Source organism: Scyliorhinus torazame, chromosome 12 (genome assembly GCF_047496885.1).
Source record: "Scyliorhinus torazame isolate Kashiwa2021f chromosome 12, sScyTor2.1, whole genome shotgun sequence".
NCBI lineage: Eukaryota > Metazoa > Chordata > Chondrichthyes > Carcharhiniformes > Scyliorhinidae > Scyliorhinus > Scyliorhinus torazame.
The window spans coordinates 13528527-13672705 of record NC_092718.1 but is presented as its reverse complement, the minus strand read 5'-3'; the positions used below and the strand labels follow the sequence as shown (position 1 = coordinate 13672705).

At 47.8% G+C, this 144179-nt stretch overlaps 1 protein-coding gene across 7 annotated transcripts; it reads left to right on the top strand.

Annotated features, from left to right (window-relative positions):
- Nucleotides 1–61390: 61390 nt before the first annotated feature.
- kif23 (kinesin family member 23) lies at nt 61391–119252 on the top strand. Of its 7 annotated transcripts, XM_072470424.1 has the most exons (25): nt 61391–61480; nt 82836–82899; nt 83303–83431; nt 83519–83624; nt 84072–84208; nt 90003–90118; nt 91345–91515; nt 95361–95402; nt 99428–99540; nt 99976–100097; nt 101300–101402; nt 102443–102522; nt 102747–102866; nt 103786–103945; nt 105480–105638; nt 105765–105931; nt 106478–106651; nt 107325–107510; nt 109267–109578; nt 112163–112210; nt 115127–115360; nt 115643–115731; nt 116932–117013; nt 117165–117235; nt 118404–119252. In XM_072470424.1, the coding sequence occupies exons 1-25, from the start codon at nt 61467–61469 to the stop codon at nt 118417–118419; spliced, it is 3015 nt and encodes a 1004-aa protein (XP_072326525.1). In that variant the 5' UTR covers nt 61391–61466; the 3' UTR covers nt 118420–119252. The 7 variants fall into 7 exon arrangements, with proteins under 7 accessions (XP_072326525.1, XP_072326526.1, XP_072326527.1 ...); XM_072470425.1 differs by lacking the exon at nt 95361–95402; XM_072470426.1 differs by lacking the exon at nt 112163–112210.
- The last annotated feature ends 24927 nt before the right edge of the window (nt 119253–144179 follow it).

Genomic DNA, 144179 nt, shown 5'->3' with positions numbered 1-144179 from the left:
CGTGCGGCCACCTGCAGATAACAGGGCCGTGTTCAGCAATAGGAAGGGGACCTATTCGATGAACATACAGGTGGTCTGCGACCACCGCATGATGATCCTGCACGTCTGCGCCCGTTACCCAGGCAGTGTACACGACTCATACGTGTTGTCGCGGTCATCCATCCCCGGCATGTACGAGGGACGCCATCCCCGGCTGAGGGGCTGGTTGCTGGGCGACAGGGGCTACCCATTGCGATTGTGGCTGATGACGCCTATACGGAGGCCACGCAATGAGGCGGAGAACCGCTACAATGATGCCCATGTAGCAACAAGGGGAGTGATAGAGAGGTGCTTTGGCGTGCTGAAGATGCGTTTCAGGTGCCTGGACCTCTCTGGGGGCGCCCTCCAGTATCGGTCAGATAGGGTCGGCCGCATCATTGTGGTGTGCTGCGTCCTGCACAACATAGCCCAGCAGAGGGGCGATGTGCCGCAGGCAGAGGAGGGCGGAGTGGAGGAGCAGCAGGAAGAGGCGCAGTCCTCCCCAGATGAGGGGGATGGGGGTAATGGTCAGGGCAGACGGGGTAGACACAGGCGGGTGGCTGTCCACCGTTACCGGCTGGCCCAGCGGGCACGGGACAGACTGATAGCCGCCCGCTTCACTGACTAGATGGGCGTGGGAATCAGGTAGTATGGCCACAGACCGCACACAATGGCAACAGCCGACCACCCACACCCCCCACCCATCCACCCACCCAGCACCCTCACCCCCCTCCCCAACCCCACCCACCCCACCCGCATGCACATCACCCCCGCCCCCCCCATTGCCGATCCACCTACGGCACAACGGGCTGGGCTCACACAGTTGCGGGTGGACGCGTGTCTATTGCATGCCATGGAGGATGGTGACAACCCGCCCTGCGGTGAGCTCCTGGCTCCACATCGTTGGACTATGTCTGACCCATGGCCACAGCACCACCATCCACCCGGACCATCCCTGCATGCGGCTGTGACACTGCAGCGCACGGTCCCGTCCACTGCCCGGGGGATGTTAATGGCGGCCCAGGGGGAAGGGGGCAGACTCACCTGGGGCTGAGGTAAGACCACCCCTCACACACACACTTGCGCTCAACGTACATGACACCCCCGCACGCTTTGGACAGAGCACAAAGGCAGCTTCTGTAGGTGTAACATTGACTTTAATAACCAAAGGAGTTCATGCACGTGCCCTAGCCCCTAAAACTCATCTGTGCCCTGCACCCGTGCCAACTTACTCAGTGTCTAATTGTTTGGCCTTACGGGCCCTTTGACTACGTCTACGAGGTTCCCCAGACGGTACAGCAGAACTGGAGATGGACTCCTGTGATTCCTGCCCTCTGACACTGGATCCCTTTGGCGGCCGTTTCCTGGGGCGTCCTGGCCTAGATGGGCCAGGCTGCGGCCCCGGACGACTGGGATGGCGAGCTGCCAGCCTGTCCTGCCCGTTGCCCACCCGATGCACCTGGGACGGAAGGGGGGGAGTCCGAGGTGTCGCGGTGTACCGGGACCTCCCCTACAGGGGAGCCGGGACGACCACACCACCTCCTCCTCCCTCGGGGTGCCCGATGGCCCCCAGGCCTCTACATGGGTGGGGGATGCGAACGGACTGGCCATCCGATGCCCCCCCGACATCTGGCGTTGCCAGTCCTGGAGGCCCGTGCTGGTATTGACAGGGTTCTGCAGGTTTACAGCCATGGAGCCCAGGGGGTTGGCAAACCCTGTCTGTGACAGAGCGACGCCGGCTCGCACATGGCCACTGGCGCCGATGCCCTCAGCGATGGCCTGCAGAGACTGGGCCATGGCCTGCTGAGACTGGGCCATGGCCTGCTGAGACTGGGCCATGGCCTGCTGAGACTGGGCCATGGCCTGCAGAGACTGGGCTATGGCGTTGAGCGCCTCTGCCATCTGGCGCTGGCACTGGCTCATGGCCTCCTGTGAGAGGGCAGCCATGTCCTGGGCCACAGACGCCGCCTGCACGGAAAGCCCCAGGCCTCGCAAACCGTTCCCCATGTCTGACACCGTCGCACCCATTGCCTCCACCGCGGACGACACCCGTGCGGTGTCGGCCTGGGTGGCACGCATGACCGGCATCACTCCCAGCTCCTGGACGCGGGTGGACTCCTCCACCTGCGACTGCAGCCGCCGCAAGCCGGCCGTCACCCTCTTCGCTCGTCTCCGGGTCGGTGGTTGCATCGGATCTATGTGTGGGTGTGGTAACTCCAGGAACCCAGGATCCATCTGGGCGGCAGATGTTCGCTTGGGCTGGGCTGCCCTCCGACCGCCCGGCCCCTCTGCTGCTCCTACCTCCACCTGCTGTACCGGGACGGCTGTGTTGTGCGCACCAGTGAGTGTAACAGACGCCTCATCACTAAAGTGCCCAACCGAGGTGAGTGTTTCTGCGATGGTGGAGGGTGTTGGTGACAGCAGTGGTGTTGTGTCGTGCTCTTCGTCCCACTCTGAGTCCATGGCACTTTGGGGTGGGGGTTCGTCTCCACCCATCCACTCTGAGTCACTGTCCGTAATTTTGTCTTCCTGGGTAGTGCTGTCCCGGGTAGGGGTGTCCTGGGCAGTGCTGTCCCGGGTAGTGGTGTCCCGGGTAGTGGTGTCCTGGGTAGTGGTGTCCTGGGTAGTGGTGTCCTGGGTAGTGGTGTCCTGGCTCGGATGTGACGGGGGCCTGTGGCTGCCCCTCTCGTCGCTGGGTGGTCGCTCCCGCATGTGACGGGGGTGTCGTCTCCCTGTTGCTCCAGGTCTCTCCGTGTCCCGTGGTGTGCGAGGGGCATCCTGCGGGCGTCGCATGCTGGAGGGTGCGGGTCTCTCCGTCTCCCGTGGCCTCCGAGGGGCATCCTGCGGGCGTCGCATGCTGGAGGGTGCGGGTCTCTCCGTCTCCCGTGGTGTGCGAGGGGCATCCTGCGGGCGTCGCATGCTGGAGGGTGCGGGTCTCTCCGTCTCCCGTGGCCTCCGAGGGGCATCCTGCGGGCGTCGCATGCTGGAGGGTCCATGTCTCTCCGTGTCCCGTGGTGTGCGAGGGGCATCCTGCGGGCGTCGCATGCTGGAGGGTCCGTGTCTCTCCGTGTCCCGTGGTGTGCGAGGGGCATCCTGCGGGCGGTCTGCATCTGCGGGGATGGGTGCCTGGACGTTTGCTCCTGCGATACACAATGAAGCATGCATGGTTAGACATCAGGCAGTGATCAGGTGATATGGGAGAGGGGGCTATAAGGGAGGGGGGATATGGGGACGGGCTGTCGGTGGCTCACTTGCTAGTACGCCCCCGACCTCTGCATCAGCAACCTCCCGGTCCTCAGGTCCGCCAGCCAGTTCCAGAGCCCTTTCCTGGTGTTCGGTCAGTGGCCTCTCATCAGCGGGGCCTCCTCCAGTCCTTACATGCTCCCTATTGTTGTGTGCGCGCTTCTCCTGTGGGGGGGGGGGTGGCAGGGGTAAAAAACAACAGTGTTAGGCAGGTATATGAATGCACGCCATCGGTTGCATGTGCATTGCAGAGGTTAAGGTTAGGGCTGGATTCACTTGGGGATATGGGGGAGGGGGTATATGGGGGAGGGGGGATATGGGGGATATGGGGGAAGGGGGGATATGGGGGATACGGGGGAGGGGGGATATGGGGATATGGGGAGGGGGGATATGGGGGAGGGGGGATATGGGGGAGGGGGGATATGGGGGAGGGGGGATATGGGGAAGGGGGGATATGGGGAAGGGGGGATATGGGGGCAGGGGGGATATGGGGGAAGGGGGGATATGGGGGAGGGTGGATATGGGGGAGGGGGGATATGGGGGAGGGGGATATGGGGGAGGGGGGATATAGGGGAGGGGGATATGGGGAGGGGGGATATGGGGGAGGGGGTATATGGGGAGGGGGGCTATGGGGGAGGGGGGATATGGGGAAGGGGGGATATGGGGGAGGGGGGATATGGGGGAGGGGGGATATGGGGGAGGGGGGATATGGGGGAGGGGGGATATGGGGAGGGGGGATATGGGGAGGGGGGGGATATGGGGGAGGGGGGGATATGGGAGAGGGAGTATATGGGGAGGCTCACCCTGCCTGCTCTGACGAGGTCGTTCACCTTCTTGTGGCACTGGGTGCCTGTCCGTGGTGTCAGGGCCGCAGCGGTGACGGCCTCTGCCACTTCCCTCCACAGACGCCGGCTGTGGCGTGGGGCAACTCTGCGGCCGTGCCTGGGATACAGGGCGTCCCTCCTCTGCTCCACCGCGTCCAGGAGCGCCTCCACATCCCGTGACTCGAACCTCGGGGCTGAGCGGCGGCCAGCCATCCAGTCGGGTGTTCCGGTCGGGTGTTCCGGTCGGGTGGGGGGGAGCAGCGCGGCCTTATGAGCCGTCACGCCGTGCAGCGCGTATGACGCTGCACGGCGTCAACCACTGCGCAAGCGCGGATCCCGTTACGTCGCTGCTAGCCCATTTCGGGCCGGAGACTTTCGACCCATTTCTCCGATGTGACGCAAGTTTTTTGCGCCGATCGGCGGACTTTCCGCCGATAACGGAGAATTTCGCCCATGAGGTGGAACTGTCCCAGAAATCGGCAACGTCCGATGTCGGGTAACTGAAATGCTGTTTGACCCGCCGATGGAAATGCCGGGCTTTTGTATCTCATATTGTGCGGCAATTGGTTTGCAAAATGCAGAGGCACGGGCTTCACATTGGATCACTGGTGGGAGGTCTCTGATACACCTGCCCCGCCATCACCTCAGCACTTCGATAATCTGGGCACTGTACATAAAGGCTGCCCCTGTACACAGCTAGCTCACAAGAGGATGTCACTGGGAGGTCATGGCTGCCAAAGCTAAAAAGCATACTCCCCCCAAAATTTCCAACACCTCCCTCCAGCGCCTGCTGGATGCAGTGGAGACCCTCCGCAAAGTACTCCACTCACGCCCTGGGTGGACAACCTCATCCAAGGTGACCAATCCAGCATGGGAGGGGATGGCAGCGGTGGTCAGTACCAACACCCTCCAGCAGAGGTCAGGCATCCATATTCGCAGGGGGATGAATAATCTCTTCCGTTCGGCCAAGGCAATCCCCCTTCTCATTACTCACAACTCACACACGTCCACAGGGATCGCATTCACTGCCAGATCAAAAGACACCACCACTCGCTCTCCCACACACATCTTCATCTCCCCCGTGGGTTGTGTCCTTATTACGCCCCACTCACCATTCACACATGCCAGGCATCGTCATCGCCTGACCTGACAGGTGTCCTGCGTACACTCTCTCCATCTGTCTTCATGCAGGACAACCTGACACACGACAAAAGGGAGAGATCGCAGACAGGTGGAAGGGTGTCCTGAACTCAAGATCCTCCGGTTTAGGAAGGCGGCGCTCAAACAAGTGAGGACCCCGCACTGAAACATCCATCAGCGCTGTGAGTGATGTCTCCTGTTTCTCGGGCCCCTGCCATGCACCAATCACCTCTCCCTTTTTTCGCAGGCCCATTTGGGAAGCAGCTGACGCGGCCCATGTGCCAGGTCCTGGAGTCCAGCCTGGGAACGGCACCCAACACGCAATCTCCGGGCACAGACATATCCCGTCACAGCGTTCACCCTCAACCTCCACCAGCGCAGAGATACACACCTCAGCGGGACCTAGTTATAGATCCCTGCACAAGATAGAGGCAGGGTTCTCAGTTCAGGGCTTCCTCCCTGTGCTGTGTACAACTTTCCCCAGCACAGTGACTGAACACATCAGCCCTGCCTGTGTCTCAGTGGGAATGAGGATGTTTCCCAGAATGTACTGGGCTGGCATCACAGATTCCAGTCATTCTCCCTGTGTCCTTGCTGCACCTTAGAGATACTGCTGTCCCCTCTCTGCACCCACCCCCCTTCCCAGCAGTTTCTGTCCCTCCCTCCCCCACGCTCCCACATGCCAGCAGCTACTGCCTTCTCACGCCCTCTCCCCCGCCCTGCCCCCTTACCACCACCTGGACCCCCCCACACCCCAGCAGCCCCCTGTGACTCTGCTCCTTGGCTCACAAAGGATGCCGTCGGATCAGGAGAGGTTAACCGTCCCCCGCTGCATCACCACCGGCATGACCCTGGTCACTGAGAGCAAGCGAGCTGCTATCAGCCAGACAGAAGTCAAATATTCACATCAGCTCTGTGACGATCGAAGGGCTGCCCTCACTGGGTGTCATCATCTCCATCCACAAATCGAGCGGCTATGAGCATGTCCCGAGTACATTTGCCTTGTCTGGACATTGTGTTGGCCTCGTGACCGACATCCTCACCCCCGGGTCAATTCTGACCCACTCCGCTCACAAGTAGGGACATCCTCTTCCATACCACGGAAATAACATGTCACCCCCTCCACAGACGTACACATGAGGGTGACTCACTCCCCCCACAGACCCCCCCAACCCCTCCGATCAAACCTCCCCATCATGCCCCCCATCAGACACCAAACCCCCCCATCATACCCCCCCCCCCCCATCACAGCTCCCCATCAGAACCCCCAACAGAGGCTCACAAAGCCCCAATAGACCCCCATCAGAGGCCTAACCCCCATCAGTCACCCTGCCTGAAAGCTGAAGAGCAGCCCAGGCAGTAGAGTGAAAAATCACTGCATTTTCACTTACCCTTCCCTAACATCTGCTGCCTCAGACACCTCACCAGGTGCAGGCCTTTTGAAACCAGTTGCACATTGCGACATTCTTACATCAGGGCACCGCGTGATTTAAATGTGACATGGGGGCATGATTCATGCGTGTGGGGCACGATGATGAAATGCAAATATATTATAATGATGGTTCCTGATGGTGGATGCCGGGAAACACAGCCCGCTACTGGCGGGGGAGGGGATGATCGCGTCTTGCATTTGCTCTGCCGCGGATTACGTCTAGGCCCTTCCCGTGATATTCCCCAGTTGAACCACCAATAACACCCACTGCGGACGGGACTTGCCTATCCTGTGGTCAGGATAGGTGCTATATAAATGCATTATTGCGAGGACAATACAAGGACACAGGCCCAACGAATAAAAGGCAAATTTGTGACTGTTAGAAATTATTCCTTCACATAAAGAGTGAGCAAATTGTGCAAATGACTTGCAAGGAGGAATGTTTGGGAGCAAACCACTTTTGGTGGTGTTGGGAATTAATATTTCATTCGATTGATGAGTTAAGATCAGCTTTCCTCATGTATTATTATGCTGAGGTTTGTAGAAATGGAGAGCCACTGCTGACTCAGTGGGCCTGAGTTAGCAAGGGGACAGGAATGATTTCCAACCCTTGGCAGGCATGTTGAGTCTTTGTTTCCTCATTGGTTACAGGTAAAGTCCCAGAGGGGAAGTAAAGGGAGCAGCACGGAGGGAGGCAAGGCAAACCCGCAAGACAGGCAGCAGAAAGCCTAAAGGGAAGAGGGGGGGAAAGGGGAGAATAGGAGCCAGGGGACAGTACACCCTGAATGAAAAAGGGGGATACCAAGGAGATCCGGGGGGGGGGGGGGGGCGGGGAGAAGGGAAGGAGGGGAGGAAGGCACACCAAGACAGACAATCAATATTTATATAAGAACCACACATACTATAAATTATAAACGCAAAGTGTTACTGTGTATAAATTGAAAATACCAATAAAAATATTTTTTTAAAAAGAAGGGTTGCAAGGATAATCCAGGAAATTATAGGAAGTCAGTGGAAGGGAAATTATTGGAGAGGATTTTTCAGATAGGATTTTCTCCCATTTGGACGCAAGTGGACGTATTAGCAGGAGGCAGCACGGTTTTGTGAAGGCGAGATCGTGTCTCACTAATTTGACCTGAGTTTTTCGAGGAAGTGACGAAGATGATTGATGAAGCTACGGCAGTGGATGTTGTCTACATGGATTCAGTAAGGCCTTTGACAAGATCCCACATGGCAGACTGGTACAGAAAGTGAAGTCACACGGGATCAGAGATGAGCTGGCAAGATGGATACGAAACTGGCTCGGTCACAGAAGACAGAGGGTAGCAGTGGAAGGGTGCTTTTCTGATTGGAGGGCTGTGACTAGTGATGTTCTGCAGGGATCAGTGCTGGGACCTTTGCTGTTCGTAGTATATATAAATGATTTGGAGGAAATGTAACTGGTCTGATTAGTAAGTTTGCGGACGACACAAAGATTAGTGGAATTGCGGATAGCGATGAGGACTGTCGGAGGATACAGCAGGATTTAGATTGTTTGGGGACTTGGGCGGAGAGATGGCAGATGAAGTTTAATCCGGACAAATGTGAGGTAATGCATTTTGGAAGGGCTAATACAGTTGGGAAATATACAGTAAATGGCAGAACCCTTAAGTGTATTGACAGGCAGAGAGATCTGGGTGTACAGGTACACAGGTCACTGAAAGTGGCAACGGCATGCTTGCCTTCATCGGCTAGGACATTGAGTATAAGAATTGGCAAGTCATGTTGCAGCTGTATAGAACCTTAATTAGGACACACTTGGAATATAGTATTCAATTCTGGTCGCCACACTACCAGAAGGATGTGGAGGCTTTGAAGAGGGTACAGAGGAGGTTTACCAGGGTGTTGCCTGGTCTGGAGGGCATTAGCTATGAGGAGAGGTTGAATAAACACGGTTTGTTCTCACTGGAACGACAGAGGTTAAGGGGCGACCTGATAGAGGTCTACAAAATTATGAGGGCATGGACAGAGTGGATAGTCAGAGGCTTTTTCCCAGGGTAGAGGGGTCAATTACTAGGGGACATATGTTTAAGGTGCGAGGGGCAAAGTTTAGAGGAGATGTGCAAGGGAAGTTTTTTTACATAGAGGATAGTGGGTGCCAGAACTTGCTGCCGGAGGAGATGATGGAAGGTAGCCATTTAAAATGGCAACTCCCGATTCAAAATGGCGAACAGCAAAGGGTGATGGGAAAGTCAGCCAACAAGACAAAAACCAGCAGCTGCAGGTTGGCTGTGTATTTACCTCTGGAAAGGCCAGGCAAGATCGATACCAGCAACCATCAGCATAACAAAACACCAGCCATCTGCATACTAATGAGCAATCCCCGGGAACAATAAGCAACATTTAGACCCACAAAGCAAAACCAGACTCCTCGGCACCAGCAGGAGCCAACACAAAGAGAGGTGAACGAGCACCTCAAGACCACCCATCGATCAGGCAACCACTCCAGCATTGGAGAAAATCGAACCAAGCGATTGGGACAAAGTCCAATCACTTGGGACCAGGTACAGGGTCCGCACCAAAAGGAAGGAAGCCCCTGGGGACTATAAGAATTGAGCCCAAGTTCAAATCGCTCTCTTCACTCTTCAGCAGCTCCTCTTCAGCTCTCCTTCCTGCCCGGGTCACCCAGCAACAACGAACCAACATTGAACGTGACCGGAGCAGTGAAGGTCGAAACCGTAAGTCTTAATTCAACGCTCGCTACGAGATAGGCGCTCCTAGCTACCAATCCGTACCAACTTCGAATCCCGCAGGCTCAGAACCTGAACGAAAGGCCATTTGTTTCCCTGACCTGGTGGGCCAGTTCAAAGTTAAGTATAGGCCTGTTAGTTGCAGAAGTAGCTTAAACGTAGAATTTATGCATGAGTAGCGATTACTGTGTATAATAAATGTGCTTTGATTTAAACCTTACTTAAGCGGTGTATTGGATTATTGATTATTACTCGGGCTGGTGGTATCATAAAGACACCTGGCGACTCAAGAGCAAAGGTAATAAAACAGAGCAATTGAACTAAGGCAAAGTTAGCAACAGGAAGAAGGTACGGCAGTGACGTTTAGGGGACAAATACATGAATAGGATGAGAATAGAGGGATATGATTGCGGGAAGTGTAGAAGGTTAGACGGGCAGCACGGTTGGAGGTCCGAAGGATCTATCCTTTGTTCTCTTGATTCTAATGTTGAAATTGTGTTGCAAGAGAGTTTATGCTTTAAGTTGATAACTAAGAGTCGCTGTCCCCAGTTGGGGAAATGTCAGGTGTCACAACAGGAGCATAAAAGAGTACTTACACCAGTAGGGGGCAGGTTTAGCTGAGTTGGCTGGACAGCTGGTTTGCAATCCAGAAACAAGATACAAAAAATGAGCAAGTTCAGCAGCGCGGGTTCGATTCCTGTACCGGCTAAGGGTCTTCATGAAGGCCCTGCCTTCTCGACCTTGCCCCTCGCCTGAAGTGTGGTGACCCTCAGGTTAAATCACCACCAGTCAGCTCTTCCCCCCTCAAAGGAGAAAGTGTCATCTGGGACTTGGGTGACTTTGCTTTACCTACACCACCCGAGTGGTTCACCATTCCTACAGGGAGAACAATTAAAATGACTGATTTGGATGGATTTAGCTGTCTTCAGAAGCACTCCCCGTCCCACTTTTCCTTTGGTAACAACACAATAAAGTAGATAATGCGTGCTTTTAGTGAAAGGGAAACCTGGAACTCAAAATTAAAATGCTGGAGATGTATGATTGGTCCATCAACAGCAGCAAAGCATCGGCCATGATTCAGTGAGAAGACCACGGGCGAAACTGTCCGGTATTTTTTCTGAAAGGTGCTATTCCCCGGTGTGTCCCTCTCCAGCTGTACAGTGTTATTGAAAATATGGAAAGAGGTGTCATTTGAAACATGGAAGTCTGGCAATATCTGGTCTGAGAGAAACATGAGAGGATACAGGGCAAGATCCCACAAAGGGTTAACAGCAGCTACCAGGGAAGGATTGTAAAATGCAGATAGCCTTGGTCAAGCAGGCTTAGCAAACAAGACAAACAGGATTTTGAATGAAGCCCAAAACAATGGCTCACACCTTCATTGAAAGTAACTATCTTAGTGAGCAGCTGGAAAAGAAAGGATGAGGTTCAGTTGAATTTGGTGATAATTCTAGGTGTGAAAATTTGCTAATACCAGGTAAATTAAAGAAAACTGGAGACCATGGGCGAAATTCTCCCCCAACGGCGGGATGCCCGCCGACTGGCGCCAAAGCCGGCGCCAATCAGACGGGCATCGAGCCGGCAAAAAGGTGCGGAAGTCTCTGCATCTTTGGCGGGCTAGCCCCAACATTGAGGGGCTAGGCCGATGCCGGAGGGATTTCCGCCCCGCCAGCTGGCGGAAATGGTGTTTGTTGCCCCGCCAGCTGGCGCGGAAATGCGGCGCATGCGCGGGAGCGTCAGCGGCCGCTGTCAGTTTCCCAGCGCATGCGCGGGAGCGTCAGCGGCCGCTGTCAGTTTCCCGCGCATGCGCAGTGGGGAGAGTCTCTTCCGCCTCCGCCATGGTGGAGGCCGTGGCGGAGGCGGAAGGGAAAGAGTGCCCCCACGGCACAGGCCCGCCCGCGGATCGGTGGGCCCCGATCACGGGCCAGGCCACCGTGGGGGCACCCCCCGGGGTCAGATCGCCCCGCGCCCCCCCCCAGGACCCCGGAGCCCGCCCACGCCGCCTGGTCCCGCCGGTAAATACCAGGTTTGATTTACGTCGGCGGGACAGGCAATTCCTGGGCGGGACTTCGGCCCATCCGGGCCGTAGAATCCAGCGGGGGGTCCCGCCAACCGGCGCGGCCGGATTCCCGCCCCCGCCCAATCTCCGGGAGCGGAGACTTCGGCGGGGGCGGGGGCGGGATTCACGGCGGCCAACGGCCATTCTCCGACCCGGCGGGGGGTCGGAGAATGACGCCCCCTGAGTCTACGAGAAACATAATTCAAAGCCAAAATCAAAGTCAAAATTATGAGCTGAGGACACAATTGGAAAATAAAATTATAGAAATGACAGGAATTAAAAATAACACCTCTTGAAGTCAAAGCATTTTGATCATCCAAAGGAAACAATGTAATCAGATCTATGAGATGAAGTCATGTCAAAATGAATACGTTAGTTGGATTAGAAAGTTTAGATCAAAGATACTTTTTACAATCAAAGTTAAATCAAGAGTTACTTTACAATAAAGTCATAAAAACTAGATAACTTTTAGAAAAATATATAAACCAAGAGACCAGAGCAGGAACTACGAGAACCAGAACTCAGAGGGAGAGAGAGAGAAGCAGAGAAGGAACAAGCAGCTCAGAGTCAGATTACAGTCAGCTCGGCCATGGGAAAGGGACAGGGCAAAGCAGCTGAGCTAAAACAGCTAATACATCTAAGGAAGACTAGAATTTAAAGAGTAGGCAGAGTCAGCTCAGAGTCAGCTCAGAGACAGCCAGCAGAGTCAGCTCTCACAGCTCGGTACATGGGAAAGACAGGACACAGCAACCGAGCTGACCAGCAAATACATTGAAAGAAGACCAGACTTTAAAGAAGATTGATTGTCAAGTTGGGCCTGAAGGTCCCTTCAACCAACCCGAAGGATCCAGAAGCAAGATCTTTTTCCTTTCTGTAAAGATAGTATTTGCAGCTTTTAAAAGAAAAAATATAATAATAAAATAACTTAATTTAACCTGAAATAGTGGTTATTCCAAAGTCTACTTTACTTACTGAGCAATGTGGGACCCAGGATCGATGTTATTAAGTGGTAAGTAGATGAAATCTTCGGTGAAGGTATGTGTTATACTGGGGGATAACTTGAACACATTGTTTGACCTGAATAGCACCCACTGATGTCTGCATCGGAGTCAGGGAGTGAGATTCCCTGATCACCATTTAGAATGTCAGCCCTTTTTGGTATAGGGGGACTTCTAAGAATAGTGGTGAGTTTTCAACAACAACAGCCAAGTTTTTAGTCCATATTTTCTGGCACTTTGAGAAATGAATGAGTGGGCGGGGTCCTTGCCTTCAGTCTGGTGGGGTGGAACATGGTAGAGCCAGCAAGGCCGGCTCCACACAGATTGGGGCACCATCTTTAAAGAGCGCCCCCCCTCAGCACAGAAAGTAAATGCCCCTCCGACCCCCCCTCCCCTCAATGGACATGGAGGACCCCCTCACTAGCATCGGGGGCTCCCCTCCCCCACAGCACAAGTAGCAGGGCTCCCCCACCCCCTCCCGAGCGCGATGGGGGCTCCCCCAAATAGCATTGCGGCCCTCTCCTCTCCCCACCCTTCAGGCATCGGGTCAACGCCCCCCCCCCCCACCTCCCACCACCCCATTCTCAGGGGCACTCACCCCCCCACGCCTCCCCCCGCCCTCACACATTAGAGCAACCTTTCCCGATCCACACGAGATATTGCGTCCACGTAGTCTTCTCGTTGGCGTGGGAGCAAAATCTGACCCCATGGGATTAGAGTCTACTCCAGAGACCTGAGCACAAACATCGAGGCTGAGATTCCCACTGCAGGGAGCGAGTGCAGCACTGCCAGAGGTGCCAGCCTTTGGGTGAGATGTTAAACCGAAGCCCACTCTGCCCTCTTAAGTTGCTGTAAAAGATCCCATGACTGTTTAGTAGGAAGAGCAGCGAGGTTCTCCCCAGTGCCCTGGCCAATATTAACGACCGCACCTCCTACATTGCGGCAGTGACTCTCTTTCTCTGCAGGTCTCGTGCACTGAGGTGCTGGCGACCATGAACTTGCATGTGCTGGTTCTGCAGTAATTTGCCGTTGCCTCATGCAGGCTCAGGCTGACCAGGAAACTCTCCTGCGTTTGTCGCCTGCCCTTGACATATTAGAAGGATTTGCAGTTTGCTAATCAATCCCTTTGGCCACATTGTGAACACACCTTCCATGGTCAGTGGGACTTGAACATAGTGCTTCTGATTCAGAGGTTGGGACATTCCCCATTGCACCACAAGGCACCTACACAGCAGTAATTGCTCTTCGCCAAATATTTTATGGGTTGCAAAAGTCGCCACTGTCCCAGATGACGATAAGATGCTTTCCCCTTTGAGGGGGGGAGCTGACCTGTAGTGATTTAACCCGAGGGTCACCACACCTCAGGCAAGGGGTACGGTTGAGAAGGCGTGAACATACAGGAATTGAACCCACGCTGCTGGCCTCGCTCTGCATCACAAACTAGTCATCCAGCTGGTTCAACACACAGGGCTAAATCGCTGGCTTTGAAAGCAGACCAAGGCGGAAGCCAGCAGCACGGTTCAATTCCCATACCAGCCTCCCCGAACAGGCGTCGGAATGTGGCGACTAGGGGCTTTTCACAGTAACTTCATTCGAAGCCTACTTGTGACAATAAGCGATTTTCATTTCATTTCAGCCAAACCGGCCAACGCTTCGAGACATCCTGAGATCATGAAAGGTACTATGTCAGCGCAAGTCTTTCTTCCTTAATGCGGAGATGCCGGCGTTGGACTGGGGTGAGCCCAGTAAGAAGTCTTACAACACCAGGTTAAAGTCCAACAGGTTTGTTTCAAACACTAGCTTTGGGAGTGTAGCTCCTTCACCTGAGGAAGGAGCAGTGCTCCAAAAGCTAGTGATTTGAAACAAACCTGTTGGACTTTAACCTGGTGTTGTAAGACTTCTTACTGTTTCCTCCTTAAGACAAGTTTAAGCTTCAGTTGGGGCCAGATACGACCAAAGCATTAAGCAAAAACTTTCATTCTTAACATTTTTTGCTATTATTTTTGCTAGCTGCTGTTTCGTGAGATGGGTTTGGGAAGAGCATTTTGTTGGACCTGTAGGGCCTGTTTTTTTTTAATGTTAATTCTCAAGATATGGGCATTGCTGGCAAAAGCCAGCATTTACTGACTATCCCCTGTAGAGGCTGGAGGATGTAGTGGGCTGCCTTCTTCATCAACCACTGCAGACCATGTGGCAATGAATGTGTGCGTTCTTACTTACAATTAACTTATCTGGTGATTAGAGTTCTCAACACTGAATGTCAGATATCACAGCTTGAGTAAGTGGATGCTTAAGAAGAAAGACTTGCATTTATGCAGCACCCCAACGAGGTCAGGACATTCAAAAGCACTTTACAACCAATGAAGCATTATTGAAATGTAGTCACTGTTGTAATGAAACAAAATGTTGACCGTTAAACATATACTTGATCAAGGTACTTACAGCAAAACCTCACGGGTTTCTGTTGGAGACTCCGAACACATTGTCGGTTTGAGCTCTGCGTGCTGGTTGATCAGACTTTAACCGCATTCTGAAACATGTGCTTCATATTCCAACCTCGTCTTTATTAATATAAAGAGGGAAATAACTTGCACTTGTGTAGCGCCTCTCACAATCTCAAGATATTGCAAAGTGCTTTACAGCCACTGAAATACTTTTGAAATGTAGCAGCCTGTTTCGGCACTGCGAGCTCCCACAGACAGCAATGTGGCAATAATCAGACAGTCTGGGTTTTTTTCTGTAACGCTGGTGGAGGGATAAATACTGGCCAGCACCCCAGCTCTTCTTTAAAATCGTGCCATGGGATCTGCCGGGAAGGAAATTCTGGGCCGTGCATTCGCGCCTCTGACAGCTCTGACAGTGCAGCAGCTCCTTCAGTACTGCACTTGGAGCGTCAGCCCTGCTCTTTAATAAAGTGCCTGTAAAAGGTGCTTTTAATCAAGTCATACTATGGCTGGTTCACGCTCACGAGGTGGGCTTCACCACGTTCAGTGTTTGAGGGATTGGGATTGGGAGCCGAGCTTTATTCCCAGTTGCAATGACCCTGAAAGCCAGCTGACACTGATGCTAGATTATGAAAGGGTTTGATGGGGTGGATGTAGAGGAGATGCTTCCACTTGTGGGCAACACCAGAGGTGGAGGCCATGATTATAAGAGAGTCACAGTAACCCCATTCGGGAAATCAGGAGAAACTGCTTGACCCAGACAGTGGTGAGAAAGTCGAACTCATGACCACAGGAAGGTTAAGGAGAAGCTAGATAAACGCACGACGGAGGAAGGAATCATAGAACATACAGCGCAGAAGGAGGCCATTCGGCCCATCGAGTCTGCACCGGCCCACTTAAGTCCTCACTTCCACCCTATCCCATTAACCCAAAAACCCCTCCTAACCTTTTTGGTCACTAAGGGCAATTTATCATGGCCAATCCACCTAATCTGCACGTCTTTGGACTGTGGGAGGAAACCGGAACACCCGGAGGAAACCCACGCAGACGCGGGGAGAACGTGCAGACTCCGCACAGACAGTGACCCAGCGGGGAATCGAACCTGGGACCCTGGCGCTGTGAAGCCACAGTGCTATCCACTTGTGCTACCGTGCTGCCGAATCGAAGATTATGCGAATAGGGTGAGATAAAAGAAAGTGGGAGGAGTCTTGCAAGGAACATAAATTCTGTTATGAACCTAAAATAAAAACAAAAAATGCTGGATAAACTCAGCAGGTCTGTCAACAACTGTGGCGAGAGAAACAGAGTTAAACCTTTGAAGCCATATGACCTTTCTGTAAAACTGAAGAGGGATAGAAATGTAATGGATTATTTAGCTGGAGAGGCGGGTGGAGGAGGTGGGAGAAAATAGAAGGACAGGGATAGGTTGGGGCAAAGTAGAGATTGACAAAGGTTTCATGGACACAATACAAAGAGGAGTGTTAATGGTACCATGAGGGACTGAAGAGGGTTAATAGTGACAAAAGGTCGGATGGCAGGGGAACAAATTTCAGTGCTCGATGGGAGAAAAACTAAACAACAAGGGTCAGTGACCATGTTCGGGGAGTGGGGTAGTTGTGGGGGGAGGGGGGCTGAGGGGGGTTGGTGGTGATGCGTTGGGACAAGCCAGAGGACCCGAATAACAGGAAACAAAAGAGGGGAGGCAAAATGATGGGTAAAGTTCACAACCGGGCGGTTGGGGTCACGCTTACCGGATGAAGGTGTTCCGCGAAGCAGATGCCTTGTCTACGTTTAATCTCCCCATCATAGAGGAGACCGCATTGGGAGCAGCAAATACAGTGGACCAAATTGAAGGAGGGGCAAATGAAATGCTGCTTCACCTGTTGACTTGTGTTGGGTTGAATGGCCTCGTTTTGGTGCTACAAATAACATCAAGGACCATGTAGGCTGAATTACTACAGTCTTGGCACTTGTCGTGTTTCAGCTTGGTGAATAGATTTAAGCTTCAGCCGGTGGCTGCGTTGCTTCACTAACCTGCTTCATACGTGAACTGACTCCACCTGGCCGGACAAAGTCAGGTAGCCCTGTAACAATCGCAAAGCTGCATTTTGGGACAATGATAGACCTATCCCAACAAGACGAGGCGCCAACACTTAACGAGCTGGAAGACCAAGAGCAGCTAAGAAATCAGCAATGTATTCTATTCATTCCTTCATTTCTTCCTCTGGTGAATAATGTAAGGAGCAGTTTGATCGGATTATAAACGTTTGTGCAATCATTGCCTCATCCAGGAAATGCAGCGATCCTCAGTGCCTCCGAGCACAAGATCATTTGGTTTTTCAGGTTAAAGCAGTGATCCCACACACTTCCTTAACGCCCCTTGTGTAGTACAAAGAACAATACAGCACAGGAACAGGCCCTTCGGCCCTCCAAGCCTGTATCGGTCATGATACTACCTTTGGCCAAAACCCTTAGCACTTCCTAATGCCGTATCCCTCTACACCCATCCTATCCATGTGTTTGTCAAGATGCCTTTTGAATGCGTTAATGTATCTGCTTCCACAACCTCCCCTGGCAACGCGTTCCAGGCACTCACCACCCTCTGTGTAAAAACCCTGCCTCGTACATCTCCTCTAAACTTTGCCCCATGGACCTTAAACCTATGCCCCCTGGTGACTGACCCCTCCACCCTGGGAAAGAGTAGCCAGCATTTTGGAAGTGCGTGATTATTGGTTTGCTTGGGGATATCAAGTAGCAGGAGCCTTCACCAGTACCACATTGCCACGGCTCGGAAAAAGGACCAAAGAGTTTTTTCCTGTTGCACATCCTGAATGTTGGACTGGCGTGGCAACCGGCTGGGGTTTATTTAACCAGGCTTGGCTTTCAAAAACACATTCATCTTTCATACGAACAAGAAGCACTGGAAGAAGGCAGCAGGGCTTAATGGGAAAAAAGGGAGAGATGTCAATATCCCTGGATGTGAAACCTAATCAGAACTGGAGTCTGCCATCAGAAAGAAAATTCTGATGTGCACCAATCAAATAGACAGCGAAGCAACAACAGGTTATAAAACAAACCATGTGAACATAACGCCTGAGTTCACAAAGTCCAATTGCTGGCTGTCAGGAAATGCAGAGGGGATTCTATAAAAATTAATTTCCACCCATTCACTTAGATTTAAATGGATGGGCGTCAAGGATTGAGTGCAGGTGATTTGTGTTCGGCCAGCGTGCCATGTGATTGGCTGGCAGTCCAGATATGCAAAGATGACCATCAATAGTCAACTTTAAAAAGTCTGCAAGTCAGGTTCCAGAGTGTGATCAGCTAGGCCAAGTTTACAGTGCTCGGGGTCTAATCTCCGAAACTGACCCCATGAAATGACTGAAACACATTTTGCAATCATTTTCCCCCTGCAGCTAAAAATGTTTCTCTTTGTGGCCTTAAGGTTGGTCTGAAAGCTTCCTTCTATTGACGACTAAACAATCTAACAATAACAGAATGGACTGGTTTGCAACTAAAGAGCGAAAGAATAGCTTTCCTAATAAGCTCACACTCAAAATGATCATTAGGAAGATCATTAAAAGGCATTAGTGCAGGCCTGTCCATTCTCTCACTCTCTTTCTTACACATGAATAAGCAAACTATTTGCCCTACTTTACTGTCTGTCTGCTCCTGTCTCTAGAATGCCTCTGCCTCTATGATTTTTAAAACTATTTCTGTTTGACAGTCTCTCTCTCGCCATCTCCACCTCTAAGTGTCAATCACTCTCTCTCTCGCCATCTCAATCTCTCGTTCTCGACTGGCAATGGTTGTACGAATGAACCTTTTCATTCTAAGTGTGAATGGTCTGCACAAGTGGGGAGGTGCCAGCAGTCGGAATGGAACCCGGCACGCATCAAGCATGGCGATCGGGCTCAGCTCAGTTACATCTGGAGTGGAGTCTATTTATCTTCTGCCCCAACAATGTATCCCCTCCGGCCTTGACTTCAGAGCAGTGGCCTTTCCTGCACTGTTCTACTGTTCCTAGTTCTTATGTTCCTCATCAAATTACCTGTTCCCTTCAAGCTGTGATTGTCTCCCTTTCTTTAGTGAGGTGTTTTGCCCCAAGCATTGCTGTGCAGCACAACAACAGAGCGTGTTGGGAAACCTCAGCAGGTCCAGCAGCACCTGGAGGGAGAGAAAACAGAGTTAATGGTTGGAGTTCTCCGGCCTTTGCGATCACTTTTCCTGCCGGCAGCGTACTCCCGCTGGCGGGGTTTCCCAGCGGCGTGGGGTGACATCACTGGGAAATCCCATGGACAAGCGGCGGGAAGATGGAATCTCGTCGGCAGCGAACGGCGCGCGGCCGAGAAACCCGCGGCTGGGGGATGGGAGAATGCAGCCCGACGTTTCAAGTCCGTTTGGTTCTTCATCAGAAATAAAGAGAGGGAGAAAACTGCAGCTGGGGGAGATTGAAACAAGATGCAGCAACCTTAAGAAGAAAAGACAGGTGTCCCGGTGTGGGGGGGGGGGGGGGGGGGGGTGTTCGGGGTGTTTGGGGGGGGGGGGGGGGGGGTTTTCGCATCGAGATAATAGATGTATGAAATTATTTTTTTCAAAAGGGTTTAAGGTGGAGTACAAGCCAGGTGACGGTAGATATAACCTTGTACATGAGAGCTACAGGTGGGTTGATATTACCCCAGGGCTTTGGGACAACAGGAAGGTTGTGGTTATGCTTGTGGGCTAAGGGAAGGTGTTCCCCAAAGCGGTCGCCCAGTCTGCGTTTAGTCTCCCCAGTGTAGAGGAAACTGCATTGGGCGCAGCGAAGACAATGGATCAAATTGGTGGATGTACAAGTGCTGTGTGGTTCTCCAGCGGCCTTCTGCAACCAGGGACAACTCGCAGTATCTGGGCAATTAAAGTCAGCAAGCTATTCAACTGTGAAGGGCACCCTGTCAGAGAACAATCCTGCTTTACCCTCACATACGTTCTCGTAGGTGTCACGTAGGATCGGGAGAGTTGGGAGAGGTTCAACGCAGGATAGCAATTGAAGCTGTTCAACTGACATCAGTGAACCCAAAGCTGATTGGAGATTGAATCCGTGGGATTCCTACTCTATCGGCAGTGCAACAACAAATGGCACTTGTGCCCGTCGAGGCATTGGAAGGAGCTGAATACATGAGAGCCACGTGGCTCTGCAGATCTCTAAAGCCAATGGAATTGAGTCCTGTGCAGGATTCAATAAAAATGATTGAGACACAGGAGCGAGGGTGCAAAGAAGATTCACAAGGGGGATACTGGAAATTAGAGGTTTTCTGGAAAGTCTGAGTAGGCTGCGGCTCATCTCTCTGGAACAGAGAAGACTGAGAGAAGCCCTGATGGAGGGTTTTAAAATTCTGAAGATGTTTGATATAGAAGGGCATAAAGGACACTTATGGGAGAAATGCAAAACCCTGGGGCCATAAATGTATGACAGTAACTGATAATTTCTTGAGGGAAATTAAGAGAATTATTTTCCCTAGAGTGGCTAGAATGTGAAACTTGCTACCTCATGGAGCAGCTGGGGGTAAAGAGCAAAGACGTATTTAAGGAGAAACTAGCTGAACACATCATGGGCAATAGAAGGAGAGTGTGACTGGGTGAGGTGGTCAGGTGAGAGGAGGGTTGTGCGGAGCGTAAACATAGAACATAGAAAATACAGCACAGAACAGGCCCTTCGGCCCACGATGTTGTGCCGAACCTTTGTCCTAGATTAATCATAGATTATCATTGAATTTACAGTGCAGAAGGAGGCCATTCGGCCCCTCGAGTCCGCACCAGCTCTTGGAAAGAGCACCCTACCCAAACTCAACACCTCCACCCAACACCAAGGGCAATTTGGACATTAAGGGCAATTTATCATTGGCCAATTCACCTAACCCGCACATCTTTGGACTGTGGGAGGAAACCGGAGCACCCGGAGGAAACCCACGCAGACACGGGGAGGACGTGCAGACTCCGCACAGACAATGACCCAAGCCGGAATCGAACCTGGGACCATGGATCTGTGAAGCAATTGTGCTATCCGCAATGCTACCATGCTGCCTTTAAGAACAAATAAATCTACACTATATAATTTTCCCGTAATCCATGTACCTATCCAACAGCTGCTTGAAGGTCCCTAATGTTTCCGACTCAACTACTTCCACAGGCAGTGCATTCCATGCCCCCACTACTCTCTGGGTAAAGAACCTACCTCTGATATCCCTCCTATATCTTCCACCTTTCACCTTAAATTTATGTCCCCTTGTAATGGTGTGTTCCACCTAGGGAAAAAGTCTCTGACTGTCTACTCTATCTATTCCCCTGATCATCTTATAAACCTCTATCAAGTCGCCCCTCATCCTTCTCCGCTCTAATGAGAAAAGGCCTAGCACCCTCAACCTTTCCTCGTAAGACCTCCTCTCCATTCCAGGCAACATCCTGGTAAATCTTCTTTGCACCTTTTCCAGAGCTTCCACATCCTTCCTAAAATGAGGCGACCAGAACTGTACACAGTACTCCAAATGTGGCCTTACCAAAGTTTTGTACAGCTGCATCATCACCTCACGGCTCTTAAATTCAATCCCTCTGTTAATGAACGCGAGCACACCATAGGCCTTCTTCACAGCTCTATCCACTTGAGTGGCAACTTTCAAAGATGTATGAACATAGACCCCAAGGTCTCTCTGCTCCTCCACAATGCCAAGAACTCTACCGTTAATCCTGTATTCCGCATTCATATTTGTCCTTCCAAAATGGACAACCTCACACTTTTCAGGGTTAAACTCCATCTGCCACTTCTCAGCCCAGCTCTGCATCCTATCTATGTCTCTTTGCAGCCGACAACAGCCCTCCTTACTATCCACAACTCCACCAATCTTCGTATCGTCTGCAAATTTACTGATCCACCCTTCAACTCCCTCATCCAAGTCATTAATGAAAATCACAAACAGCAGAGGACCCAGAACTGATCCCTGCGGTACACCACTGGTAACTGGGATCCAGGCTGAATATTTGCCATCCACCACCACTCTCTGACTTCTATCGGTTAGCCAGTTCGTTATCCAACTGGCCAAATTTCCCACTATCCCATGCCTCCTTACTTTGTGCAGAAGCCTACCATGGGGAACTTTATCAAATGCCTTACTAAAATCCATGTACACTACATCCACTGCTTTACCTTCATCCACATGCTTGGTCACCTCCTCAAAGAATTCAATAAGATTTGTAAGGCAAGACCTACCCCTCACAAATCCGTGCTGACTATCCCTAATCAAGCAGTGTCTTTCCAGATGCTCAGAAATCCTATCCTTCAGTACCCTTTCCATTACTTTGCCTACCACCGAAGTAAGACTAACTGGCCTGTAATTCCCAGGGTTATCCCTAGTTCCTTTTTTGAACAGGGGCACGACATTCGCCACTCTCCAATCCCCTGGTACCACCCCTGTTGACAGTGAGGACGAAAAGATCATTGCCAACGGCTCTGCAATTTCATCTCTTGCTTCCCATAGAATCCTTGGATATATCCCGTCAGGCCCGGGGGACTTGTCTATCCTCAAGTTTTGCAAAATGCCCAACACATCTTCCTTCCTAACAAGTATTTCCTCGAGCTTACCAATCTGTTTCACACTGTCCTCTCCAACAATATCGCCCCTCTCATTTGTAAATACAGAAGAAAAGTACTCATTCAAGACCTCTCCCATCTCTTCAGACTCAATACACAATCTCCCGCTACTGTCCTTGATCGGACCTACCCTCGCTCTAGTCATTCTCATATTTCTCACATATGTGTAAAAGGCCTTGGGGTTTTCCTTGATCCTACCCGCCAAAGATTGTTCATGCCCTCTCTTAGCTCTCCTAATCCCTTTCTTCAGTTCCCTCCTGGCTATCTTGTATCCCTCCAATGCCCTGTCTGAACCTTGTTTCCTCAGCCTTACATTAGTCACCTTTTTCCTCTTAACAAGACATTCAACCTCTCTTGTCAACCATGGTTCCCTCACTCGACCATCTCTTCCCTGCCTGACAGGGACATACATATCAAGGACACGTAGCACCTGTTCCTTGAACAAGTTCCACATTTCACTTGTGTCCTTCCCTGCCAGCCTATGTTCCCAACTTATGCACTTCAATTCTTGTCTGACAACATCGTATTTACCCTTCCCCCAATTGTAAACCTTGCCCTGTTGCACGTACCTATCCCTCTCCATTACTAAAGTGAAAGTCACAGAATTGTGGTCACTATCTCCAAAATGCTCCCCCACTAACAAATCTATCACTTGCTCTGGTTCATTACCCAGTACTAAATCCAATATTGCCCCTCCTCTGGTTGGACAATCTACATACTGTGTTAGAAAAGCTTCCTGGACACACTGCACAAACACCACCCCATCCAAACTATTTGATCTAAAGAGTTTCCACTCAATATTTGGGAAGTTAAAGTCGCCCATGACTACTACCCTATGACTTCTTCACCTTTCCAAAATCTGTTTCCCAATCTGTTCCTCCACATCTCTGCTACTATTGGGGGGCCTCTAGAAAACTCCTAACAAGGTGACTGCTCCTTTCCTATTTCTGACTTCAACCCATACTACCTCAATAGGGTGATACTCCTCGAACTGCCTTTCTGCAGCTGTTATACTATCTCTAATTATTAATGCCACCCCCCCACCTCTTTTACCACCCTCCCTAATCTTATTGAAACATCTATAACCAGGGACCTCCAACAACCATTTCTGCCCCTCTTCTATCCAAGTTTCCGTGATGGCCACCACATCGTAGTCCCAAGTACCGATCCATGCCTTAAGTTCACCCACCTTATTCCTGATGCTTCTTGCGTTGAAGTATACACACTTCAACCCATCTCCGTGCCTGCAAATACTCTCCTTTGTCAGTGTTCCCTTCCCCACTGCCTCATTACATGCTTTGGCGTCCTGAATATCGGCTACCTTAGTTGCTGGACTACAAATCCGGTTCCCATTCCCCTGCCAAATTAGTTTAAACCCTCCCGAAGAGTACTAACAAACCTCCCTCCCAGGATATTGGTGCCCCTCTGGTTCAGATGCAACCCGTCCTGCTTGTACAGGTCCCACCTTCCCCAGAATGCGCTCCAATTATCCAAATACCTGAAGCCCTCCCTCCTACACCATTCCTGCAGCCACGTGTTCAACTGCACTCTCTCCCTATTCCTAGCCTCGCTATCACGTGGCATCGGCAACAAACCAGAGATGACAACTCTGTCTGTCCTGGCTTTCAACTTCCAGCCTAACTCCCTAAACTTGTTTAGTAAACACTGGCCTATGGCTGGTTACCACCTGCTGTTCCAACTCAGCTTGAATGGACCCTCTCTTTGTAATGAGATAAGGACCTAAGAAGAGGAGCATTAGGAGATGGATCTTTTAAATAGAGACCTTTTGATTGCAATTAGTAAGTAACCCAAAGATGTGGCAGCCAAGGAAATCACCAAAAGTGACATTGGACATTTGGCAGAACGAGTTGATTGACATCAGTCATACAGCACTGAAGTGGCTGCCTTTATTTCCATATATTCTAAGTCATTCTCAGTAGCTCCTTCCCTCAGAGGTGATCATGTTTCTCTTGGGTCATTGGGGCTTCGCTGAAGGCACTGACCTCTTCATCAAATTTGGCCCCAGGAGAGCTCAGGACTCATGCTTGGTTATTATCAAGTCTTACAACACCAGGTTAAAGTCCAACAGGTTTGTTTCGAATCACTAGTTTTCGGAGCGCTGCTCCTTCCTCAGGTGATTTGCCTGAGGAAGGAGCAGCGCTCCCAAAGCTAGTGTTTGAAACAAACCTGTTGGACTTTAACCTGGTGTTGTAAGACTTCTTACTGTGCTCACCCCAGTCCAATGCCGGCATCTCCACATCATGGTTATTATCAAGCAAGACATCTTTCTTTCTTCAGTGCTAATCAAAGGATTCTTGTCACTTTTTTAAAAAAATAGTCATTTAGGGGATGTGGGCGTCGCTGGCTAGGGTAAAGCATTTATTGTCCATCCCTAATTACCCTTGAAAAGATGGCAGTGAGCTGCCTTCTTGAACCACTGAAGTCCACATGATAAGGTATGTCATAATATACACCAGTATATCATGGTGCAGACACACACACTGATGGACACACAGCAAGACCAATCAACACACACAACACCGCAGCCAATCACCAGTTAGAGCACACGCACTATAAAGACAGGGGGCATCAGCGTTCCCGCTCATTCGGGATGCAGCCTCTCAGAAGGACAGAGTTTACAGCTTACAGCACAGATCCTCACCATGTGCTGAGTGCATAGACTGGTTCGGACAGGCATAGGTCTTTAGTTTAATCTAACATCGTGTTAACCCACAGTGAAAGTATGTTCAACAGTTTCTAACTTAATAAAATAAATCTGGGGCTGGTTTAGCTCACTGGGCTAAATCGCTGGCTTTTAAATCAGACCAAGGCAGGCCAGCAGCATCATAGAATCATAGAATTTACAGTGCAGAAGGAGGCCATTCAGCCCATCGAGTCTGCACCGGCTCTTGGAAAGAGCACCCTACGCAAGGTCAACACCTCCACCCTATCCCCATAACCCAGTAACCACACCCAACACTAAGGGCAATTTTGGACACGAAGGGCAATTTATCATGGCCAATCCACCTAACCCGCACATCTTTGGACTGTGGGAGGAAACCGGAGCGCCCGGAGGAAACCCACGCAGACACAGGGAGAACGTGCAGACTCCGCACAGACAGTGACCCAAGCCGGGAATTGAACCTGGGACCCTGGAACTGTGAAGCAATTGTGCTATCCACAATGCTACCGTGCTGCCCCGTGCATGGTTCAATTCCCGTACCATCCTCCCCGAACAGGCGCCGGAATGTGGCGGCTAGGGGCTTTTCACAGTAACTTCAGTGAAGCCTACTCGTGACAATAAGCGATTTTCATTTCATTTCATTAGTGTTGCACTATTTTAAGTGTTGGTGGCCTGTATGTGTTCCACGGATCCAGAGCCCCCAACACATCATGGTACCAGTAGCTGAAGGATGTTAGAACTTCTGAGACCTACCTGCAAGTGATCTGCCTTCCACCAGCATACAGCCACCCTGCAAAATGGACAGCGACCACCCCCCGCCGCTGCTCCGCATCACCGGTAACCTAGGGGCCAACTGGAAGACATTCAAACAACGCTTCCAGCTCTACCTTGAAGCCACAGACCGGGAAGCTGCCTCAGACACCAGGAAGATCGCTCTCTTTCTATCCACGGCCGGGGAACATGCCATCCACATTTTAATTCTCTCGCCTTTGCTGATGGTGCAGATAAATCAAAATTCAAGACGATCCTCCTTAAGTTTGACAGTCACTGCGACATCGCGGTGAATGAAAGTTTTGAGCGCTATGTATTCCAACAGCGTTTGCAGGGTAAGGATGAACCTTTCCAGTCCTTTCTCACCCACCTCCGCATCCTTGCGCAGTCCTGTAATTACGGGCCCACCTCCGACTCCATGATACGCGACCAGATCGTTTTTGGTGTTCAGTCGGACCCCCTACGCCAGCAGCTCCTCCAGGTAAAGCAGCTCACCCTAGCGACCGCCATCGAGACCTGCGTGCTACACGAAAACGCCACGAGTCGGTATTCCCACATCCAAGCGGCTGAAACGGAGCGGCAAGGTCCCCACGAGGCAGAACGGGTCCAAGCAATCGAGCAACTCCAGGGCCTCAGCCTGGATGAGGGCGGCCATTTTGCGCGCTTTTCGCAGACTCCCGCGCTTGTGCGCACCGAACGAGGGGACGGCGACGTCGACGAACGTACTGTGCAGGCGCGCACCATGTACAACCGCACCGCGCATGCGCGGTGGCGCAGCGAACGTACTGACGCTACAACATGCGGCAGCTGTGGCTCCGCCCACTTAAAGCGGCAATGTCCTGCCAAGTCCCGAAGATGCCTGCGATGTGGCAAACGTGGCCACTATGCTGCTTTATGCAGATCAGTTCAGCCAATTCGTATCGCTCCGGCCAGCCTCGCAGGAATGTCCGGGCTATTCAACCCACGGTCACCGAGCCCGATTCGGACCTGCTACCCGATATTGACACCGAGGACCCGAAGGCGCCTTTTCGAGTCGGTATCGTTACAAAAAACAGGGTGTCCCCGAAACAAAGAATCCAGCCTCTATCGGTATACAGCATCGATCCAGACGACGAGGGGTGTGCCACCCTTACGGTCAACCGGTCCCAAATACGATTCCGCCTGGACACTGGTGCCTCCGCCAATCTCATTGCGTGGTCTGACCTCCAAAGCATTTGTGTCAAACCAGCCATCCTGCCATCAGCCTGCCAGCTATTAGATTATATTGGCAATGCCATTGCTGCCAGCGGCTCGTGCCAACTTGAAGTGACGCACAGGTCATGCAAAGCCATCCTTCCCTTTGAAATCATGGGCTCCTCAAAAGCCTCCCTGCTTGGCGCGCAGGCATGCAAGCTGTTGAACCTAGTTCAGAGAGTTCACTCTCTCTCTCCTGCTGACGCGTCTGCCTTTCAGGACACTGACTTCAGGGCACAGCTCGACGCCATTATCAACCAGCACCATGACGTCTTCAAGGGCATGGGCACACTCCCGTACACCTACAAGATTTTATTAAAACCGAATGCCACGCCTGTGGTGCACGCACCTCGCAGGGTCCCAGCACCCCTTAAGGACCGCCTCAAGCAGCAGCTGCAGGACCTCCAGAACCAAGGAGTGATTTCCAAAGTCACGGAACCGACCGACTGGGTCAGTTCCATGGTATGTGTAAAGAAGCCTTCCGGCGAATTTGCATTGATCCCAAGGATCTAAATCGCAATTTTATGAGAGAGCACTATCCAATTCCCAAGCGCGAAGAGCTCACATGTGAGATGGCTCGCGCCAAGCTCTTCACCAAACTCGACGCCTCAAAAGGATTCTGGCAAATCCAGCTCGATAAATCCAGCAGGAAACTCTGCACATTTAACACCCCCTTTGGAAGATATTGTTACAACAGGATGCCGTTTGGGATCATCTCGGCATCAGAAGTGTTCCATAGGATTAATGAACAAATGATGGAAGGTATTGAAGGTGCTCGCCTCTATGTCGTTGACATAATCATTTGGTTCACCACCCCGCAGGAGCATGTTCGTCGCCTCCAACGCGTTTTCAGACGTATACATGAGCATGGCCTCCGCCTCAACAGGGCCAAATGCTCTTTTGGTCAGACAGAACTTAAGTTCCTCGGGGACCACATCTCCCAATTGGGTGTGCAGCCGGATGCGGACAAGGTAGCTGCCATCACAGCTATGAAAACACCAGAGGACAAGAAGGCGGTCCTCCGATTTCTGGGCATGGTCAATTTTTTAGGGAAATTCATCCCTAACCTCGCCTCTCATACTACGGCTCTCAGGAACCTGGTCAGGAAGACGACAGACTTCCAATGGCTCCCTGCCCACGAGCGCGAATGGAGGGAACTCAAGGCAAAACTGACCACGGCCCCGGTCTTAACTTTCTTTGATCCAGCAAAGGAGACCAAAATTTCGACCGATGCCAGTCAATCCGGCATTGGGGCAGTGCTCCTTCAACGTGATGAGGCCTCATCATGGGCCCCCGTTGCATATGCGTCACGTGTGATGACCCCCACGGAGCAGCGCTACGCGCAGATAGAAAAGGAGTGCCTGGGCCTTCTGACCGGTGTGGTTAAGTTTCACAATTATGTCTACGGACTTCCTGAATTCACCGTCGAGACCGACCATCGCCCGCTGGTCAATATAATACAGAAAGACTTGAACGACATGACGCCTCCAGCGTATTCTTCTCAAGCTCCGGCGATACGACTTCCAGCTGGTATACACCCCATACAAGGACCTCATCATTGCTGAGGTCAGGGCAGTCAACACTCCATGTGACCCAGCGGGATTTGTCTGCCAGGTTGATGCCCATGTGGCATTTGCGGCCTCCAATCTACCTGCCTCGGATCAACGCTTCTTCCAAATTCGCCGCAAGACGGCGGCTGACCCCTTGCTACAGCGTGTCATGCGCCACCTAATGGACGGGTAGCTCAAGGGCCAATGCCCTCATTCTATAATGTCAGAGATGATCTGGCGGTAGTAGACGGGGTTCTTCTAAAACTGGACCGCATTGTCATCCCGCATAGCATGCGCCAGCTTGTCCTGGAACAGCTACACGAGGGCCACCTTGGCGTGGAAAAGTGCTGCCGACGGGCCCGAGAGGCAGTGTGCTGGCCCGGCATTAATGAGAACATAGCCAACACAGTGCTCAACTGCCCCACTTGTCAGCACTTCCAGCCGGCCCAACCATGTGAGACCCTGCAGCCCCATGAGTTGGTCACGTCACCATGGACCAAGGTGGGCATCGACCTGTTCCACGAGCTGGGTAGAGACTATGTCCTGATCGTGGACTACTTTTCGAATTACCCGGAGGTGATACGGTTGCACGACCTCACCTCGTCTCCAGTCATTCGTGCCTGTAAAGAAACCTTTGCTCGACACGGCATCCCGCTCACGGTTGTGTCGGACAACGGCCCCTGCTTTGCCAGCCAAGAATGGTCCAGCTTTGCCAGGCGGTACAATTTTGCCCATGTTACGTCCAGTCCCCTGTATCCCCAATCCAACGGCAAAGCATATCATCAAACGGCTCCTATGCAAGGCTGCCGATGCTGGGTCTGATTTCTGTCTTGCCTTGTTGGCCTATCGCTCCGCCCCACTATCCACTGGCCTGTCACCAGCCCAGTTGCTCATGAGTCGCACCCTGAGGACGACGGTGCCATCCATCCATGTCCCAGACCACGACCACGTTCTGGTCCTTCGCCGGATGCAGCTGTCACGTGCACAGCACAAGGCGGCTCATGACTCCCGTGCAGCTGATCTCCCTGCTCTGGCTCCAGATGACAACGTCCACATCCATCTTCTGGATGGTGGCTGGTCTGCAACCGCTGTTGTCCTTCGGCAGGTGGCCCCCCGCTCGTTCCTGGTTCATCTACCTGATGGGTCTATTCTGCGCCGCAATCGACGCGCCCTTCATTTCGTTCCACGCTCGCCACGTGATCCTCCAGTGTCGCCTCGCCCTCCTGCTGACTCTGCCACGGACTATGCAGAGCTCTCTGTCACTCTGCCTCCCCCTGACTTTGACACAGTCCAGCCCGCTCCTGAACCGGCGGCTCTCGACCCACCCTTGAGGCGGTCAACCAGAATTCGTCGCCCACCTCAGAGACTAAATTTATGAACTTTTCGAATTTATGGACTCTCTGAATTGTTTTGTTGCTTTGTTTGATCGTTTCCCTGGTTTATGTATAGTGTTGATCTCGTTACACTTGTTGCATACTGCTTCTCTGCACCAGGCAGATGTAAATAGTTTAGTTCTCATGTACGTAGTCCTGTAAATATGTCTTTGCACCCCACACGTAGTTAGGAACATTCTCACCACACATTATTTATTGCCACACACATACATTTTTTTATAAAAGGGGGGATGTCATAATATACACCAGTATATCATGGTGCAGACACACACACTGATGGACACAGCAAGACCAATCAACACACACAACACCGCAGCCAATCACCAGTTGGAGCACACTCACTATATAGACAGAGGGCATCAGAGTTCCCACTCATTCGGGATGCAGCCTCTCAGGAGGACAGAGCTTACAGCTTACAGCACAGATCTTCACCATGTGCTGAGTGCATAGACTGGTTAGGACTGGCATAGGTCTTTAGTTTAATCTAACATCGTGTTAACCCACAGTGAAAGTATGTTCAACAGTTTCTAACTTAGTATTGCACTATTTTAAGTGTTGGTGGCCTGTATGTGTTCCACGGATCCAGAGCACCCAACACATCAGGGTGTATCCACAGTGCTCACAGGGAGGGAGTTGCAGGATTTTGACACAGTGACAGTGAGGACCACTTGATGTATTTCTTTGGTCAATGAAGGAGCTACATAAAGCCTAAGACCAGAGTCTATAAGGTCAGGTGGCCAAAAGCTTGGTCAATGAAGTAGGTTTTTGAGCAGCATCTTAACAGAGGATAGCAAGTAGAGGGGCAGAGAGGCGTAGGGAGGATATTCCCGTGTTTGGGGCCTAGCCAACTGAAGCACAGAGACCAATTAAATTTGGTGATGTACAAGAGGCTAGAATTAGAGGAGCGTAGATATCAGGTTGTGGTGCTGGCTGAGATTACAGAGATAGGGAGGGGCGATATGGAAGGATCTGAATACAAGGATGAGAATTTTTAAATCAAGATGTTGCTTGATTGGGAGCCAATGTAGATCAGTGAGTACAAGGGCAATGGAGGAATGGGACTTGCTGCAAGTTAAAGCATGGACAAAGAGCTTTGGATGACTGAGTTTATGGAGGGTAGAATGTGGGAGACCAGCTGGGAGTGCATCGGTATAATCGAGTCTGGACACAACAAAGGCATGGTTGAGGATTTCAAGAGCAGATTAGTTGAGACAGGAGCGAAGTCGAACACTGTTAGTTGGGTGAAAACAGGCCCTTTTAGAATTGGCAAGAATACAAAGTGGGAAGCTGATCTCAGGGTCAGATGTGACACCAAGATTGTGAACCTGGCATAACCTCAGACTGTTGCCCGGGAGAGGAATGGAGTCAGTAGTTAGAAAATTGAGTTTAGAGTGGAAAACATAAACCGTGCCTCCATTAAACCTTCCAGCTCAGCAGAGCACTTAACACTCCACTCAGATCTGATGCAAGGAAAGGAATTGGCATCGTCCAGTTTCCAGTGGCCAATATTTTTTTCTATGCTCCTTGAAGAACAGGATATATTGTCCATGTTGAGATCTGTGAAAGGGTGAGACCACCCTTCCTCTTTCATCTCTCAGAGCGCCTAGAATATTCCGGTAAATTGTTTGGCTGTTTACTTTTCTGATCTGTATTTCTGTTACATTATTTTTCCTAAATCCCATGAGGAAAAAAAAATACCTCATGTTCATCACATAAAAATGTCTTGCATCTGTGGAGCTTCGTTGAGCACAGATTTTATTTAGGGTTGGTTTACAGTTTAACCTTTCAAATAAATCTTTGAGGGAAAGATAAAAGATAATTGATCGCAGGGGATAGTGACCTTCCGCAGCGAGGGCACAATTCTACTCCCTCCACTCATCACCTAATGTTCCAAGAGAGCACTTGGCATCTCTTTCCTCATTGCGGTCAAAGGGTCAAAGGCAGGGCACTCCCAAAATTGCAAAGAGCCGAGGGGGAAAATTAGCAAAAATCAGTAAATAGTGTTGAATGATATCTTGGTTGAGTTTTTAAAAAAAATTTAGATTAAGAGATCCAAAGTTTGAAGATTCCAGAACATCAAATATATTTTTATTCCATTTATTGATGGGATGCGGGCGTCGTTGGCTAGGTCAGCATTTATTGCCCATCCCTAATTGCCCTTGAGAAGGTGGTGGCGAGCCACCTTCTGGAAGCGCTGAAGTCCATGTGGTGTAGGTGCACCCACAATGCAGTTAGGGATGGAGTTCCAAGATCTTGACCCAGCAACAGTGAAAGAACGCCGATATATTTCCAAATCAGGATGGTGCCTGGCTTGGTGGGGAATCTGTTGGTGGTGCATGTTCCCATGCGTCTGCTGCCCCTGTTCTTCTGGGTGATTTAGTTTACGGGTTTGGAAGGTGTTGCTGAAGGAACTTTGGCAAGTTACTGTAGTGCATCTTGTACACACTACTGTCATGGTGCACCAGTATCGGAGGGAGTGAATGTTCAAGGTGATGGATGAGTTGCTGACCAGGAAGACTTAGTGTAGAAGATACAATCAGACTTCCTTTCAAGACAATGAAATGACAAGGGTGTGAAAGAGAGAAAAATATGTCATAACTGGAACATAGGAAACGTGAGTGTAAACATTAGAGGCAGGCTGGTTTATAGTACGTAAATATAGAAGTAAGAAGGGATTTGACAGAGAGGTATAGTAGAGATTGTCTATTAGATGTCAAGATCTCACATTCTGCCTGAGAAATACCCCCAGATAAGGCAGCAAGAGTCAACTGGAAAATCCAATGAATGGAACAGGTACATGACCTTGTGAGTACCAGGACGAGCCTCTTAAATGCCTAAATATGGCATTGCCAGTGAAAACACCACCCAAATTACCAGAAACATCTTCCCAATTCCTCCAGATTTCCTATAGGGGCATCTCTAAATAGTTCTAGAACAATTTTGACGACAGGTCAATTCTACGCATGCTTTCTGTTGACATCTAACTGATCTGATATTTTCATTCTATTAGTCTCAGCTATCAAGTGAGGAATTGGAGGAACAGAGAGATCTTGGGGTTCATGTCCACAGATCTCTGAAGGTTGCCACTCAAGTGGATAGAGCCGTAAAGAAGGCTTATAGTGTGTTAGCGTTTATTAACAGGGGGCTTGAGTTTAAGAGCCGCGGGGTTAAACTGTAACGGGTAAATGGAGTACTGAGTAAACGGGTACTGAGAGCGGGTAAATGGAGTTAAAATCAGCCATGATTGAATGGTGGAGTGGACTCGATGGGCCGAATGGCCGTACTTCCGCTCCTATGCCTTATGGTCTTATCGAGGAATTAAGGGCTATGGAGAGAGAGCGGGTAAATGGAGTTGAAATCAGCCATGATTGAATGGTGGAGTGGACTCGATGGGCCGAATGGCCTTACTTCCGCTCCTATGTCTTATGGTCTTATCGAGGAATTAAGGGCTATGGAGATAGAGCGGGTAAATGGAGTTGAAATCAGCCATGATTGAATGGTGGAGTGGACTCGATGGGCCGAATGGCCTTACTTCCGCTCCTATGTCTTATGGTCTTATGGTCTTATACATGACCCGGGTGAGACCACATTTGGAGTATTGCGCGCAGTTCTGGTATCCTCACTACAGGAAGGATGTGGAAGAATTGGAAAGGGTGCAAAGGAGATTTACCAGGATGCTGCCTGGTTTGGAGGGTAGGTCTTATGAGGAAAGGTTGAGGGAGCTAGGCCTTCTCTCTTTGGAGCGGAGAATGATGAGAGGCGACTTAATAGAGGTTTATAAGATAATGAGAGGGATAGATAGAGTGGACGTTCAGAGACTATTTCCTCAGGTGGATGTAGCTGTTACAAGGGGGCTTAACTATAAGATTCAGGGCGGGAGATATAGGAGGGGTGTCCGAGGTAGGTTCTTTACTCAGAGAGTGGTTAGGGTGTGGAATGGACTGCCTGCTGTGATAGTGGAGTCGGACACTTTAGGATCTTTCAAGCAGTTATTGGATAGGCACATGGAGCACACCAGAATGACAGGGAGTGGGATAGCTTGATCTTGGTTTCAGACAATGCTCGGCACAACATCGAGGGCCGAAGGGCCTGTTCTGTGCTGTACTGTTTGTCGTGTTGGGTGTTCCGCTATACAGACGAACCAACACGGTTGTAGATGGTACAACTCTGTTTTATTATTCTGTATAATAACAACTGTTAACTTCTGGCTGTGGTTCGTACTTCACCAGCTAACCTGTGGACCCAGCCCTAGCACTATCTTAGAGAGGCACTCAGCACATGGTGTATGTCTGAGTGGCACGCTGTGAGCTCTGTGCCCTGAGCTGTCTCCTGCTGGAATGAGCGGGAACTGTGGTGTTCCCCGTTTTATAGTGCGTGTGCTCTCACTGGTGATTGGCTGTGATGTTGCGTGTGTGTTGATTGGTCCGTCGATCTGTCCATCAGTGTGTGTGTGTGTTTGCACCATGAGATGTTTATCTGAATATCATGACACTGTTCTATGTTCTATGTTCTATCATCATATTCCACACAATTCCATAGTTTCTAAGGATGACACCAGTTATCTTGTTTATTAACTAAAACTTGAAACTATTTGAAACAAACTCCTACCGTCAGCCATTTTGGTATTGTCGGCTTCTCTTAAGATTAGAAAATTACAAATAGGAGCAGGAATAGGCTAGTTAGCCGCTCAAACTCACTCCACCTATAAACTCATGGCTAATCATCAATATCAATTCCACCTTCCACCCGTTCCCCATGTTCCTTGTTTTCCATAGTGATTGATTGTCGGGTGAAGAGCAGTTTAATATACTTAAGGCTTACTATCAAAGAGCTGTCGACTTGAGATTATTGACCGTGCCTAAGACACTCCTTCATCTAGAGTAGTGTTTTTCAAACCTTTGTACCCGAGACCCACTTTTGCAACCGGCCTACCTTCGTGACTCACGCCGGCCGACCTACGCGACCCACGCCAGCCGCCTTTTGCAACACATGCCACGTTCATTTACCGTTAATTTTGAAAGGGGAACCTGCTTGGTCCTCACAATCTCACTCAGCTCCAGGGTGCAGGACAGCCTTGGTCCACATATGGACCATAAAGGAGCAATTGAGGCATCAAGGAGCCCTTTTAAAATTGAAGTCGCTGGGTGTCAGGGGGAAAACTCTCCACCAGTTTGACACATATCCAGCACATAGGAAGGTGGTTGTGGCCGTTGGAGGTCAATCATCTCAGGCCTCAGAGGAATATCCTGGGCCTAACCATCTGCAGCTGCATCAGCAACGCCTTTCTCCCCATCAGTCAGTAGTGGGAATGGTCACTAATGAATGCACAATGTTCAGTTCGATACACACCTCCTGAGGTAACAAAGAGGTCCATGCCCGCACGAAGCAAGATCTAGGCAAAATTCAGGCTTAAGTGCAAGTGACATTTGCAAAGGCAACAATTACTGGCCTTGAATGAAGACCTCTCTCTGCAACCATACAGAGCTACTCCTAATCAAGTACTATTATTGCTGTAACATTATAACTGTTTGAGGGCGCCAGCCCAGGAAGACTTGAACTTCCCAGTGACAGTCCAAGAGATAACATCACATTACAATGGGTTGTGGGCCAGAATTTGTTGTCCATCCTTAATTGCCTTTGTGGGCAGCACAGTAGCACAAGTGGATAGCACTGTGGCTTCACAGCGCCAGGGTCCCAGGTTCGATTCCCCGCTGGGTCACTGTCTGTGCGGAGTCTGCACGTTCTCCCCGTGTCTGCGTGGGTTTCCTCCGGGTGCTCCGGTTTCCTCCCACAGTCCAAAGACGTAAAGGTTAGGTGGATTGGCCATGATAAATTGCCCTTAGTGACCAAAAAAGATTAGGAGGGGTTATCGGGTTACGGGAATAGGGTGGAAGTGAGGGCTTAAGTGGGTCGGTGCAGACTCGATGGGCCGAATGGCCTCCTTCTGCTCTGTATGTTCTATGTTCTAACTGAGTGACCTGTTGTGGATGCATGTAGGTCAGAACAGGTAAGGATGGCAGATTTCCGTCTCTAAAGGACATGGGTGAATCAGATGGTTTTTTTAACGACAATCAATGGTGTAGTTTCATGGTCACCATTACTGAGACTAACTTTATATTCTGGATTCTATTGAGTAATTGAATTTAAATCTCACCAGCCGCCATTGTGGGGTTTGAACCCCTGTACCCAGAGCATTAGCCTGGATTACTAGTTCAGTGACAGTGGAATTTAGAAGAATAAGAGACAAACAGGATTCTCAGGTGGGATTGACAGGGGTCGATGCTGAGAGGTTGTTGCCCCTTGTGGGAGAGTCTGGGACCTGAGGGTGTAATGTCAGAGTAAGGGGTCGCCCATTTAAGTCAGAGATGAGGAGGGATTTCTTCCCTCAGAGGATAGTGACTCTGTGGAATCCTTTACCGCAGAGAGCTGTAAAGGCTGGGTCGTTAAGTACGTGCAAGGTTGCGATAGGCAGATTTTTAATCAGTAAGGGAATCAAGGGTAATGGGGATTAGGCGGGAAAGTGGAATTGAGGATTATCACATCAGATCAGTCATGATCTCATTGAATAGAGGAGCAGACTCGATGGGCCGAATGGCGTAATTTCTGCTCCTACATCTTATGGTCTTATGGACATTAGCGTGCCCCCCCCCCCCCCCCCCCATTCAAGTCTATTACCTGGTATCTGGTTTAAAACAATACTCAAGGTCCCTTCCTTGTGCAATCCCTGCTTAAAATTTGTTAAAATTAAAACCTACCCAAGTGTTCTCTTATCAGCGGGTAACCATCATAGGTCGGACAGCTGGAAAAGCAGCCTCCACCCAAGTGATTAATTATATAGAACAGACAGGACAATTCAAACCTCTCTCTGCCCACACAGTGGTGTCTCCACGGATTGTACTGGCTGAGTGCAGGAACAGGCAGAAAATGTTTTGTTTTCTTTTCCTGACCTTCCACAGCTGTTTCGTGGACTGCTATAGGATGTTGAGATGATCCACAAATTTCAGAACGGCTTGGCGGTGGTTTTGTCCAACATTAAACTGTTGACAGAGGGCTTATCATCCCACTGGTGAGGAGGGTGGGAGACAGCGTGCTCGGAGATGACTCAGGCTTCGCTGTTGCATCAAAGGGTGGAGCACTTGGAGAATAGCTCACCCCTCATGACCCGGTGGGCTAACTGCATCCTATGGTGTGACACTAAATCCACGTCGGGCCGTTCCTGAGCGAGCTGATGTGATTGCCATGGTGGTCCGAGTTACAATAGTTACAGAGTCCCGGGCTCCGACTAGCCTTTCTTCTGGAAGTCTCATCACTCAGGTCCCTCCATCAACTGCCCACCACTGAGCTCTCACCATTGGTCAATTGGTTGCCCGACATGTCTATTCTTGGGGAATCTTGCTTTCAAAGAACAAAGAACAAAGAAAAGTACAGCACAGGAACAGGCCCTTCGGCCCTCCAAGCCTGCACTGACCATGCTGTATGTCTAAACTAAAATCATTTGCACTTCCGGGGTCCGTATCCCTCGATTCCCATCCTATTCATGTATTTGTCAAGATGCCTCTTAAACGTCACTATCGTCCCTGCTTCCACCACCTCCTCCGGCAGCGAGTTCCAGGCACCCACTACCCTCTGTGTAAAAAAACTTGCCTCTTACATCTCCTCTAAACCTTGCCCCTCGCACCTTAAACCTATGCCCCCTAGTAATTGACCCCTCCACCCTACAGCCAATTGGTAGTCACCCCAAGTGACTGACTCTGCGATGTCAGTTCAACATTCTGTTCTGCCCATATCCAATATTTTAGCAACTAAAATATTCAAAGAAAATCATTTTTTAAATATAAATTTAGAGTTCCCAATTCTTTTTTTCCAATTACGAGGCAAGTTGGTGTGGCTAATTCACCTACCCTACCCTGCACATCTTTGGGTTGTGGGGGTGGGGGGAGGGGGGGGGGTGAGACCCACGCAGACACGGGGAGGATGTGCCAACTCCACACGGACAGTGACCCGGGGCAGAGATCGAACTCGGTCCTCAGCACCGTTCGGCAGTGCTGCTAACCACCTATTCAAAGAAAATAATAAAACAAATGTATTAATGCCTCTGTTAAGAGCCCCACCGATGTTAAATGCGAGGGTATCCCAAACACAGAAGGGTAGCTTGGAACATCAGTTGTTGGTGATGTAAGGAGCCTTCCTGTTTATTCCCCATCTGTTCCCTTATTTACCCCTTTCTTTTATTTTGCCGTTACATTTTTGATCCATGGACGATTTATGGGCATGTGTCTTTAAGGCAGCCGGTATCTTTCATTCAAACAGTGGCCTGTGCCTTTAATTCAAGCAGAGGATTTCAGCAGCAGGCAACACCGCTGTGTTCGTCTGAGTTGGTTCAAATCGGAGCTGTGGACTGTCCCCCACCATTGACAGAAATTGGCTGGGACTCACTTTGATTGATTGGGCTGGTGGTCAATGAATTGGCCCGAAAGGCTGTGCTCTTCCCTGTAACAGGTGGTGACTGGATCTAATCCCACTGGAATGATTTCAGAATCACGAGAGTTCCAGTTTAGCTTCAGTTTTGCTTCTGGAAACCTGATGGAGAAACCTAACGAACTCTCACCCAAACAGATCCAGTGGGGCAGGACGGTGGTGCAGTGGGTTAGCCCTGCTGCCTCACAGCACTGAGGACCCGGGTTCGATCCCAGCCCTGGGTCACTGTCCCTGTGGAGTTTGCACACTCTCCCCGTGTTTGAGTGGGTTTCACCCCCACAACCCAAAGATGTGCAGGGTAGGTGGATTGGCCACGCTAAATTCTCCCTTAACTGGAAAAAAAAAGAATTGGGTACTCTAAATTTATATTCAAAAAAAAAAAATCCAGCTAAACTCTCTTCAGAAGACCACTGTGAGGGTTAACTCTCTCTCCAGCAAGTCTAGGTGCCGTTCTCCTGAGACTGCAGAGGTCAAACCATGAGCTGGAGGCAAGGTTTGATGTGAAATAAAGTATCTCTCCTACCTGGAGAATGAGGGTAGTTGTGGGGATGAATTGGAGGGAGACATGGATGAGGCCCATTTTAACCCCCTTCTACCTGGATAAGTAATATAGAAATATAAGTCAATTTAGACTCCTGTTCTCCCACCTAGGTGCAGAACAGCAGGAGCTCAGAGTAGAGCAATTTGTTTGGGAGTCTTGTGTCAGGCATATGGGCAATGTGGATCGCCCATCGAAGCTGGTCGAGCGGGACCGCTGCCCCGATAGTGGGGATGTTGGCCTGGGAGAGGACGCTCACCGTTGGTATGCCTTTCCTGGCTGTGGATTTGCAGAGGCAAAGTTGGTGATATTTAGGATGTTTAAATACTCAGGACAAGTCGGCATAAGGAAGGGGGAAGTTTTGGGTATTCTAAAAGGCATTAAGGTGGACAAGTCCCCAGGTCCGGATGGGATCTATCCCAGGTTACTGGGATGAAATAGCTGGGGCCTTAACTGATATCTTTGCAGCATCTTTGAGCACGGGTGAGGTCCCGGAGGACTGGAGAATTGCTAATGTTGTCCCTTTGTTCAAGAAGGGTAGCAGGGATAATCCAGGGAATTATAGACCAGTGAGCTTGACGTCAGTGGTAGGCAAACTGTTGGAGAAGATACTGAGGGAAAGGATCTATTCACATTTGGAAGAAAATAGACTTATCAGTGATAGGCAGCATGGTTTTGTGCAGGGAATGTCATGTCTTACAAACCTAATAGAATTCTTTGAGGAAGTGACAAAGTTAGTTGATGAGGGAAGGGCTGTCGATGTCATATACATGGACTTCAGTAAGGCGTTTGATAAAGTTTCCCATGGCAGGTTGATGGAAAAAGTGAAGTCGTATGGGGTTCAGGGTGTACTGGCTAGATGGATAAAGAACTGGCTGGGCAACAGGAGACAGAGAGTAGTGGTGGAAGGGTGTGTCTCAAAATGAAGAAAGGTGACTAGTGGTGTTCCACAGGGATCCGTGCTCAGACCACTGTTGTTTGTGATATACATAAATGATCTGGATGAAGGTATAGGTGGTCTGATTAGCAAGTTTGCAGATGATACTAAGATTGGTGGAGTAGCAGATAGCGAGGAGGACTGTCAGAGAATACAGCAAAATATAGATAGATTGGAGAGTTGGGCAGAGAAATGGCAGATGGAGTTCAATCCAAGCAAATGCGAGGTGATGCATTTTGGAAGATCTAATTCAAGAGCGAACTATACGGTCAATGGAAGAGTCCTGGGGAAAATTGATGGACAGAGAGATCTGGGAGTTCAGGTCCATTGTACCCTGAAGGTGGCAACGCAGGTTGATAGAGTGGTCAAGAAGGCATACAGCATGCTTGCCTTCATCGGACGGGGTACTGAGTACAAGAGTCGGCAGGTCATGTTACAGTTGTATAGGACTTTGGTTAGGCCACATTTGGAATACTGCGTGCAGTTCTGGTCGCCACATTACCAGAAGAATGTGGATGCTTTAGAGAGGGTGCAGAGGAGGTTCACCAGGATGTTGCCTGGTATGGATGGTGCTAGCTGTGAAGAAAGGTTGAGTAGATTAGGATTGTTTTCGTTGGAAAGACGAAGGTTGAGGGGGGACCTGATTGAGGTCGACAACATTATGAGAGGCATTATGAGAGCAGGTACCCTGCTGACTACGTGTCTTTCTTTGGGCGGCACGGTAGCACAGTAGTTAGCACAATTGCTTCACAGCTCCAGGGTCCCAGGATCGATTCCAGCTTGGGTCACTGTCTGTGCGGAGTCTGCACATCCTCCCCGTGTGTGCGTGGGTTTCCTCCGGGTGCTCCGGTTTCCTCCCACAGTCCAAAGATGTGCAGGTTAGGTGGATTGGCCATGATAAATTGCCCTTAGTGTCCAAAATTGCCCTTAGTGTTGGGTGTGGTTATTGGGTTATGGGGATAGGGTGGAGGTGTTGACCTTGGGTAGGGTGCTCTTTCCAAGAGCCGGTGCAGACCCGATGGGCCGAATGGCCTCCTTCTGCATTGTATGTTCTATGATAATCTAGGTATGGACAGGGTGGATAGCAACAAGCTTTTTCCAAGAGTGGGGGTGTCAATTACAAGGGGGTCACGATTTCAAGGCGAGAGGGGGAAGTTTAAGGGAGATGTGCGTGGAAAGTTTTTTACGCAGAGAGTGGTGGGTGCCTGGATCGCTTTGCCAGCAGAGGTGGTAGAGGCGGGCACGATAGCATCATTCAAGATGCACCTAGACAGATATATGAATGGGCGGGGAACAGAGGGGAGTAGATCCTTGGAAAATAGAAGACAGGTTTAGATAAAGGATCTGGATCGGCGCAGGCTGGGAGGGCCGAAGGGCCTGTTCCTGTGCTGTAATTTTCTTTGTTCTTTGTTTGTTCATCTCTCCAAGGATTTGAGGTGTCCTCTGTACATTGTCCATGTTTCTGATGGATACAGGAGGGTGGGGGCCACAGCTGCTCTGTAGACCACCAGCTTGGTGCTGGGCTTGAGGTCTCGGTCTTAGAACACTCTGTTCATCAAACACCCGAAGGCTGCACTGGTGCATTGGAGTCAATGTTGGATTATCTCGTCAATGTCCGATCGCACTGAGGAGGCTCCTGTGGTATAGGGAATGATCCACATTGTCCAGGGGCTCACTGTGGATATTGATGGTTGGGGAGCGGTTTTGTGTGGCAGGAGTGGGCTGGTAGACAACCCTAGTTTTCCGGATATTTAGTCTGAGGCCTATTCTCCCATATCCCTCAGTGAATGCGTCGACGATGGTTTGTAGCTCAGCCTCTAAGTGTGTACACACACAGGCATCGTCTGCGTACTGCAGCTCGGTGACAGAGGATCTTGATTCTGGCCTGGAGGCGTTGATAGTTGAACAGTTCCCGCTTGTCAGATAGGTTTGCTCTACTCCAGCGTGGAGCTTCAGGGTGACGGGGTGGAGTGGTGCAGTGAGGAAGGTGAAGAAGAGCGTTGGTGCTAGGACGCAGCCTGTTTGACCCCAGTTTGCCCACGTATTGGGTCTGTGTTGGTTCCGTTGGTGAGGATCACGGCTTGCATGTCACCGTGGAGCAGGCGGAGAATGGCACCAAATTTCTGTGGGCAGCTGAGTTTGAGGAGGATGCTCCAGTCTTTTCGAGATCGAAGAAGGCCCTGTACAGAGATAGATGCTATACTCCCTGTAATTTTCCTGGATTTGTCACGCTCTGAAGACCATGTCCATTGAACCTCTTGATGGGCGGAAGCTGCACTGAGACTCAGGGAGGAGCTCTTCAGCCACTGAGAGGAGGTTGAAGAATATTCTTGCGATGACCTTCACCGTGATGGAGAGTAGGGAAATCTCTCTGTAATTTCCGCAGCCGGATCTGTGTCCATTCCTGAAGGTGGTCACGATTAAGGCATCTCTGAGATCATCCAGCATGCTCCTTTCCTGACAGAAAAGGGTGATGGGGTTGTGTATTCTTGTCAAAAGTGCATCTCCGCCGCATTTTAGTCCTGCGGGGATTCCACCTACTCCAGGGGCCTCGTTGTTCTTCAGCTGTTGGATGGCCTTTTCCACCTAATGGCGAACTGTGGCATTAGTGTAGGGACTGTTCTCCAAGAGGAGGATGAATCCGGAATAGAGAGACCAATCGGGTACGTCTCTAAAAATCTCAACAAGCATCAGGAACAGTGCTCCACAATAGAGGAGGAAACCCCTGGGTTGTTACTGGCTCTCAAACACTTTGAGATACAGATCCAAAATGGGTACATAGAGATCACAGTCTATGCAGACCCACAATCTGTTCATCTGTGTGGAAAGGTTTTAGACCCAGAATGCCAGGTATTTCCATTGTACTTTGTTCCACAACCGGTACCTCTTAAAATTTCATTTCAATTACCCACATTCCTGGGAAATCAAACGTGATTGCGGACACCCTGCCCTGAACTTAAAGAAGCTCAGTTCGGGTGGATAGATAAAATTGACCATCGCTCAGAGAATGAATGAGTGTGTGATGCACGCGTGTGTGTAATGAGTGTGTGTGCAATGTGTGCAATGAGTGTGTGTGTAATGTGTGCAATGAGTGTGTGTGTAATGTGTGTGTGTTTTTTTTAAGATAAATTTAGAGTACCCAATTATTCTTTTCCAATTAAGGGACAATTTAGCGTGGCCAGTCCCCCTACCCTGCACACCTTTGGGTTGTGGGGGCGAAATCCACGCAGACATGGGGAGAATGTGCAAACTCCACACCGACAGTGACCCGGGGCCGGGATCGAACCCGGGAACTCAGTGCCCTAGGCAGCAGCGCCACCGTGCTGCCCTCGTGATGTGTGTGTGTGCAATGAATGTGCGCAATGTGTGTGCGTAATGTATATGTAACGTGTGTAATGTGTGCAATGTGTGTGTGCATGTGTGTATAATGTGGGTGACAGTGTTTTCTTGTTTTATAGTTTTTTTTCCCCTTTTGTAATGAAATGAGAATGAATTTAATTTCAGTCCGGGGGAAGGGAAATGTCATAATAATGAAGGAAAAAACAGCGAATCACATCTGGAAATATTGGACTTTAAACAAGACACTTTTTAATGGACACTCAAGCCATTGGCTGAATTGCTACAGGCTGATTCTCGAAGAGACAATGGAACCCTGCCCTGTTAGCAGACAAGGCACTTCTAAAAGCATCCAGAAACTAATTGCTATCTCTGGTGGAGACAATAGTACGTAATGACCATGTCATCATGAGATTCCCCGTGTAATGCCCAGATCGATTTGCCTTCCCTCTTGGGGGGCACGGTAGCACAGTGGTTAGCACAGTTGCTTCACAGCTCCAGGGTCCTAGGTTCGATTCCCAGCTTGGGTCACTGTCTGTGTGGAGTTTGCACGTTCTCCCCGTGTGCGCGTGGGTTTCCTCCGGGTGCTCCGGTTTCAACCCACTGTCCAAAGATGTGCAGGTTAGGTGGATTGGCCATGCTAAATTGCCCTTAGTGTGTCCAAAAAAAAAAGGTTGGGTTGGGTGCGGTTACGGGGATGGGTGGGGGTGCGGGTTTAGGTAGGGTGCTCTTTCCAAGGACCGGTGCAGGTGCGATGGGCCAAATGGCCCCCCTCTGCACTGTAAATTCTATGATTCTATGATAATTCTACAAGAATGGGTTAAAAGCAGTACTGAAATCAAGTCTGCTGGAACCTTGAAACTGACTATTCGCCTGTGTAGCCATTTGGGATGGCCACTTCCAGAATACAAAATGGATGTTTGCAAAGATTGCAGGGAACTATGGACAGTGCTAAGAAAGCAGGCAGGCACAGAGCCTGTACGTGTATTGGAACCGCAGGTCCCAGGCGAGACTGAAACTGTAGGCCCATTAGCATATTGATGGCCCATCTCCGGGAACAAAGGGAGATACTCAAGTAACCGATCTGGCTCCAGGCCTCACGGTGCCAGTCCCCCAAACCGATGGCCAATGGCCACCTAGGACACGCCCAGCCATCAGGGCACCTGTGGTGATGTACATCAATGTAAATACATGCAGGCTAGCTAGACACTAGAGGGAGCATCAGAGACATCACACACACACACTCAACCAATAGATCAGTTAGATAGGACACGACCAATGGACATTCACGATACACACAGAGGTGACACGACCACAGGGGGGCATTACACTAACCCATATATAAAGGACACCACACACATGATCTTCCTCTTTCCAGTGGAGACAGTCAGTGAGTACAGACACAGGGTTGATTCAATATTACACCCACCACGTGGATTGCAGCAACTGGTTAGTCAGTCTGGGTAGCTATAGTAGGATTAGCAGTAGTGTCGAACCCAAGTAATAGAAGTGTAAATAGTTTAATAAACGTGTTGAAGTTATCTCCACGTCTGAACCTTCCTTTGTCAAGTGCACCACAAGGAAGCCACTTATGTTACACCTACAACATAACAAATCATGGTACCAGCAGTGAGCTGTTTCAATCCACATAGCCATACCTCAGTGTACAGTGACAACCAGCAACAATACCCAGGCAAGATGTTCGAGATCCGGGTTCCGCAGCAGCTCCAGTGCCACGGCGATCTCCGCAAAAACTGGCGAGTATTCCGGCAAATGTTTGAAATCTTCCTGGTAGCAGCCGACCTACAAGATGTGGCCGATGCTGAAAAGACAGAGCTTCTCCTCACCATCGCCGGTGCCAGAGCAGAAGAAATCTTTAAAAACTTCAAGTTCTCCAAGGGGCAAAACAGGAGTGACTTCCAGGCAGTCCTGGATAAATTCGGCAGATACTGTGAGGAAAACACACTCCAACCAGCAAGAAAAGGTAAGAGAAGCGCCAGTACTCACCTCGAGGCCGAGATCCCGGAGCAGAGAACAATTTTGATTGGCGGCCATCTTTCTAAAGGGACTGCACTTGCGCGAAAGTGCACAGAACGGGAAGGTCCGTTTGAGCATGCGCGAGACGCCGCGCATGCGCAATCACGAAAACGGCCCCGGTACAGGAACAGCGATTTGCGCATGTGCAAATGCTTCCCATATATGACATCAGAGGCCCCGGACCATGCCCATTTAAAGGGGAAACGTCCCAAATCAAAGAAAACATCTTTTAAAGCCGTAAAACAACCTTCTTTCACCTGGAATGACAGCACAATGCCTCAAATTGAACCAGGAAATGAAATTAACCTCTGAAGAACCCTGCAACAAGCAGTTACCTATGCCCAAACCGATGAATCCGACCTTGAATACTTTGATACCGACCTTTACATTTTCTCTGGACCTCGCGAGCCCAATGCCAGCTCCGACGCAGACAGTGATGATATGGTCCTAGAAGACTACGACTCAGGCGAAGCTTTCACCTTGGGAGGCTACCCCAGTACCAAATCCGAACCACAACTAGACGTGTTGCACATTGATGACCCCGACGACGAGTTCTTCGGATTTGAGGATCTTCAGCCCAGCAGATATGACATCCCGACTCGTGAGTGCAGGATGATGCTGCAGCCTGAAACCAAGAGACAGAGAGCGGTACAAGCCCACAGAGAGCGGCCTGCTGCCACACAGAGCGTGGTCCACGCACCGCTCAGGGCTCCCGACTCTACGAAAGAAGACACGCAAGACTCCACACCACAGTCCTTGCATGAACAAGAAGTGACTCCAGTGTCACAAGCCTCCACAGCGAGCTCGTGGACAGACTCCACAATTGCAGAAATGCAAGACTCCAGAGCGCAGTCCTTGCACGAACAAGAAGTGACTCCAGTGTCACAAGCCTCCGCAGCGAGCTCGTGGACAGACTCCACGATAGAAGAAATGCAAGACTCCAGAGCGCAGTCCTTGCACACACAAGACGTGACTCCAGTGTCACAAGCCTCCGCAGCGAGCTCGTGGACAGACTCCATGATAGAAGCAACGCAAGACTCCGACGTGCAGTCCTTGCAGGAACAAGACCATGAGAGTCTAGCAACCTCCTCTAACCAACTAGCAGCAGACGATGTAAGTCTGCCATGCTCAAGTAAACAGCAAGAAGACTATGACAGTCTACCACGCTCCAGTGCACAGCAGGACGACCATGACGGTCTATCATGCTACAGTGAAGAACAAAGCGACGATGACAGTCCAAGCCCAAATGAAGGACAACAGCAAGACAATGACAGTCCACCCACATTGTTTGCACCACCAGATGAAGACTCTGACAATTTACCCAACCCAAGTGAACAACAAGCAGCGACTGAGGCTCTACCCACGGTATGTGAGACGAGTGACGACAACATCCCACTTCCCATGCAAGATGTGCAAAGTGACAGACCTCAGCTCGTGTGGACAGAGGCACTCGACGATCACTGTGAGACCACTGGTGACTCCGGTGACACCATGATACTTCCACCCTCATTTGCTCGAACCTCTCCACAAGTCAATGCATTCCTGCATGTTCCGACTCCAGACGTGCAGCTTCAAGAAATCTCAGCTGACTCCAGTGAACCTGCTAAAACTCCGGACGGGGAGCATTAACAAACCAACACTGACTCAGTTAAAACAGACCAGACTCCATATGGGGAGCAACCAAACGCCGACTCTGATTCACGTAAGCCGGTCACGCTCAGGGTGACAGCAGATGCCACAACGACAGGTGATGGATCACTTAACAATTACACTGGGTCAGTAATAACAAGCAGCGACTACAGTCCAAGAGGAATACACCAATATTCACCACAGCTATATCCACACATTTTTTCCACACCAGCAGTGCAGCCAATGACAGCTCATGCTGGACAAACCCAGTATTCAGGCCTGCAGCAGCCAGCAGTCTATGCAGCATATTCTCAAACAGGCCAGCACTACGGATTGCCCACTAATGGAATCAAGACCGAAGGAGGACTACCGCAAGCGCAATCTGCACTACAGACTGGATGCCTTAGTTACAGCCCAGGATTTGCTGCACCCCAGCCTGGCCAGACGGCATATCCCTATCAGGTGCAAGGTTCTAGTTTCACACCATCACCAGGTATTTTTTGCGAGCAGCAATTCTGTTTCCAATTCGACAAGCTTCAACGGTTCTCGGCAGGATCACCCTTCCTGCACAGCATGTGGCCAGAACCAGTATGTACAGTCTTATCCAACTTCAACATATGGCACATCCATGACCTCGAATGATACTGTTGATGGTACCTCTTCAACGTCAACACCTTACCAGCTACAAGCTGCCATCCGACAGCACCATCACAAACATCGAAAAAGAACGGGACTCCAAATCAGACAGCGAAGTGATTTGACCACTTCTTAGTTCCTGTGGCACAGGGACGTTGATGGCGTTCATAACCAAGAGAGACATTTGACCATGATGAGTGATGGTTTTTGGACTCACACAAATGATTTGGACTTATTGTTTAATCACTGTTCCCATGACTTACCTTATCTACCTGTTCTTTTTTCAATTTTCTCAAAGTGTACAGAAAATATGTAACATATAAAAAAGGGGGGATGTGGTGGTGTGCATGTGTAAATACATGTAGGCTAGCTAGACACTAGAGGGAGCACCAGAGACATCACGCACACACACTCAACCAATAGATCAGTTAGATAGGACACGACCAATGGACATTCACGATACACACACAGGTGACACGACCACAGGAGGGCATTACACCAACCCATATATAAAGGACACCACACACATGATCTGCCTCTTTCCAGTGGAGACAGTCAGTGAGTACAGACACAGGGTTGATTCAATATCACTCCCACCACGTGGATTGCAGCAACTGGTTAGTCAGTCTGAGCAGCTATAGTAGGATTAGCAGTAGTGTCGAACCCGAGTAATAGAAGTGTAAATAGTTTAATAAACGTGTTGAAGTTATCTCCACGTCTGAACCTTCCTTTGTCAAGTGCACCATAAGGAAGCCGCTTATGCTACACCTAGAGCATAACAAATCAGCACCCACCCCTTTATTGGTCAAGATCGATACGAGTGATCAAGAAATGGCCCAATTGATTGGGGCCAAGTTCAAGGCCCGCCCAAAAGCACGCGAAGCCCCCTTCGGGTATAAGAGGAAGGCCCCGAGAGAGAATCGCTCTCTTGGAATCGGCTCCCAAAGCGGAGAGACCCTTCCACCAGCTGCACCAGAAGCAAGTAAGTCCAAGGTCAACGCACGCTACCGGACAGACGACCTTAGCTGTTCCCCTTCACCACTTCGACCCCAGCAGCCTCAGATCCGAACAACGGCCATTGTTCCTCTGACTGAGTGGGCGCCCAAAGCTAAGTATAGGCTTTAGCAGTAGTGATAGTTTAGTCTGTAGTATTTCACTCATGAGTTGATATTGCTGTGTATGTAAATAAATAGTATTGACTTTGAACTAACTAACTGGTGTACCGATTCTTTGATCAGTATTCGGTTTTGAACCTTGTGGCGGTATCGAAAGATACCTGGCGACTCTAAAGCAAACGTAATTAGAATTAAGGAAGGCAACCATATTGACCGCCATATTTAGAACCAAATAAAGAGAGCAGCACCTGCTGACGTCAACGACACTGGAATCACGAATTATAAATGCCACAATGCTCAATCATCTGCTCCTCACGAGTCAAGGACTGTGACATACACCTTTTGTACATGTATTTACTTTGAACTCAATTCTCACTTCTAATCTGTTTGAATGTTTATGCAGGTGTTTTACATCTTTTTGATGTGGAGATGCTGCCGTTGGACTGGGGTGAGCACAGTAAGAAGTTGTACAACACCAGGTTAAAGTCCGACAGGTTTGTTTGGAGTCACTAGCTTTCAGAGCACAGCTCCTTCATTAGGTGAGTGAGTTACTTTTTTTTGCCTTTAGTAACTAATAAACCCGCTCCATCTTTAACTCAGGAGAGCCTTTTAAATAATAACTATTGGATCTGGGAAAAGGTATCCGTGAGAGAGGCTCCATTTTTAATGAAATCTTGTTGCAACCAAGAATAAATATAAAGAGTTAAATAAAGAAGGGAGCCAGTCCATCCCTCGTCTGGATCAACAACTTTGGGGTACCTCACCTGGGATGAGTCATAATAGTAAATACAAATGGGTGGCATGGTAGCACAGTGGTTAGCACTGTTGTTTCGCAGCTTCGATTCCCAGCTTGGGTCACTGCCTGTGCGGAGTCTGCACGTCCTCCCCGTGTCTGCGTGGATTTCCTCCGGGTGCTCCGGTTTCCTCCCACAAGTCCCGAAAGACGTGCTGTTCGGTGAATTGGACATTCTGAATTCTCCCTCCCTGCACCCGAACAGGCGCCGGAATGTGGCGACTAGGGGCTTTTCACAGTAACTTAATTGCAGTGTTAATGTAAACCTACTTGTGACAATAATAAAGATTATTACTATTATAAATCTTCTTTCTTATTCAAAATTATGTGAATCAAACTGCTGTACCGTCATTGTCCACTTGAGGGGAGGTGTGAGCACAGACCACGAACAGCTGATAACAAGGTGGAGATGAATGGAGTGGTCCTTGCTTAAGGATATTGTGTGAGGACAGTGATGTGTTGGGTGTTCTGGATCATATACAGGTCATCAACACTTGAAATAGTGCAACACTATTTTATTGAATCACTAACTGTTTAAACATACTCAGACTGTGGGTTAACACGATGCTAGCTTTAACTAAAGACCTTTGCCTTGTCCTAACCAGTCGATGCACTCAGCACATGGTGAATGTCTGTGCTGCAGGCTGTGAGCTCTGTCCTCCTAGCTAGCTGCAGCTCGAATGAGCGGGAACTCTGATGCCCCCTGTCTTTATAGTGCGTGTGCTCTCACTGGTGATTGGCTGCGGTGTTGTGTGTGTTGATTGGTCCCACTGTGTGTCAATCAGTGTGTGTCTGCACCATGATATACTGGTGTATATTATAACATCCTCCCTTTTATAAGAAATGTACCTGCGTGGCAATAAATAGTGTGTGGTGAATGTCCCTGACTACGTCTGTGCGAAATATTTACAGGACTATGTACATAAAAAATAAGCTATTTACATGGGAAGGTGCCTGGCGCAGAAAAACAGTATGCAGCGAGAATAACGAGATGAACACTATATACAAACCACGTAAACGATTAAACGGAAGAACAGAACTAATCGGAAAGTCCATAAATCCACAAAGTTCACAAATTAAGTCTCCGAGGTGGGCGACGAATTCTGGTTGACCACCTCAAGGGTGGGTCGGGAGCCACCAGCTGAGGAGCGGGCTGGACTGCGTCAGAGTGAGGAGGATGCAGAGTGACCGGAATATCTGCATAGTCCAGGTCAGGGACAACAGGAGGGCGTGGCAATAGTGGAGGATCACACAGCGAGCGCGGAACGAGACGACGGGCACGTCGATTGTGGCACAGAATGGAGCCACCCAGTAGACGAACCAGGAACAAGCAGGGGGTCACCTACTGAAGAACCACAACGGTTGCAGACCAGCCACCATCCGGAAGATGGATGCGGACGTTGTCATCTGGAGCCAGAGCAGGGAGATCAGCTGCACGGGAGTCATGAGCCGCCTTGTGCTGTGCACGAGATAGCTGCATCCGTCGAAGGACCGGAACGTGGTCGAGGTCCGGGACATGAATGGAAGGCACCGTCGTCCTCAGGGTGCGACCCATGAGCAGCTGGGCTGGCAAAAGGCCAGTGGACAGTGGGGCAGAGTGATAGGCCAGCAAGGCGAGGTAGAAATCGGACCCAGCATCAGCAGCCTTGCAGAGGAGCCGTTTGACTATGTGGACGCCCTTCTTCACTTTGCCGTTGGATTGGGGGTACAGGGGACTGGATGTCACTTGTGCAAAGTTGTACCACCTGGCAAAGTTGGACCATTCCTGGCTTGCGAAGCAGGGGCCATTGTCCGACATCACAGTGAGTGGGATGCCGTGTCGAGCAAAGGTGTCCTTAGAGGCACGGATGACTGCAGACGATGTGATGTCGTGCAAACGTATCACCTCCGGGTAGTTTGAAAAGTAGTCTACAATCAGGACATAGTCCCTGCCCAGCGCGTGGAACAGGTCGATGCCCACCTTGGTCCAAGGGGACGTGACCAACTCATGGGGCTGTAGGGTCTCACGTGGTTGGGCCGGCTGGAAGCGCTGACAAGTGGGGCAGTTGAGCACTGTGTTGGCTATGTCCTCATTAATGCTGGGCATGTACACTGCCTCTCGGGCCCGTCAGCAGCTCTTTTCCACGCCAAGGTGGCCCTCGTGTAACTGTTCCAGGACGAGCTGGCGCATGCTATGCGGGATGACAATGCGGTCCAGTTTCAGGAGAACACCATCTACTACCGCCAGATCATCTCTGACATTATAGAACTGAGGGTATTGGCCCTTGAGCGACCTGTCTGTTATGTGGCGCATGACACGCTGTAGCAAGGGGTCAGCCGCCGTCTCACGGCGAATTTGGATGAGGCGTTTGTCATGATATTTAGATCAGCATATCATGGTGCAATCACACACACACTGATGGACATGCAGTAGGACCAACCAACACACACACAACATTGCAGCCAATCACCAGTGAGAGCACACGCACTATAAAAACAGGGGACACTACAGTTCCCGCTCATTCCAGCAGCAGCCAGCTCAGAGCACCGAGCTCAGAGCCTGCCACTCAGACATTCACCGTGTGCTGAGTGCCTCACCCAGATAGTGATAGGACAGGGTCCACAGATTAGCTGGTAATGCACGTACCCAAGTTAGCAGTGTGCTGTTACAGTTGAGTAGTTAATAAAATTGAGTTCCACCATCTCCAGCCGTGTTGCATCGTTTGTACATCAGAATACCCAACACGACAGCGTTCATCCGTGGCAGGTAGACTGGAGGCCACGAAGGACACATGGGCGTCAACCTGGCAGACGAATCCCGCTGGGTCACACGGAGTGTTGACTGCCCTGGAGAGAGCGCCGGCAATGATGAGGTCTTTGCCTGGGGTGTATATCAGCTGGAAGTCGTATCGCAGGAGCTTGAGAAGAATGCGCTGGAGGCGAGGCGTCATGTCGTTCAAGTCTTTCTGTATTATATTGACCAGCGGGCGATGGTCGGTCTCGACGGTGAATTGAGGAAGTCCGTACACGTAATCGTGAAACTTAACCACACCGGTCAGAAGGCCCAGGCACTCCTTTTCTATCTGCGTGCAGCGCTATTACGTGGGGGTCATGGCACGTGACGCATATGCAACGGGGGCCCATGATGAGGCCTCATCGTGTTGCAGGAGCACTGCCCCAATGCCGGATTGGCTGGCATCGGTCGAAATTTTGGTCTCTTTTGCTGGATCAAAGAAAGCTAAGACCAGGGCCGTGGTGAGTTTGGTTTTGCGTTCTCTCCATTCGCGCTCGTGGGCAGGAAGCCATTGGAAGTCTGTCGTCTTCCTGACCAGGTTCCTGAGAGCCGTGGTATGAGAGGCGAGGTTAGGGATGAACTTCCCTAAAATGTTGACCAAGCACAGAAATTGGAGGACCGCTTTCTTGTCCTCTGGTGTTTTCATGGCTGTGATAGCAGCTACCTTGTCCGCATCCGGCCACACACCCAACTGGGAGATGTGGTCCCCGAGGAACTTGAGTTCCGTCTGACCAAAAGAGCATTTGGCCCTGTTGAGGCATGCCCCTGCTTACGTATGCGTTTGAACACGCGCTGGAGGCGACTGACATGCTCCTGCTATGTCGTCGAGATAGACGCGAACACCTTCATTGCCTTCCATCATTTGTTCCATGATCCTGTGGAACACTTCTGAAGCAGATATGATCCCAAACGGCATCCTGTTGTAACAATATCTGCCAAAGGGGGTATTGAATGTATACAATTTCCTGCTGGATTTGTCGAGCTGGATTTGCCAGAATCCTTTCGAGGCGTCGAGTTTGGTGAAGAGCTTGGAGCGAACAATCTCGCATGTGGTCTCTTCGCGCTTGGGAATTGGATAATGCTCCCTCATGATATTGCGATTTAGATCCTTGGGGTCAATGCAAATTCTCAATTCGCCGGATGGCTTTTTTTAACACATATCATGGAACTGACCCAGTCGGTTGGTTCCGTAACTCTGGAGATCACTCCTTGGTCCTGGAGGTCCTGCAGCTGCTGCTTGAGGCAGTCCTTAAGGGGTGCTGGGACCCTGCGAGGTGCGTGCACCACAGGCATGGCGTTTTGTTTGCGTAGGATCTTGTAAGTATATGGGAGCGTGCCCATGCCTTCGAAGACGTCGCGGTGCTGGTCGATGATGGCGTAGAGTTGCGCCCTGAAGTCAGCGTCCTGGAAGGCAGACATGTCATCAGGAGAGAGAGAGTGCACTCTCTGAACTAGGTTCAACAGCTTGCATGCCTGTGCGCCAAGCAGGGAGTCTTTCGAGGAGCCCACGATTTCAAAAGGAAAGATGGCTTTGCGTGACCTGTGCGTCACTTCAAGTTGGCACGAGCCGCTAGCAGGAATGACATTGCCATTATAATCCAATAGCTGGCAGGCTGAGGAAGGGTGGCTGGTTTGACACGAAGGCTTTGGAAGTCAGACCGCGCCATGACATTGGCGGAGGCACCAGTGTCCAGGCGGAATCGTATTTGGGACTGGTTGACCGTCAGGGTGGCACACCACTCATCGTCTGGATCGATGCTGTATACCGACAGCGGCTGGTGTCTTTGCTTCGGGGACACCCTGTTTTTTGTCACGACACCGACTCAAAAACGTGCCTTCGGGTCCTCGGTGTCACTGCTGTGTGGGAGGTCCGCATCGGACTCGGTGACCGTGGGTTGAATTGCCCGGACATTCCTGCGAGGCTGGCTGAAGCGATATGAATTGGCAGGCTGAGCTGCTTGGCAGAAGGCAGCATAGTGGCCAAGTCTGCCACATTGTAGGCATGGTCGAGATTTTGCAGGGCATTGCCGTTTTAAATGGGCGGAGCCACAGTTGCCGCACGTCGTAGCGTCAGCACGTTCGCTGCGCCACCGCGCATGCGCGGTGCGGTCGTGCGTGGTGCGCACGTGCGCATTACGTTCCTCAATATCGCCGTCCGCTCATTTGGTGCGCACAACATAGCGCGGGAGTCCGCGAAAAGCGCGCGAAATGGCCGCCCTCATCCAGGCTGAGGCCCTGGAGGTGCTCAATCACTTGGACCCGTTCCGCCTCGTGGGGACCTTGCCGCGCCATTTCAGCCGCTTGGATGTGGGAATACCGACTCGTGGCGTTTTCGTGTAAGACACAGGTCTCAATGGCGGTCGCTAGGGTGAGTTGCTTTACTGTGACGAGCTGCTGACGTAGGGGGTCCGACTGAACACCAAAAACGATCTGGTCGCGTCTCATGGAGTCGGAGGTGGGCCCGTAGCTGCAAGACTGCGCAAGGATGCGGAGGTGGGTGAGAAAGGATTGGAAATGCTGTTGGAACACGTAGCGCTCGAAACTTTCATCCAACTCTGCGCTGCAGTGAGTGTCAAACTTGAGGAGGACCGTCTTGAACTTTGTTTTATCTTCATCATCCGCAAAGGTGAGAAAATTGAAAATGTGGATGGCATGGTCTCCGGCCGTGGATAGGAGGAGAGCAATCTTTCTGGTATCCGAGGCGCCCTCCCTGCCTGTGGCTTCGAGGATGAGCTGGAAGCGCTGTTTGAATATCTTCCAGTTGGCCCCGAGGTTGCCGGCGATGCGGAGCGGCGGCGGCGGGCTAATGTTGTCCATGTTGCAGGATGACGGAATTCTGGCGGAAGGCCGATCACTTACAGGTAGGTCTAAGAAGTGCTAATATCCCTCAACTCCTGGTATCATGATGTGTTGGGTGTTCTGGATCACATACAGGTCACCAACATTTGAAATAGTGCAACACTATTTTATTGAATCACTAACTGTTTAAACATACTCAGACTGTGGGTTAATGGGATACTAGCTTTAACTAAAGACCTTTGCCTTGTCCTAACCAGTTGATGCAATCAGCACATGGTGAATGTCTGTTTACAGGCTGTGAGCTCTGTCCTCCTAGCTAGCTGCAACTCGAATGAGCGGGAACTCTGATGCCCCCTGTCTTTATAGTGCGTGTGCTCTAACTGGTGATTGGCTGCGGTGTTGTGTGTGTTGATTGGTCCCACTGTGTGTCCATCAGTGTGTGTCTGCACCATGATATTCTGGTGTATATTATAACAGACAGAAACTTCATTGCCCTGGAGTTAAAGAAGCCACAGAATCATAGTGTAAATCTGAGTCAAAATATGCCATAATCAAAGACCCTCCCACCCGGCTTACTCACTCTTCCAACTTCTTCAATCGGGCAGGAGATACAGAAGTCTGAGAACACGCACGAACAGACTCAAAAACAGCTTCTTCCCCACTGTCACCAGACTCCTAAATGACCCTCTTATGGACTGACCTTATTAACACTACACCCTGTATGCTTCATCCGATGCCGGTGCTTACGTAGTTACATTGTGTACCTTGTGTTGCCCTATTATGTATTTTCTTTTATTCCCTTTTCTTCCCATGTACTTAGTGATCTGTTGAGCTGCTCGCAGAAAAATACTTTTCACTGTACCTCGGTACACGTGACAATAAACAAATCCAATCCAAGTATAGAAACAATGACAAATACATGTGGCTCAGCTCTTTAAGTTAGTAAGTAAGGACGATTAGTGGCATAACCCATTCCATGGAATCCCGAAAATCCCTACAGTGCAGAAGGAAACCATTCAGTTCCTGGCCAATCCTGAGCCAACTCATTGCAGAACAGATTACCTGGCCAGCATTGCTGTTTGTGGGATCTTGCTGAGCACAAATCCGATGGTTTGTTTCATACCTTACAACAGCAACTTCGCCGAAAAAGCACTTCATTCACTGCAACACACTTTGGGGCAGGCCGGGGTCATGAAAGCCAGTGTGTAATGCAAGCCTGTCTTTCTGATCACAGAATTGTTAAGGCGCGGAAGGAGGCCATTCGTCCCATCATGTCCGCACCAGCTCTCCAAACATGCCCATTGTTTCCATTCATATAATCATCTCCTTCTTCGGCGATCATTCGCTAACGAGTGCGATTGTCCACCTAAGAAATTCTGTGTGACTGGTCATGGGGTCTGTGGGTCCTTGCGTGGCTGATGAGCCCCATCCTAGAGCCCCATCGTCGCCCGCACACTTGGTCTGCTATTCCTACCAAAACGGGTAACCTCACATTTGTCAACATTGTGTTCCATCTGCCAGACCCCAGCCCACTTACCCTATCCAAATCCCTCTGCAGACCTCCAGTATCCTCTGCACTTTTTGCTTTACCCCTCATCTTAGTGTCATCTGCAAACTTGGACACATTGCGCTTGGTCCCCAACTCCAAATCATCCATGTAAATTCAAGGTCTATCAGCGACCTTGTCTCATGAATCAGCCAAAAAGGCCAGAATATGGAGTGGAACAGATACTTTGTTTTTTTTACTGCTGGAATCTGAAACAAAAACTGTTTTTTGCTGGACAACCTCAGCAGGTCTGACAGCATCTGTGGGGAGAGAGAGCGGAGCTAATATTTCGAGTCTGGGTGATTGTTCATCAGAGCTAGAGACAACTGGAATGAGAGATTTATATTGTTGGGAGGTTGGGGCGGGTGTGTGGAGCAGTGGGGCTGGATAAAGGGCCAGTGAGGGCGGCATGGTGGTGCAGTGGTTAGCACTGCTGCCTCAGTCCCGCCACTGAGGACCTGGGTTCAATCCCTGGTTTGGGTTACTGTCCGTGTGGAATTTGCACATTCTCCCTGTGTCTGCGTGGAGAAACAAAACCAACAAAGGTGTGCAGGATAGGTGGATTGGCCATGCTAAATTGCTCAATGTTAAACTCAATGTTAAGTCTGGAAGGCTGTAATGTGCCTAATCAGGAAATGAGGGGCGCAATTCTCCCATCGGGAGACTAAGGCCTGATGCCAGAGTGAAAACCGGAATATTTCACTCCGGCGTCGGAGCCCGCTCCCAGATCCCTATTCTCCCGCCCCCGGGGGGTTAGGAGCGGCGTCGCATCATTTACACGTGCCGGGCCTTGGCGCCACGTAAAAGCGGTGCCACGTAAATGACGTCTCCAGTGCATGCGCGGTTGCCGTCCTCCCTGAGGCCGCCCCGCAAGAAGATGTCGGATGGATCTTGCGGGGCGGCGGAGGAAAGGGGGTCCTCCTTCAGAGAGGCCGGCCCGCCGATCGGTGGGCACTGATCGCGGGCCAGACCCCTTTTGAGCCCCCCCCCACCCCGCCCGGTGCAGGAACCCCCCTCCCCCGCACCCCCCCCCCCCCCCCCCCCCCAACAGGCCACCTCCCCCAGCATTCCCGCACTGTCCCGCCGGCAGCGACCAGGTGTGGACGGTGCCGGCGGGAACCCGTCGTGTTGGCAGGCCATTCGGCCCATCTGGGCCAGGAAATCGCCGCTCGCTGTTTGCAAGGCCAGCTGTGATTCTCGTCGCGCCGGTTGGGGGGGTGGGAGAATCACGTGCGGGTGCCGGGGCGGCGTGGCGGGACTCGCGCGGCGCCCCGGCAATTCTCCCACCCAGTTTGGGGGGGGAGAATTCCGCCCGAGCTGCTGTTCCTCTAGTTTGCGCTGGTCTTCACTGGAACATCGCAGCAGGCCAAGGACGGACATGTGGACATGAAAGCAGGACGGTGAGTTTCAATGGCAGCGACAGGAGGGTCTGGGTCCTGCTTGCGGACAGACCGGAGGTGTTTGGCAAAGCGATCACCCAGTCTGTGTTTAGTCTCTCCAATGTAGATGAGACCGCATTGGGAGCAGCAAATGCAATAGACCAGATTGAAGGAAGTGCATGTGAGCATGGAGAAGATACCTTGGAGGGTTGTCGGTAAATACAGATGGTGGCCATGATGTGGAGATGCCGGCGTTCGACTGGGGTGAGCAACGTAAAAAGTCTTACACCAGGTTAAAGTCCAACAGGTTTGTTTCAAACACTAGCTTTCGGAGCACTGCTCCTTCCTCAGGTGAATGAAGAGGTAGGTTCCAGAAACATATATATAGACAAAGTCAAGGATGCAAGACAATGCTTTGAATGCGAGCAGTTGCAGGTAATTAAGTCTTTACAGATCCAGAGATAGGGGTAACCCCAAGTTAAAGAGGTGTGAATTGTCTCAAGCCAAGACAGTTGGTCGGATTTCGCAAGCCCAGGCCAGATGGTGGGGGATGAATGTAATGCGACATGAATCCCAGGTCCGGGTTGAGGCCGTCCTCATGTGTGCGGAACGTGGCTATAGGTTTCTGCTCGGCGATTTTGTGTTGTCGCGCGTCCTGATGGCCGCCTTGGAAAACGCTTACCTGGAGATCAGAGGCTGAATGCCTTGACTGCTGAAGTGTTCCCCGACTGGAAGGGAACATTCCTGCCTGGCAATTGTCGCTTGATGTCCATTCATCCGTTGTCACAGTGTCTGCATGGTCTACTGCAAACAATGGCCTGTTTGAGGTTTGCTGCCACTACCCAGCCTTCAGAACAGCGACCACGACACCACACAACCCTGCCATGGCAATCTCTGCAAGACGTGCCAGGTCATCGACATGGGTACCACCATTACACGTGAGAACACCACCCACCAGGTACGTGGTACATACTCGTGCGACTCGGCCAACGTTGTCTACCTCATACACTGCAGGAAAGGATGTCCCGAAGCGTGGTACATTGGCGAGACCATGCAGAACCAGCGACAACGGATGAACGGACATCGCATGACAATCACCAGGCAGGAATGTTCCCTTCCAGTCGGGGAACACTTCAGCAGTCAAGGGCATTCAGCCTCTGATCTTCGAGTAAGCGTTCTCCAAGGCGGCCTTCAGGACGCGCGACAACGCAAAATCGCCAAGCAGAAACTTATAGCCAAGTTCTGCACACATGAGGACGGCCTCAACCGGGACCTTGGATTCATGTTGCATTACATTCACCCCCCACCATCTGGCCTGGGCCTGCGAAATCCTACCAACTGTCCTGGCTTGAGACAATTCATACCTATTTGATTTGGGGTTACCTCTATCTCAGGACACATAATCACTTAATTAACTGCAAATGCTCGCATTCTAAGCATTGTCTGGCATCCTTGACTTTGTCTATATATATGTTTCTGGAACATACCTCTTCATTCACCTGAGGAAGGAGCAGTGCTCCGAAAGCTAGTGTTTGAAACAAACCTGTTGGACTTTAACCTGGTGTTGTAAGACTTCTTACGGTAAATACAGATTTAATCACCTGCTAATGGTCGCATTCCAAGCATTGTTTGGCATCTTTGAATTTGTCTATATATATATGTTTCTGGAACATACGTCTTCGTTCACCTGAGGAAGGAGCAGTGCTCTGAAAGCTAGCGTTTGAAACAAACCTGTTGGACTTTAACCTGGTGTTGTAAGACTTTGTACGGTAAATACAGAAACAGGGAGGAGGTGAGGCCATGGCAAGATTTGAAAACCAGGGTGAGAATATTTAAATCGCGGCATTACTTAAACTGGGGTCATGGACGGTCAGTGAGTTTTGGGTAAAAGGGGAACAGGGTGGCACGGTAGCACAGTGGTTAGCACCGTTGCTTCACAGCGCCAGGGTCCCAGGTTAAAGTCCCGGCTTGGGTCACTGTCTGTGCGGAGTTTGCCTGTTCTCCCCGTGTCTGCACGTGTTTCCTCCGGTTTCCTCCCACAAGTCCCGAAAGTGCTGTTAGGTGGATTGGACATTCTGAATTCTCCCTCTGTGTACCCAAACAGGCACCGGAATGTGGTGACTAGGGGCTTTTCACAGTAACTTCATTGCAGTGTTAATGTAAGCCTACTTGTGACAATAAAGATTATTATTATTATTATAATATGCAAGTTTAGGCTCGGGCAGCAGAGCTTTCGATGTCTTCGGTGGCCGACCAGCCGGGGATTTGTTGGAATGGTCGTGTCGAGAGACAACAAAGGCATCGAGTGAGGGTTTCAGCAGTCAACGAGCTGCCTTTTTGACCGTGCCTTTGATCACTTGTCCCAATATCCATGTTGGTGTCAAATTGTGTGGACAACTGATCCTTTGGAGCACTTTCATGGCGAGGCTCTCTCAAGGGTGCTATAGAAATGCAAGTTGTTGTTGCAAGAGCCCCTGACGTCATCTCCGCCGGAAGTCGGCGTCCAAAGTCATCAGATGTTTAAATGCCTCAGTTTATGGCATCCCGGCGCTGCGGCTCTCCCGGGGGGGGGGGGGGGGACATGAACCGTCACATTTATGAGGGAACATAAAATAATCAGATTAATCCTGCGTCAAACTCCTGAGACTGCTACTCAACGGACTGACCAATCAGAGTGCGACTCCTTTGATTGACAGTGCACCGCCCAATCACACGGCAGTGAGGGCGGGGGCGACCTGCGCCCCCCTGTTGATTGGTAGAAAATGGTCGAATCATACGGGGGGAAAGGGCAACTATCCAATGAAGGGAAAAGGGGCGTTGCGTTAGGAGCCCACCCCGGTTCTGATTGTCGGAGCTAATTGTCCAATCAGCGACGGGAATAACTGCGGGTTGTTCCGATTGGTCAGAGGCGCTCCAATCCCGCGAGGGGGCGTGCAGATGGAGAGCCGCTGTCATCCAATCAGCCGGTAATGTGGGGAAGGGGGGGCAAACGTTATGATTGACGTAGGGAATCATTCAATCCAAGGATAAGTTGGCTTGATGGACACTGAGTGGACCAATCATGCGAATGGACCAGACGGGTGCGGGGGGTGGTGGAAAGAGCTGATTGACGGACGTAGCCGCCCAATCAGACGACAGGGGGCGGGTCCGATCGCTGTTTGTGGGCGGGGGTGGGAGCGGGGCGCCGGCCGTGGCCAATGGGGAGGCGGCGGCGCATGGCGCGGGATTTGAACGGGCGGGCGGTTGGTGGGGGGCCGAGCGGCCGGGGGGGGCAGTCGGGCAGCGGGAGCGGCCGGAGCAGCATTGAGCTGCCCTCTTGTCATTAACAATGATGAAAGGAGCGTGAGTACCGACAGCCGCCTCGCGTATTGATGCGCTATAACCCCCCCACTCCGCGGGGCAATTTCTTTTCTCTTCAAACAGTTTTTGAAATTATTGTTATTTTCCCGAAAATCCAAACCTTCCGAAAGAAAACATTGGGAGGTTGGAGGCCAAAGTTACCCCCACCCCCAACACAAAACAAAGTTAACTTTGCCGAAGCAGCTCCTATAATCCCCGGGGGGGGGGGTATTTTGTCTATAGGTCTTAATTTTTAAAAAAATGTTTTTTTTGTTGCTCACGACGGTGAATTTGTTTCAAATTTCCCCCCCCCCAACCCATAACTGTGTAAGGGTTTGTTGCTTCCACTACCCCCCCCCCCCCCCCACCAATCACCAACTTGGGAAGCAACCACTCCAACAACAATTTACACCTGTAGCCAGTAGGAGCCGGAGTGGTCCATTCGGACGCTCGAGCGCCGGAGTGGTCCATTCGGACGCTCGAGCCCGCTCTTGTCCATTGGCTGATCTCCTCATCCCTTGCCTTAACTTGCTACCTGGCCGTCGACCCACCTCCGTCTCGATGACTGAGCCTCCGCAGCCCTCTGCCATTCCGAAGATTTCGCCGCCCTCCTCCGAGAGAAGGACGTCGCCACCGCCCGAAGTAGCCTGCCCCTTATTCTGACACATTGTCGTCGTCTCCCCCCCCCCCCCGATTCTAGAGCGACCTCTCCAAGTCAAGGGAATCGAGAGCAGGGATGTACTTCTGAGGCTGTATAAGGCTCTGGTCAGGACCCATTGGAGTATTGTGTGGCCCCGTAACCGAGGAAGGATGTGCTGGCCTTGGAAAGGGTGCAGAGGAGGGTCGCAAGAATAATCCCCTGAATGAAGAACTTGTCGTACGAGGAACGGTTGCGGACTCTGGGTGTGTACTCGCTGCAGTTTAGAAGGATGAGGGGGGATCTTATTGAAACTTACAGGATACTGCGAGGCCTGGATAGAGTGGATGTGGAGAGGATGTTTCCACTTGTAGGAAAAACTAGAAGCAGAGGACACGATCTCAGACTGAAGGGACGATCCTTTAAAACCGAGATGAGGAATTTCTTCAGCCAGAGGGTGGTGAGTCTGTGGAACTCTTTACCGAAGAAGGCTGCGGAAGCAAAATCACTGAGTGTGTTTAAGACCGATAGATAGGTTCTTGATTAATCAGGGAATCGGGGGTTATGGGGAGAAGGCAGGAGAATGGGGAGAAGAAAAATATCAGCCATGATTTGAATGGCAGAGCAGACTCGATGGGCCGAGTGGCTTAATTCTGCTCCGACTTCTTATGGTATTGGTAAGGGATCCTAAACTATGTGCAATACTCCAGGTACAGTCTCGCCAATGCTTTATGCAATTGAATCAAGGCACCGCTACTGCTGTACTCTAATCCTCTTGCAATCAAACCCAACATACCATTTGCCTTCCGGATTGCTTACTGCACCCGATGTTAGCTTTCGGTGACTTGTGAACAAGACCACCCGGGTCCCTTTGCACGTCATGTCTCCATCTTGATTCAAGAAATATTCTACATTTCTATTTTTCCTGATACTGTGGATAACTTCACATTTTTCGACATAATATTCCATCTGTCTTGTTCTTGCTCACTTGTTTAGCCTGTCTAAACCTCCATGAAACCTCTTTGTATCTTTAGCACCTTTTAATGCACTGAAATGTCCCGCAGTGCTTCGGGGGACTGTGTCATTACTGTTTGTCGCAGTTTGAATTATAGCTCAGTATTTAGCTGCCCCTATTGAAAACCTTGCAAGTTCCTTTTTTAAAATCTACAAATACAGAAGTTTCTAATTTAACAACATTCATTTATATAGCACTTTTCATGTAGCTGCATCTCAAAAGTGCTACTACTAAGAGCGTTATCAAACAAAATCTGACACCAAGGGACTGGGACAAGTGACAGGAGCAGTGGCGAGGCTTAGGGAGGGAATTCATGGGATTATAACACAATAATAATCTTTTTATTGTCACAAGTAGACTTACATTAACACTGCAATGAAGTTACTGTAAAAATCCCCTAGTTGCCATATTCCGGCGCCTGTTCGGGTACACAGGGAGAATTCCGAATTCTCAGCTGGTACGGGAATTGAACCCGCGCTGCTGGCCTTGTTCTGTATCACAAACCAGCTGTCTAGCCCACTGAGCTAAACCAGCCCCTGAAAAGAGTGAATTAATTGAATGGTATAAAAAAGACTGCAGGATTGTTTAATTCTGGGCACCATGCTTCAGGGAAGATGTCTAGGCCTCTGGAGACGGTGCAAAGGAGATTTTTGAATGACACCAGGAGTGAAGGACATTAATTATGTGGAACACAGAGAAGGTTGAGAGGTGATGCGATTTGAGTTTAGACTCTTTGTGGAGCTTGCATGTTCTCCCTGAGTTTGTGTGGGTCGAGGTAGGGTGCTCTTTTAGAGGGACACTGCATACTCGATAGGCCAACTGACCTCTTGCAATGTTCTACGAGGTCCAGGAATGATTGTCTTGAGTCTGCGGGAATTATGAAGTTTTAAATAAGGGTGACACAATGGCACTGCTGCCTCACAGCGCCAGGGACCTGGGTTCATAACCAGCTTTGTGTGACTGTATGGAGTTTGTACATTCTACCGTGTCTGTGTGGGTTTCCTCCGGGCGCTCCACATTCCTCCCACAATCCAAAGATATGCAGGTTCGGTGAATTGGACATTCTCAAATTGCTCCTTGGTGTCCAAAAGTTGGGTGGGGTTGCGGGGATGTGGGGGGGGGGGGGGAAAGAGGAGAGGAGTGGGCCTGGGTAGGGTGCTCTTTTGCAGGGTTGCTGCAGACTCGATGGGCCGAATGGTACTAGAGATTCTCTGATTCTAAGGCTGAGAGGGCATCTGAGGTGTATAAAATACTAAGAGCAAATGATAAAGTAAATGTAGGGCCGCATGGTGGCACAGTGGGTTGGCCCTGCTGCCTCGCGGCGCCAAGGTCCCAGGTTCGATCCCAGCTCTGGGTCACTGTCCGTGTGGAGTTTACACATTCTCCCCGTGTTTGCGTGGGTTTCGCCCCCCACAACCCAAAGATGGGCAGGCTAGGTAGATTTGCCACGCTAAATTGCCCCTTTAATGTGAAAAAATGAATTGGGTACTTTAAATTTATAAAAAGAAAAAAAATGATAAAGTAAACGTAGACCAAATGTTTCACCTTGTGGGGCAATCTGGAACAAAAAGTCACAGATTTAGGTTGAGAGGTGGTAGATTTAAAACCGAGATGAGGAGCAACTACTTCTCGCAGAGGGTAGTGAATTTGTGGAACTTGCTGCCCCATAGTGCGGTGGAGTCTGAGTCATTAAATGGTTTCAAGAAGGAGATAGATATATTTTTGATTTTAAAAAAAACAAACAATTTAATGGGTATGGGGAACAGTGAGGTGGATTTGAGACCAGGAAGAGATCAGGGGCAGCACGGTAGCACACTGGTTAGCACAATTGCTTCACATCGGCAGGGTCCCAGGTTCGATCCTTGGCTTGGGTAACTGTCTGTGCGGAGTCTGCACGTTCTCCCCGTGTATGCGTGGGTTCTCCCCATGTATGTGTGGTTTTTCTCCGGGTGCTTCGGTTTCACCCACAGTCCAAAGATGTGCAGGTTCGGTGGATTGGCCATGCTAAATTGCCCTTAGTGTCCAAAATTGCCCTGAGTGTTGGGTGGGGTTGCTGGGGATGGGGTGGAGGTGTGGGCTTGGGTAGGGTGCTCTTTCCAAGAGCCGGTGCAGACTCGATGGGCCGAATGGCCTCCTTCACTGTAAATTCTTTGATCTGATTGATCAAAGGCTCAAACGGCTGAATTGCCAACTTCTGCTCCTAATTCATATGTTCCTATGATAGATATCCAAAACTGTAGGAGGCTGCAAAGAGTTTCTGGTTAAGTTGGTGGGCAACAAGATGGCAGGAGGAGCATAATATAGGAAAGTGCAAAGTTATTCACTTGTAAGAATAGAAAAGGAGAATATTTTTTAAAATGTGTGAAATTTGTAAGTATTGAGTTGAAAGAGACGTGCTTGTACATGGAATGCAGAAAATTAGCATGCAGGTGCTGCAAGTAATTAGGAAGGCAAATGATATGCTGGCCTTTAAGTAAGGGTACAGGAATAAAGAAATCTTACTGCAATTGTACAGGGTTTCCATATCTGGAATATTGTGTGCAGTTTTCCAGAAACGATACAGTGAATGGTTCACTGGATTGATCCCTGGGAGGGAGAGGTTGTCCTATGATGAGTTGAGTAAACTGGTGTTGTATTCTGAGTTTGTAAGTTTGGAGGAGTCAGACAATCTCATTCAAGCCTTTCAAAGATAGTTTCTGCCAGTCAGGAAATTTAAAACATGGGGCTCAGGTAAGGGGTTGATCATTTAGGACTGAGAGGAGGAAATATAACTTCAATAGCCTGAGAAAGGCATACCTGTGATATTGAGTCCACGGACCAATCCCATCTCCTGGAAACACCTGCCCAGTATGCAGTTGGGGATGCGGCCCTAGGATCGGGCTCATTGGCTACGCAAAGACCCACAGAACACTATGTCCAGGGACAGTTTCTTAGGTGGACAATCATACTCGTTAACGAATGATCTTCGAAGAAGGCGGCATTTGGAATTCTGCACCCCAGAGGGTTGTGGATGCTGATTGGATTGGATTTGTTTATTGTCACGTGTACCGAGGTACAGTGAAAGGTATTTTTCTGCAAGCAGCTCAACAGATCATTAAGTACATGGGAAGAAAAGGGAATAAAAGAAAATGCATAATAGGGCAACACAAGGTATACAATGTAACTAACTACATAAGCACCGGCATCGGATGAAGCATACAGGGTGTGTTAATGAGGTCAGTCCGTAAGGGTCATTTAGGAGTCTGGTAACAGCGGGTAAGAAGCTGTTTTTGAGTCTCTTCGTGGGTGTTCTCAGACTTCTGTATCTCCTGCCCGATTGAAGAAGTTGGAAGAGTGAGTAAGCTGGGTGGGAGGGGTCTTCGATTATGGTGCCCGCTTTCCCCAGGCAGCGGGAGGTGTAGATGGAGTCAATGGATGGGAGGCAGGTTCGTGTGATGGACTGGGCGGTGTTCACGTCTCTCTGAAGTTTCTTGCGGTCCTGGGCTGAGCAATTGCCATACCAGGCATACGGGCTGTGATGTAGCCCGATAGGATACTTTTTTTTTTCAAATAATTTTTATTAAAGGTTTTCATAAAATATCAATAACAAAATGAGAAAGAAAAAAAGAACCCAACAGGGTTAAGTACAAAACACAATCTAAAAAAGCAACCCCCCCCCCACCCTGTACATAAATAATAAATTAACATTAACACCCCGACTTAACAGAACAGGTGTATACACCCCCTCAGACCCTCCAGTGTAAATAACATAAACAAAAATAAAGTAAACCGCCCCTCCCCCTCCGAGCTGCTGCTGCCATTGACCAATGTCTATCGTTCTGCCAGAAAGTCTAAGAACGGTTGCCACCGCCTAAAGAACCCTTGTACCGACCCTCTCAAGGCGAATTTCACCCTCTCCAATTTAATGAACCTTGCCATATCGCTGATCCAGGATTCCACCCTTGGGGGCAATGCATCTTTCCACTGAAGGAGAATCCTTCACCGGGCTACCAGGGACGCAAAGGCCAGAATTCCGGCCTCTTTTGCCTCCTGCACTCCCGGCTCCTCTGCCACCCCAAATATTGCAAGCCCCCAGCCCGGTCTGACCCTGGATCCTACCACCCTCGACACTGTCCTCACTACGCCCTTCCAAAGTACCTCCAGCGCTGGGCATGCCCAGAACATATGGGTGTGATTTGCTGGGCTCCCTGAGCACCTAACACACATGTCCTCACCCCCAAAGAACCGGCTCATCCTTGTCCCGGTCATGTGTGCACTGTGCAGCACCTTTCAAACTGTATGAGGCTGAGCCTCGCACACGAAGAGGAAGAATTCACCCTCCCTAGGGCATCTGCCCATGTCCCCTCTTCGATCTCCTCTCCCAACTCCTCCCACTTACCTTTCAACTCCACCACCTAGGCCTCCTCCTCCTGCATCACCTGGTAAGTTTCCGAGATCTTCCCCACCCACCCCCCCGAGAGCACCCTGTCCTGTACTGTGTGTGGCAGTAGCCGCGGGAATTCCACCACCTGCCATCTGGCAAATGCCCTTACCTATAAGTACCTGAAGGTGTTCCCCGGGGGGGAGCCTGTACTTCTCCTCCAGCTCACCCAAGCTCGAGAAATTTCCATCCACAAACAGGTCCCCCAACTTTCGTATCCCTGCCCTGTGCCACCCCGAAAACCCTCCACCTGTTCTTCCTGGGGCGAACCAGTGATTCCCCCGTAATGGGGTCCACGCCGAGGCCTCAACTCCCCCCCCCCCCCCCCCCCCATATGCCGCCTCCACTGCCCCCCAAATTTTGAGGGCCGCCACCACCACCGGGCTCGTGGTATACCTCCTTGGAGGGAGCGGCAGCGGCGCCGTTGCCAGCGCCCCCAGACTCGTACCCACACAGGGCGCCGTCTCCAGCCTCTTCCATGCAGCCCCCTCCATCACCCACTTGCGCACCATCGTCGCATTGGCGGCCCAGTAGTACCCACAGAGGTTGGGCAGCGCCAGCCCCCCCCTATCTCTACTCCGCTCCAGGAACACCCTTCTCACCCTCTGAGTCCCTCGCGCCCACACAAACCCCATTATACTCCTGTTAACCCGCCTGAAAAAAGCCTTCGGGATAAACACGGGGAGGCACTGGAACAGGAACAAAAACCTTGGGACCACCGTCATTTTGATTGACTGCACCCTACCCGCCAAGGACAGCGGCAACGCGTCCCACCTCTTGAACTCCTCTATTTGTTCCACCAGCCTTGCAAAGTTAAGCCTATGCAGGGCCCCCCGCTCCTGGCCACCTGGACCCCCAAATATCTGCAGCTCCTCTCCGCCCTTTTTAGTGGGAGCTCGCCAATCCCCCTCTCCTGGTCCCCTAGCTGAACTACGAACAGCTCGTTCTTCCCCATATTGAGTTTGTACCCCGAAAAGTCCCCGAATTCCCTAAGGATCCTCATTACCTCTGGCATTCCTCCCACCGGGTCCGCCCCATACAGCAGCAGGTCGTCCGCATAAAGCGCCACCCTATGCTCCTCCCCACCCCGCACCAACCCCCTCCAGTTCCTCAACTCTCTCAGTGCCATAGCCAGAGGTCCAATCGCCATTGCGAAGAGCAGGGGGGGACAGGGGACACCCCTGTCTCGTCCCTCAGTGCAACCGAAAGTACTCGGACCTCCTCCTATTTGTGGCCACACTCGCCATCGGGACCTCATACAACAGCCTAACCCACCTGACAAACCCCTCCCCAAACCCGAACCTCTTCACCTCCCACAGGTACCCCCACTCTACCCTATCGAAGGCTTTCTCAGCGTCCATCGCCACCACTATCTCCGCCTCCCCCTCCCTCGCCAGCATCATGATAACGTTCAAAAGCCTCCGCACATTCGCATTCAACTGTCTCCCCTTCACAAACCTCGTCTGGTCTTCATGGATGATCTGCGGCACACAATCCTCGTGGCTAAGACCTTCGCCAGCACCTTGGCATCTACATTTAGGAAGGAAATCGGTCTGTAAGACCCACATTGCAGGGGATCCTTGTCCCGCTTCAGGATCAAGGAGATCAGTGCCCGGGACATCGTCGGGGGTAAAGCCCCTCCCTTGCCTCATTAAAGGTCCTAACTAACAGCGGGCCCAACAGGTCCATGTATTTTTTATAGAACTCGACCAGGAAACCGCCCGGGCCCGGTGCCTTCCCCGCCTGCATGCTTCCTATCCCTTTGATCAGGCCCTCCAGCCCAATCGGGGCCCCCAGACCCACCACCAGTCCCTCTTCCACCTTTGGAAACCTCAATTGGTCCAGGAACGGCCCATCCCTCCCTCCTCCCGTGGGGGCTCGGATCGGTACAATTCCTCGTAGAAGTCCCTGAAGACCCCATTGATGCCAACCCCACTCCGCACCACGCTCCCTCCCCTGTCCTTAACTCCCCCGATCTTCCTAGCTGCGTCCCGCTTCCGAAGCTGATGCGCCAGCATCCGGCTTGCCTTTTCCCCATACTCGTAGACCGCCCCCTGGGCCTTCCTCCACTGCACCTCCACCTTCCTGGTGGTCACCAGGTCGAATTCGGCCTGGAGGCTGCGCCTCTTCCTCAACAATCCTTCCTCAGGCTCTTCTGCATACCACCTGTCTACCCTCACCATCTTCCCCCCCCCCCCGCCCCGCTCCTTGTGGGCCCTAATGGAGATTAGCTCTCCCCTCACCACCGCCTTCAGTGCCTCCCATACCATCCCCACTCGGACCTCCCCGTTGTCGTTGGTCTCCAAGTACCTCTCTATACTTCCTCGGACCTGCTCGCTCACCTCCGCATCCGCCAACAGCCCCACCTCCAAGGGCCACAGTGGGCGCTGGTCCCTCTCCTCCCCCATCTCCAAGTCCACCCAATGCGGGGCATGGTCCGAATTGGCTATTGCCGAATACTCCGTATCCTCTGCTCTCGCTATCAGCGCCCTACTCAAAATGAAAAAGTCGATTCGAGAATACGCCTTATGGACATGTGAGAAGAATGAAAAATCCCTAGCCCCCGGCCTTGCAAATCTCCAAGGGTCCACCCCTCCCATTTGGTCCATAAATCCCCTCAACACTCTAGCCGCCGCCGGCTTCCGACCCGTCCTAGACCTGGAGCGATCCAGTGCCGGATCCAACACCATGTTAAAGTCTTCCCCCATTATCAGTCCCCCCACTTCCAAGTCTGGGATCCGACCCAAAATACGCCGCACAAAACCCGCATCGTCCCAGTTCGGAGCATACACATTGACCAGTACCACCCTCTCTCCCTGCAATTTACCACTTACCATTTATGTTCCTACCGCCATTATCTGCCACAATACTCGACGCCTCGAATGACACCTTTCCCCCACCAAGATCGCCACCCCTCGATTTTTGACATCTAGCCCCGAGTGAAACACCTGACCTACCCAACCTTTCCTCAGTCTTACCTGGTCTGCCACCTTCAGGTGTGTCTCCTGGAGCATAACTACATCCGCCTTGAGCCCCTTAAGGTGCGCGAACACGCGGGCCCGCTTAACCGGGCCATTCAGTCCCCTTACATTCCAGGCTATCAGCCATTTCAGGGGGCTAACCGCCCCCCTCCCCCGCCGACTAGCCATGACCCCTCCTAGGCCAGCCACCCGCCCGCACCCCACACCCGGCCCGTTCCCCACAGTGGCATACCCCCGTCTCGGACCCCCCCCCAACTCGCTCCAGCTTCTCCTTGACCTTAGCAGCAGCAACTCGATTTTCTCTCCCCCCCCCCCCCCCCCGCCCGGCTAGGACCCATCCTAGCTGGTTTACTCCCCCCATTGCACTTCCGCAAGTCAGCTGACTCCTGCTGACCCCGGCCACTCCCGCTTCCCCTTCGACTCCTCCCATTGTGTGGCACACCCTCCTCTCCCGCTCCCCATCCACAGGCTCTCCCGCTCCGTTCTAAGCGCGGGAAACAAACCTCCCCCCCCCCCCCCCCCCAGTCTTCGGCACGGGAAGAAAGCCCGCGCTCTCCACCTACCAGCCCCGCCACCAATCAAAACAGTGCCCAACCCGCCCCATCCACCCTCCCCAACCCGAAAGAGAAAAACACAGAGAAAAAGAAATCCAAAACAATGCAAAGGGCCCCCCCCTCCTTCTCCCCCCCCCCCCCCCCCAACAAAAAATAGGCATAACATATCCACTGTGGTAAAAGAGGGGGAGGGGTGGCATTGTTAGTCAAGGACAGTATTACGGTGGCAGAAAGGACGTTTGATGAGGACTCGTCAATTGAGGTAGTATGGGCTGAGGTTAGAAACAGGAAAGGAGAGGTCACCCTGTTAAGGGTTTTCTATAGGCCTCCGAAAAGTTCCAGAGATGTAGAGGAACGGATTGCAAAGGCGATTCTGGATAGGAGCGAAAGCAACAGGGTAGTTGTTATGGGGGACTTTAACTTTCCAAATATTGACTGGAAACGCTATAGTTCGAGTACTTTAGATGGGTCCGTTTTTGTTCAATGTGTGCAGGAGGGTTTCCTGACACAGTATGTAGATAGGCCAACGAGAGGCGAGGCCGTATTGGATTTAGTACTGGGTAATGAACCAGGACGGGTGTTAGATTTGGAGGTAGGTGAGCACTTTGGTGATAGTGACCACAATTCGATTACGTTTACTTTAGTGATGGAAAGGGATAGGTATATACCGCAGAGCAAGAGTTATATCTGGGGGAAAGGCAATTATGATGCGATAAGACAAGACTTAGGATGCATCGGATGGAGAGGAAAACTGCAGGGGATGGGCACAATGGAAATGTGGAGCTTGTTCAAGGAACAGCTACTGGGTGTCCTTGATACGTATGTGCCTGTCAGGCAGGGAGGAAGTGGTTGAGCAAGGGAACCGTGGTTTACTAAGGCAGTCAAAACACTTGTCAAGGGGAAGAAGGAGGCTTATGTAAAGATGAGACATGAAGGTTCAGTAAGGGCGCTCGAGAGTTACAAGTTAGCTAGGAAGGACCTAAAGAGAGAGCTAAGAAGAGCCAAGAGGGAACATGAGAAGTCTTTGGCAGGTAGAATCAAGGATAACCCTAAAGCTTTCTATAGATATGTCAGGAATAAAAGAATGACTAGGGTAAGAGTAGGGCCAGTCAAGGACAGTAGTGGGAAGTTGTGCTTGGAGTCCGAGGAGATAGGAGAGGTGCTAAATGAATATTTTGCTTCAGTATTCACACCGGAAAAAGACAATGTTGTCGAGGAGAATACTGAGATTCAGGCTACTAGACTAGAAGGGCTTGAGGTTCATAAGGAGGAGGTGTTAACAATTCAGGAAAGGGTGAAAATAGATAAGTCCCCTGGGCCGGATGGGATTTATCCTAGGATTCTTTGGGAAGCTAGGGAGGAGATTGCTGAGCCTTTGGCTTTGATCTTCAAGTCATCTTTGTCAACAGGAATAGTGCCAGAAGACTGGAGGATAGCAAATGTTCTCCCCTTGTTCAAGAAGGGGAGTAGAGACAACCCCGGTAACTATAGACCAGTGAGCCTTACTTCTGTTGTGGGCAAAATCTTGGCAAGGTTTATAAGAGATAGGGTGTATAATCATCTGGAAAGGAATAATTTGATTAGAGATAGTCAACACGGTTTCATGAAGGGTAGGTCGTGCCTCACAAACCTTATTGAGTTCTTTGCGAAGGTGACCAAACAGGTGGATGAGGGTAAAGCAGTTGATGTGGTGTATATGGATTTCAGTAAAGCGTTTGATAAGGTTCCCCACGGTAGGCTACTGCAGAAAATACGGAAGCATGGGATTCGGGGAGATTTAGCAGTTTGGATCAGAAATTGGCTAGCTGGAAGAAGACAAAGGGTGGTGGTTGATGAGAAGTGTTCAGACTGGAGTCCAGTTACTAGTGGTGTACCACAAGGATCTGTTTTGGAGCCACTGCTGTTTGTCATTTTTATAAATGACCTGGAGGAGGGCGTAGAAGGATGGGTGAGTAAATTTGCAGATGGCACTAAAGTCGGTAGAGTTGTGGACAGTGCGGAAGGATGTTACAAGTTACAGAGGGACATAGATAAGCTGCAGCACTGGGCTGAGAGGGCAAATGGACTTTAATGCAGAAAAGTGTGAGGTGATTCATTTTGGAAGGAATAACAGGAAGACAGAGTACTGGGCTAATGGTAAGATTCTTGACAGTGTGGATGAGCAGAGAGATCTCGGTGTCCATGTACATAGATCCCTGAAAGTTGCCACTCGGGTTGAGAGGGTTGTTAAGAAGGCGTACGGTGTGTTAGCTTTTATTGGCAGAGGGATTGAGTTTCGGAGCCATGAGATCATGTTGCAGCTGTACAAAACTCTGGTGCGGCCGCATTTAGAGTACTGCGTGCAATTCTGGTCACCGCATTAGAGGAAGGATGTGGAAGCATTGGAAAGGGTGCAGAGGAGATTTACCAGAATGTTGCCTGGTATGGGGGGAAGATCTTATGAGGAAAGGCTGAGGGACTTGAGGCTGTTTTCGTTAGAGAGAAGAAGGTTAAGAGGTGACTTAATTGAGGCATACAAGATGATCAGAGGATTGGATAGGGTGGACAGTGAGAGCCTTTTTCCTCGGATGGTGATGTCTAGCACGAGGGGACATAGCTTTAAATTGAAGGGAGATAGATATAAGACAGATGTCAGAGGTAGGTTCTTTACTCAGAGAGTAGTAAGGGTGTGGAATGCCCTGCCTGCAACAGTAGTGGACTCGCCAACACTAAGGGTATTCAAATAGTCATTGGAAAGACATATGGACGATAAGGGAATAGTGTAGATGGGCTTTAGAGTGGTTTCACAGGTCGGCGCAACATCGAGGGCTGAAGGGCCTGTACTGCGCTGTAATGTTCTATGTTCTACCGCAGTCCCCAATCGCCCATCCCGACCCTCCGTCTGTGTCCAGCTTCTCGGCCTGAACAAAGGCCCATGCCTCATCCGGAGACTCAAAACAATGGTGCCGGTCCTTGTAGGTAACCCACAGTCATGCCGGCTGCAACATGCCAAACTTCACCCCCTTCCTGTGCAGCACCGCCTTCGCTCGATTGTACCCGGCCCTCCTCTTCGCCACCTCCGCACTCCAGTCCTGGTATATCCGAACCTCCGCGTTCTCCCACCTGCTGCTCCTCTCCTTCTTGGCCCACCTGAGAACACACTCCCGATCGACGAACCGATGGAACTGCACCAGCACCGCCCGTGGAGGCTCGTTAGCTTTGGGCCTCCTCGCCAACACTCTATGGGCCCCTTCCAGCTCCAGGGGCCCCTGGAACGACCCCGCTCCCATCAGCGAGTTCAACATGGTGACCACATAGGCCCCCACGTCTGGTCCCTCCAGCCCCTCTGGGAGGCCCAGAATCCGCAGATTCTTCCGCCTCGACCGATTCTCCATCTCCTTGAACCGCTCCTGCCATTTCTTGTGGAGCGCCTCGTGCGCCGCCACCTTTACTGCCAGGCCTAAGATCTCGTCCTCATTGTCAGAGATCTTTTGTCGAGTCTCTCGGATCGCCACCCCCTGGGCCGTCTGTGTCTCCAGCAGCTTATCAATAGAAGCCTTCATCGGCTCTAGCAGGTCCGTTTTAATCTCTCTGAGGCAGCGCTGGATACCCTCCTGTTGCTCCTCCGCCCACTGCCTCCACGCTGCCTGGTCTCCGCCCACTGCCATTTTGTCCTTCTTCCCTCCCTTCTGGTCCACCACCACCACCTTTGTTATCGACCCGCTCCTAGTTAAAGCCATATACTGACGGGGAGCTATTATTAACTCCTTCCCACACCGGGAAACATCGAAAAAGTGCCCTTGGGGGCCCTGAAAAGAGCCCAAACGTTTGTTTTTGCGGGAGCCGCCGAATGTGCGACTTAGCTCTGCACAGCCGCAACCGGAAGTCTCGAGAGGGAATCCTTTTGGCAGTGTTCGCTTCACCAATCTGCCCCAAAAAGTCTGTGGAAACTCCTGAAAAAGGTCTGAGAGTCCGTTCCAGACGGGAGCTGCCGAATGCGCGACCTACTCCTCCATGGCAGCCACCGGAAGCCTCGTCCCCGCTTCTTCAATGGCCTTGTTAGATCTTTTCACAGTTCCCTCTGCTGCTAGAATTCACCTTTAATAAAGGCCCTCCAGTCAGCTTGCAGCCTCTAAGCTTGCCCGTCCCCCGCCTGCATGCTGGAAGAGGCTTTGTTTATCCTGCAGTTAAAGCCAGATCTTTTACTGTTTCTGCCGGGTCTGGTAACCAAGAGACATACCATTCCTGAGGGACACTGTCGGGGGAGTGTTGCAGTCTTCTTCCCACACCGGGAAATGTCAAACAAATGCCGTGGGGGCCCTGTAAAGAGCCCAAAAGTCCGTTCCAAGCGGGAGCTACCGAACATGCGACCTGGAAGTCTCCAGATAGGATACTTTCTATGGTGCATCTGTAAAAGTTGGTAAGGGTTAAGGGTGAACCAGGACAGATTTTTGGAGATGTGCACCCAATGGAATTTGAAACTGCTAACCATCTCCACCTCGGCCCCGTTGATGCTGACAGGGGTGTGTACGGTACTTTGCTTCCTGAAGTCAATGTCCAGCTCTTTAGTTTTGCTGGCATTGAGAGAGAGATTGTTGTCGCTGCACCACTCCACTAGGTTCTCGATCTCTCTCCTGTATTCTGACTCGTTGTTATTCGAGATCCGGCCCACTATGGTCGTATCGTCAGCAAACTTGTAGATGGAGTTGGAACCAAATTTTGCCACGCAGTCGTGAGTGTACAGGGAGTAGAGTAGGGGGCTAAGTACGCAGGCTTGAATAGTTTCATTGAATAGTTTTGTTCTCTTGTGGAATTGAGGGATATGGGGTGCAGGCAGGGACATGGAGTTGAAGCCAAGATCAACCATGATCGTGTTGAATTGTGGAAAAGGCTCAATGGGGTGTATGCTCTACTCTTTTTTTCTATTTGTGTGATTTTTGAGGTGAGGATTTTTGAGTGGGGATGTGAACCTGGAACCTTTTGACTGAATGGGGCATGCTTCCAGCTGAGCCACAACAGTATATTACTGATGGTTTTGTACAGCTATGCTGTATTACATATGCCCTCTGTACTCTGCAATGCAACAAAAACTGGTACTAAATGGATTCTTGCCACTAAATACAGGACCCGATTTAACTAAATGGGAATGAAGTCCCATGGCGAGCAAATTCAGCCGTGTGTTCCCGGCTCTCATAGCACCGGGAAACACAAAGCTATTGAACGGCACTAGGGTTAGATTAGGGACCTCGAGGCAGCACGGTGGCGCAGTGGTTAGCACTGCTGCCTCATGGCGTCGAGGCCCCAGGTTCGATCCCGGCTCTGGGTCAACGTGTGCAGTTTGCACATTCTCCCCGTGTTTGCGTGGGATTTGTCCCCACAACCCAAAGATGTGCAGGCTTGGTCGATTGGCCACGCTAAATTGCCCCTTATTTGGAAAAAAAATGAATTGGGTACACTAAATTTTATTTAAAAGAAATTAGGGGCCTCAGCGGGGAATGCGAGGCCGAGGATGCACATATCCCCAGTTTCTGCACTGAGGAGCTCTGCTCCTCTAGAAACTGCATATTAAGTTAAGACTGGCTTTCTCGCCCTAATATGCAGATTTCCCAAAAATGTGATCCTGTCCACAATGGGTGGGATTTACATCACGACATCTCATGAGATTGTGTTAGATCTTGCAAGGCGCTGCGAGCCGGGTGGATCCTGGATGCGTGGTCTCCCGGCTTCTATCGGGTGCAGCGTGGCCGTTCGATCATGAATGTATGGGGAAGTAGCCACTGGGGGACTGAGATGATTCCCATGCCTTCACATAGGCCTGGAGTGGTGTTTCTGGATTGCTGGGACCCCAGGCAGAGCCAGAAATTAAGATGTGAATGTGCCTTGTGGACAGTTGCATTTGAATATGGTTTGTTGCTCTGCCTGATGAAAATGGTCTATTTAGCAGTAACCTTTATTATTGTCACAAGTCGGCTTACATTAACACTGCAATGAAGTTATTGTGAAAATCTAGTCGCCACACTCCGGCGCCTGTTTGGGTACACTGAGGGAGAATTCAAAATGTCCAATTCACCTAACGGCATGTCTTTCGGGATTTGTGGGAGGAAATCAGAAGCCAGGAATCAAACCTGGGAGAGTGCTAACCACTGTGCTACCGTGCCGTCCCAGTACCAACAACCCTGAGTGTTGCTATTGTTATAAGCGAGGCGTTTTCAGAACCCCAAATTGTATCATGGAGTTCAACCTACCTCTCCCTTCAATGGATTTGTTATTTTTCCGAGCACAAGGCTTTTTCCCTTGGCGTGGGATTACAATTATGGACAGGTGGGTTTTCAAACACAAAACACTGTTTATTCCATGAACTCAACTTAACACCTTGAGTAAATATTGAATCTCTTAACACCCCTTACTTCAAAGATAACTCAGAAAATATTGCAACAGTAAATAACTCCTTAAACTGTTCCTTCAAACTTCCAAGAGACTTAACACCTTTAAACAGTATCACATCAGGTTAAAGGATATATATATTTTCTGTAGAAGGGCAGAGATATATTAGCTTGGGTGACTTCAGCTCCAGTACCTTGCTTTCTTCCTGCAAACTGCAAAACTAAACTGCAAAATGGCTGACCTGACCTCAGCCCCACCCACTCTCTGACATCACTGTTTTCTTAAAGGTACATTGCTTAAACATCCATGTCTTAAAGATACCCTCACATGACACTTCTATAACATTAATGACCATTGCTCAAGATCGGGGGGCGTGTCTTTCCCAGGGTTTGATCTGTGTGGATATTTCCTTTTGTGTCACAGCAGGGTTGTGTTACCCATTCTGTCCCCCTTCCCTTAATGTATTTAGTTTCATTAGATAAATTATGAATGCACATAAGGATATTTTTTAAAAAGCTATAAAGAAGAGTAAGATAGATTATGAGAGTAAACTTGCTCAGAATATAAAAACAGATAGTAAAAGTTTCTACAAATATATAAAACAAAAAAAAGTGGCTAAGGTAAAAGTTGGTCCTTCAGAGGATGAGAAGGGAGATTTAATAATGGGAGATGAGAAAATGGCTGAGGAACTGAACAGGTTTTTTGGGTTGGTCTTCACAGTGGAAGACACAAATAGCATGCCAGTGACTGATGGAAATGAGGCTAGGTGAGGACCTTGCGATGATTGTTATCACTAAGGACGTAGTAGTGGGCAAACTAATGGGGCTAAAGGTAGACAAGTCTCCTGGCCCTGATGGAATGCATCCCAGAGTGCTAACGGAAATGGCTAGGGAAATTGCAAATGCACTCGTGATAATTTACCAAAATTCACTAGACTCTGGGGTGGTCCCAGCGAATTGGAAATTAGCAAACGTGACACCACTGTTTAAAAAAGGAGGTAGGCGATAAGTGGGTAATTATAGGCCAGTTAGCTTAACTTCGGTAGTAGGGAAGATGCTGGAATCTATCATTAAGGAAGAAATAGCGAGGCATCTGAATGAATGAAATTGTCCCATTGGGCAGACACAGCATGGGTTCATAAAGGGCAAATCATGCCTAACTAATTTAGTGGAATGTTTTGAGGATATTACCAGTGCGGTAGATAACGAGGAGTCAATGAATATGGTATATCTGGATTTCCAGAAAACGTTGCTGCATAAGATAATGATGCATGGCATTAAGGGTAAAGTAGTAGCATGGATAGAGGATTGGTAATTAATAGGAAGCAAAGAGTGGGGATGAATGGGTGTTTCTCTTGTTGGCAATCAGTAGCTAGTGGTGTCCCTCTGGGATCAGTGTTGGGCCCACAATTGTTCACAATTTACATATTGGATTGGGGACCAAGTGCAATGTGTCCAAGTTTGCAGACGACACTAAGACGAGTGGTAAAGCAAAAAGAGTAGAGGATACTGGAAGTCTGCAGAGGGATTTAGATAGTTTGAGTGAATGGGCTAGGGTCTGGCAGATGGAATACAATGTTGACAAATGTGAGGTTATACAGTTTGGTAGGAATAACAGCAAAAGGGATTATTATTTAAATGATAAAATATTAAAACATACTGCTGTGCAGAGGGACCTAGGTGTCCCAGTGCATGAGTCTCAAAAAATTGGCTTACAGGTGCAACAGGTGATTCAGAAGGCGAATGGAGTTTTGTCCTTCATTGCTAGAGGGATGGAATTTAAGACTAGGGAGGTTATGCTGCCACTGTATAAGGTCAGTAAGAAGTCTTACAACACCAGGTTAAAGTCCAACAGGTTTGTTTCGATGTCACTAGCTTTCGGAACGCTGCTCCTTCCTCAGGTGAATGAAGAGGTATGTTCCAGAAACATATATATAGACAGATTCAAAGATGCCAGACAATGCTTGGAATGCGAACATTAGCAGGTGATTAAATCTTTACAGATCCAGAGATGGGGTAACCCCAGGTTAAAGAGGTGTGAATTGTGTCAAGCCAGGACAGTTGGTAGGATTTTGCAGGCCAGGTGGTGGGGGATGAATGTAATGCGACATGAATCCCAGGTCCCGGTTGAGGCCGCACTCATGTGTGCGGAACTTGGCTATAAGTTTCTGCTCGGCGATTCTGCGTTGTTGCGCGTCCCGAAGGCTGCCTTGGAGAACGCTTACCTGGAGATCAGAGGCTGAATGCCCTTGACTGCTGAAGTGTTCCCCGACTGGAAGGGAACATTCCTGCCTGGTGATTGTTGCGCGATGTCCGTTCATTCGTTGTCGCAACGTCTGCATGGCCTCGCCAATGTACCACGCTTCGGGACACCCTTTCCTGCAGCGTATGAGGTAGACAACGTTGGCCGAGTCGCACGAGTATGTACCGCGTACCTGGTGGGTGGTGTTCTCACGTGTAATGGTGGTATCCATGTCGATGATCTGGCACGTCTTGCAGAGATTGCCATGGCAGGGTTGTGTGGTGTCGTGGTCACTGTTCTGAAGGCTGGGTAGTTTGCTGCAAACAATGGTTCGTTTCAGGTTGCGCGGTTGTTTGAAGGCAAGTAGTGGGGGTGTGGGGATGACCTTGGCAAGATGTTCATCTTCATCGATGACGTGTTGAAGGCTGTGAAGAAGATGTCATAGTTTCTCCGCTCCACATCATGGCTACCATCGACACCGCAAACTGCTGGCTCAAAGTGGAGAGGATCTCCAGGAAGTTCGCGCATATAGACACTGACATTAAGTTTCTACAAAGATGCAAGAAAGCAGACAAGATCCCGAAAGGGCTACAGATCACAAACCCACTCAAGTCGACCTACAACACAGACTCCAGACGCACTGAACAGCCATGGGGACCAGATTCGCACCCCAATACGGCAACATCTTCATGCACAAGTTTGAACAAGACCTACTCACCGCACAGGACCGTCAACCGACGTTATACACCAGATACATCGATGACATTTTTTTCCTTTGGACCCACGGCGAAGAATCACTGAAACGACTACACGATGACATCAATAAGTTCCATCCAACCATCTGACTCACCATGGACTACTCTCCAAAATCAGTTGTATTCTTGGACACACTCGTCTCCATCAAGGACGGTCACCTCAGCACTTCGCTTTACCGCAAATCCACGGATAACCTCACGATGCTCCACTTCTCCAGCTTCCACCCTAAACACATTAAAGAAGCCATCCCCTATGGACAAGCCCTCCGTATACACAGGATCTGCTCAGACAAGTAGGAGCGTAACAGACATCTACAGACGCTGAAAGATGCCCTCGTACGAACGGGATATGGCGCTCGACTCATCGCTCGACAGTTCCAACGTGCCACAGCAAAAAACCGCACCGACCTCCTCAGAAGACAAACATGGGACACAACTGACCGAATACCCTTCGTCGTCCAGTACATTCCCGGAGCGGAGAAACTACGACATCTTCTTCACAGCCTTCAACACGTCATTGATGAAGATGAACATCTTGCCAAGGTCATCCCCACACCCCCACTACTTGCCTTCAAACAACCGCGCAACCTCAAACAAACCATTGTTTGCAGCAAACTACCCAGCCTTCAGAACAGGGACCACGACACCACACAACCCTGCCATGGCAATCTCTGCAAGACGTGCCAGATCATCGACATGGATACCACCATTACACGTGAGAACACCACCCACCAGGTACGCGGTACATACTCATGCGACTCGGCCAAAGTTGTCTACCTCATACGCTGCAGGAAAGAATGTCCCGAAGCGTGGTACATTGGCGAGACCATGCAGACATTGCGACAACGAACGAACGGACATTGCGCGACAATCACCAGGCAGGAATGTTCCCTTCCAGTCGGGGAACACTTCAGCAGTCAAGGGCATTCAGCCTTTGATCTCCGGGTAAGCGTTCTCCAAGGCGGCCTTCAGGACGCGCAACAACGCAGAATCGCCGAGCAGAAGCTTATAGCCAAGTTCCGCACACATGAGTGCGGCCTCAACCGGGACCTGGGATTCATGTCGCATTACATTCATGCCCCACCATCTGGCCTGCGAAATCCTACCAACTGTCTTGGCTTGACACAATTCACACCTCTTTAACCTGGGGTTACCCCATCTCTGGATCTGTAAAGATTTAATCACCTGCTAATGTTCGCATTCCAAGCATTGTCTGGCATCTTTGAATCTGTCTATATATATGTTTCTGGAACATACCTCTTCATTCACCTGAGGAAGGAGCAGCGTTCCGAAAGCTAGTGACATCGAAACAAACCTGTTGGACTTTAACCTGGTGTTGTAAGACTTCTTACTGTGCTCACCCCAGTCCAACGCCGGCATCTCCACATCACTGTATAAGGTGTTAGTGAGACCACACCTGGAGTATTGTGTTCAGTTTTGATCTCCTTACCTGAGAAAGGACATACTGGCGCTGGAGGGTGTGCAGAGGAGATTCACTAGGTTAATCCCAGAGTTGAGGGAGTTGCATTACGGCGAGAGATTGAGTAGACTGGGTCTGTGCTCGTTGGAATTTAGAAGGTTGCAGGGGGATCTTATAGAAACATATAAAATTATGAAGGGAATAGATAGGATAGATGCGGGAAGGTTGTTTCCACTGGCGGGTGAAAGCAGAACTAGGGGGCATAGACTCAAAATAGGGGGAAGTAGATTTAGGACTGGGCTTAGGAGGAACATCTTCACCCAAAGGGTTGTGAATCTATGGAATTCTTGCCCAGTGAAGCAGTTGAGGCTCCTTCGTTAAATGTTTTCAAGGTAACAATAGATAGTTTTTTGAAGAATAAAGGGTTATGGTGTTAAGGCGGGAAAGTGGAGCTGAGTCCACAAGAGATCAGCCATGATCTCATTGAATGGCAGAGCAGGCTCGAAGTACCAGGTGGCCTACTCCTGCTCCTCGTTCTTATGTTCAGCCCATGAACCGCCTCCTCCGTTTTGATCACTTTTTAAACTTATTTTTTTCCCAACCCCCTCATCCCACAGGGCTTTCTTGTGTACTGACCCTTGTTCTGCTATTAATACTGTCTGTTATCGTTGATGCCACTATTAGCACCTTCCTTTTGTCTTTAACATTCCCTTTGTCATGTGTCCATGGCATCTTTGACAAATTTCTCCTGAGCTCCCACCTATCCCATACATTCTATTTTGCTCCACCCCAACTCCAACTGTATAAAATCCCATCACGCTCCTACGTCTCTTCAGCTCGTGAGTCATATTAATTCCGAGACCGGCTGAATTTTTCCAGCGTTTTCTGCTTTTATTTCAGATTTGTAGCATCTGTAGCATTTTGAGTTACAAAGTCCTAACTTTAATTCCAAGATTGTTCTAATACATACAGGCGGATTCAGACACCCAGAAGACCATTAAAGAAACCATCAAATAATCTCAAAGACCCAGTTGGTGTAAGTATCAGCAAAGCTTTTGTTTCAAGATTTGACAGGTCTAGCTAGCGAATATTTTATGTAATGTGATTGTTTTGAAATGAATGTTACTTACAAAGGTGAAGTTTTTTTTTAAGGAAAGACTTTTCAATTAATATGTCGCAATACATTTTCCAATTTCACACAAATTTCCATTTCTCTCTATGCATTTTTTATATTGTGACATGTGAAGGCTCACTGGCGGTGATTGAATAATTACATGGAATTCGGAATTGTTACAACTGTTTTGGGGATCGCATTTCACAATTCAAGTTTTTCTTCCTCTTGATTCTGTTGGGCGTGACTTCAGTTTTACATTGTCCTGTATATTAAACTTTCTTATGAGGGAAAAACACTGATTCTCAGCATTCGTGTTGGTTGCCAGGTTTACTGTCGAGTCAGACCACTGACCACAGAAGATACAGAATGCTGTGTTGAACTTATCAGTAATTCCACAATACAGCTTCATCCTCCTGATGGGATTAGAGTCAACAGGAATGGCGAATTCAAAGAGGTAACCTGAAATGTGAAACTACTTACCAACCTTTGTTATTTGTAATATTTGTGTATGATGCTAAACTCACTAACTTGGGTTTTTTAGATGCAGTATTCTTTTAAAGAAGTGTTTGGTGCCTTTACAACCCAGAAGGAATTATTCAATGTCGTTGCACGACCGCTTGTGGAAGATTTGATTCATGGCAAAAATGGTATGTTAAAAGTGCAATGTAAAACAATTGGCTCCAGGAACAAAGCGAGATTTTGTTGGTGTAGAAAACAGTTATCACGATTTACCTTTGTAATTGTATGAAAAATCATTCCAGCGTTACCATGTCTGATTCGAATTTCGGAACATCTTGGAAGTTCTGATACGTTCGTACTTGATTTAACTCCGCATCTGAAATGAACTGTCTGATACTATGAACCAGATTTCAAACCTTTAAGATCTAGTGGAATGTGTATTTGGCGAGGATGACTGATATGACTTTATCTGGTTCGTAACCAGTTACAACTTCACTATGCCACATCAACAAATAGAGCAGTGAGTTTGAGAACTGCCACCAGAATGTGGGGAAATTATCTGTCCAGTGTGCTTGTACTGTGAGTAGGAGGCAAGAGTGTTGCTGTACCTGATGTAGATCTCTGCTGTCTGTCAGGCTTGCTGTTTACTTACGGTGTTACTGGAAGTGGAAAAACGCACACAATGACTGGATCTCCTGGAGACGGAGGCCTTCTGCCTCGGTGCTTGGACATGATTTTTTGTAGCATTGGACCGTTTCAAGCAAAGCGTTATGTAAGTATTAAATAGTGTTTTTTACAAATAAATTGGGAGTACCCAATTCTTTTTTTTCCCAATTAAGGGGCAATTTAGCGTGGTCAATCCACCTAGCCTGCACATCTTTGGGTTGTGGGGGTGAGACCCACTTAGACATGGGGAGAATGTGCAAACTCCCCGTGGACGGTGACCTGGGGGCCGGGATCGAATCCGGGTCCTCAGCGCTGTGAGGCAACAATGCTAACCACTGCGCCACCAAGTCGTCGTCCCCCCTAAATAGTGTTGAGATGATTCACAACATTATAAGACATAGGAGCGGAAGTAAGGCCATTCGGCCCATCGAGTCCACGCCGCCATTCAATCATGGCTGATTTAAACTCCATTTACCTGCTCTCTCTCCATAGCCCTTAATTCCTCGAGAAATCAAGAATTTATCAACTTCTGTCTTAAAGACACTCAACGTCCCGGCCTCCACCGCCCTCTGTGGCAATGAATTCCACAGACCCACCATTCTCTGGCTGAAGAAATTTCTCCTCATCTCTGTTCTAAAGTGGCTCCCTTTGATTCTAAGGCTGTGCCCCCCGAGTCCTATTCTCCCTGCTAATGGAAACAACTTCCCTACGTCCACCCTATCTAAGCCATTCATTATCTTGTAAGTTTCTATTAGATCTCCCCTCAACCTCCTAAACTCCAATGAATATAATCCCAGGATCCTCAGACGTTCATCGTATGTTAGGCCTACCATTCCTGGGATCATCCGTGTGAATCTCCGCTGGACCCGCTCCAGTGCCAGTATGTCCTTCCTGAGGTGTGGGGCCCAAAATTGCTCACAGTATTCTAAATGGGGCCTAACTAGTGCTTTATAAAGCTTCAGAAGTACATCCCTGCTTTTATATTCCAAGCCTCTTGAGATAAATGACAACATTGCATTTGCTTTCTTAATTACGGACTCAACCTGCAAGTTTACCTTTAGAGAATCCTGGACTAGGGCTCCCAAGTCCCTTTGCACTTCAGCATTATGAATTTTGTCACCGTTTAGAAAATAGTCCATGCCTCTATTCTTTGTTCCAAAGTGCAAGACCTCGCACTGGCCCACATTGAATTTCATCAGCCATTTCTTGGACCACTCACCTAAACTGTCTAAATCTTTCTGCAGCCTCCCCACCTTCTCAATACTACCTGCCCCATCACCTATCTTTGTATCATCGGCAAACCTAGCCAGAATGCCCCCAGTCCCGTCATCTAGATCGTTAATATATAAAGAGAACAGCTGTGGCCCCTTATTTTACTCAGCAGTCTCCCGTGAGGCACCTTATCAAAGGCCTTTTGGAAGTCAAGATAGATAACATCCATTGGCTCTCCTTGGTCTAACGTATTTGTTATCTCTTCAAAGAACTCTAACAGGTTTGTCAGGCATGACCTCCCCTTACTAAATCCATGCTGACTTGTCCTAATCCGACCCTGCTCTTCCAAGAATTTAGAAATCTCATCCTTAACGATGGATTCTAGAATCTTGCCAACAACCGAGGTTAGGCTAATTGGCCTATAATTTTCCATCTTTTTTCTTGTTCCCCTGAACAGGGGGGTTACAACAGCAATTTTCCAATCCTCTGGGACTTTTCCTGACTCCAGTGACTTTTGAAAGATCATAACTAACGCCTCCACAATTTCTTCAGCTATCTCCTTTAGAACTCTAGGATGTAGCCCATCTGGGCCCGGAGATCTATCAATTTTTAGACCTCTTAGTTTCTCTAGCACTTTCTCCTTTGTGATGGCTACCATATTCAACTCTGCCCCCTGACTCTCCGGAATTGTTGGGATATTACTCATGTCTTCTACTGTGAAGACTGACGCAAAGTACTTATTTAGTTCCTCAGCTATTTCCTTGCCTCCCATCACTAGATTACCAGCGTCATTTTGGAGCGGCCCAATGTCTACTTTTGCCTCCCATTTGGTTTTAATGTATTTAAAGAAACTTTTACTATCATTCCTAATGTTACTGGCTAGCCTACCTTCATATTTGATCCTCTCTTTCCTTATTTCTCTCTTTGTTATCCTCTGTTTGTTTTTGTAGCCTTCCCAATCTTCTGACTTCCCACTACTCTTTGCCACATTATAGGCTTTCTCTTTTGCTTTGATGCATTCCCTGACTTCCTTTGTCAGCCATGGCTGCCTAATCCCCCCTCTGATAACCTTTCTTTTCTTTGGGATGAACCTCTGTACTGTGTCCTCAATTACTCCCAGAAACTCCTGCCATTGCTGTTCTACTATCTTTCCCACTAGGCTCTGCTCCCAGTCGATTTTCGTCAGTTCCTCCCTCATGCCTCTGTAGTTACCTTTATTTAACTGTAACACCTTTACATCTGATTCTACCTTCTTTCTTTCAAATTGCAGACTGAATTCTACCATATTATGATCACTGCCTCCTAAGTGTTCCCTTACTTTAAGATCTTTTATCAAGTCTGACTCATTACATAACACTAAGTCCAGAATGGCCTGTTCCCTCGTGGGCTCCATCACAAGTTGTTCCAAAAAGCCCTCCTGTAAACATTCAATGAATTCCCTTTCTTTGGGTCCACTGGCAGCATTATTTACCCAGTCCACCTACATATTGAAGTCCCCCATGATCACTGTGACCTTGCCTTTCTGACATGCCCTTTCTATTTCGTGGTGCATTTTGTGCCCCTGGTCCTGACCACTGTTAGGAGGCCTGTACATAACTCCCATTATGGTTTTTTTGCCTTTGTGGTTCCTCAACTCTACCCACACAGACTCCACATCATCTGACCCTATCGTTTAGTGCTATTGATTTAATTTCATTCCTAATTAACAAGGCAACCCCGCCACCTCTGCCCACCTCTCTGTCTTTTCGATAGCTTGTGAATCCCTGGATGTTTAAATGCCAGTCCTGAACCCCCTGCAACCATGTCTCTGTGATGCCTACCACATCATACCTGCCAGTCACAATCTGGGCCACAAACTCATCTACCTTGTTCCGTACACTGCGCGCATTTAAATATAAGCACCTTTATTTCTCTATTGACCGTCCCTTTTTGTTTTCTTAGTGTGGTGGACCTTGGTTTACTGAGCCTTTCCATACACTGTGTCATATTTTGTGGGATGGGGACTATCGTAACCTCTCCTAAGTTTTGTCTTTTTGTGCTTTTTTTGTATTCCTAAGCAGCTACGCTTCCCACTGATTACTTCACCTCTTGGTTCCCTGACTTTCCCTTCCCCCCCCCCCAATCTCTAGTTTAAAGTCTATTGACCACCCTATTTACTCTTTTCGCCAGAACACTGGTCCCAGCTCGGTTCAAGTGGAGACCATCCCAACGGCATAGGTCCCTCCTGTCCCAAAACTGATGCCAGTGCCCCATGAAAAGGAACCCCTCTTTCCCACACCACTCTTACAGCCACGTGTTAACTTCCCTTATTCTTGCCTCGCTATGCCAATTTGCACGTGGCTCGGGCAGTAATCCGGAGATTGTGACCCTTGGGGACCTGTTTTTTAATTTGAATCCTAGCTCTTTATAATCTCTAAACAGGTCCTCTTTCCTAGACTTGCCTATGTTGTTGGTACCGACATGGACCACAACAACTGGATCCTCCCCCTCCCTCTCCAGTATCCTTTCAAGCCGGTCAGAGATGTCCCGCACCCTAGCACTGGGCAGGCAACATACCATGCGGGACTCTTTATCCTGCACACAAAGGATACTATCTATCCCCCTGATAATAGAATCCCCTACAACTACAACTTGCCTATTTACTCCCTCCCCTTGAATGACCTGCTGAACCATGGTGCCTTGGTCAGCTGACTCATCCTTCCTGCAGCCCTGTTCGCCATCCACACAGGGAGAAAGTGCCTCGTACCTGTTTGACAGGGTCAAGGGCTGAGGCTCCTGAGTTCCTGACTGCTGGTTCCCTTTACCTGCCTGACTTGCAGTCACACCCTGCTGTCTCTGGCCACTAGCAGGATTTAAACTACTTACTCTGACAGGTGTGACTGCCTCCTGAAACACAGTGTCCAGGCAAGTATCCCCCTCCCGGATGTGCCTCAGTGTTTGAAGCTCAGACTCCAGCTCATCAACTCCGAGCCGGAGCTCTTCGAGCAGCCAACACTTACTGCAGATGTGGTCGCTGCATCTCGCAATGGGATCTGCCAGCTCCCACATCAAGCAGCTCAAGCACATCACCTGACCAGCCATCTCTAATTAATTAATTAGTTTAATTTAAGTTTACGAGTTTAGCTGTGTTTTTTTAAAATTTGGGGCAGATTTGCTATCAACCAATCAGATCACAGCTTCCCTCTGATGTCACTTTTGGGGAAAAAAAGTGGAAAACAGGAATTTACCATTAGGTTTTTATACTCACACAGAGACTGCTCCTCCTCCTCCGAACGGCTCCCAAAACTTTCCTGGTTACCTCACTGCACCAAATTACCAAGTTTCAAATTCCCACTCTGGATGTGTCTTACTCACTCAGGCTGTGTCTCTCTGACCTGCGCAACGCTATGCTCAGAAAAATTAAATAATAGATAAATGCAAGACCGTATTTCCTTTTTAAACAAGTCAGCTTAAATTAATCTATTTTGCTTAACTGTTTGTTTTTTGACATGGTTGCCTTCCAATTGAAATGTTCTTACTCTTGGGACTGAAATACTGGCCACTTGGTATCAGCATTAATTATTCTTTGCTCACGTATGACGTTTCCACTGTTCTATTTCAATAACTGTTTACCAATCAGCTACTACATCAGTGTAAACCTTTGCCATTCTAGCCTTGCTTCCATGAGGCATCTAGTCATTTGGCTTACACCCATTAGGAATGGGAAAGAGTTTGCAAAATAGCTCATTCCATTCAGCCTTTCAATAGAAAGTGCCTAAAGAAAGATGCAAAGTGAATTGAATGTGAAGTGCATAAATGGCCATTGATTTGAAGCTGAGTTAATCATTGCATTTGAAATGAAAAATGAAATGAAAATCGCTTATTGTCACAAGTAGGCTTCAAATGAAGTTACTGTGAAAAGCCCCTTGTCGCCACATTCCGGCGCCTGTTCAGGGAGGCTGGTGTGGGAATTGAACCGTGCTGCTGGCCTGCCTTAGTCTGCTTTCAAAGCCAGCGATTTAGCCCTGTGCTAAATCAGCCCCTTTCAGAAGAGATTAGATGAACATCTGTGTGTCGGCGCCCAGGGACATGAAGATGGGATTTGAACAACAATATCTGAATCAAAACTAGGTATAAATGATAAACTGATAGGCCTCTTCCGAAATTCAACATTGACAAACTCGTGCTAAATCTGAACCTAACTGAAGGGGCCAAAGCTCTCTGTATTAACCCTCTAAGTTCCCCCTGATATGTGTGACCTATCTGTGGGGAGGATTGTTATCTATTCACAAATTGTATGTATTACCTCTGGGCTTCTGTGACGGGAGGATCAACGTTTATTGGTTTTTGTTCCACCTGCGCAATAGCACAGTGGTTAGCACTGTTGCATCACAGCGCCAGGGGCCCAGGTTTGATTCCCAGCTTGGGTCACTGTCTGTGCAGAGTCTGCACGTTCTCCCTGTGTCCGCGTGAGTTTCCTCCGGGCGCTCCGGTTTCCTCCCACAATTCCCGAAAGATGTGCTTGTTAGGTGAATTGGACATTCTGAATTCTCCCTCTGTGTACCTGAACAGGCGCCGGAGTGTGGCGACTAGGGGATTTTCACCTGTTGGATGCTCGTACTTCAGATATGATCCCACCAAAAATTATGTGTGAAAGAAGAAAAGCTATCTAGCTTAAATAATTTTTGAATTATGCTTGCCATCTGCAGGTTTTCAAGCCAGATGACAAGAATACAATGGAGGTGCAGGGTGATGTTGATGCTCTGTTAGAACGTCAGAAAAGAGATGTCCAGTTTTCTACAATTCCAAAAAACCAGTCCTCCAGGTAGGTACCTAGCAAGGAAGAACTGATGGATGAAATATGATGAGCTGCTGGATGTGATTTTTCTATCTGGCAAGTGGGATTTTTATTCTTAGCCCTGAGAGCAACTTTGAAAAATGTAAATTCTGCTCAGCACGGTATGTATAAGATTTGAAATGGTCATTACTCCAATGTACAAGATTGCATAATGTACATGATTTGAATGAAAAGTTAATGTATTAAACCAAGAATGATTTTGATTGCTTCAAGTGCTTCTCCAAGTCCAGAAAGAAACCTTCCACTTATTCTTCCCTGACGTCCAAGTCCCTTCTCAAACCAAATCCTTGCTCTCCATTTGCCTTATGCCAAAGAACATTTCTAAAGATACCCAGAGGCCAGAACCCACTCCTATCCAATGACTCTTAGATTCGTGCTGTGATTGAGCATGGATCCCGCTAGGCTCGAACGTCGACACGAGACCTGGCAGTTAAATCTCCTGCGTTGCACAATGGGGCTGGATGTTTTCTGCTTCTCTCGTTCCATGTATGCCACACCTCTGCCTTTAATTAATATCCAGGCTTCAATGTTCAGATTTTCACTTTTAGCAAATGGACAGTTAATTTTACTGCCATTGCGGATGTGGTGGGAAGGAATCAGTCAGAATAACTTAACCTTTCTAGCATTGTGGCAATGTAATTCACATGCTTTGTATAGAATTCTCTTTTTGCATTCCAATATTCAATCATAGAAGTTTGTTGCTTTGGCTCAAAAATTTTTGGTGCTTTTTAAATTGAAAATCGAAATACCCCAGCTCCCTGATGTGACAAAAGTAGCACAGACTTGATATATTTTCTGTTGAGTTAGCCCATCTCAGTTGAGACAGCATTAGGGTTTTCGTAATGTCACCGCCAGTTGAATGCTTTCTGCAATGTAGACATCTAGCAACGGTCAGATCAGGTTTAAGTGTAACTGTCTAAGCAAATTGGTCAAATTGCACATCTTGGTCATGGGAATGATGTCTACTTTGAATGGTGCATTAGGAGGGAATCCACAACGCTGGCACTGCTACTGAATTCCGTATACTATATGCAGATTTATTTACACATTCTACTTTTGGGAGGAGCATGTAAATTTTGCATAAATGTTTAATAAAACCAAGGGTCATTTTTAAAGGCCAGGGTGTCCCTTTTTAATGATCCCAGTAACTATCAAATATGTAGTAAATTTGTTAAAACAATTCATTTTCACAGGCACAGAATAGATCCAGAGTTTGCTGATATGATCACTGTGCCTGAGCACTGCAAAGCTGAAGGAATCGATGAGGACAGTGTTTACAGTCTATTTGTTTCTTATATTGAAATCTACAACAATTACCTTTACGATCTTCTTGAAGAAATAGCACCAGATCCAATTAAACCAAAGTAAGTTACCTTAAAATATTTATAAATGCTGTTGTGTTGTTGTGTCACTTCTGTTTCTGGCTGCATGCTCCCTGAATCTGGTGTGTTTAATAAAATTTGAGTGATAGGTTACCAGATTAGTATTGTGGTGTAGGGGCTGACTGGAAACTAGCTATTTCTCCAAAGAAAGGAAAGGGAGTTTTCATCCGAGGTTGTTAAATGTGTCCGAGCATCAGATTGTCTAAGTGCTGCCAACAGGGGTGTGAAGCAATCTGCTTGCCCTACGGAGTGCGAACTTTACAGAGGGATCCAAGAAATTAAAGATGCGTAATGCTTTTACAATCTAACATTGAATTGTAAGTGAGAATCTGTAACCCAAGTTGCTGTCATAAATTCAGAGTGGCCCACAAATTAATGTTCAAATTTAATTTCAAAATGTGTGATGCCCGAGCTTTGGTGTGATTTTTGACCAGCTGGCCAGAGTCAATTAAGGACAGTGGGCAGCCTGGAGGGCCATCAAGAGGACCTCCAGCACTGAAAGGTCAGCAGCCCATCTGTCAATGGTGGGAGCTGCAAATGTAGATAGGAGACACACACTGACTTGAAGCAATAAAGATAAAACTAGCCACAACTGCCAGACTGTCATTGTAGAGGCCAAAGCCCTACAGTAGGGGCCTGACCTGATCTGTCTCTGTTGGGAATAGGGGAGTTAGGCATGGTTCCCCAGCCCCAAGCCTGACACTAGGGGGCTGCCTCTTGGCCGCGATTCAGTTTCAGCAGGGATGTTGACAGCTGTCTAGAAAATGACAGTCCGCGTCTGCACCGTAGCCACTTTGTTTTAATACAAGTCCTTTTAGGGGTTTTAATTGGCTACCAACCACTTGCAGGCAGGTAGCCGTTGTACGCCACCTCCCCAGCCATCTATTTTCTAAAATGGCCCAGAAGTAGAAATGTTCTGCTGTACCAGACTGTACCTGGAAAGTGTGGACTGATTCTCCTCTGGTCCCACCCGTGCTGCCATTTAAACATTCAGCTCAGAGTGTTGCCTTCTGATTTGAAGATAGTAATGTGATTTTGGTTTGTTAAAATGGGATGACTGCATTGGACCTTTCAAAATAATTGAATTGTTGGTAGAATGTACAGTATTTCTACAGACCTTTGTTTTCAGTTTGGCTGGAACAAAGAAAATCCAGATTCCTGTGTGATCAAATACGAAACTTGCAGCTAGGGTTTAAACATTACCGGCTTAGTTGTGTAAGAGTACAATTGCATCGATATGTTCTTGCAAATTTTGCCTGTGTGCTTTTACACATACTTTGGCATGTCTTCGAATGGGGTTAACATTTGTATTTAAAATTTTCACTGAGGGAGCTGGGATGAGCATTGACCAGAAGATGTAGGGGCAGAAGTCGGCCATTCAGCGAATCAAGTCTGCTCCACCATTCAATGAGATCATGACTGATCTGATGTGCTAATCCTCAACTCCACTCTCCAGACTTATCCCCATAACTCTTGATTCCCTTACTGATTAAAAATCTCTGCCTCAGTTTTGAACATACTTAACGACCCAGCCTCTACAGCTCTCTGCAGTAAAGAGTTCCACAGATTCACTTCCCTCTGAGAGAAAAAACTCCTCCTCATCTCTGTTTTAAATGGGTGACCCCTTACCGTGAGGTTATGCCCTCTGGTCCTAGACGCTCCTTCCGCATCTACCCTATCAAGCCTTCTGAGAATCCTGTACATCTCAATAAAGAAGACATTCTTCTAAACTCCAATGGGTACAAGCTCAAGCTAGTCAACCTCAAATGTTGTTTTCATGGGGGACAGAAGTTGGGAAATATGTGGTATAATCTATTAGAAAATGCAACGTAAGGGACTATGCTTATTCTACCTCTTCACAAATCCAAGAATGAGTAACATAGACATCATCACTCCCCAAGTGACTCAAGCCTTACATTATCTTGTACACACTATTAGCTGATGAGGGGTAATATTTAGGCTAATAAATTAGTTGCAACAATGCGCATTGGGAACATTCATGCATAGTTCCTGCTCCTGGTCACTATCCACTGATGATGCCCAAAGTGTGTATGTGAATAGTAGGTATTGACAGGTTCAATATGAGCTGCACTGCTGATCAAAAGAGATTAGTGATGGGTACTATTTTAGTACCCAATTCTTTTTTTCCAAATAAGGGGCAGTTTAACGTGGCCAATCCACCTAGCCCTGCACATCTTTGGGCTGTGGAGCTGAGACCCACGCAGTTATGGGGAGAATGTGCAAACTCCATACGGACACTGACCCAAGCCCAGGATCGAACCTGGATCCTCAGTGCTAACCACTGCGCTACCTTGCCGCCCCTCTACAGGCACAAAGCCATATGGGCGGCATGGTAGCACAGTGGTTAGCACTGTTGCTTCACAGCACCAGGGTCCTGGGTTCGATTCCCGGCTTGGTTCACTGTCAGTGTGGTGTCTGCACGTTCTTCCCGTGTCTGTATGGGTTTGCTCCCACAAGTCCCAAAAGACCTGCTGTTAGGTGAATTGGACACTCTAAATTCTCTCTGTATGGAGGCGCTGGAGTGTGGCGACTAGGAGATTTTCACAAGTAACTTCATTGCAGTGTTGATGTAAGCCTACTTGTGACACTGATAAAGATTATTATTATGACATGCCTATTTCAAAAAAAGTTATGCTAGCCCTACTGAAGACCTTGAAGTAATAATGTATACCTGCCCTATTGGAGCTAATTATGTTTGAAAGCATTAAATTCCTTTATATGCACACTTTAGGTGATTCACTGATTTTCCTGGATCCTTTTGGAAATGGCTGAATATTTCTCACTCTTAAATCCCCCACCCCCACAAAAAAAATCATAATTGTGTTTAAATGACTGGGAAGAAAGGGAATTGATGGGGCCATTGTCGGGGTGCATTGAGCAGTTACACTTTTTGGTCATTGTCTTTCTTCCTCATCACCACCAAACTGGCACCATGTAAATTTATATTCTGGTGGAATCCACCTAACACAGTAAATATTGGGACATGCCTTAAATTGTATTTTATTGGTTAGGCAGTGCAGATTTCTGAAAACTAGAAAATAGTTTGAATATTCCACATACAAAAATTTCAACTAGCATTTGAATATCATTGAATCAAAAAGAGAGAAAGGCAGAAATTAGGAAACTATAGGCCAGTTAGTTTAACTAGATTGATTCCAGGGATGAAGGACTTATCTTATGAAGAGAGATTGAGCAGTTTAGGCCTATACTCCCTGGAGTTTAGAAGAAGAATGAGAGGAGAGCTAATTGAGGTGTATAAGATGCTAAAGGAGATTGACAGGTTAGACGTTGAGCAGATATTTCCCCTTGTTGGACATTCTAGAGCGTGTGAGACCATAGTGTTAGGCTAAGGGTTGGCAGATTTAAAATCGAAATGAGGAAGTAGTTCACTCAATGCATCGTGAATCTGGAATTCTCTACCCCAGAGTGCGATGGATACAAATTTAAGGAGGAGGTGGGTAGGTTTTTAATTAGTAGAAGGATGAAAGATTATGGGGAGCAGACAGGAAGGTGGAGATGAGGCTGCGAGGAGATCAGCCATGATATTGAATAGCGGAACAGGCTAGAGGGGCTGAGTTGCCTACTCCTGCTCCTACTTGTGTTCTTATGAATACAATATCCAGTGTTTCCAGGTGAATATCGCAACCTCCCAAGGCCTTTTCCTCTGATTTTTAAGACTTGAATACATACTGTAATTTGTTCATGTGCATTTATTTCCTCCTTCATACGCCATGTACATTTTTTTAACATAACCTAATGAGCTTTATATTGGAATTTTTATAACTGTTACCATGTTTCTTTATTAGGTGGAACTGTAACAGCACTCCTGTGCGGAACATTGAGTTCATGTACGTCTCTGTAATATACAAGCTATCAGGGGCAATCACTAACTGGTAGAGTAGTTGGGTAAAATTTAGCTGATTAATGTTTTGTTATAGCTAATAACGTCCCTTTTCAGCTAACTGACCCATCCTGTCAACCTATCCCCGTGGCTTCCTAGTTATTAAAACCAATAGTGGTCTCAAGCATGTACGGAGGCTTTCACTCCTTGCACTTGTGCTTAGCCTCTAACACAAAACATGATATCAACAATGCTTGAATTTTAACTTGCTTTTTGTGAAAGTATACATTCCAGTGCTAAACACTTGTTTTGATTTAAATCTGAGCAAGTCTATTTGGTTATGACATTGTAAATGTATATTTGTGAGCTCGTGCCCTTCCTCCCCAATAATATATTCTGTTTATACAATGTAGATGTTTTTGTATAAACTTTGTAGCTGCCAAGTACTCTGTTTCATCCTTCTAGTGGTAGACTAATCTTCGTCATCTGTATGTCGGTGTCATCCCTGTGAAATCAATTACTGTTCTTTTTGGGGGTGTACATTTATGTAGTGCTTTTCGGAAGTGCTTTACAGTCAGTGAAGTACTTTTGCAGTGTAGTTGCTGTGGTAATGGAGGAATTATAGCATCCAATATGTGCTCAACAAACTCCCACAAAGAGCAATGTGATAATGACCAGATTTTGTTCTATGATGATTTGAGATAAATACAGGTTGAGCACCTTTTATCCGAAAAGTTCCAAAATCTCACTTAATTTCAAGCGTCGATGTGACGTCACGTGTTCCTGGGCGATGCGCGGTTCCCAACGCATTGCAAATGCACATTATGTTCCGAAGTCTACGAAAAATTCCAAAATCCGATACATACTCGGCCCCAAGCATTTCGGACAAGGGATGCTCAACCTGTATTAGCCAAGATGATTAGGACAACTGAGTTAAGATTTGCCACCCAAAAAAATGGTGAGTAAGTAAAGGGGATAATTTATTAGGAAGTTTAGCTCGCTATTTGCATAATCAAAAAACTTGCATTTATAGTGTGCCGCTCATAACCTAAGGATGTTCCAAAAGTGCAAAGGGCCAATGCAATAAGTGGAATCACTTGTAAAGTAGGTGGGGGGAGGATGGTGACATATTTGCATACGGTAAGGTCTCAAATAGTAAGGAGATACATGACCAGATAATCTGTTTGTGATGCTGATTATGGGATAAATATTGGCCAAATCACAAGGAAAGAAACATTTTAAAATATTTTTATTCTCCTTTTTTACATTTGCTCCCAAATTTACACCCACCAACAATAAATAATAAGCAGTAACAAATATAATGTCAATCCCCATATCAACAACAACAATCCAATCCTCCCACCAACCCCCAAACAACTGCCCGCATGTTAGGGCAGCACGGTAGCATTGTGGATAGCACAATTGCTTCACAGCTCCAAGGTCCCAGGTTCGATTCCGGCTTGGGTCACTGTCTGCGGAGTCTGCACATCCTCCCCATGTGTGCGTGGGTTTCCTCCGGGTGCTCCGGTTTCCTACCACAGTCCAAAGATGTGCAGGTTAGGTGGATTGGCCATGATAAAATTGCCCTTAGTCTCCAAAATTGCCCTTAGTGTTGGGTGGGGTTACTGGGTTATGGGGATAGGGTGGAGGTGTGGACCTTGGATATGGTGCTCTTTCCAAGAGCCGGTGTAGACTCGATGGGCCGAATGGCCTCCTTCTGCACTGTAAATTCTATGATCTATGTTAACATGAACAAATAACAAAAAGGAATCTGGAATCACCATAGTCACCATTAACACGTACAGTCCCCAACCCCCCTATGTTATCCAATTCTTGAAAGTGCATAATGAATAACGCCCATGAATTGTAGAACCCTTCCATCCTCTTCCCTCAGTTCACGTTTGACCTTCTCAAGAGTCAAGAATTCCAGCAGGTCCCCCCGCCATGCCAGGGCGCAGGGTGGAGAGGTTGATCTCCATCCCAACAGGATCCGCCTTCGGGCAGTCAACAAGGCGAAGGCTACAACATCTGCCTCAGCACCGGTTTCCAACCCTGGCTGGTCCGACACCCTGAATATGCCCTCCCGTGGGCCTGGGTCCACTTTCACCTGCACCACTTGAGATTACCCTAAAAACCTCCTTCCAGTAATCCTCCAGCTTTGGACAGGACCAAAACACATGAACGTGATTCGCAGGGCCTCCCACGCAACGTTCACACAATCTTCTAACCCCACCCCCCCACCTCAAAGAGCCGGCTCATCCTCACCCTTGTAAGGTGTGCTCTATATACCACCTTCAGCTGTATCAGCCCCAACCTCGCGCACTAGGTGGAGGCGTTCACTCGCCGGAGCACCTCACACCAGAACCTCTCCTCCAAACCCTCCCAACTCTTCCTCCCACTTGCTTTGATCCCTTCCAGTGGTGTCTTCTCCTCTTCCAAAAACCGCCGACGCTACCAGTCCCCCTGTTGTCAGCACCTCCTCCAGCAATGTGGAGGCCGGTTCCACTGGGAAGCTCTATCTCCTTCCTGGCAAAATCGCGAACCTGCCTGTATCTAAACATTTCCCCCTGCTCCAGCCCATATTTCGCTCCCTGCTCCTTCAAATCCTGCAAACCGACCCCCAAGAAACAAATCTTTTAATGGGAAAGAAACATTTTAGTCAAAGTTTAGGATCATGTGTTGTGATTTTAGAAAAATCCAGCAGACTGGTTTACATCTTGTTTTTGACATTTTTGTTGCTTCACATTTGTAATCCTCGGATACATTTGCAGTATGCCTGAACTTGATTTTTTTTCGGAAGAACCTACTGCATGTAGTTTCTCTGCAATTTTTTATTCTCTGCTCTTTAAACTTGCTCACAATGAGCCCCATTTACAATCAGCCGTGAGAGGAGAGTTACTTGCTGGATGGACAGTTCTCTTTGCTTGTAAATTGTGGCTTTTTCGATCATTTATACAACACATTCTATATTTTGGAATTGTAAGAAAGGACAGGCAATTTCTGCTTGTAAACTAGTCCCTGGATTGGCAGGGCTGCTCTCAGTAGAAAATGGGGTATTTGAAATAGAACATTCCCTGGGTAAGTTGCATGCATAAACTTTACAGATGCTTCTGCTTTGCTGCTTAAGATAACTCCTGGTCTTGTTTCTCATGAATGAGGCTCACTTGTCTTGATTTAACGAGCAGAATGGTGCTGCTTAAATTCTATGCCTGCATGCATTCACAATGATGCGAAACTTGGCAATCCCACTTAATGCTGACTTCCTCGGAACAACCATGCTTAGAAAGAAATGTCATAATTTATAGTTAATCCATTCCAGTTACTTAATAGTTGGACAATTTGCATCTCGAGATTCAACAAAATTAAATTGTATTTAAAGGTTTTGAGCCGAGTCAATAAAATGGGTAGAAGAACGAACACTGTTCAATTCTTAAGGAAGGCTGTACTTTCCTGACAAGTGGAATCTATCCCATGGGTAAACTTTAAATGGAGTATATATTTAGATATATTTTCACAATTTGCCATATGTCTGGGTTAGAGGGGACATGAGGAAAAACCTTCCACCCAGCAGGTGGTGGGTATCTGGAATTCACTGCGTCAGTTGGTCGAGGCGGAAATGTTCAACTCATTTAAACGGTACCTGGATCTGCATTTAAAATGCTGTAACCTGCAAGTGTGCTGAAAAATGGATTAAAATGAGCAGCTCCTTCCCTTTTGGCCAGCGCAGACATAAAGGATGAATGACCCTATTTCGGCTCTGTAACCTTTATGGTTCTCTCTGTCAATGAAGCTAATAGATTATGGTAAAGTTTTTGAAACGTTCATTTAGTCTCTTCACTGCTCCCCAAACATGTGCATGTGAATATATTTGGACAAATTTTGTTCAGAATTATATCCATGTCCTTATTTCTGATCGAATGAGCCACTTGGATGTTTCTATTCAGTTTTAACTGAATATGTATTTCTGGGAAATGTGGTGTAATTTATTTCTATAATATCAATTTGAGAATTAAACTGACTCTTTGCTTATAGACCTCCACAATCCAAAATTCTTCGAGAAGATTCTAATCATAACATGTATGTGGCTGGTTGCACTGAGGTGGAGGTGAAGTCAACAGAAGAAGCTTTTGAAGTATTTTGGAAAGGTGAGTTGCACTTGATTGCAGTTATTTTCCTACTTCATTTTCCATCTGTAAGATTAGTTAGTTCTTCGCACTTCAGTTGGTCTTGGGCCCCATATCCAAATGTAATCCAATGTGTGTAGGATGGTTGCTATTCAAGCAAATGGTGTTTAAGAGCGACATATAACTACTGCTTAATATGTGAACTGTGGTAACGATAGTTCATCTTAAAAGTTTATGCCTTAAATTAAATTTCCAAATATTTTACATTTTTGTGGATATCCTCAGAAGCTCTACAGAACATAAGCATATGGTCTGCAATTATATAAAGGATCAGGGCTATAGATAACTCCGTATATGTCCCCAGCCATGGAGTGTATGGAAATCCAGTTCTGTGTCAAATTTCTTACCCTCCTTTCTAGCTATAAACCTCTTTCTGGGAATTCTGTTTCTTTGCAGGCCAGAAGAAGCGACGTATTGCTAACACTACATTAAATCGAGAATCCAGCCGTTCACATAGTGTTTTCATTATCAAGTTGGCTCAGGCTCCATTAGATGCAGATGGGGACAATGTCCTTCAGGTAAATGAGGCTATGGGAGATGTTTCATTTCCTTTTATTTGTAAATTAAGTTGGTGATATTAGCATTACAAATAACCTGAACATTGCATATAGGTGGAGACCAGCTCCTGCAAATTGCACATGTTTTGTTTAATATAATTTAAGAATGTGTTTTTATTTTCTTTGGTCCTCTGATAACGTGGGAATTTTTTCACCCTTTGCTCACTACGTTGGTTGCTGAGTGTTTTACCTTTGGATGGAATTTTCCATCTAAACTCTTCCCTTCGCCCCCTACTTTTAAAGACTTATATTAACAATAATTTTAATAATCTTTTATTGTCACCAGTATGAAGTTACTGTGAAAAGCCCCTAGTCACCACATTCTGGCGCCTGTTCGGTTAAGCTTGGAGCCCATCACCCTTCTATTTGGATATTGCTTTGGGTTTTATCTTGTTGCTCTACCACTTCTATTCTGTGCATTCATTTCCTTCTTGCCTTGCTCTGAAGCGTCTCTGAAGATGCTTTCTCTGTTGCATAAATATCTTATTTCCTTTGCTGAAACCTGCGAAAGTAACTGTTTGGATGCACCAATCATTAGTGAGCCAGTGCCATCCTTGTCTATTAATTCAAGTCTGGGATATCAATACTGCTGTATTCAACAAGTGTTAAAATTGTTTCTTGTGAGCAAATCTTCCAGAAGAGCTAAGAACTGCTGACTGCTCAAGGGGTGGGCACAGTAAGAAGTCTTACAACACCAGGGTAAAGTCCCAACAGGTTTATTTGGAATCACTAGCTTTCGGAGTGCAGCTCCTTCATCAGGTGATGAAGGAGCTGCGCTCTGAAAGCTAGTGATTCCAAATAAACCTGTTGGACTTTAATCTGGTTTTGTAAGACTTCTTACTGTGCCCACCCCAGTCCAACACCAGCATCTCACATCGTGCACACAGTGCAAGTCCACCAAATATGGATATCTTTGTTCTGCTGTTACAATAAACTGCATTGTAATGCAGCGATAGTTTTACAAGTGTTTGGTGATTTTTTTTCATCCTAGAATCCATCGTCTGTTTTTAAAATAAGAAACTAGAGAACCTTCTGGAAATCCAAGGAGAGAGTTAACATGCTGTCAGCTGTGCATATAGTTTAAGTGAATATTTCTATATTTTTACAATTTTGTGTGTACATATAAGTTGATGAGGTCACTCGGATATTCCTTATTATCTCAGGCCAAGGATCAGACAATAGTGAGTCAACTGTCCCTGGTGGACCTGGCAGGAAGTGAGAGAACTAACCGGACAAAAGCTGAAGGCAGCAGATTGCGAGAGGCAGGTAAGGATTTTAATAAGGCTAATAAGGTCTTGTGAATTCCATGTTGTGTACCTGTTGTTTTTAACACTGCGCTGAGATTAGTGATGGGACTTTTCTACAAAATTGTCATTGCTTGAAGCTGATGCCTTGTATGGAACTCTGGACTTGTTTCTGAATAGGAAAATTGTTTTTCCTCAAGTGACTTAACTGTCCACGCTGTGAGCCCAGATATTAGTGCAGCAGCATTGTGTGATATTAAGTGTTGTGGCATTATGTGATGTTGTGTTGAGGCAAAGCTTTGATTTTGAAGCCCCCCCCCCCCCCCCCCCCAGGATTTTCTGCTGGCCTTCTGGATTCCTCGTGCCTCAAAAGGTCTGAGCTCTTAATGTAGAATTATTGTCAAGCAGAGCGTCTCTTGGGAAGCTTTTATTTGCAAGAGTTACAAAGGCAGACCCAAAATATTCTTTATATAGTAGGTCATAAAGCAAGTATGCTTTCAAGTCTACCTTTAAACATCTTTCTGTACACCACTTTTCAGTACTGAATAATTTCCAAGTAGAATTTGGCTGTGGGTGAGAATTCTTATTACTTCATGGTTTTCATTTTTAAAACAAAAATAAATACATTTGGTCATTTTCCTGAGATGAGAAGGATTATTGTGTTTTTTTTAACTTGCTATTGATTTGTATATTGTGAAAGTTCGTCATCTGTGCCACAGATTTACAGATCTGTTTGACTTCTTGCATCTCGCACATCCTCCTTACTTGAAGTGGTTAGCTTTTCACCAAAAATGGCCATGTTTCAAAAGCAGTTCATTAAAAAAAAAATAGTATCCAATTCTTTTTCTTTCCCAATTTAGATGGCCAATCCATCTACGCTGCACATCTTTGGGTTGTGGGGGGAGACCCACGCAGACACGGGGAGGGTGTGCAAACTCCACACAGTTCTCGGCACTGTGAGGCAGCAGTGCTAACCACCGTGCCACCCAAAAGCAGCTCATGAGCGCAAATGCTGTTTATAGGTAATAGGATCAATATAATTAAATTAACTTTCTCATGCAGGTAACATTAATCAGTCACTGATGACATTAAGAACATGTATCGAAGTACTAAGAGAAAACCAAATGTATGGAACAAATAAGGTAATATTTATCTGTATGAATTTCAAAAGTAACTGGGTTTCAAGCATGCAAAAATGTTTTTTGTATTTCATATTGAAATCCACAATGCTTTGAGACTTAAAATGTCAAATCGGCATTTTTGTTCCTCTTTTGATGCTTTTGCACAGATTGATTTTATAAAAAGTCGTAATAAGCAATTTCAATGTAATGTTGTGACCAGATCACATGATGGATTTATTTTTCAGATGGTTCCATATAGAGATTCAAAGCTTACTCACCTTTTTAAGAACTATTTTGATGGTGAGGGGAAGGTTCGGATGATTGTGTGCGTCAATCCCAAAGCAGATGACTACGAGGAAACTCTGGTGAGTGTTGTAGAAAGAATAGAGTAAATTGTCCTAACATTCAAATGTGAACATATTCAGCCTTTTGGCAATACAAAATTGAAGTGTTAATGCTTCAGTGAAGATCTGTCTAACGATGCTGCATGTAATGCTCCTGTGCCTTAAGCTTTCCTCTAGCAAGCAGGCCGTAATGTCAAAAGCATTATTTTGTTTTGGATTTTTGAGAAGCTATGAGGTGCTTTCACTCATGGGCCCAGAACTTCCGGTGAGGGGCAATGTTGAGTGCATTGCTGCTGCCTGCGATGGTTTTACTGACCCAAATCTGTTACCGATCTTATTTTGGGACCTTCTGATATGTCTGACCCAGAAATTGTTAGCGCAGCATCTCCTGTGTAAGTCCCGGGGGGGGGGGGGGTTGAGCAGATGACGCTCGCCTTTTTACATCACCTCGCTGCTGTATTCGGTTTAAAGTCCAATCTGTTCATGAATGTGTGGATTAGTGAAACAGGTAGGTTGGTGAGATAGGGCGGCAGAATTGGGAGAGGGAGTTGATGGGGATGAGTTGATCCAGGGTGGGTTTGGTTACCCAGCTGTTACAATTTAAAGCTGGTCTGAGTTGTCCAGCGTAGGTGTATAGGCAAGTCCCACACTCCATTCCAAGTTTCCATTCCAAGCTCTGCCTCGGACACATTGGCAGAGGGTCCCAGCAGCAGGAGATCAACCCATCAAAAATGTAAACTTCCTTGGCAATTACCACATGCATTTATATGTCAGGACGATATGTCCCATCTCCAATTCAGTGACAGGAAGATTTGGGGTTTCTTTAAGACTATGTTGGTATTTTATTTTCCAGACGTTTTCAGGAGATCACCATCTCAAATGACATTTTGAATTCATGCATGTGAACATTCTAATTTGAATTGTTTTGCACACACTGCAGCTGGTTATGAGATTTGCTGAAATGACTCAAGAAGTGGAAATAGCCAGACCTGTAGATAAACCAATCTGTGGCCTCACTCCAGGCCGTAGACACCGGAATCAGGCTTTCAAAGAAGAATTGACAAGGAAACTAGAACTACGAGGAGGCCCCATTTATGGAGGTATTGTACTGTGTAGCGAAATACAATTGCTGCTCTGCAATTTACACTTTTTTTGTGTAGGCCATTCGACCCTTTAAACAATTTGCAGAGTACATCAAACTTATTTTTTTTTAAAAGACTGATAATGATTTCTATCTAAAGTGGCCACCATTAATTCCCCAAAATTATAATTGTATTAATTCCGTAGTATGATAAACTCAAGGATGACTAAATCCCACGCTGCTGCTCCTCATACTAATTTCAAGTAGTTTCTCATGTATGTAAATTTGATTTGATTTATTGTCATATGTACCAAAGTACAGTGAAAAGTATTTTTCTGCAGCCGAGGAATGTACACAGTACGTACATAGTAGACACAAGAATAATCAACAGAGAACATTGACAAATGGTACATCGACATACGTGATTGGTTCCAGTGCGGAACAAGGGGCCAAACAAAGCAAATACATGAGCAAGAGCAGCATAGGGCGTCATGAATATGTTCTTACAGGGAACTCCCCCTCTGAGGGGGAGCCGTTGAGAAGTCTTGTCGTTGTGGGGAAGAAGCTGTTCCTATGTCTGGATGTGCAAGTCTTCAGACTTCTGTACCTTCTGCCTGATGAAAGGGTCTGGAAGAAGGCAATGCCTTCAGTTGATGCTTTGGTTGATCTATTTTTTAGTGTCCTTCATTTCTTGGAAGTGGCAAATTTCAGATGGGAAGCACACAGCACCTTTCACAACCTCAGGACATATCAAATCTAGAATTGTAGGAAATACAGCAGCCAATACATTCACAGCAAGCTCCCACAAACAGCAGTGTAAAAATGACCAGATAATCTCAAGTTGTGATGTTGATTGAGGGATAATTATTGGCCCAGGGCACAGCATAAGTTCCCTGCTATTTACAGTAGTGCCATAAGACTTTATCCACCCGAGAGGGCCTCAAGTTTCATGTCTCTGGTGCCTCCAACAGTGCAGCACACCCTCTGTATTGTACTGGAGTTTTATGTCTGGAGTGGTAATTTTACCCATGCTCTTCTGACTTGACAGTGCTACGAACTGAGCCATGGCGTACACCCATTTTGTACGTTGCTTGATCAGTTTCTTACAAGATATTTAAATTTAGAATTAATAGAAGTTAATTTCTTTCCTAAATGAACAATTTTTTTTTGTTTGATTAGAACTTTTTCTTTGGCATGGTGGCTCTTTTTGAGATTTAGGAGAAAACCTGGCTTGGTCAAGATTAATCCTTGTTGCATGTCAACCAAGCAAACTCTTATTTGTTTATTAAACTCCAGACCATATATTTGTCCAGCAAACTGAAGAAAAATCAGTTGAGCCTTTTTAAAATATAAATTGTTTAATTCGCTTTGTCTTGTAGTTCTAAATGATCTTTGCATTGGGGCAGGAAGAGCACGTTTCAAATATTAAAATGAGGCTTCAACAGAGACTGGCGAATGAGGGGGAGCAGAAAGACTTTTCAAAGACAATAGTTTAATTTACAATAATCAATTGAGATCTTTTTTTATTTTTTATTTGCCTGCCATTTCCGAAGACGCATCCATAGCAGAAGCTCTTCTCCAAAGTTTTACACCGTTGCCTTCAGTTGAGGTAACAGATGCCAATGATGATCAAACATTGCCACATCTTATAGAGTGTTTGGAACAACGGAATAAAATACGCCGTCTGGCAACTGAGGAGATGAAGAAAACTGGTACGTAGTGGGCAAAATGCAGCATGTTTCTTTTGGTTCCAATAATGTGTCATTCTCTTAACACTACCTCAGTTTTGAGTTTTGGAGAAAATTATATATAATTTATTTTGTTCCAATGTTGATCAGTAAACTCTATCAGAGGGATGCTCCATGATTGGGACAATAAGTTCTCAGCAAAGGAGAACTACATACAGGATCAGGAAGAAAAGCTACTGGAAAAGGACCGGTTTATATACGGGCAGAAAACAGAGACTGAACGGTTGGAGAAGAAAATCAAAACCTTGGAATACAAGGTGATTTTTTTTTTTGTGCTTTTATTTCTGAACAATGGGGTGAGCAAGTGTGATTGACTTGTAACTGTAAACATCTGTACGCATTGTTTTTAGTTGATCAAGTTTTCAACACTTGGTCTGAATCAACTGTTGCAATTCTGTACCATGCTCACTCAGAGTAAGCTGATTTTACCCGTACCTTGTTGGATCTCTGAAGTGGTAAGTCTGAACATGTAACGGGAAAGGAAGGGGTCATAGTGCCTATTCTATCTAGTACCACCTTTTATGGGCTAAGATAGCTTTGCTTTGCCTCTCTGGGTCGTGAGTGAACAGTTCTAAATCTCAATACTGTTCTACAGTCAGGGAAGCAGGTGTTTTGGGCCATCAGCTCCGCCAAATGGTACAGATTGTGATGGGTGGAAAACAACAACCTCTGGGTTTTATTAAAAGCATTGGTGATCTAATGGACCTATAGCAAAACTACTGGGCTAACCCTAGCACAAACGGCAAACGTTTTGAATGTTGAATGTCAACATTTTAGAGCTGATTTTTTGTTTTTGCTCCTAGATCGAGATATTGCAAAAAACAGCAAATATCTATGAAGACGATAAGCGGACCTTGCAACACGAGTTGGATGAGAGAGACCACAAGTTGCACCGAGAACTGTCGGACAAACGACGCTTGGAGCAGAGAATGCAAGGAGTGATGTCTGATACAAAGATGAAATGGGAGAAAGAATGTGTGAGTAATTCTAGGTTTTGATTGCTGTGAACTGGACCAGGTTATAACCTAATTTTCCCGAGTCTTAAGTTCAATAATGTTTTATTTTTAATTGTCGAAACATTCATGTTACAAATATCGATGATTAACAGAATATCTTAGTACATATAAAATATTCCCCAACTCCAGCAACAAGTAAAATACATACCGCTTTGGGAGTCTAGCCATGTCTTTCAAACACAGCAGCTCCTACTTACAGATTATTTACGAGCTAAGCTTTTTTAAGCTTCTGAATATCCATATTTCCATTAAGATGCTAGAGGGGATAATTTTGGGGGGATTTTCTTGAACTTTCATGCCTATCCATGTTTTTGTCTACTTGTTTGTTTTGTTTTATATTATGGAGTTTCCAAGGCTACTATTCCAGCTAGCATATAATACTGTTTTGGCTCGAATGTCTTGGTATTCTGATTTGGCTGCCAATGAGCCTGCTTCAAACCTGCAGGCCAACAAAATTGAAATCAAGCAATAGTGATGTATAAATGAACAGAGTTTTATGGACTGCATGGCAAGAGCTCATGGGCTGGCCTACCTTATTACAGGGCGCTCCAGAATAACTAAAAAAAAAAGCAAGCATATTAAATTCCCTAAAGTAATTACAAGATGGATTAATCATTTTTCTCACTCTCCACAGGAACGTCGTGTTCAAGCGAAGCAGCTTGAGATGCAAAATAAACTTTGGGTGAAAGATGAAAAACTTAAACAACTCAAAGCAATTGTTGCTGAGGCAAAAACAGAAAAGCCTGAGAAACCAGTGCGGACACCAAGGGGGAAAGACATGAAAGTACATGTGCGATCAGCGTCTCCACCTTCAGTTCCTGTATGTACAGTAACACTACTTAATTTGTTTTACACAACACTAAATCTATGTGCTTTAGGAAAAAAAGAGTTTGTACAGGATGGATGTTTCTCATTTTTAGGATAGTATTTGATTCTGTCAAATTGTGAACGTCCTGCCTTTTGGGTTCTTTTCTGCAATTCTGACAGTTTGAGCTGCTGTAGAATTTATTTAAATTCCTACTTTGTATTATGTTGTTGTAGAGTCATGTACATTTTTTGTTCCATGGGTAGATGAGGGTTGGTACTATGTTCTAGTAATTGGCCTGTTCAACTTGAGTGTATGTGGGACAGTAAGTATTCTGTACGCAAGGCAATTTCTGAAATTCTCTACTTCTAAAACTAATATTATTTTGGTTTTGAGCAGTGGTTTCGTGTTACCCCACGGTTCATTTATTTCCCCTAGACAGTTAAACCTTTCCCTCTCTCACCCTTGCACAATAATTTTTTGAATGCTTTCAGGCTTTCAAAAAGACTAAATGGCTCCAATTATTTTTTTTCCCCCTCAAATGTCAAAGTAGAAATACAAGTAACCAAATAAGTCCTTCACTTGTTTTCGCCATTGCATTAATTGTATACCCGAGAGAAATGTACACCGTGTTAGAAATATTTACAACTACCTGCGTGAGATATTGCATGTAAGTAGTTGCATTTAGCACTTGCATCGGGGGTTTCTCTAGATTCTTTGCAGAGGGATAAGGTGGAGCTGTGCCATATAGCTTCTCCCTTTCTGATCTATTCTGTGAATCTGCAATTATTTTTAATTCTTTTAGGAAAAGGTGATTTATTTATTTCTTGGATTTGTTTAAAATGATTGCATTTGTTTAAATTTACAGCATGTAATTTATAGTGGTTATTTGTTTCTTACAGCAAGGAACCTTGTGATTCTATAGGATAAATGCACAGATCCGGTTTACTATCATGTTTTCTGTATTAAGGACATTTACTGCCATATTTTGTTGCTTTAACAGTTATTAGTTATCTTGCAGACTTGAGTCGAGATTTTGAAGGAATCCAAACCTAAGTTTTAAATTGCCTTAATACTGCAGTAATTACCACCCTGTGTCTACCACAGCTCAGTGGTAGTAATCCTGGTTAGCTACGTTTGTACATGTGTCTGCAGCACTCAACTTGTACTTTACAATCGAAGTAAGATTCTGCCTGAGGTATCCAGGGGCACACAAATTCCTAGGACACTTGTACACTAGTAGTCTTTTTACACCAGTAGGCATAACTCTTGAGGAAAATTGTAGTTTAGAAAAATCATCCATCATACCTATAAATATCAGCCTCCAAGAGGAAATATGCAAGTGGATTATTTCTATATTCATTCGCAGACTTTTCTAACCTGGAGTTGTATTAGATACAAAATCAGTGTGTTGTAGCAAACAATATCGGATTTCCAAGTGGTGAAGAGGAACTCCAGTGGCTGCTGAAAAATGCACATGTGGCTGACTCTGGTTAAGGCCAAGGTTTGGCAATGATGCTTTCCACTGTCATATAACCAGACACCTTCATCAGATGAAGAATGGTACTTTGAGGTGCCAAAGGGTGGCTGATGCTATTCAAGCTGCACCCCAGCAAGAATGCATTTTAGCAGATGATTAGAACTGGAAGAAAAAAAAATATATCAGGAATCACCGTTCGTAACTATTACGTTGGGGGCGGGAGAATGTTTTTTTTAAAAAAAATTTAGATATTGCATGCTTTTTTTCTAATTTTTCATCCTGTTTCTGTAGTTTCCTGGTAACAATGTAGCATCCATATCCATTAGCCAGCACTGCCCAGTATCTGGGCCACAGCTGCAGAGACGCTCTAACTCTTGCAGCACCATCTCTGTGGCCTCTTGCGTCTCCGAATGGGAGCAGAAAACTCCAGAATGGAACAAAAATGGTAGTACATTGCCTAAGAATAAGCATAGACTGCTGGAGACTCCAAAGATTAGGGACACCAATTTCCGAGAGAGAAGGCAGGGAGTGAACAAGTTGGGCGGCTGCAAAATCGACGGCTGTAGAAGAGAAGTTGGAGTATGCCTGGATGGACCCCAGCGGGTTAGTGAAGCACTTTGCAATGGGCAAGAAAGATTGTGCAGTTTAAGACAAAAAGAATACTTGCACATAGCACACACATCCTCTTGGTAATTCTCCAATTGTTTATAAAAATGCCATGTGAGGCCCTACTACATTGTCTTTATCTATTTTGTATTAAAAATCTTGCATTTAAATGCAAATCTTGTCAAATTCTCTATTATAAATATCAACATCCATGGAATGGAAACTACCTAAATAATTGCACTATTCTGTAATGGGGATGTTGTAGTGCCTCACTGATGGGAACATAGGAGCAGGAATACAGCATTCAGCCCATCAAATATGCGTTCAATATGATCATAGCTAATCATCCACTTTCGATGCCTTGAGGATGTCTTTGCAACGTGACAAGTTTACATAGATAACTACCATTGTAAATATGGGCATTAGGATTTGTAATTTGTAAAAAATAGACAAGGTATGTGAGATTTATAGTAGATACAAATGTGTGCATATTTGCCATGTTCTAGGGAGTGAGAATTACTGTAGTAACATGTATCAGAAGTGTGCAGAACCTGGCAAAAGCAACTCATAATTTGTTTAACTGCTGTGAATATTGCATTTTCTTTCTTAACTCCGCAGAAATGAAATTGTTTTCTGGCAACTGTACCATTGCTACAGTTTTGAATTTAAGGTGATGTTTATAGCAAATGAGCATTATACATAAGACTTTTAAATCAGTTATTTGCTGATTGTTTACCCAGGTACATAATGAGAGTCATGGGTTAACTTTCCATTTGCCATCTAAAATGCTTTATGGGAATGGAAAGGAATATGCCACAAAATGAATGAAATGAAAATGAAAATCGCTTATTGTCACAAGTAGGCTTCAATGAAGTTATTGTGAAAAGCCCCTAGTCGCCACATTCCGGCGCCTGTTCGGGGAGGCTGGTACGGGAATTGAACCGTGCTGCTGGTCTGCTTTCAAAGCCAGCGATTTAGCCCTGTGCTAACCAACCCCTATTTTGCATGTTATACAATGCTGCTGTATTGCTACTTGCTGGAAAGTGCTGCATCCAACTGGTTGCTTGTTATCATCGCCAATCATCAGTGTTTGTTACTGAAAATGGTTTATAGGGAGTGACTATATTTAATGAACGCTTTCTGGAAAATCACAATTTTTAAGTGTCCTTGATTGCCTAGCCTTTAGTATAGTTGACTTGTGACTTCTGGCCGCTTGTCCACTGTCCTCCCTGGTGAATTGTATAATTGAGTGGTTAAGCCCAGCTCAAAATATTGAATCAAAGGACAGTATTGGGAGTATTTTTGTAATCGTGGTAATTAAGGTGTGCCACTTGTGCTAAGGTGTGCTTAGGTGCAAGTGACTTCTGGTTGGGGATATCCTTGACATTGGAGGACTGTTTGAAGCATATGAATAAAATAATGAGGATACCGGAAATAACGAAGTGCTGGAAAAACTCAGCATTTCCAGCTGCATTTGTGGAGCGAGAAATGTTGTGTCCAATGTGTTTCCCGTACCAGCCTCACCGAGCAGGTGCCGGAATGTAGTGACTAGGGGCTTTTCACAGTAACTTCATTTGAAGCCTACTTATGACAATAAGCGATTTTCATTTAATTTAATTTCCTCTTAGAGTAAAGTTGCCGTAGTCCCCGATGACGATTGGCTGCTTTCCCCTTTGAGGGGGAGAGCTGACTGGTGGTGATTTAACCTGCGGGATCACCATACCTCAGGCGAGGGGCACCTCAGGCGAGGGGCAAGGCTGAGAAGGTGGACCTTCATGAGCCTTAGCCGGTACTGAAATTGAACCCATGCTGTTGACCTGGCTCTGCATCATGAACCAGCTGTCAAGCCAAATCTGCTAAATCGCCTCCCCACTCCACCTCAAGAGTTATATTGGACGTGAAATGTTAACTCTGCTTTTCTCTCCACCGATGCAGCCAGACCTGCTGAGATTTTCCAGCACTTCCTGTTTTTTAGTAAACCTTTGAGCTGACTGGGCTTCAAAAGTTTGAAATGATTCTTTAGCTAAGAGCAGATAATCGGTTATTAGGAAAATCCCAATTTCGCACTTGGAAGAAGTCTGTACTTTGTCCTGTTCTCTTTAAAAATCCATTTTTGTCTCTCCTTGTGGCGTGGCTACCTATCAGCTCTGTCCAAGTCACACTTAATGGTCTTTAGAAAAAAATATGAAAGCTGTTGAGGGAAGAATGTTCCTAATTACCTTCCTTGCCATCCCCATGCAAAAAAGGTGTGATTGGTTGGTATAGGAAATGGAACCTGCCTCTTTACCCTCTGTAATGCATGTGATTTTCCAACAAACCTGTGTCCATAATTAGCTCCCCTCTTGCACCTTTGAGTCTCTCGCACTCAACAGCTGTCTTGTGTGGTCCAAATTGGCTTAAAAAGTAACCAGCATTTCAAAGCAAATAGTGCTTCTCTTACAGAAAGGGACTTGGCAATTTACTGCGCAACGATATCGCTGTAACTTTTTTAAACAGATTATTATAAACTTAAAGTACAGCCTGGAAGGGCAAGTTAGAAATTTAGCTACTGGATGTGAGGCAAATGCTATATGTTTTACAGAGAATACCTAGTGGTGTAGACGACAAGCAACCTGTAGTGCTCCTTATTGTAAGTCTGCTTATGTTTTGTGCTTGCAGCTTTAATCTCTAAAATTATTAAATTTGCAGTTCGCAATCTCAGCTGTCTAATTGGATAAAAGCTCCAAGGCACAAATAACTCAAAACAGCCTCAGCAATCTAATTTCAGTCTAAGTTGTTTGCTGTGTTTAGATTGAAAAATGCTTTTTACAGTTTTGGCTTGTGACATGGACAGTAAAATTACTGAAGGAGTAGAGGTTGCATTGGCATTCTCCTAAACATCTGTATGTGTATATAGATGTACCTGTGAAGCTTGTTCACATCAGTGCTGAGTGGATTCCAACTACTTTAGCTGTTGAGTAGAAAACATTTTTCTCATTTACAATTCTTGTATAGCCACGCATTTTAACATTTCAGTTTTATAAACAATTGGTGAATTTGACATTTGGTAGTTTAGAAATACCCTCTGCAAACTAGCGAAAATTTGTTTGATCAGCTGGACTGCAGCAAACGCATGATCAAAGCTCCAAGTCAGCCAATTCTATGGGAGTTCTTGGGGCTCTCGTGTGGTAGCATGGTAGTACAGTGGTTAGCACTGTGGCTTCACAGCTACAGGGTCCCACGTTCGATTCCAAGCTTGGGTCACTGTCTGTGGAGTCTGCATGTCCTCCCCATGCCTGTGGGTTTCCCCCGGGTGCTCCGGTTTCCCCCCATGGTCCAAATATGTGTGGGTTAGGCAGATTGGCCATGCTAAGTTGTCCTTAGTGTCCAAAAACATTAGGTGGGGTTACGGGAGTAGGGTGGAGGCGAGGACTTAAATCGGGTGCTCTTTCCAAGGGCCGGTGCAGACCCGATGGGCCGAATGGCCTCCTTCTGCACTGTAAATTCTATGGTTCTATGGCAGCACTCCTGCCTCTGAATCATAAGGCTCAAAGTTCCCCTCTAGGACACAATGGCCATGGAAGGAGTGTTCATGATGTGGCCTAATAAGTTGTTAATCAGCCTGAAAATCCTTCCCATATTCTCCAAGGGGAGCGTGTAAAGATATGGAACAAAGCTCCCACCATTCTCCCCAAACTCTGGAGATTCATCTATACCTCTAGTGCAACAGTTCATTGTGAGAAAATGGCCCTCGTGAATCCTTCTCTTCTGGGAGGGGGAAGGTGACTGAATAAGATGAGACCTCGGAGGAAGACTGAAAGCAAGATGCAAAAAAAACCCAATGCTGTTGGGTATTCAGGCTCATGTCAAAGCTACTGTTTAATAATGCAGTGTTCCACACATAAATTATACCTGGAATCTTTTCCCTTGTGCAAAAACGCACTGCATTGGATAACAATCAAATTCTAACTTAGTTTTTAAGCCATCTGTTTTGTGATGATTTCAATAGTTGTTAGATGATGTAGTCTCCAACTGAATGGTGGCATGCTTCCTTCTCTGAAGCTGTATTCGCCATGGTTGTAAATGAGAGGTGCAGTTTTCAACAGTACAGAGTAGATGGTGTTGGGATGGATCCTGTCTGTGCCAATAGCTGAAGTCAGCAATGTCCTTGATTTCCCTTGCGCATGATTATGAGGAAAATCATCGATGGGGGGTGGGGGAGAAATCTAGTGATCCCAGTTGGAAAAGTAAGTGCAAGATTCTGAACTCTGTTGTGATTTCACCATGGCAGAATTATTGATGGGCCAATATAGAGGAATCTGTTAAATGTTTGCTTTCAAAAACCGTAAATTGCCCGCAAGTGATATTTTGGCATTATTGTCATGTTTAACTTGCTGTGTGACTTTTCAATTTTACTAATTTTTGGCCAATAGGCTAAACAAATAAACGAGTGAATTTATATGTAGTACCTTGGATAAACTTCCATGCTGATAACCAGTCGCTTTTCAGGACTGGACTTTTGCTCGTCAACAAAGCTTGACTAATTTGTGTGCATGTTACAATCAAGAGCATGTATAAATTGAAACAAAAGCCAATGGAACACTTTTTCCTTCTCGGGTGACACTCTTTTGTGACGTAATCCATGTGAGCTAAAGATCTTATTTCTCAGCTCTCCAGTGCATGTCGATGCACTTGGTTACGTGATGGCTGAATCCAAAAGGAGTAAAATCAGTTTCTGTGCCTGCTGTTCCTTTTATATTTTGCTTCACACACCAGTAAACGCTTGAAGCCCAGACATAACACAAATGGGGATTTGGAAGTTTCATAGTGCATTGAGTGTGATTCTTGGCATGCACTGACAACCTAACCTGTTTCCATCTTGCTCACAGTTTAACTATAAATTGTGCTCTTCTAACCATTGGTGATGTGCTAAATATGTACTCTGGCACAAATAACAATTGGAGATGTAAAGTTGGGTAATGGATACTGTCTGTATATAAAGCTACTAAATGTCTTAAGGTCTTGTAGCATGGTTCCTTTGCCTGTGTTCTGCGAAATGCTCTTGAATGTGGTCGCATTACTGTGCTTGAGAGCCTTGTTCTGCTTTTGGTGCATGGAGGCCTGCTTGCATAACCGCCAAGGATCGTTTTCCTAATTTATAGTTGGCTATTAACATAGTCAGCTGAAGTCTTTTCAAACTGGCTAGTCAAATCAATTTGGGGTAAAGGTATATTTTTTTAAAAAAATTATGTTGAACTTTTACTGTGGTATTTGCTTTTTAAAAAAATTTTAAAAATCATTCTGCCTTTCCTAATTATTATAATGGAGCTTTGCAGTTCTGGTTCTTTCCAGGTTATTCTAGCAAAGCATAGGTTTTAAATTCAAATGTTGAATTTGTTCTTCCGATTGACAAGAACAATATAATTTGGCAGAAAAGAATACTGCTATTTTCCTTTTGAATTATTATTATTTTTTTTTTTGCTCCGTCAAATCTGTTTTTTAAGGGATCCTCTAATTAGGAATCTCTGATTACAATTTCTGTTGATTACTCTTTCAATCTGCTTAGAATGCACCACCTGTTCGCCTACGCCACAGACGGTCACGCTCAGCGGGTGGGGAACGATGGGTAGACCATAAGCCAGTTGGTAGCGTGGAAACAGACACTGTCCTACAGCCACACATTCCCAATGCCATCACAGTGGCAGTGCCAAATGAAAAAGCTCTGGCTAAGTGTGACAAGTACATTTTGACACACCAGGAGCTTGCATCGGATGGGGAGATTGAGACCAAGCTCATCAAGGTAATAAACAGCGTTGCAGAAAAATTCAAGTAAACCAATAAAGCTTTAATATGCCAAAAATTCTTGATTTAAGAATGCTTACTTTACTAAAAATTTCATGTTTCTAGTTTTTGTTTCAAATAACATCTTCAAATATGTTTGAAGGTAAAAATAATTTTGAGATTGGCAATTTAAAAAAAATTCATTTTCTTGTAAATGGTAAGGTGTGTGATAGTTACTTTTTAAATATTTGAAATTCCAATATGGTGATTTGTGCTATGAATTTTTTTTCCCATTTCCAAGGGCGAAGTATACAGGACCCGGGGTGGTGGGCAAGCTGTCCAGTTCACGGATATTGAGAAACTAAAACAAGAGCCACCCACTGGTACAAGGTACTTATTGTTGAGCAGTATTTAACTTCCTGTTTAAAATTAATTTTGGGAGGTTAGCTTGCATTTGCAATCACCGGTTTAGTGGTGGGAAGAATCGGAGAAGCCCATTTGTTTAATGTCCAATAACCGTCTTATTAAAATATCTCCTTCTAAAAACTTTTAATGGAGTGCAATGTTTCAACTTCAATATGCTTGAGAAGTTCCAGACAGATTCATACCCATTTGTAACTTGAAAACTGCACATGTTTGCATTTGTCTGCAGTGAGATATACAATGAGCACTGTACACTTGTCCTTTTACACATTGTAGACGACTTGATTTTTCTTAAATTAGTTAAATTTGAGTATTTTAAGCATTGAAGCCACTTTGTTACTCAATATTTTTGATTTTTTAATATATAAATGAAAATAACTTGATTTTGAGGGAGAAACCAACTGGAAGAGCAGAGACACTTGGTGAATAATTTAACACACGGTTATAGATTAAATTGGCTTCTTGAACGGTTGTTAAGCTCGGTGGTCCTTTTGAAAACACTAGAAAATTAAATCACTTTCAAAATCCATGTGACTGTCTTCTCCTGCAACCTGTAAAATTCCCATGAATAATTGGCTGAATCAGTAAATGTGGTTTCAGTCAATTCTTTTCTGCCCTTTTTATAACAAAGTCTATTCTGTTGTCCTTTTTCAAATTTCTACTTGGATTTTGGTACATCGAGATATTAGTTCATTATCAATCTGAGTCTTCAGAACCTCCCCTTTCAGTCAGTCGATATAAGGATTTAGATTATCTGGGTGCATGAGATAATGCATCGAATCAACTTGGTAGATGTGGGCAGCACGGTGGCGCAGTGGTTAGCACTGCTGCCTCATGGCGCCGAGGTCCCAGGTTCGATCCCGGCTCTGGGTCACTGTCCGAGTGGAGTTTGCACATTCTTCCAGTGTCTGCGTGGGTTTCGCCCCCACAACCCAAAGATGTGCAGGGTAGGTAGATTGGCCACATTTAATTGCCTCTTAAATTGGAAAAAATGATTTGGGTATTCTAAAAAAAATTTTTTTATAAACTCCCATCGCGCAGCACATTTCTGGTGGGGACTTAAACTCCTTGGGATCTACAGCGTTCTGTTGCACAGGAAGGAATAGGCCCTTGGAGAATATAAGATTAATGTGTTTCCCATTAATATTTTTAATCTCCATTTATTAGAAAACGTAGATCATCACAATCAGCAGCACCCCCGCAACAAGAAGAGACTACAGAATCTGAATGGACTGACGTGGAGACGAGGGTAAAGACCTTTATTTTTCAGTGTTTTAAAGATTAAATTTCCTAACTTTTTCCTCTCCATTCCTCTGTTAATTGTTGATGGCTTGTTATCAGTGCTAATATGTACAACCCCTAACACTGGTCTTTCAGCTTGTGATACTTTTGTTTTTCAGTGTTCTGTTGCTGTAGAAATGAGAGCAGGAAGCAACCTTGGACCTGGATATCAGCATCATGCTCAACCAAAGTATGTCTTTTGATCTGCTTTAGGTTTCAGTTCCCATGATTTTTATTTAGATTGTCTTAGAGCTTGACAGTCAGCAGTTCCAAATTGTGTGTTGTAAGTCCAGTTTGAGATGGCCAGAAAATTATCCCAGTGGCTGGAGCTCTGATTCTGCACTCCTGCAAAATGGCCCACCATGTGCTCAACTCAGGAGTTCAATCCTCCCAATATGCAGAGGCTTCAATTTCTTTTGCTAATGCTCATTACAGGCACCTTGCAGGCAGCAAAGTGAATTCTGCAAAATGGTCTCTTGAGGTAGCTTATGAATACCAATGGTACCAGGAAAGAGTCATGGAGGGCAGGTGGGATAATACAAATAAAAAGCTATTTCTATTATAGTACAAGGATTTATGGTTTTCAGCAAAAAGGATGGGGGGAGGAAAGTGAAAAGGAACTTTATAATGCCGCAAGTGGTGATGATCTAGAACTCTGCAACTCACTTCCTCAAAAGGCAGTGCAAACACAATCTTTAAATATTTTTAAGGTTGAGCTAGATAAATTCTTAATTAACAAGGGGGTGAAAGATTATTGGGGGTCGGCGGGAATGTGGGGTTAAGGTTACAATCGGATTAGTTCTGAAATTGAATTGCGGAGCAGTTTCGAGGGGCAGATCGGCCTACTCCTGGTTCGTATGTTCCCCAAGAAGATGAGGGAAGTGGAGATAATTAATGATTTCAAAAGGAAATTGGATGGCATTAGGGCGGCACTGCAATTACGGCTTCTGGTGACTGTGGCATTTGCACATTCTCCCCATGTTTGTGTGGGTTTCCTCCCACACTCCAAAGATGTGCAGGTAGGTGGATTCGCCATTCTAAATTGCCCCCGAGTGTCCAGGGATGTGTAGGTTAGGTTAAGGGGTTTTAGGAATAGGGTGGGAAAGTGGGCTTGGTTGGAGTGCTCTTTCAGAGGGTTGGCGCAGACTCGATGGGCCAAATGGTCTTCTGTACTGTAGGAATTCTATAATTTGGGAGAAATTAGCTTGCAGGGATAGGCCGGGGGAGTGGGACTGAGCGGGTTGCTCTACAGTGTGTCGGCATGACCTTGATGGTCTTCCTGTGCCATAATGTCTCTGCTTTGCTCTTGATTGATGGACTCAGATGATATCTTAATTCATTTTTCTCCTTATTTCCAGGCGCAGAAAACCGTAAATGCCAAATATAGTGTTCAAACGTCCTTCAAAGGAATAATGTCCAGCAAATTGAACCATTGTTAAAACTCCAGGGTAGATGATGCTATGCAAAATTAGGGAGAACATAATATTCAGCAATGCTGTAAAATTTATGAAATAGTACTTAGCTGGCTTATTATGTATATATTTGATATTTGGTGCCTTTTCATTGCACCTGACAAATTATGTGTTTTACATGGGCATGGTGCTCCTTTTACATATGGATACAAATTTATACCTTTCCCATGGAGATTAATCATGATCTTTTGTTTTGCGATTTTTGTTGAACAAATGGTCAGTATCACTGATGGAAAGAACTTGCGTTCATGGATTTGCTGTGGTTTTCATAAGAGCATTTAGGAAATCCTACTTTTAAACTGCAGCATCCTATTTGTGACCCTTTTGCTCGTTGTCTTTTTAAAGAAAAGAAAATAGGATAATGCCTTCCATACGTAATTTAAAAGAAAAAACAAGGACATTGATCACCAAGCCCTGTATAAACCCTGGCATCCCGTGTGTTTTGAGCTGCTGCTATTATTCAGTTGACACAATGCACTTTAGAACAAACCTGTTTTTTGTATGTGTATACGCATGTAATACATCACGGCAACACCTTCTGTACTCTTGTACTATATGCTTTTCATGACATAATAATTTCATTAAAATTATTTTGACTAAACCTAAACAGTTAACCTAATAATAGATATTTGTTTAACATGTTTTCATCTGAAATAACCCATTTGTGAGTGATTTGTATTTCATAGTATTTAAAATGAATGGCCAATTCATTTTGATTAAATTGTTCGTAAATAATATGTAGTGTTTGCTTGTATCTCTCTTCCATATCAAGAAGATGTCTGCTGTTTCAAACATTGATTTTTAGAGGGGAATACAGCAGTTTGTACGTGTGGTTTGCTCTGTGAATGGGTGAAAAGTTACACGTGCTTCACCACCCTCCTATACTCTTGGTGTATGAAATTACAGTTGATAACCAAACATTTTTACAAGAAACATTTTTTAAATTTTACAGATTGTTGTTCCAATGCCAACTGAATACATCCAACCTCCGGTTATATGGAAAACTAATTTTGCAATCTGTTAGCTCGGCAGTCCAAAATTGCCCTTAGTGTTGGTTGAGTGGGGTTACTGGGTTATGGGGATAGGGTGGTGTATGCTTGGGTAGGGTGCTCTTTCCAAGAGTCGGCGCAGACTCGATGGGCCGAATGACCTCCTTCTGCACTGTACATTCTATGATATTTCAACTTTTCACTTTACTTTAAGAAGATTTGACAGTAAATATACTATTTTATAAACAGAACACACAAACATTTATAATAACATAGTCCAATTTAGTTCGTCCTGCAACTGGAATCCCTCTTGATTGACAGTCTCTTTGGACAAGAAGGTCTCTGCATGATCCATCCATTTCTCTTAGCCTCTGCATTTTTCTTCAAGGTCAGACACTTTAGTTCAATCTATCACAGAGTCTCTTGTAATTCTCCATCACAGGAGCATTGGTTAGCATAGCCTTCAGGCCTTCAAATGCCTGTTGACAGTTCGCTGTCCACTGAAAATTGCTGCGCTTCAGCAAGTCCGTCAGTGGAGCAAGCACATTGCTAAAATTTGGCACAAATTTCTGGTAAAATCCACTCATGCTAGGAAACCGCACTATTTCCCTTTGAGTCGAGGGTATTGGAAACTCCCCAGTAACTTTTGTTTTCACATCCCATGGGACCATTCGACCCTGTCTAATTGTATGGCCAAGGAAAGTGACTTGGGCTTTTCCAAATTCACTTATGGCTTGGTTTACCACCAAACCCGCCTCTGAAGTCTATCGAATAACTCCATCAGATGCTTCAAATGTTGTTTCCATGTCTGACTAAAAATCAACAGATCGTCAATGCATATCACAGAATTGGGTAATCCTGAAACAACTGTGTTAGCTAACTGTTGAAATGTAGTTGGGGTGTTTTTCATGCCAAATGGCATAAATTTGAATTGGTATATACCACCTGGAGTCACAAAAGCTGAAATCTCCTTCGCCCTTTCGGATAAAGGTACCTGCCAGTAACCTTCAGTAAATCCAGTTTGGAAATAAATGCTGATTGTCCCACTTTCTCAATGCAATCCTCCAAACGTGGGATAGGATGAGAGTCTGTCCTTGTAACTGCATTAACCTTTCTATAGGCCACACATAATCGTTGGGTACCGTCCGGTTTCAGTACCATCACTGTGGGCAAGTTCCATTGGCTGCAACCCACTTCAATTATGCCATTTTTATGCATGCTTTCAATTTCTTTGTTAACCTGCGCCAATCTTAACGGGTTAAGACTATATGGATGTTGTTTAATTCATAGAATTTTCAGTACAGAGGGAGGCCATTCGGCCCATTGAGTCTGCACCAGCTCTTGGAAAGAGCACCCTACCCAGGCCCACATCTCCACCCTATCCCAGTAACCCCACCCAACACGAAGGGCAATTTTGGACACCAAAGGCAATTTATCATGGCCAATCCACCTAACCTGCACATCTTTGGACTGGGAGGAAACCGAAGCACCCGGAGGAAACCCACGCAGACATGGGGAGAACGTTCAGACTCCGCACAGATAGTGACCCAAGCCGGGAATCGAACCTGGGACCCTGGCGCTGTGAAGCCACAGTGCTAACCACTATGCTACCGTGCTAACCCGTGAGGTTCAGTGTTTCCCACATCTGCATCATGTATAGCCATTTTAGCACTTCCCAACTTATCTCCACAAATAGATCCCCACCAAGCCTTCGACTATGCCGCTTTTTCTCATTATCCTCACTCTTCAAACTGTATGTTTCTCTTTGCATTCGCCAATTTTAACTGACTCATGTTCAATGGCCATTTTCTGAAGTTCAAAATCTCTTTTTCCCTTTTCTTTTTCCTCTTTTTTCCCTCTATCTTCTCTCTCTTTCCCTGATCTTTCTCTCCCTTTATGTTTTGCTAGGTCTATTCTTTTTCCCTCATTATGTATTCAAGCTGCTTTAATTCTTTTTCGTGTTCAAGTTGCTTGATCTGTAACTGAATTTTTTGCCATTTCCAATGAGTCTGACTGTCTCTCAAGCAATTTTAAATGCTCAGCTACCGCCACAATTACCTCTTTTCGTATGTTGTCCGGTAATGTTAACTGCAATGTTTTTGCCAAATCTAAAAGCCTTTTTTAGTCTCTGTTCGTAAGGTACTGTGTGGGACCTTCTCCACCCGCAGAAACTTCTGAGCCTCTGAAAGAGCCATTGTCCACAACACACTCCCTGCTTCAACTAGAATACCATACCTGAAAAGCAAACGCAAATGTGCTCACCCCTCACTGACTTTAAAGTTCACTAAGCCAACCCAATCACGAAAGATAGACTTTTGTCCCTCGAGCCCCCAATTTGTTATGGGCCAGGGTTTAGAGAACACCAAAGTGTATCGTGGAGTTCACCTGACCTACAACTGTTCATAGATTTTGGTTATGAGGAGGACCAGGGCCTACTTTTCAGCTGTTATGCAACAGAGGCCTTAAGCACTAACAAATTCAGATAACAGTTTATAAACATTACATGCGCTGTAATGTTCTATAAGCATTTTATCTACAAACATAATTACCCCACACAGCTACAGTACTCTATATTTAACTCTTATCTTTACTGTTTCACTCAAGTAACAACATCCATAAATCAGACTATCCCTTTTGCCACAAAACAGGAGGTTTGAACTTCCAGAAGACAGTTATTACTTTGAAGTTACCAAGTGGTCTATAGACACTTTTTTTGTTCTAATAAACATTTATTGAGGTATTTTGGGTATTATAACAACAAGCTAATAGTATCCGTCACCGGGCTACCAGGGAAGCAAAGGGCAGAACGTCTGTCTCTTCTGGATTCCCGGGTCTTCCGACACCCCGAAAATCGCCACCTCTGGACTCAGTGCCACCCTTGTTTTTAACACCGTTGACATGACATCTGCAAACCCCAGCCCAAATCCCCTAAGCTTCGGACATGTCCAGAACATGTGGACATGGTTCGCTGGCCCTCCTGCACATTTTGCAAATCTGTCATCCACCCCAAAGAATCTGCTCATCTGGGCTGTTGTCATATGAGCTGGTGAACAACCTTGAATTCTATCAGGCTGAGCCTGGCACATGTGGACACGTTGCCTATACTCAACGTGTCCGCCCATAGACCATCCTCTATCTCTCCTCCCAGCTCCTCTTCCCACTTGGGCTTCAACTCCTCGATCTGTATCTCCTCTGACCCCATAAGTTCCTAGTAAATGTCAGAGACGCTCCCTTCTCCTACCCACCCTCTGGAAACTACCCTGTCCTGAATCCCCCTTAGCGGTAGGAGTGGGAAGGTTGACACCTGTTTACATAGAAAGTCCCGCACCTGCAGATACCTGAATTTGTTTCCCCTCGCCGACCCAAACTTCTCCAGCGCCCTCATACTCGAAAAGCTCCCCTCTATGAACACATCCCCCATCCTCTCAATCCCTGCTCTCCGCCATTTCCGGAACCCCCCCATCCATACTTCCCGGGGCAAACCGATGATTATTACAGATTGGGGACAGACCGATGCTCCCTCTGCTCCCACATGTCTCCTCCATTGCCCCCAGTCTCTCAAGGCCGCCACCACAAAGAGGGTGGTGGAGTAGCGTGCAGGCAGGAACGGCAGAGGCGCAGTTGCCAATGCCCCCAGACTGGTGCCCTTGCATGAAGCCACCTCCATACGTTCCCACGCTGACCCCTCCCCACCACCCACTTCCTGATTGTGGCTATATTCACTGCCCAGTAATAGTTACTAAAATTTGGCAGCGCCAGCCCGCCCTCTCCCCGACTCCGCTCAAGCATTACCTTCCTTACCTGCGGGGTCTTGCCCGCCCAGACAAAGCCAGTGATCACTTTGTTGACCCGTTTGAAAAAGGACCGCGGAATAAAGATGGGGAGACATTGAAACAGGAACCTCGGAAGGACCGTCATCTTCACCGTCTGCACCCGACCAGCTAATGACAACGGGAGCGCATCCCATCTCTGAAAATTGTCCTTCATTTGGTCTACTAGTCGGGCCAGATTTAAGTTATGCAGCCCATTCCCGCGCCACTTGAATGCCTAGGTACCTAAAGCTTCCCCTTGCTAATCTAAACGGCAGCTCCCCCAATCGCCTCTCCTGTCCCCTCGCCTGGACCGCAAACATCTCACTTTTCTCCATATTTAGCTTATACCCCGAAAACCAGCCAAATTCCCCTAGAATCCTCATGATTTGTTCCATCCCCTCTATTGGGTCCAATGCATACAGAAGCAGGGCATCTGCATAGAGCAAGACTCTGTGCTCCACCACCCCCCCGGACCAGCCGCTTGAGGCTCCTAGAGCAATTGCCAACGGCTCTATAGCTAGCGCGAACAACAGTGGGGAGAGGGGGCATCCCTGTCTCGTCCCCCGGTGCAGTCTAAAATAGTCCGATGTCCTATTCGTCCGTACGGGAGCCTGATACAGCAACCTGACCCAGTCAAAGCCCCACCCAAATCCGAACCGTCCCAGTACCTCCCACAGATTCTACCTCCCATTCTACCCGATCAAAAGCCTTTTCTGCATCCATTGCGATCACTACCTCCACCTCCCTATCTTCCGGGGGCATCGTGATCACGTTTAGCAACCTTACATTGGCCACCAACTGCCTACCCTTGACAAACCCTGTCTGGTCCTCCCCAATAACGTCCGGAACACAATCCTCAATCCTGGAGGACAAGTTTGGCATCCACATTCAACAGGGATATCGGCCTGTAGGACCCACACAGCATTTGGTTCTTGTCCCGCTTCAGAATCAGCGAAATCGTGGCCTGAGACATCATCGGGGGCAGCACCCATCTTTCCCTTGCCTCATTGAACATCCTCATCAACACCGGTCCCAATATCCCAGAGAACTTTTTATAAAACTCCACTGGGTACCCGTCCGGCCCCAGGGCTTTACCCAACTGCATGGCCTTCAGACCCTCCACTATCTCTTCCAACCCGATCGGGGCCCCCAGCCCTTCTACCAGCACCCCGTCCACCTTTGGGAAATTCAGCCCCTCCTAAGAAGTGCCTCATCCCCTCCGGCCCCGTAGGGGGTTCTGACCTGAACAGCCTACTGTAGAAATCCCTAAACGCCTTATTCACCCCTGCTGAATCTCCAACCAGGTTCCCATCTCCGTCATTTACTTTCCCTATCTCCCTGGCTGCCTCCCTCTTTCTAAGCTGCTGTGCAAGCATTCAGCTGGCCTTCTCTCCGTGCTCATAGATCGCCCCCCTCGCCTTTCTCAGCTGCTCCACCGCCCTCCCTGTGGTTAACAAGCCGAACTCCGCCAGTAGCCTCCGCCGTTCCTTTAAAAGCCCTGCCTCTGGGGTCTCCGCATACCTCCTATCGATCTGTAGTATCTCCTTTACCAGTCGGTCCATCTCTGCCCTGTCCACCTTCTCCCTATGGGCCCGTATCGAGATCAGCTCCCCTCTGACCACCGCCTTCAGTGCTTCCCAGACCACCGCTGTTGAAATTTCCCCGTGTCGTTGACCTGCAGGTAGTTCTGAATACATTTCCTCAGCCGCTCGTACACCCCTTCGTCAGCCAAAAGTCCCACATCTAACCTCCAGTGCGGGCGCTGGTTACTGTCTTTACTAACCTGCAGGTCAACCCAGTGCGGAGCATGGTCTGAGATTGTGATCGCCGAGTACCCCGTGTCCACCACCCCAGCCAGTAAAGCCCTGCTCAGAATAAAGAAATCAATCCGGGAGGACACTTTATACATGTGTGAGTAGAAGGAGAACTACTTCACCCTCGGCTGCCCAAATCTCCATGGATCCAAACCCCACCCCCATCTGCTCCATGAACCCTTTTAGCTCCTTTGCCATTGCTGGCACCCTGACCGTTTTCGAGCTTGAACAAAGAACAAAGAAATGTACAGCACAGGAACAGGCCCTTCGGCCCTCCAAGTCCGTGCCGACCATACTGCCCGACTAAACTACAATCTTCTACACTTCCTGGGTCCGAATCCTTCTATTCCCATCCTATTCATATATTTGTCAAGATGCCCCTTAAATGTCCCTATCGTCCCTGCTTCCACTACCTCCTCCGGTAGCTAGTTCCAGGCACCCACTACCCTCTGCGTAAAAAACTTGCCTCGTACATCTACTCTAAACCTTGGCCCTCTCACCTTAAACCTATGCCCCCTAGTAATTGACCCCTCTACCCTGGGGAAAAGCCTCTGACTATCCACTCTGTCTATGCCCCTCATAATTTTGTATACCTCTATCAGGTCGCCCCTCAACCTCCTTCGTTCCAGTGAGAACAAACCGAGTTTATTCAATCGCTCCTCATAGCTAATGCCCTCCATACCAGGCAACATTCTGGTAAATCTCTTCTGCACCCTCTCTAAAGCCTCCACATCCTTCTGGTAGTGTGGCGACCAGAATTGAACACTATACTCCAAGTGTGGCCTAACTAAGGTTCTATACAGCTGCAACATGACTTGCCAATTCTTATACTCAATGCCCCGGCCAATGAAGGCAAGCATGCCGTATGCCTTCTTGACTACCTTCTCCACCTGTGTTGCCCCTTTCAATGACCTGTGGACCTGTACTCCTAGATCTCTTTGACTTTCAATACTCTTGAGGGTTCTACCATTCACTGTATATTCCCTACCTGCATTAGACCTTCCAAAATGCATTACCTCACATTTGTCCGGATTAAACTCCATCTGCCATCTCTCCGCCCAAGTATCCAGACAATCTAAATCCTGCTGTATCCTCAGACAGTCCTCATCGCTATCCGCAATTCCACCAACCTTTGTGTCGTCTGCAAACTTACTAATCAGACCAGTTACATTTTCCTTCAAATCATTTATATATACTACAAAGAGCAATGGTCCCAGCACTGATCCCTGTGGAACACCACTGGTCACAGCCCTCCAATTAGAAAAGCATCCCTCCATTGCTACCCTCTGCCTTCTATGGCCTAGCCAGTTCTGTATCCACCTTGCCAGTTCACCCCTGATCCCGTGTGACTTCACCTTTTGTACTAGTCTACCATGAGGGACCTTGTCAAAGGCCTTACTGAAGTCCATATAGACAACATCTACTGCCCTACCTGCATCAATCATCTTCGTGACCTCCTCGAAAAACTCTATCAAGTTAGTGAGACACGACCTCCCCTTCACAAAACCGTGCTGCCTCTCACTAATACGTCCATTTGCTTCCAAATGGGAGTAGATCCTGTCTCGAAGAATTCTCTCCAGTAATTTCCCTACCACTGAAGTAAGGCTCACCGGCCTGTAGTTCCCGGGATTATCCTTGCTACCCTTCTTAAACAAAGGAACAACATTGGCTATTCTCCAGTCCTCCGGGACATCCCCTGAAGACAACGAGGATCCAAAGTACCGGTGTAGCCACCTAAAATGGCCACTCCCGATTTAAAATGGCGAACGGCAAAGGCTGATGGGAAAGTCAGCCAACATAGACAGAAACCAGCAGCTGCAGGTTTGCTGTATATTTACCTCTGCAAAAACCAGACAACATCGATACTAGCGACCATCAGCATAACAAAGTAGCAGCCATCTACATACTGATGAGCAATCCCCGGGAACAATAAGTAACATTTTTGACACACAAAGCAAAGCCAGACTCCTCGGCGCCCGCAGGAGCCAACACAAAGGAGGTGAACGAGCACCTCAAGACCGCCCATCGATCAGGGAACCACTCCAGTATTGGAGAAATCGAACCAAGCGATTGGGACAAAGTCCAATCACTTGGGACCAGGTACAGGGTCCGCCCCGAAAGGCGGGAAGCCCCTGGGGACTATAAGAGTTGAGCCCCAAGTTCAAATCGCTCTCTTCACTCTCTTCACCTCTGCGTCCTGCCCGGGTCACTCAGCAACAACGAACCAACATTGACCGTGACCGGTGCAGTGACTCCAGTGATCATCAAAATCGTAAGTCTTAACTCAACGCTCGGTACGAGATAGGCGCTCTTAGCTACCAATCCGTACCAACTTTGAATCCCGCAGACTCAGAATCCGAACGAAAGGCCATTTGTTCCCCTGACCTGGTGGGCCAGTTAAAAGTTAAGTATAGGCCTGTTAGTTGTAGAAGTAGCTTAGACGTAGAATTTGTGCATGAGTAGTGATTACTGTGTATAATAAATGTGCTTTGATTTAAATCTTGCTAATCGGTGTATTGGGTTATTGATCATTACTCGGATTTGAACCTCGTGGCGGTATCATAAAGATACCTGGCGACTCGAGAGCAAAGGTAATAAAACCGAGCAATTGAACCAAGGAGAAAAGTTAGCAACATTATTTGGCGACATCCTGACGAGACCCGAAAGATGGCAATGCAGGCAATGCAGCGCCTAATGAACCCAGAGGAATTTGCGGTCGCAGCGACCAGCAGCAGTAGAGTGGGACAATGTCCCATTTGGGAGGAAGAGATCAGGAAATATCTCAAAGGGAAAGAATGGCCCCTTTGGAATGAATTCTGTGACAATGAGGAATCAGGTCCCGGGAGCATAGGACATACTTCGTGGGAGAACCTGAGCGAGATCCACAAAAAGAGCTTAGGGAAAGCTCGCAAGCCGATGGCAATCGTGTCCTGCTTGGCACAATTGCGAGGCACAGAGGAGGTCGTTAGGACGCTCCGGAAAGAAGTTGAGGGCATACATCGAATGAGTGAGGTCGATGTAAGCGAGGTAGAAAAGGAGAATTTAGAATTGAGAAGGAAGTTGGCATCAAAAGATGGAGAGGTGGAGGATGTCAAACGGGCTCACCAGTCTTGTCTGGTGCACTTAAGCATCTTCCAGTCTCAATACGAAAAGGCCTATCAGGACATGCAACGTGCAGTCCTGGTACGTGAAGAAACAAAAAAGCAGGTAGAAGCGTTGCAGAGACAGTGCAGCGATCTAAAGGCAGCATTAAGAGCACTCCATGCTGCCACCACAGAACAAAGACAAAGCACATTAGATCACGCAAAGTGCCGGAAGCAGGTTGCAGAGTTGCAATCGCTGCTTTCAGTTCAGAAAGGCTTCCAGGAAACCTTTGGAGCAAAATTAGATCACTGATTGGGAAGAATTGAATGAAACAGCACAGAGATATGTTCAGGGAACATGTGCGCAGGGAAAGCCACAAAAGAGGAAAGCGCCCCAAACCCCACAGAGCAGATAGTTCACGCTCCAATGAACCCAGTCACCACCCACCGCACAGCCACATCGGACGATGCGGAATTTCTATACTCCACCCCCTTAACAGTGACCCAATTATGGGACGCGTGCGATAAGATCAAACCGTTCCTCCCCACCTCAGACCCCCACCATTTCTTTGCCAGAGTAAAGCAGCAGGCGACCATGTACGGCCTGGATGAGCGAGAGCATGTAAAGCTCACAGTTTTAAGTTTAGACACTTCAGTAGCAGCAGCCCTTCCCGACCCACAGAATGTAGGAGGAGGCACCCTTGCAGAAATGCATACCGCGATCCTGGATGCGATCGGGTATAACCGGGGTGACCCCGTAGATGGCCTCAACAAATGTAGGCAAAAGAAATCCGAGCACCCCACAGCGTTTGCTGGACGCCTGTGGATCCACTTTGCAGCAGTCTTTGGAGACTTCGACCGCGCCCATTTGTCCCCAGACAACATGGCCAAATGGACCCGCACCCTTATCTCCCATGCCACAGAAACAGGCCAGAAAGCTTGCACGAGTTATGATCCCTCAGAGGAGGCCCATAACGAGAAGTGGGTAGTGAAAAGATTGTCCCGCGCTTGGGAGCAATCTATACAAAGCAAACCCGCAGACAAAATTCCCGAGGAAAAGCAGGCCGCCGCAGATATACAGGCAGTTACAACACCCCAGAACCCCACATGGGTGAATGAGGGAAAGAACAGCCCCCCACCCAAGTCACAGGAGTGTTACAACTGCGGACAGTTGGGACACTTCGCAAGAGAGTGCAATGCCCCTAGAAAGCCACAGAGAGCCCAGCAGACGGGCACTCTGAGTAAGAAAAAGACAGAGCCCATTCATAGTGTTAGCCCCCGTTCAGATCAGATGGACCTGACCGGAACGGAGTGACGGTGTTCGGGCTCCCCCAGTTGGGTCTGCGACACCCTTTGGGATAGGTCAGGACGACCGGTAGTTGCAGCGAAAATTCGGGGACAGCCCATCAAGTTTCTCTGGGACACAGGAGGGTCCCGCACCACAATAAATTCCTCCACCATGTTCCAAAAAGACACGTGGCCCACTACAGCCACCATCACCCTCAGCGGCTTTACAGGCCACTCACAGCAGGGACACATCACAGCCCCTGTACCCGTTCAAATCAGCACCACCACCACCAAGCACCCCGTAGTTTTAGTTGACCTGCCCCACACAGCAGGACACATTCTGGGAATCGATTTCATGAATTCCCATAATCTTTCATTTGATCCAGTCAACCAGTGTGTCTGGAAGATGGCAAAATCCGCAAGAGCCCCCGCAACGCTCAACATAGGAGAGTACGCCAACAAAATTAGGTCAGTAGGCAAATTTTGGTTCAACCCGACCACGCTTAGCACGGACAAGCAGGTTAGGGCAGTTCTGCAAAATAACACGGCAGCATTCGCAACCCACAAGCACGACTGTGGACCGATGACTGGCTCCGTACAAATAACAGGACCTGACCCTAGACCCCAAAACAGTATGGATTTCCCCAAGAGGCAGAGGGAGAAATCTCCAAGGTAATAGAAAGCTTATTAGAGCAGGGCGTACTTAGATCGGTAACTTCCACTAATAATGCCCCGATTTGGCCAGTGAGAAAGCTCGATGGATCATGGCGACTGACCATCGATTACCGGGAACTCAACAAAATCACCCCCGCAGCAGCCCCCACAGTAGCCACAAGTCCCGAGACCATGCTCAAGCAGGGAATCAATTCCTGATACTTTACAGTTTTGGATATCAGTAATGGATTCTGGTCCATTCCATTGGCAAAGGCGTGCCAGTACAAATTTGCCTTCACCTTTAAAGCACAGCAGTACACGTGGACATGCCTGCCACAAGGATTCCACAACTCCCCCTCCATTTTCCACCGACAGCTGGCAAATGGTTTAGCCAAATTCTCTCGCCCCGAATGTCTGGTTCAGTATGTAGACGACCTACTACTGCAGACAGACACCAAGGCAGAGCACATTGAGCTTCTGTCCGAATACCTGGAACTCTTACACTCAATCGGTTGTAAAGTCAACCCCAAAAAGGCCCAGATTTTGGAAGAAAAGGTGATATATTTGGGAACAATTATCACACATGGTAAACGCGAGATCGAGCATAAAAGGATTGACTCGATTGCTAAATTGCCCCTTTCCCAGAACGTTTCAGCCCTCCGGTCGTTTTTAGGACTGGTTGGCTACTGCCGAAACCACATTGACGGTTTCGCCAGCAAGGCAGCGCCCCTCTCAGACCTCCTAAAGAAAGGAGCCCCCTGGGAATGGCATCCGCAGCATACGGATGCTGTGGACTCTTTAAAACAGGCACTCATAGCAGCCCCCGCACTACAAGTTCCAGACCCGCTTTCCCCTTACGCTATAGAGGTAGCGACCACAGACCACACCCTTTCAGCCGTGCTCCTGCAGGAACGGCACGACCAGTTAAGACCCGTAGCTTACACCTCCCGAATTTTAGGTGCTGTGTAGCAGGGATTTTCAGCCTGTGAGAGGCACCTGCTCGCAGTATTTTGGGCAGTTCAGTATTTTTCGTATATTACCGGACTGAACCCCATCACAATTCTCACCGAACACCCCCCCCACCCAACATTTACTGGACGGACGACTCAAGGACGACTCTAAGCCAGATTAGAGCAGTTAGATGGACCCTTCTCTTGCAGGGACGGGACATCACTGTTAAACGGACAAAGACCCACACCTTTTTAGCCGACAAATTACAATACCCCGGAACCCCCCATGAATGTGAGATTATCTCTCCACACCACAACACAGGCCCCTTTATTGCCAAAACACCCCTCAGAAAGATAGGTAGTTCAACCCAGAGCCCCCAGCACACGGACACGTGTGAGCCCATAAAGATCTATGTGGATGGATCTTCCACAGTCTTGGATGGGAAGCGCATAACAGGTTGCGGTATATATGTCGAGGACGTGCAGGGACGCGCCCTAGAGGAGATATCAATAAAACTGCCAGGCCACTTAGGCGCGCAGGCAGCAGAGCTTGCGGCCATCGCATACATAGTGTAACACCCAGATTCCTTCCCCAGCCCAGCAGACATATACTCGGACAGCCTCTATGTCTGCAACAGCCTCACGGAATTCCTGCCCCTGTGGAAAGCAAGAGGATTTGTTTCCGCAGACGGAAAACCCCTCCCCTCAGCCCCATTGCTCCGTCACATTTTAGAGAGAGCACAGAACAGGACTTTTGGGATAGTCAAGGTTCGCAGTCACCATCGTTCCTCCCCCCCCCCTGGAAATGTCAAAGCACTGGCTAAGGCAGGTTCCAGGCATGGGTATTTTTGGACACCCCCCGAAAGCGCACCAGTGAATGCAGTTCAGGTCTCACAGACGAAGATCGAGGATCTAGTCGAGGCCCAGAAGCAGGACAGCAATCTCAGGGAGATTGTAAAAGGAAAATATTCAGCAACCTATGAGAGATTTAAAAATGCACTGACCACACATGACGGTGTGGTGTTAAAAGACACCCTTTATGTGGTTCCTGAACAGGACAGGAATCAACTGATTTGTTTGTTCCATGGCGGTCATGGACATCAGGGAATCGATCCCACTACAACCCACCTCAAGCAGCTTTGTTGGTGGCCAAATTTAATGGAGGATGTAAATCACTACATCGAGAATTGTCTTATCTGTGCCCAGAATAATCCGGACAGATATGCCAAAAAGGCTCAACTCAGTCACACCCGACCCGTTAATGGCCCCTGGACTAACCTCCAGATCGATTGTATAGGACTATTGCCCCCTTGCAGGAATGGCTATGAATAAGTACTTGTGGTAATTGACACATTTCCGAAATGGGTGGAAGCATTCCCAGCCCGCACAAACACTGCAAAAACCACAGCCAAGATTCTGACCCACCACATCTTTACAAGATGGGGACTCCCCCGCAGCATTGAATCAGACCAATGTTCCCATTTTACAGGACGTGTCATGCAGAACGTCCTCACGATATTTGGCATCGCCCAAAAATTCCACATAGCATACCACCCACAGTCGAGTGGTATCGTGGAGCGCATGAATCGGACCCTAAAATCCACCCTCAGAAAAATGGTCCAGCAAAACAACACCACTTGGGACTCAGTCCTCCCTTTTGCGCTGATGTTTTTGCGCAATACAGTTTCAACTTTCCCAGGTTACACCCCACACACCCTCATGACCGGACGCCCCATGAAAGGCACAGAATTGTTATTAGGTTTAGATTTGACCAGCCCCGAAGTGACGGCCCTCACACACGAGAAAGCAGTAGGGCAATTAGTTGAAAATGTTAAAACGGCTCAGCTAGCAGCCGCAGTGAAATTGGGCACCAGAAAGAAACAGAGCAAGGCTTGTTTCGACAAGACAGTGCATGCGACTGAGTTCAGTGTAGGACAGCAAGTCATGCTCTCCGTATATAACCCCAGCACATTCCTGTCACCAAAATACTCAGGTCCGTACTCCATTGCGGACAAAGTAAGCCCTTCCGTATATAAAATAAAGTATCCCAACGGTAAGACTGCGTGGTTCCACATCAACCAGCTGAAGGCATATGGAACACAGTCGAACCACGCACATCACGTCATGCTCGACGCAGCACACCACGCCCCGCCCACAGCCAACGTAACCCTACCATCCCCCAACACGTCCAGCCCAGCCACGGACTCGACCTCGACTCCACCCCCGAAATATACACTCCGCCCCGGAACGCCCACCGACTGCAGCAGCAGAGACAGCGACTGTGACTCGGACGATACCCACAGCACGCCTCCCTACTATCTCCATGCAACAGGACCCACACCCAGCGATTCTGACCACGATCCGGGTGATCCCTTCATGATCACTTTCCTAAACAAACCCCACCACCGGTGGACCACCGAACTACACTGACGACCCCGATTCTGTCCCCACACAACTAGACACCAACTATTGACACCGAGGTAACTCGTTCCCACTCGTCCGCAATGTCGAGAGCGACCCCACCTCACACCATGCAGCCCTTTCAGCCCTGATACACTCAAGAGTTTGGCACCCGGGAGAAGATGACGACCTTGGGTCTGACTCCCAGAACGAGAACCCCTTTGCGACCCTGTTCGCAACCGAGAACTGAGGTGTCCAGATGATGTTTTAAAAGGAATAGCTTGGGAGAAGTGGTGTCCTTTCTGATGGAACCTGCAGCATGTTTTACGTTGTTTGTACGTTTGTTAAATGTTGTTTGTCAGACAGGAAAAAAATTTCACGGCCCCACTGAGTGTATACGATAAATACATGAAGATAAATAATGAAAAGGGCAGCACGGTAGCATTGTGGATAGCACAATTGCTTCACAGCTCCAGGGTCCCAGGTTCGATTCCGGCTTGGGTCACTGTCTGTGCGGAGTCTGCACATCCTCCCCGTGTGTGCGTGGGTTTCCTCCGGGTGCTCCGGTTCCCTCCCACAGTCCAAAGATGTGCAGGTTAGGTGGATTGGCCATGGTAAATTGCCCTTAGTGTTGGGTGGGGTTACTGGGTTATGGGGATAGGGTGGCGGTGTTGACCTTGGGTAGGGTGCTCTTTCCAAGAGCCGGTGCAGACCCGATGGGCCGAATGGCCTCCTTCTGCACTGTAAATTCTATGAAACCCTAATACAAACATAGACAGAGGGTGAAGCATACAGATTATAGTGCTACAACTGTGGAGAGGATGCATAGAGAGATCAGTTCAATCCATGAGGGGGTCGTTTAGGAGTCTGGTAACAGTGGGGAAGAAGCTGTTTTTGAGTCTGTTCGTGCGTGTTCTCAGACTTTTGTATCTCCTGCCCGATGGAAGAGGTTGGAAGTGAATAACCCTGGGTGGGAGGGGTCTTTGATTATGCTGCCCGCTTTCCCCAGGCAGCGGGAGGTGTAGATGGAGTCAATGGATGGGAGGCAGGTTCGTGTGATGGGCTGGGCGGTGTTCACGACTCTCTGTAGTTTCTTACGGTCTTGGGCCGAGCAGTTGCCATACCAGGCTGTGATGCAGCCAGAAAGAATGTTTTCTATGGTACATCGATAGAAATTGGTAAGAGTGGTTGTGGGCATGCCGAATTTCCTGAGGACGTCTAGGTGCTGTTGTGCTTTCTTGGTCGTAGCATCAATGTGGGTGGACCAGGACAGATTTTTGGTGATGAGCGCACCTAGGAATTTGAAGCTATCAACCATCTCCACCTTGGCACCTTTGATTCAGGCGGGGGGTGTGTACGATACTTCGCTTCCTGAAATCGATGACCAGCTCCTTAGTTTTGCTGGCATTGAGGGAGAGATTGTTGTCATTACACCACTCCACTAGGTTCTCTATCTCCCTCCTGTACACTGACTCATCGTTGTTCGAGATCCGGCCCACTACAGTCATGTCATTAGCAAACTTGTAGATAGTAATAATCATCTTTATTGTCACAAGTGGGCTTACCTTAACACTGCAATGAAGTTACTGTGCAAATCCCCTAGTCGCCACATTCCGGCACCTGTTCGGGTACACAGAGGGAGAATTCAGAATGTCCAATTCACCTAACAGCACGTCTTTCGGGATTTGTGGGAGGAAACCGGAGCACCCGGAGGAAACCCACGCAGACACGGGGAGAACGTGCAGACTCCGCACAGACAGTGACCCAGCGGGGAATCGAACCTGGGACCCTGGCGCTGTGAAGCCACAGTGCTATCCATTTGTGCTACCGTGCTGCAGAGTCATCCTTTGTGATAGGCCAATGGTGTATTTTCTTTGCTCCTTGCCTTGTATGGTTAAGGAATGCTTTCTTGATTAATAAGGGGACCAGGGGTTATGGGGAGAAGGCAGGAGAATGGGGATGAGAAAAATATCAGCCATGACTGAATGACTGAGCCGACTCGATGGGCCGAGTGGCCTAATTCTGTTCTTATGTCTTATGGTCTCATGTTTATCACTGCTGCCTTGTGCAGAGCAGTAAATGTGCACCAGGTGGCACTATTGTGTTGTCAAGTCGAGATATTCTTTCATCGCGGCTCCATCAAACCTGAGGTGCTTTTCAGGCTGAGGATTCACTTTCCCAACCCGGCTTCCACTTCCCAAAAAGATGTGGCAAAAAAAAACATGCTGACGAGGCACATTTAAAATACTTGCTTGTGGCAGTTCCCTTGATCAAGCTGCAATACGTTGTGTAAAATAAAACCCCATTAGTGCCTGTGAAACTTGATGTTTGATTAGTGGGTTTGTTTTAACAAATTAACTCAAGTTGTGATATTAATGAGTAAATTCACGGATTTCAGGGGGTTAACTGTAGGACCAGGGTTCAAAATTGTTTGAGATTGACAGCTCCTTTGTGTTAACCTGAAAACAAAGTACTGCAGACGCTGGTGTCTGATTCAAGTCAAGGTTATGCACTTTGGCAGGAAGAATGGTGGCATAGACTATTTCCTAAGTGGGAAAAGGCTTAGGAAATCAGAAGCACAAAGGGGCTTGGGAGTCCTAGTTTAAGATTCTCATAAGGTTAATGTGCAGGTTCATTCAGCAAGTGCAAGGTTAGCATTCATGTTGAGAGGGCTAGAATACAAGACCAGGGGCGTACTTCAGAGGCTGTATAAAGCTCTGGTCAGACCCCATTTGGAGTATTGTGAGCAGTTTTGGGCCCCGTATCTAAGGAAGGATGTGTTGGCCTTGGAAAGGGTCCAGAGGAGGTTCCCAAGAATGATCCCTGGAATGAAGAGCTTGTCGTATGAGGAACGGTTGAAGACTCTGGGTCTGTATTTGGCGTTTAGAAGGATGAGGGGGATCGTATTGAAATTTACAGGATACTGCGAGGCCTGGATAGAGTGGATGTGGAGAGGATGTTTCCACTTGTAGGAAAAACTAGAAGCAGAGGACACAATCTCAGACTAAAGGGACGATCCTTTAAAACAAAGATGAGGAGGAATTTCTTCAGCCAGAGGGTGGTGAATCTGTGGAACTCTTTGCCGCAGTAGGCTGTGGAGGCCAAATCACTGAGTGTCTTTAAGACAGAGATAGATAGGTTCTTGATTAATAAGGGGATCAGGGGTTATGGGGAGAAGGCAGGAGAATGGGGGTGAGAAACATATCAGCCATGATTGAATGGGGGAGGAGACGCGATGGGCCGAGTGGCCTAATTCTGCTCCTATGTCTTAAGTCTGTGCTGCCTAGTTCCCATTTGCAAACAAGCTCACAACCCAAACCTGCGCTTAATTCACTAAACTGGCAATCTCACCAGGGGTAAAGAAGGCATTTGCATTTGTATGGAGCCCCAGGACGTCTCGTGAAAGATGGTGATCAATTTACACAGCAAGATCCCGCAAAGAGCAATGTGTTTATGAGTAATATTGGAGCACCAGAAAAACACAAATACTTAAAACTCAAAAAACACATCATGTTGAAAAGTCCGTGAGATATAATTTGCCCCTGTGTAATTTGTCTGACTCCCCCTGAGATGTCAGATGTAGATTCTGGGGTGTTTACATAGGGGGCAGGGTTCTCCGTTTGCCGACGGCAAACTCGCAAAACGCCAATGGGCGAAGAATAGATTCCGACGCCAAAATTGGGTGTCGATTTGATGCTAAATTGCGCTTCTCCATCACTTCAGCAGCGGTGTCACTGCGTACCGGAACACACGTACAGTGGACACCGTTTGCATATCATTAGCGGGCCTGACCCGGTATTCTCCGGGGCATCCACCATTCTCCGCCTCCGACGGGCCGAGTTCCCGATGGCGCGGTTCGCTTGCGCTTTTAAAAATCGTCAAACCGACGTGGCGGCTGCTGAGGGAGAGAAAGGGAGTACGGAAAGTGTCTCAACATCGACATAGTGTGTGGATAGTTGTGCCAGGCGGAGTACCAGGGCATGTCCAGGAGGTGGGCTGTGGGGTCGGGGTGGGCGGGCACGGAACACCATTACCCGGCAAGGCAGCCACGCAGCTGTGCAACCCCCCCCCCCCCCGGACTGTGAACATAGGGCCACGGGTCGTATAGGTGTCCCACCGGGGCACCCCCCTAGGTAACCTCTGGCCCCAGCCGACCCATCAGCTGTACGGGTACACTCCAGCACAACCAGTGACATCTTGTTGGCTGGGATGAGTGTGTGTGGGGAGTGTAATGTGTGTGTGCGGCTGGGATGAGTGTGTGTGGGGAGTGTAATGTGTGTGTGCGGCTGGGATGTGTGTGTGGGGAGTGTAATGTGTGTGTGCGGCTGGGATGAGTGTGTGTGGGGAGTGTAATGTATGTGTGCGGCTGGGATGAGTGTGTGTGGGGAGTGTAATGTGTGTGTGCGGCTGGGATGAGTGTGTGTGGGGAGTGTAATGTGTATGTGCGGCTGGGATGAGTATGTGTGGGGAGTGTAATGTGTGTGTGCGGCTGGGATGAGTGTGTGTGGGGAGTGTAATGTGTGTGTGCGGCTGGGATGAGTGTGTGTGGGGAGTGTAATGTGTGTGTGCGGCTGGGATGAGTGTGTGTGGGGAGTGTAATGTGTGTGTGCGGCTGGGATGAGTGTGTGTGGGGAGTGTAATGTGTGTGTGCGGCTGGGGTGAGTGTGCGTGGGGAGTGTAATGTGTGTGTGCGGCTGGGATGAGTGTGTGTGGGGAGTGTAATGTGTGTGTGCGGCTGGGATGAGTGTGTGTGGGGAGTGTAATGTGTGTGTGCGGCTGGGATGAGTGTGTGTGGGGAGTGTAATGTGTGTGCGCGGCTGGGATGAGTGTGTGTGGGGAGTGTAATGTGTGTGTGCGGCTGGGATGAGTGTGTGTGGGGTGTGTAATGTGTGTGTGCGGCTGGGATGAGTGTGTGTGGGGAGTGTAATGTGTGTGTGCGGCTGGGATGTGTGTGTGGGGAGTGTAATGTGTGTGTGCGGCTGGGATGAGTGTGTGTGGGGAGTGTAATGTGTGTGTGCGGCTGGGATGAGTGTGTGGGGAGTGTAATGTGTGTGTGCGGCTGGGATGAGTGTGTGTGGTGAGTGTAATGTGTGTGCGCGGCTGGGATGAGTGTGTGTGGGGAGTGTAATGTGTGTGTGCGGCTGGGATGAGTGTGTGTGGGGTGTGTAATGTGTGTGTGCGGCTGGGATGAGTGTGTGTGGGGAGTGTAATGTGTGTGTGCGGCTGGGATGTGTGTGTGGGGAGTGTAATGTGTGTGTGCGGCTGGGATGTGTGTGTGGGGAGTGTAATGTGTGTGCGCGGCTGCAGCTTGTCAGCCTCGCGAGTGTCAATCACGGTCCCGGCGAATCCGCATCGTTTCTCACTGGAATCGATTGTGTTTCCCGCGGCACCGGTGCCGGCCCCTTAACGGTAACGGAATCGGTCCAGGTGCAGCGCTAGTTTTGCTGTCGTGGAAGTCCACGAGTTCTGCTTTGGAGACAACACTTAGTCTCAGAAACGGAGAGTCCCGACGAGGGTGTTTGCAAAGTCTTTGTGTAACTTTTTAATAACTTTGGATGTCCATATGGTAGAAGTGAACGGTAAATGGTATTCGAGCGAAATTCAGAGATTTTAATGTTGAAAGGAGAGGTGAGTTAGTGGTAAATCTGCATGATGTGTCAGTTATGTTGTAGCTGAGAAATTAGGGCTGTATTGTGTTAAAACCTCCAGAATGATGCTGTTTGTCGATTTCTATCAAGTTATTAAAGTTTGAAGTTTCAGAAAGGCATTATAAATACACTATGCAATCACTGCAGGGTGCTGTTGTTCAAAGCCAGGCAGACACCAACTCTGATTCTAATGCTGCTCATGTTGGTGAGTTTTCCCAGGTGTTTGAAGTTACCCACACAGGCTACACGTTGCCTCCCAGAGTAGAACAAGAATCAAACTCTGCCTCGTGCAACTCGAAGGTTCCCGTTGATTCTAAATTGAACACAGCAAAGGGAGTTCGCTCCCCCCCCCCCCCCCCCCCCCCCCCCCTCCCCCCCCCGCCCCTCAAGGTACTCCGGCCGAAAACATTTGATCCAGGGTCGGCAAGGCCGAGCTCAGCCAGGTTAGCAATGGAACTGCTTAAAAAGTCTTGGTGCACCCGGGGCTATGGTGGATGGGCTCTTCAACTTTAGGAGGCAGCTCCGCCTTATTCCGCGCTCCGTTTGCAGCTGTGGGATTGCCCAACTGAGTTTATATAGCACCTTTAACACAGTTCCCAAGTGCTTCACAGGAGTGATTATGAAACAATGGATCGTAACTTCTGAAACCCAGGGGGGAGACAATATACCCCAACGATGCACCAGGAAACCCATTCTCACTGGAAACCACCTTTCACCCATAGTGACCCAGAAAAGAACAACAAAGAACAAAGAACAAAGAAATGTACAGCACAGGAACAGGCCCTTCGGCCCTCCAAGCCCGTGCCGACCATGCTGCCCGACTAAACTACAATCTTCTACACTTCCTGGGTCCGTATCCCTCTATTCCCATCCTATTCATGTATTTGTCAAGATGCCCCTTAAATGTCACTATCGTCCCTGCTTCCACCACCTCCTCCGGCAGCGAGTTCCAGGCACCCACTACCCTCTGTGTAAAAAACTTGCCTCGTACATCTCCTCTAAACCTTGCCCCTCTCACCTTAAACCTATGCCCCCTAGTAATTGACCCCTCTACCCCGGGGAATGGCCTCTGACTATCCACTCTGTCTATGCCCCTCATAATTTTGTAGACCTCTATCAGGTCTCCCCTCAACCTCCTTCGTTCCAGTGAGAACAAACCGAGTTTATTCAACCGCTCCTCATAGCTAATGCCCTCCATACCAGGCAACATTCTGGTAAATCTCTTCTGCACCCTCTCTAAAGCCTCCACATCCTTCTGGTAGTGTGGCGACCAGAATTGAACACTATACTCCAAGTGTGGACTAAGGTTCTATACAGCTGCAACATGACTTGCCAATTCTTATACTCAATACCCCGGCCAAAGAAGACAAGCCTGCCGTATGTCTTCTTGACTACCTTCGCCACCTGTGTTGCCCCTTTCAGTGACCTGTGGACCTGTACTCCTAGATCTCTTTGACTTTCAATACTCTTGAGGGTTCTACCATTCACTGTATATTCCCTACCTGCATTAGACCTTCCAAAATGCATTACCTCACATTTGTCCGGATTAAACTCCATCTGCCATCTCTCCGCCCAAGTCTCCAAACAATCTAAATCCTGCTGTATCCTCTGACAGTCCTCATCGCTATCCGCAATTCCACCAACCTTTGTGTCGGCTGCAAACTTACTAATCAGACCAGTTACATTTTCCGCCAAATCATTTATATATACGACAAAGAGCAAAGGTCCCAGCACTGATCCCTGTGGAACACCACTGGTCACAGCCCTCCAATTAGAAAAGCATCCTTCCATTGCTACTCTCTGCCTTCTATGACCTAGCCAGTTCTGTATCCACCTTGCCAGCTCACCCCTGATCCCGTGTGACTTCACCTTTTGTACTAGTTTACCATGAGGGACCTTGTCAAAGGCCTTACTGAAGTCCATCTCGACAATATCCACTGCCCTACCTGCATCAATCATCTTTGTGACCTCCTCAAAAAACTCTATCAAGTTAGTGAGACACGACCTCCCCTTCACAAAACCGTGCTGCCTCTCACTAATACGTCCATTTGCTTCCAAATGGGAGTAGATCCTGTCTCGAAGAATTCTCTCCAGTAATTTCCCTACCACTGAAGTAAGGCTCACCGGCCTGTAGTTCCCGGGATTATCCTTGCTCCCCTTCTTAAACAGAGGAACAACATTGGCTATTCTCCAGTCCTCCGGGACATCCCCTGAGGTTAGAAAGGTTAGAAACTTCTGGGTAACTGTTGTACAGACCCACACCAAGTCTCCGCCAGACCTCACGGGACTCTCTCTCCCCCCCCCCCCCCCCCCCCGCCCAATTCTGACACCTACCATCCCCCTCGCTGGTCCTTTAAACATACCTGATTTGCTGATGCTGTAAAAAGGAGGCATGGCCTCCAGCTCTGGGCAGATAGCCCCCATGCCCTGCGCTACATGGTTCTTTGCCCAGCATGAGCCGGAAGGTTGGGCGAGACGGGATCCCAAAGGATTACAAGGTCCGAAAGTAGGAGCAGAGTGACCATCCGACGCTGTCACTCCACGGAAGTTCAAACCTACTTAGTTTTACCCTGGAGGTAGGTTTGACAGCGTCTTCAGGGACGGAAGCGGTTCAGGCAGGGAATTCCTGACCTTAGGCCCAAACAGCGGAAGATACTTTCATCGCTGTGGATCTTAACTTGGCTTGTTCTTGGTTAGGATTGATCAAGCTGAGGGCGGCACGTGGCTCAGTGGTTAGCACTGGGACTACAGCGCTGAGGACCCGGGTTTGAATGACGGCCCTGGGTCACTGTCTGTGTGGAGTTTGCATATTCTCCCCATGTCTGCGTGGGTTTCACCCCCACAACCCAAAGATGTGCAGGGTAGGTGGATTGGCCACGCTAAATTGCCCCTCAACTGGAAAAAAAATAATTGCGTACAGTAAATTTATAAAAAAAAGGATTGATAGAGCTGGCGGTAAGGCTGTTGACCTTTTTATTAAACATTCTTATAGCGATATATATATAGGGCAAGGCCCAGAATCACCTCTCGAACTCTGTTGTCACCCCTTATGTAGACTGTTTCTATGTTCCATAAGCCCCTTACATGACCGGTATGGCCGTCAATTATGAAACGATTTAAAATTGGGAAGAGGCCAGAATTGGAGGAGCGCAGAGGTCTCGGAGGTTTGTAGCGCTGACGAAGGTTACAAAGATAGGGAGGGGGAGGATTGTAACCCTGGCCGAGGTTACAAAGTTCTGGAGGCGGAGGATTGTCGCACTGGCGGAGTTTACAAAGGTAGGGAGGGGAGGATTGTAGCGCTGGCGGGGGTTATACAAATAGGGAGGGGAGGATGGTAGTGTTGGCAGAGTTTACAAAGATAGGGAGGGGGAGGATTGTAGCGCTGGCGGGGGTTATACAAATAGGGAGGGGACGATGGTAGTGTTGGCAGAGTTTACAAAGATAGGGAGGGAAGGATTGTAGCGCTGGCAGAGGTTACAAAGTTGGGGAGGGGAGGATTGTAGTCTTGGGGGAGTTTACAAAGTTGGGGAGGGAGGGGTTTACAAAGATAACAAAGAGTCAGGCTATGACAGAATTTGATAACCAGGATGAGGATTTTAATTATTAATAAATATTAAAAATGTAATATCCCGAGAGCAAATATGGAGATAATTTTTTTCTGACATTCCAATAATTTATCGGGGGTAATTCTGTCACCTGAGACTTGGTGTTTTGCTGCACAATTTAAAAATCCAATATCAACAATGCTGTGGCGGTAAGGATATTGCAAACTATCACCTCTTTACCTCCATATCGACCAAGAAATGTGAACAATGTATTAAATAAACCTTTACTTGACATAAATCATTCTTTTAAACCAGGAATGTTTTTGTGTGGAAGATAATCCATGCCCTAGACTTTCTGTCCATGTCCTGCAAATTAAACCACTTGTCCAGTTGCCTTTGGACAGGCCCGTGGAATCTGCTTCCAACACCCTTTTAGGATGCGTGCTCCAGATCTTAACAACCCTATGTGTGAAGAAAATTCTCCCCATTTTCCCTCTAGTTCCTTTGCCACATATGTTAATTCTACGGCAGCTGGAAATAGTTCTGCTCTATCAAAGCCCTTAATGAGTTTGAGCAGCTTTATTAAACCTCCCTTTAATTTTTTTCTGCTCAAAGGGGAACACCACCAGTCTCTTCCCATTATCTGCAGTCTCGTGCCTGTTTTTTTATTTTTTTTAAATATGTTTATTAAGAATTTTTAAACAAAATTTTCAACCATACAAACCCCCCCCCCCCCCGTAACAAAAAGAAAAGAAAGCTCGCATAGCAAGACAGAAACATGGCAATTCCATATGATACAGAACTTTGTACATTGGATTCCCCCCGTACATATCAGTTTCCGGATCATTTATGTATTTTCTTGCTCAGGTACCCCCCAGAAAAAAAAAACCTCCCCCCCCCCAAGAAAGATATCCCCCGCCCCTCTTCCCCCCCTGGGTTGCTGCTGCTGACCGACCTTCCTCTAACGCTCCGCGAGATAGTCTAGGAACGGTTGCCACCGCCTGTAGAACCCCTGCGCAGACCCTCTCAAGGCAAACTTTATCCTCTCCAACTTGATAAACCCTGCCATGTCATTTATCCAGGCTTCCAGACTGGGGGAGTCTCGTGCCTGTTAAACCACTGCTGCGCCCTCCCTAAGGCCTATCGAAGGTGTGGTTTTCGCACTAACCGGGCCTGACGGCTCACAAGGGCCCTTTCGAAACCTGAAGGCCAATAGGTTCAACCAGCAGAGGGGTCAAGGAAATTGTAAGATGGTGAGCCTTTATTAAGCTGTTGTGCACCAGACATTGGAACCTGGACAATTATGGGTGGAAGCTTAATTTCTTCGACAAAACCCAATGTGGGAACTGAGAGCAAAAATAGTTGACAGATAGTTACAAATGTTTTAATGAAGGTGAGTCTGGAAATGATGGTGTTTGCTGTGCCTTAGTGGGTAGCACTTTTAATAATAATAATGTTTTATTGTTACAAGTAGGCTTAC

Excerpts from the sequence above, each read along its gene's own strand:
- kif23 (XM_072470424.1), top strand. Across the intron at positions 100,098-101,299 it reads ATGGGGACAATGTCCTTCAG|GCCAAGGATCAGACAATAGT; the intron begins GTAAATGAGGCT and ends TTATTATCTCAG. Across the intron at positions 105,639-105,764 it reads TGAGGAGATGAAGAAAACTG|TAAACTCTATCAGAGGGATG; the intron begins GTACGTAGTGGG and ends AATGTTGATCAG.